This window comes from Candoia aspera, chromosome 10 (assembly GCF_035149785.1).
Source record: "Candoia aspera isolate rCanAsp1 chromosome 10, rCanAsp1.hap2, whole genome shotgun sequence".
In the NCBI taxonomy this organism is placed as follows: domain Eukaryota; kingdom Metazoa; phylum Chordata; class Lepidosauria; order Squamata; family Boidae; genus Candoia; species Candoia aspera.
In genome coordinates, this window is record NC_086162.1 from 18,088,151 (window position 1) to 18,207,130 (window position 118,980).

General features: G+C 43.9%; 7 protein-coding genes across 13 annotated transcripts; 4 read left to right on the top strand and 3 right to left on the bottom strand.

Annotated features, from left to right (window-relative positions):
- Positions 1 to 8,019: 8,019 nt before the first annotated feature.
- PSMC4 (proteasome 26S subunit, ATPase 4) lies at positions 8,020 to 22,337 on the bottom strand. Its single transcript, XM_063312184.1, has 11 exons — positions 22,199 to 22,337; positions 19,882 to 19,980; positions 18,682 to 18,868; positions 18,163 to 18,309; positions 16,470 to 16,579; positions 15,580 to 15,673; positions 14,929 to 15,096; positions 13,642 to 13,718; positions 12,514 to 12,682; positions 10,240 to 10,295; positions 8,020 to 8,879 (listed from the first exon to the last, which is right to left on the bottom strand). Exons 1-11 carry the CDS (start codon positions 22,232 to 22,234, stop codon positions 8,766 to 8,768), a joined length of 1,257 nt encoding a protein of 418 aa, XP_063168254.1. The 5' UTR covers positions 22,235 to 22,337; the 3' UTR covers positions 8,020 to 8,765.
- A 173-nt stretch (positions 22,338 to 22,510) lies between these two features.
- LOC134503390 (uncharacterized) lies at positions 22,511 to 35,409 on the top strand. 2 transcript variants are annotated; one of them, XM_063312183.1, is made up of 7 exons: positions 22,511 to 22,598; positions 26,110 to 27,008; positions 27,566 to 28,671; positions 29,246 to 29,363; positions 30,725 to 31,351; positions 33,720 to 33,891; positions 35,043 to 35,409. In XM_063312183.1, exons 2-7 carry the CDS (start codon positions 26,405 to 26,407, stop codon positions 35,098 to 35,100), a joined length of 2,685 nt encoding a protein of 894 aa, XP_063168253.1. In that variant the 5' UTR covers positions 22,511 to 22,598; positions 26,110 to 26,404; the 3' UTR covers positions 35,101 to 35,409. The 2 variants fall into 2 exon arrangements, with proteins under 2 accessions (XP_063168253.1, XP_063168252.1); XM_063312182.1 differs by lacking the exon at positions 22,511 to 22,598 and having other exon boundaries at positions 24,989 to 27,008.
- A 2,031-nt stretch (positions 35,410 to 37,440) lies between these two features.
- On the top strand, positions 37,441 to 43,096 carry LOC134503100 (uncharacterized). The gene is made up of 3 exons (XM_063311742.1): positions 37,441 to 37,507; positions 38,901 to 39,832; positions 41,234 to 43,096. Exon 2 carries the CDS (start codon positions 38,950 to 38,952, stop codon positions 39,796 to 39,798), a length of 849 nt encoding a protein of 282 aa, XP_063167812.1. The 5' UTR covers positions 37,441 to 37,507; positions 38,901 to 38,949; the 3' UTR covers positions 39,799 to 39,832; positions 41,234 to 43,096.
- Positions 43,097 to 44,295: 1,199 nt separating this feature from the next.
- Positions 44,296 to 52,405, bottom strand: LOC134503189 (snake venom serine protease-like). The gene is made up of 5 exons (XM_063311861.1): positions 52,182 to 52,405; positions 50,072 to 50,222; positions 45,892 to 46,151; positions 44,919 to 45,058; positions 44,296 to 44,568 (listed from the first exon to the last, which is right to left on the bottom strand). The coding sequence occupies exons 1-5, from the start codon at positions 52,231 to 52,233 to the stop codon at positions 44,389 to 44,391; spliced, it is 783 nt and encodes a 260-aa protein (XP_063167931.1). The 5' UTR covers positions 52,234 to 52,405; the 3' UTR covers positions 44,296 to 44,388.
- Positions 52,406 to 55,194: 2,789 nt separating this feature from the next.
- Positions 55,195 to 63,358, top strand: LOC134503322 (cytochrome c oxidase subunit 6B1). Of its 2 annotated transcripts, none has more exons than XM_063312093.1 (4): positions 55,195 to 55,325; positions 59,358 to 59,474; positions 60,313 to 60,413; positions 63,132 to 63,358. In XM_063312093.1, the coding sequence occupies exons 2-4, from the start codon at positions 59,369 to 59,371 to the stop codon at positions 63,183 to 63,185; spliced, it is 261 nt and encodes an 86-aa protein (XP_063168163.1). In that variant the 5' UTR covers positions 55,195 to 55,325; positions 59,358 to 59,368; the 3' UTR covers positions 63,186 to 63,358. The 2 variants fall into 2 exon arrangements, with proteins under 2 accessions (XP_063168163.1, XP_063168164.1); XM_063312094.1 differs by having other exon boundaries at positions 55,257 to 55,279.
- Positions 63,359 to 64,999: 1,641 nt separating this feature from the next.
- Positions 65,000 to 75,555, top strand: RBM42 (RNA binding motif protein 42). The gene is made up of 10 exons (XM_063311994.1): positions 65,000 to 65,206; positions 66,947 to 67,100; positions 68,205 to 68,292; positions 69,989 to 70,054; positions 70,156 to 70,316; positions 71,955 to 72,095; positions 72,298 to 72,504; positions 73,318 to 73,438; positions 74,056 to 74,250; positions 75,139 to 75,555. Exons 1-10 carry the CDS (start codon positions 65,043 to 65,045, stop codon positions 75,249 to 75,251), a joined length of 1,410 nt encoding a protein of 469 aa, XP_063168064.1. The 5' UTR covers positions 65,000 to 65,042; the 3' UTR covers positions 75,252 to 75,555.
- Positions 75,556 to 79,156: 3,601 nt separating this feature from the next.
- LOC134503543 (retroviral integration site protein Fli-1 homolog) lies at positions 79,157 to 112,617 on the bottom strand. Of its 5 annotated transcripts, none has more exons than XM_063312350.1 (9): positions 112,481 to 112,617; positions 88,992 to 89,197; positions 86,471 to 86,619; positions 86,104 to 86,307; positions 85,462 to 85,545; positions 84,656 to 84,721; positions 83,167 to 83,226; positions 81,886 to 81,936; positions 79,157 to 80,869 (listed from the first exon to the last, which is right to left on the bottom strand). In XM_063312350.1, exons 1-9 carry the CDS (start codon positions 112,496 to 112,498, stop codon positions 80,355 to 80,357), a joined length of 1,353 nt encoding a protein of 450 aa, XP_063168420.1. In that variant the 5' UTR covers positions 112,499 to 112,617; the 3' UTR covers positions 79,157 to 80,354. The 5 variants fall into 5 exon arrangements, with proteins under 5 accessions (XP_063168420.1, XP_063168419.1, XP_063168417.1 ...); XM_063312349.1 differs by having other exon boundaries at positions 81,886 to 81,933; positions 86,471 to 86,622; XM_063312347.1 differs by having other exon boundaries at positions 86,471 to 86,622.
- Between the last annotated feature and the right edge of the window lie 6,363 nt (positions 112,618 to 118,980).

Here is a 118,980-nt window from a genome sequence, read left to right on the forward strand (position 1 = left end):
GCGATGCCCAGGCAGGCTCGGCTTCGCCCGGTTCTTGTCCGGAGCGGGAGCAGAAACTCTTCAGGAACAGGCGATCCCTGGTTTAAACGGGGGACCGGCCTTGTCGCGGGCTGCGGCTGAGCCACCGAGCCGCCCGGGGCTCAGGCGGTTGTTGGCCTTGGCGGATCAGGAGGACGCCATCCGGAGAACCACCTGTCTGGGCACGCACCCCACTCAGCACAAGGCGCTTCTCCTATTTCTTACCGCCACCCACGGGCGCACGTGTTTCGTCAAGGGATTGTAAAGAGGTTCTCCCAATTCCACTTGGCTGCCCCCACATATGATTGGTGTTGTAAGTGGGCGCGTCTGTCGTCCGAGTAGGAACAGCGCTCTTCAGCTGGGAGGGGGACCCGGTGCGATCCGGAATTGGGGAGAGAAAGACCATTTGTTTGTGGGTGTAAATACACTGGACTGGATTCCAGACCTGAATTTTACATACGTTTTAACTTGGTGAGCCATGGATTAAGTCTGACTCACTCAACCTTTGAATTTCAGTGGCTCAGTTCCAAATGATACCCTGGATCCAACCCACTGCTGCGACTTGGAAGATGTACAAGCTGGGTTTAGAAAAGGCAGAGGAACTAGAGACCAAATTGCCAATGTCCGCTGGATAATGGAAAAAGCCAGGGAGTTTCAGAAAAACATCTATTTCTGTTTTATTGACTATTCTAAAGCCTTTGACTGTGTGGACCATAACAAATTGTGGCAAGTTCTTAGCGGTATGGGGATACCAAGTCATCTTGTCTGCCTCCTGAAGAATCTGTATAACGACCAAGTAGCAACAGTAAGAACAGACCACGGAACAACGGACTGGTTTAAGATTGGGAAAGGAGTACGGCAGGGCTGTATACTCTCACCCTACCTATTCAACTTGTATGCAGAACACATCATGCGACAAGCTGGGCTTGAGGAATCCAAGGCTGGAGTTAAAATCTCTGGAAGAAACATTAACAATCTCAGATATGCAGATGATACCACTTTGATGGCTGAAAGCGAAGAGGAACTGAAGAGCCTTATGATGAAGGTGAAAGAAGAAAGTGCAAAAGCTGGCTTGCAGCTAAACCTCAAAAAAACCAAGATTATGGCAACCAGCTTGATTGATAACTGGCAAATAGAGGGAGAAAACATAGAAGCAGTGAAAGACTTTGTATTCCTAGGTGCAAAGATTACTGCAGATGCTGATTGCAGTCAGGAAATCAGAAGACGCTTAATCCTTGGGAGAAGAGCAATGACAAATCTCGATAAAATAGTTAAGAGCAGAGACATCACACTGACAACAAAGGCCCGCATAGTTAAAGCAATGGTGTTCCCTGTAGTAACATATGGCTGTGAGAGCTGGACCATAAGGAAGGCTGAGCGAAGGAAGATCGATGCTTTTGAACTGTGGTGTTGGAGGAAAATTCTGAGAGTGCCCTGGACTGCAAGAAGATCCAACCAGTCCATCCTCCAGGAAATAAAGCCAGACTGCTCACTTGAGGGAATGATATTAAAGGCAAAACTGAAATACTTTGGCCACATAATGAGAAGACAGGACACCCTGGAGAAGATGCTGATGCTAGGGAGAGTGGAGGGCAAAAGGAAGAGGGGCCGTCCAAGGGCAAGACGGATGGATGATATTCTAGAGGTGACGGACTCGTCCCTGGGGGAGCTGGGGGTGTTGACGACCGACAGGAAGCTCTGGCGTGGGCTGGTCCATGAAGTCACGAAGAGTCGGAAGCGACTAAACGAATAAACAACAAAGCAGCCCCTTTTCAGAAGCAAAATCTGCTCTGGATGCTTTGGAGACTCATGTTTCCAAAAAAGGTGACTGAAATCCCATCTGACAACGGGACCTCCATTGCTAGAGGATGGTGGTGGGGAAATTACTTCCTTTTGAACTCCTTGTGCTGTGGTTATCAATATACTGATCATGTCAGTAAATCAGATAATTCAGTGATGCTTGCTCTAGGGCAACTTTAAGATGAGTGGACCTCAACTCCCAGAATTCCCCAGGCAGCCCCACACATCTTAAGTTGCCAAGGTTGCAAAACACTGCTCTAAGAAAACAGTTTTAGGATTTCAGCTATGGGAAGAATATCCTGTGAAGTCAAGTCTTTTGCCTGAGAAGGCAAGTATAGAATTAACACTGAAAGTATTCATAATCCATTATAATGAATCCTATCCATTTATCTCTCTCCATTTGTCTTGTTCCTCCATCGTCTTTCCCTTAACTTGGAGACAGCAATCCGACATTTTATTCTTTGTAAAATCTATGCCAATTCAAAGCACTTTATAATAAATATATCAGGATAACTTTAGGCATTTGGTCAGCCATTCTGCACCAAACTTTTGAATCGGCTTCTCTGTTTTTCTGTCTGTAGAAATTAAAATGAAACTCATCACTCTGCACTAAATGCGATTCTTCCTTTAAAATATTGTTCTTAATGATTGGCTCTGCTTGTGTTCACATCTTATTCAGAACTGCAATTGATTGTGTGTCATCAAGGCAGTGTCGACTCTTAGCACCCACACACAGATTTTCTCTGTGACAATCTGATTTATGACAATTCAGAACTGCATTCCTAATCCTAAAATGATTGCACTGGGCAAATTCAATTCATATTTTGTGTTGTATATTGCCAGGCATTGCTTCTTGAATGCAACAAGCAGCAACACCTGGTTTATTAGGAGTATTTTTCCCCAACATGCAGACCCTCACACAAACATTTGGGATCACTTCCACGATGGAGGTTACTACGGTGGCTTTCCCAAATGATGGCAATGATTATATGCAGGAAATGCCATATTGTCATGCCTGTACGCAGACTCATTCAGAACAGCTCTGCCTTCAAGACCTTTGTAGAACTGTACTTTTTCTTGGTGCTTAGTAAAATTTCAGATCAGAAAAATACAGCATACTTAAGAAAAGCACAAGAGGCTGGATCAGGCCAAGAACCACCTCCTGGGGCATCCTGGGTAACACAATAACCAACCAGATGCATCCTGGAACCTCATAAGAAGAGAAGGCTATCACCGATCCTTGTTTCCCAACAGCTGCAATCCAAGGAATGGTGCAGAAGTTTGAAGACGACAGACTACCTGCTATTTATAGTTTAATCTTCCATGAATTTGTCCATCCTAGCAACGGGAAGTGGTGTTAAGGAAGTTGCCATGTGAATACTGGTGCCTATAACCTCATTATGTATTATTTATTTTTGTATGAATTCAGATTTCTAATTCATAAAGCATTCCAGATGCCTAATGGAACTTTTTTTTTTTCAAAAACAAAACTTGGCTTCCGGGCTATTTCTAGGTGTCTTTGAAGAGCTAATATTTTACCGATTGTGTCTTCAGTGGTTGGAATTGAATGTAATTTCTGATCCTGGGGGCCTTGCGTCCTTCTGTGTGTTCTTCCTTACAAGGCCTAGCTCTCCACCTTCCAGAGGTGATTCGTGATAGGGAATCCATCTGGTTCTTCTAACCTTTAGGATCTAATCAAGTGGTTTGGGGTTGTGCATCTTGAAGGTTATGAATTTCCAATTCCTCAATGACTGGAATAATTGTTAGTAACAGCATGTACCTTGAGTCCATCCAAATCAGTAAATATCCCCTTGATAATGCAATGAGCTTTAAGATATGTCATGCAGCCCAGTTGAGGAAGCTAACAAACCATGTTCATGCCACTGAGGAGTGACAAGTTTTTATTGGGGTTAAGAGGCTCTTTTAGATGGGAAACCCAAACTGAACAAGGAACATTGATATACATTAGTGATGCTTCCGTTGAACTGTTGTAATGGATTTTTTATTTTCAAAAAAACAATTTTTCTTAGCATTTGTCCTGCATAGTTTCAGGGCCTGTTTGTTTTTGCACATCGCTCACCTAGTTCTTACAGCATTATCAATGCATGATGTGACAAGGAGTTTTGTTTGCCAACCAGCTTGTCACAGAGTCTGATGCTGATTTGGGCTGAGTGGGAGTGACTGGCCCAAGGTCCCCCAGCATGCCTAAGGGAGGTCTAGAACCTGGGTCTCCTGCTTCTAATCCAGCATCTGAATCACTACACCATGCTGGCTGTCACTCAAAAAATACAAAGTTGATCTCTCTTTTCTAGAAGTACCGTGTATTTTTTCACAACATGCTGCGTCAGAAGACAATGGACTATCAACTGCTATTTTAACACAAGAGACCATATGGAGATGTATTATAAAATTAAGTGGGATTACAGCCTAACAACTTGGGACGTGGTGGCACTGCGGGTTAAACCGCTGAGCTGCTGAGCTTGCCGATCGGAAAGTCGGCGGTTCAAATCCGCGTGACAGGGTGAGCTCCCGTTGCTAGTCCCAGCTCCTGCCAACCTAGCAGTTTGAAAACATGCCAATGTGAGTAGATTAATAGGTACCGCTTCGGCAGGCAGGTAACGGCGTTCCGTGTAGTCATGCCGGCCACATGACCAAGGAAGTGTCTACGGACAGACACCGGCTTTTCGGCTTTGAAACGGAGATGAGCACCGCCCCCTAGAGTCAGACACGACTGGACTTAATGTCAAGGGAAACCTTCACCTTTACCTTACAGCCTAACAAAGGACAGTTGCTCCAGATGCTTCGGGTACCAAAGATACAGCTAAACGTTTATCCATGAGAGCAGGAACTGGAGCAGTGACCAAGTCTCATGAGACTTAAGGAGATGAAGGTGTTTAGATAGAGGAGATGATTGGTATGAGCGACATCAAAAATTTACAGAGCTATTACCCTAAGAATGGAGCAAATTGGTTGTTCCTTGCTCCAAAAGAAGATAACTGTTAAACATTGGCTGTCATCACATAAAATGGTAATTAAACAGGTTATTGAACTAACCCATTTTGGAGGTTTGCACAACGAATAGAACCATAAACAAACCTATGGGCAGAGCTCAAGTAACACATTAAATTACCCAAAACAGAACAGCATCTTTACTGTGGTCTATGACCAGTCCATAAAAGTTATACAAACAAACAAAAGCTTTCCTGATTCAGTGAGCTGTGTGAACTCAGCCCTTAAGAACTTCTTAATGCTACACAGGTTTCAAAAAGGGAACCAATCATCTTGGAAAGGGTCACATTCGAGAATTTTAAGCAGTAGCTGGTTCAGAATCAGAGATGCAAAACCAGCATACTTCCAGGATTGGCGGAAATCAAGCTTGGAGGAATTCCAATCCTATTATTCTGTGAACTAAGATGGATGCGCTGCACTGCGTCATTGAACTGCCAAAAGATGAGCATGGGGACCTGAAATGTTAGGGTGGGATTTTCAGTCTTCTGAAGGGGGGTGTTGATTTTTAGTAAGACGTTACCAAAATCAGCAAATTTCTATCTCAATGTTAGAAAAATAATTCTAAGGTATTTTACTTATTATTCCAATTTCTATCACCGCCCACCTCCCCCTAAAAAGAAACAGTCATTCATCCAGGCAAATGTAGCTTGTAAAAATCTGGATATGAATCTTGATAGGACCATTTTTGTGGTATTGAATTAAGACCACGGTTTTGTTTTGCTTTGTTTTTGACAGGTTCATCTGTTTTAAAGAGTTAATGGCAGGCAGGTACAAAAACTTGTTCCCGACCACATCAAGAATAGTGGTTCCTCTTGAATCTCCACAATGCAAATACAATTTTGGCACTTGTATTTTGACAAGAATTTAGCAAAACCTTCTGGATTTACAAATTGGGTGGAACAGAGGTTTTTTTTAAATGAGAAAGCAAAATTGGCAGTTTCATCTATCCCTAGTTGAGATCAACAACAGACTCAAGACATTCCAATCTGCTTTCAGAGAAGAACAGTTGACCCAATTAAGACTCCACCCAGAAAGTATCCTTTCTCCAATACTTTTAATTACTGTTCACAATCATTAACTGTCACATGTAAGGTGTGCTATGTAGGCAGCTCTGTATTAATGAAGATCATGGTAACTGTATTACTGAAGACAATGTTCCATTATTTTTCTGTGCAAAGATTAAAAAAAAACCATGGTGCATATCCATGCATACAAAAAGAAAAGGTATGGAATAGGAAACGAAATAAGGATTGTATCTTTAAATTATGTGGGTTTTTTTTTTTAAAAAAGCAGTGGAGGCTGTTGATGAAGGGGGGAGGAATAAGGGAGAATGATAACCGCTAACCCCCAGGCTTTAAATGCAGCCATTATTTTATGCCAACAGAAGCTACCCACTGAGGTTAACATTCTGATTCTTATGTTCCCCAAATGTTAACCTCAGTGAGTAGCTTCCTTTGGCATAAAATAATGGCTGCATTTAAAGCCTGGGGATTAGTGGTTATCATTCTCCCTTATTCCGCCCCCCTCCCTCAACAGCCCCCATTGTTTTAATGGCAGCTGCCTGTTCCAAAGCTACATTGCCAACTGACAAAGCCAGAACAGGTGGAAGAGAACTGCCAATTAAAACAGAGCAGCTACTTTTGACCTAGTGACACTTCCTGCCCACGTGCTATGAACATCTTTAACTGCAGCCAAATCACTCAAACGTGGGGTGGGCGGGGGAGAGTTGAACCAGTAAAGCAAGAGGTACCACGCACTGCTCCCATTTGGCATGTGCTTCTGCCAGTCCCGTAAGAATGTGATGTATGAGTCCTGTTTGCTTTGCAGTACAATAAACTGAAAACAAACAGGGGTTGAGATTTATCTGACAGTTGTATTGTACAGCCATGTCAGTCTGGCATCCCACCAGTAAGAGCCAACACATGATGTGTATGACTAAACCACTGTCAATTGCTAAGGGAGAAATATGCTTGTTACCCTCCCCCTGCTACTACTGTTATTAAAATTATACCTTGCAGAAAGAAGAAAATTTATAGGCACCTGCATAGCTTCTCCTACAATGCAAAGTAGCTAAGAGAATTAGAAAAATATAGCACAGTCCCAATAGAAATCAGCTCTCTGGCACCCAGTAATTTTTAAATGTACGCACACACACAGACTGGGTCACACATTTCAGTAAGTCGCACAGTCCTAAATCCTGGTTTGCTGAATAGATCACAGTGGGCAAAGCATCTACATCAAAAGCAAACAAACCACATTATAACTTAGCATGTAGCATGAACAAAGGCAGAGAAACCTTTGCTAAAGCCACAGTGGAGTTAACAGCTTGTGGTTTGCATGTGCAAACTCATCCACTGTCATAGCATGTTGGGTGAATCTATCACATTAAAATAAGGTCAGTCTCAGCACAGCTCATTTTGGGAATAAAATGGCCTGTGCTTAGTGTGTTCTACACACCAACCTTTGTGCAAGATGATCCCTTGGAAAGATGAGGATACTTCTACAGGTGAATTCCCCTGCTTCTCATAAAGGATCTCGTTGCTTTCAAGGCTTAATTAAAACAATAAGAAACAACAAATGTTCTTTAATGGGCTAGACACTGTTGCAAAGAACATGAACAAACTCCAATACAGGTAGTCCTCGCTTAACAACTGGGACCGGAATTTTGGTTGCTAAGCAATGCGGTCATTAAGCGAATCCAACCGAATTTTATGACTTTTTGCAGCAGTCATCAAGCAAATCATATGGTTAAGCGAATCATGTGGTTCCCCGGTGACTTTGCTTGCCAGATGCTGGCTGGGAAGGCTGAAATTGGTGATCCCGTGACCATGGGAGGACGCTACAGTAGTTGTAAATGCGAATCAGTTGCCAAGCACCCAATTGCAATCGCGTGACTGTGGGGGACGCTGTGATGATTGTAAGTGCAAGGACCGGTTGTACGTCGGTTTTTTTCAGTGCTGTCATACATCCAAACTGTCGCTAAATGAATGGTTATTAAGCAGGACTGCCTGTACAGCCATTCTCAAAATCCCTCATTAGCTTGGAGCAGTGTTTCTCAACATGGTTGGCTGGGGAATTCTGGGAGCTGAAGTCCACACATCTTAAAGTTGGCAAGGTTGAGAAACACTGGCTTAGAGGTCAGCTTTCCAAGAAACCTGGTCCTTCCACAGCAGCACCAAACACTTGCGAGAATGTATTGCAAAAGTCTTTTATTTCCTGGACCTTGAGAATAAACCTCATTTAGTGCATTTGCTAAGAAGTCATCAGTGCTCGGATAAACAGGGACAGGGATCGTACAATGCAGCTAAGTCATAATGACGCTCGGTGGGACGCATGGGTCTAAACTGAGACTTCTTAGCTCAATGCAGTATAATTAGCTTAGTATAAAGCAGAAACCCAACTTATGAACGCTGCGAGACCTTCAGGTGGATCACACATTACACGATGCTAGAAAATGACCTGACTGGTTTTGGTTTAACGTTAACATGTGAACCAAGCACGCAGTATGGACCCACCCTCTCTGCAGGCCAACCATCGATTTCAACTGCCGACCGCAAGCCCCAACTACAAGACAAAATGTCAGCTAGGATGGAGCTGTAGCGTCACAATAGTCGACAGATCTGCCCCGCCCACCCCCCGCCTGTCCCCCAAGGGAGCGAATGTCAACCCACTTCAAATCTTACTCCCTGTCGGGTCTGAAAATAAAAGCAATATAGGGAGATCAGGAACATATGGGAATGGAGGCGGGGGAGAATAAAGGAAAGCTCACCTCCCACTTCCACCAATGAAGGGAACAGTGGCATTCCTGCGTAGCTTTTTTTTGGTTTAATTCACAGGGAAAACGTCACCCATCAAGAAACACACAAAAGACACGGCCGCCCTTTCCCCGCCAAGGACCGAGACGGCCAAACCAAGCCTTGGTCCTGCTGCTCCCATCTTTATTTGTAGAACTCATGCTCTTGCTCATCTTTCTTGATGACCGTCTTGTAGGCCTTCTCAAAGTCCTTGGCAAGCACAATGTAGCGGTTCTCCCGAACTGCCAGCATCCCAGCCTAAAAGGAGGAACGAGAAGACGAGGAGGCCAGGAAGAAGGTAAAATGTTTCAAACACCAACTTCGGAGGGAAGGGAGCGCTTGCCACAAAAGCAGAGATGGAAAGGCACCCTGTGGCATGTTAACCTCAAAGGCAGGTTCTCGCTCTGAGTTATAATTCCCATCAGGTGGGCAAGAGGTGCTGGGAACCGCGGCCCAACGTATTGCCCAAGGAGGTGGCGGCCTCCCCTTCAGTGGATGTCAACAGGCTGTTGGGTATGTTAGAATTTGATTTTCTGCACTGAAAACTATGCTTGTTTGAAAACTAAAGTACAGGTAGTCCTCGCTTAACAACCATTCATTTAGTGACGGTTCAGACTTACGACAGTGCTGAAAAAACCAACTTGCAACTGGTTCTCACACTTACGACCATCACAGCATCCCCATGGTCACGTGATCACGATTTGGGCGCTTGGTGACTGGTTTGCATTTATGACCGTTGCAGTGTCACGCGAGTGCCATTTTCGACCCTCCCAGCCAGCTTCTGGCAAGCAAAATCAATGGGGAACTGCGTGATTCACTTAATGGCCATGTGGTTCGGTTAACCACCACTGCAAAAAGGTCGTAAAATTGGGTTGGATTTGCCTAATGTCCACTTCACTTAGCAACCAAAATTCCGGTCCCAATTGTGGTCATTAAGCAAGGACTACCTGTATGTTTGCACTCCCCAGCCCACCACAGCCACTGCAAATACACACACACACACACACACACACACACACACACAGATACATATAAATCTATTGGGATAGCTATTCAGATGGTCCCTACTTTAATCCCCAGATTCCAAATTATTAGGAACCAAAGCTAATATTGGTCTTTGCTGGATCTCAGTCAGCAACCTTTCCATTCACCTCCATGTATAATGATTTGTTTCTCCTTCTCTTTCATCCCAAGTAAGTAGAAATGCCACGAGTGGGAGGATGCTGCTAAAATCTACCACCAGGGGAAATAAAACCCACTGAGGTGGATAAGGTATCAGGTATGATGCTGGCAGAGAATCTTAGTCCTCCTACAGAGTTTACAGCAGAGGCAAGATTCAAACCCGTGACTCCCAGCTCATAGCTTAAGCTCCCGGCTACCAGCCCACACAAGTTCTCTCACAGAAGTTGATCCAACAGGGGCATGGTTCACAGACTAACACCTCATGCTGTTTTTTTCCCCTTTGAAGATTTATCTCGTTTCCCCAATTGTTAATATTGCTGGACAATGAGGAGGAGGAAGCAGTTTGCTAAGCGGGATTGCAAACTGATGGCCATCGACTTCCGAATAACTAGGTTCTGTGGAGCACAACCTAACAGCTAGGACACATCATACTAACCTCCTGGCAAATGGAATTGATGTCAGCCCCCGAGATCTTATCAGGTCGTGCCACATCTGGAAGGAGTAAAGGAAAGAGACAGAGAGAAAAGGCCCAACCTGATCATCCCACAGCTATAGTCAGTTGACTTCTACAATCAGGATATTCTCTTCTAAGTGGCCACCTTTCCATTTGGCCCAGTGAAACATTACAGGAAAACCAACAGACAGGAACCAGTCACTGAAACAAAGCAAGCAATCACTTCCTTGGGAAGGGTACAGATTCTCCCAACCAAGTTTCACAAGGATTGGAGTCTCCTTTCCTTCTGAAGAATTAGTTCCTGTTGGGCCAGATGAATCAGGAAGGATCCAGCAATAGCACAAAATGGAACCGGTGGATATCCCATTTCATCAAGAAGAGCACTGGCAGATTAGGCAAGAATACAACAAATGTCCCACCCACCTGCTTTATGTGTATAAAGGCTAAATAGGAAATGGCTCTAACCAGTCAGGGACAATTATTATAGCATGAATTCTCTCACAGTAGGTGCCTCTAATTGGTTCCTGGGGGAGGGATCTGCTGGATGAGAAGCAGCTCCTGAACAGCACAATGGCTGATATGGGCTGGAAGAATGGCCCAAGGAAAGCAGGTGAAATTTACACATCTGAGAGCAGTGACTGAAGGGTTGGAGTATTTATTTACTAAAGGTTTACCTGCCTTTTATTCAGAAGCTCAAGGTAGTGTACACAGCACCGCCTCCTCTGATTTTTCTCCCAATAACCACCCACGGAGATACATTGGGCCAGTGTTTCTCAACCTTGGTAACTTTAAGATGTGTGGACTTCAACTCCCAGAATGCCAGTGCTGGCTGGGGAATTCTGGGAATTGAAGTCCGCACATTAAGATAGTTACCAAGGTTGAGAAACGCTGCACTGGGCTAAGAAACAATGACTGACTCAAGTTACCCTGCTGAGGTTACACTGCCCCTCCATGGCTAAGGGGAGGCTAGAATTTGGGCCTCCTTAACCATACCACCACGCTGGATTAGGGACATTCAGGTCCAAGTTCTTACTTGAACTTGTAGCTCACTGTGCAACTCTGAATCAGAGACCCTCTCTCAGCAAAACCTACTTCATAAAGCTGGTCTTGTGAAGGAAAAACTAGGAGAGGCGTCTAGACGTAAAACACCTTAAATTAACAGAGAAAAAGCAGGATATAATGAAATCATAGAATGCCAAACAATGGGATGCTTGAACACCCTTCCCAAAAAGATGTGCTGGACACAAAACCTTTGTCTCCAACCTGCTGCCTGAAATGGGAGCTGCAGTCTAACATATGTGGGCAGCCCAGTGGCTTCTCTGTGTCTTCACACACCCAGCTGCTTCCTTTCACAGCAACCACCAACAGTGTGGAGGAGCAGCAACGAGGAAGGTCTCTCTCTCCAGTGTTATCAGAAGTACAGCAACAAATGAAGACGATGACACCACCACCACCACCACCACCATCACCACCACCACCACCACCTAAATTTATATGCTGCCCTACTCCTAGCAGCTCTGCACTTCTGGAATACACACAAAGAACTTGACCAGCTGTGGCCATAGAAAGTATCTGTATTTTCTTTTGGGCAACAAAGTAATGTACAGGGTCTCCATGTGTCTTTCTGCACACTCTCCTCAGGGGTTAATCAGTGTCTGTGTGTGTGTGTGTGTGGGGTCTAATCAGAGTGGGTGCTCGGGTGCTATTTGCGTGTGCCTATCCTCTTGTTTATGGGATTTCGTGTGTGCAGGGTGGGAAGAACAGGGCAGGCTGCATCCTGTGTCATGTGATCAGGATGGCAGGGAGGCTTAGAATGGAGGCATCAACAGCACTGCAATCCATTGCTCAATGACCTCAATTATCTCCTGTAAATGTACATTTGGGGATTTCTGGATGGACTCCTTTCCTCAACACAATCTTCTTTTCTTGCTACTCCAGACCTGGTCCATTCTGTTCTATTTCTGCAAGTTATCCTGCTGACATACAGGCAGAGTCCTGAGCAACTTTACATAATTTCTTTCCAACATTCTGGGAAATCCTTTCCAACAACACTGGGTTGGAAAGAATTAAAACCACCAAACCAACAAATCCCAAACATCCTGCCCTATAGCTGAACGTATCAATGCCCCTCCAATAAGGGGGGGGGGGGAAAGAAGCTACTTTTCACCAAGTTGCTTTCCTTTATGACATCCCACCTCAGCTGCACGCGTGCCACTTTTTAACCTCAGCCCTCCTGCAATGAACTGTCAAAGATACAATCTTCCAGATCCACCTCCTCAGAGAGATTCATCTTGCTAGTGATGGTCGAGAAGATTAACCGTTTTTGGCGTCTATCAGGCAGAGGAAACTCGATTTTACGATCTAGGCGGCCCGGTCGGAGCAAAGCAGGGTCAAGGGTGTCTGCTCGGTTTGTAGCCATTATCACCTGTGGCCAAAAGGGCAGGAAAAGAAGAAGCCGTATCAATCCTGAATTTTAAAGCACCAACTCGGTCCAAAGCTACACAGGCTTTGCACAATCTTAAGCCCTCCAATTAGACAGCTGACTAAGGCAAACAGTGAACTGAAGTTTAATAAGTACAAGAAGAAAATCCTCCCCCGGTCTGCTAAAGCTCCTGCACTTTAGCAACTCCAAAAAGCTTGGGATTGTTATGTTTGGTACCCTGACTGATAAGGACTCAGAAAACCATCACGCAAACAACCACCTGGAAGCTTCTTGCCTCTTTCCTGGATCATAGGAATGCTACTAGAAAGAAAAAAAAATCCATCTACAAGGCAATCAATTGATTCTAAATGGGAAATAGTTCAGTTGCTGGAATTCTTGTAACCCCAGCCCAGACTTTTCAATGAACCAAGTTAGGAAAGAATTGCATTTTTAAAAAAATCTGTTCAATCGCATCTGATTCTCAAAGACTGCCTGGACAAGTCCCTGCAGTTTTCTTGACAAGATTTTAGAAGTGGTTTGCCATTGACTCCTTCCCAGGGCTGAGCAACAGGGACTGGCCCAAGGTCACCCAGCTGGCTTTGTACCTAAACTGGGACTAGAACTCACTGTCTCCCGCTTTCTAGCCTGATCCCTTAACCACTACATCAAACTGGCTCTCTCTTTATTTTAGGCACCTGCCAAAGAACTGACATGGGTGGGCAACAGGAAATTGCCTAACTTTTTTTTGACATGGCAAATGCCTCAGTAGATGAAGCCATTAAGAACAGCGGGGCTAGAATTTTCAGTATTTTCCTGGGATTTGAGATGAGCTTTCTCCTTCTCTCTTTCATACATACACACCCCATGTTAAGCACTGCATTTTTGTAGTGCAAAACGTAGAAAAGTGGAAGGAGGTAATTGCCTCTCTAGGTCACTCAAGCCATCTCGAAGCCCCAACACACCTTGACATTAACGTTCTGGTCAAAGCCATCCATCTGATTGAGAAGCTCCAAGAGGATCCGCTGAACCTCCCTGTCCGCTGTGGAGAGATCGACAAAACTATATAAGCTTCTTCCATAGTTCCAAGTCTTACAGATTCATTCCACAGGTCTGCAAGAGTATCACACCAGCCTGGTGTTTCTCAACCGTGGCAACTTTAAGATATGTGAACTTCATCTCCCAGTATTCCCCAGCCAGCATGGGGAATGGCCTTGCAGGTATTGCTTAAATGTAAAACTCATCTCTCTCATAATTAGCCATACTGGCTGTGGCTGTTAGAAGCTGCAGTTCAGCCACATCTGAAAGGCCACAGCAGAAACACAAACTCACCCAGAGAGAGTTTCTGGCTTTCATGGGCCAACCCAACACCAAAGCCACTGTGGTCAACAGACAAAGAACTCTGCAAGCCCAGAGTTCCAGCACACTGTGACAAGGCAGAGAGAGAGCAACGTCTACAGATCGAGACCAAGACCGCGCAATCCTCAGCAGCCAAGAACCGGGCAGGTACTAGAGATTTATGCCGCTAAAGAAATAAGGTCAACCTATTTTGGGCCTAATGCAAATCAGGAAGAGAGGAAAAAGAATGCTGTACAACGGAAGTGCCCAGCATGGATGACAAGGACAGGAAACTGTAGAGTTTGCTCAGATTTTTGTTACCAAATAACTCAATCTCAGGGTTCAACACAGCAAATCATTAGTTCATCAAAAAAAGCTTAAGTTTTCACTATGCACCTAACAACAAAAGTAACGTGAAACAGGACAATTTTGTAGCACAAAAAAGAGCATGAGGGCTGATCAAACTTAGCCAGTTGTACAAATTCAGCCATACAGTCTTTAACTAACATAAGTACACTGCGTAAACACAGCAATGTTTTCACTTCCTTTATTTTGGCTTAACTTCAGTATTGCTTTTTAAGATAAAAGCCTTTGCAGAGTGGCTTACGTAAGAATACAAAGATAGATAAAATAATCACAAGTTCTAGTTAATAACAGTAGCAGCGTAATTCAGCAGAAAGGTCAGTGGGGAGACTGCTAGGGCCCGGCAAGAAAAAATGGTAAGTTACTTTCCAGTGCACACCATTTTCCTCCCCCAAATCCCTCCCACATGGACATCTCTGTGCCTGCCTGAAAATATCCAGGCAGCATGGCCAGATGGGCATTCCCTTTCTTCAAACGTCCTCCAGCTTCTACCCAAATAATTGGGGCTACCCCCCAAAAAATCAGCTCCCCGTTTCTGCTTGCCAACTCACCCCCAGTCTGGGCATCAAAACGCTTGGTGGCAATGGCATCAATCTCATCGATGAAGATGATGGCTGGTGCATTCTCTTTGGCCAGTCGGAAAACATCCCGGACCATGCGTGGCCCCTCACCCAGGTACTTCTGCACAAACTCGGATCCCACCACCCGAATGAAGGCAGCTGGGCAGAAAGACACCATGAGACCACCCTCAGTTATTGTAACAGCAGGATAAATTATGTATATGTCTGTGCAGGAACTTGTGTTCATTTATGAAGCAATACGCATTTAAGGTCAAGCTTGTAGGTGGTTTCCAGAGTAACCAAATGTTAATTTCCATCAACCGATCTGTGTTCTACTACAAAGAGATTAAAAACGGTTCAGAAAGAGAGGTGGCCTATCCTTCTCTGCAGCAGAGGAACATGACCATGCACATACTAGGACAACCCCAACCCCAAGTTCCAGTTGCCCATGTTGGTTAGCAACAATTTTCCCCATCCTTGTTGGCTTCTTAAATGACAACACTTAGACCTCGCTCGTTCTCAGCTTCAGGCATCTAACAAGTACAAAAAAAAAGTTGGTAATAAAACAGCATTGGGGGGGGGAATCTAACAAGAGAGCACTCTATAGATGACACACAATAATAGAGAAAAAGGCATACTTACCTGTGGTGTGATGGGCCACAGCTTTGGCCAACATAGTCTTTCCACAGCCAGGGGGACCATACATTAACACGCCCCGAGGAGGATCAATGCCAATCTAAAAGAGCCACACAAGGAAGCAACAAGCAACGAAAGAGTTAATTTGTAAGGCCATCACATTTTACTTTCATTCCCAGATTTAAGGAAGATGCCCTCTAATGGCTGAAGTATGCAAATCAATACTTCAGTTCTATCTATCTATCTATCTATCTATCTATCTATCTATCTCATTCTAAGATCAAAACTCTGAACCCAGTCAGTTACTAATCTTATCGTACTCTTTTGCCTGGCAACACATATCCAAAACTACAATGGTATTTATACATTAAGCAAACCATAACTTGGCATTACATGTCTCAAGGGTTTAAGCTTTATTTTCATTTCTGGTGCATCCAGGGAGCTGTCTGGCTTTATTTCATCTAGCTCTAATTGATGGCTGTATTCATTTATCATACTATGCCATTAACTCACAATGACTGGGTTCACACATTGCACAAAGCCGAGAGAGCTTCTTGACTAGGACAATGGAAAACCTGGCTACTGGTAGCTACTTATCATGCAGCACTGAATGCTTCTTTTGACATATATTTCTTCCTGTCACAAAACTGCCAGTACCTCAGCTTAAGGAAGCACGTAACGCTTGAAAATCCTATGAGAGATAGGCATGCTGAACACACTCTCTTCATAACTTGAGCAAACCAGTTTAGGAGAAATTACTATTCTTGAGCTGAGTGGGAGGGGGGCAAATGCCTTATATGACTTTTGAAGAAGTTTTGAAAAAACAAATGAGACAGAATTATAATAAAAGTACTATTCATGTCCACTTCCACTTTCAGCCCAGAAATTTAGAATACCTGTTTGTAGAGCTCAAAGTGAGTGAGGGGAAGCTCCACAGCCTCTCGGACTTCCTGCTTCTGAATATCCATCCCGCCAATGTCAGCGTACATCACATCTGGTTTCTGATCTATTTGGAGGAAACAGGCATTGAAAAGCTTTCACCCCAACAACTACCCACCCTCGTAAGCAAGCCCTGATTCCATGCTTTTCTTTGCTCTCAATTCAAGGAATGACATGCGTACTACAAATTCATTGTCCTGGCATAAACGGTAAGGAATGCCAACTCTTCAGCCATTTGTTCCTCTCCATGTATAACGAAATACAGGAACAGAATGTGGACTTTTGTTTTGTTTTTCTCCTCAAAAACAAGACAAAATTTCTAGCCCTCATGATGATGGGGGCATTTTAAAATATCAGCACTAGTTATTCCCTTTCTGCAATTATTCAGTTGCCCTCTGGAGTATGGTTACTTTATCTAGGCAGTAAAAATCTACTTGATTAGTAGATGCAGCAAAGAGTTTATTAGTACATTCATCTTATATTTATCTGGAAGTTTTGAATACAGATATGGTAGCCTTACATTACAATCCATACTGCACATTCACAACTGCAGCATGACATACAGAACATAGTATATGCTCCCTCTGGACCCGGTAGCTTAGGGAAAGTCACCTGAAAGGATCTCAGGGCTGGGTTTTTTCAGCCACTGCCCCACTTTTCTGGAATAATATTCCTTCTAATATCAGATTGCCCTTGATTCTGTTAACTCTTTGCAAAGCCATGAGGATGTGGCTATTTCAGCAGGTTGCTGGGTGGTGGGGAAATGGTGTTAGTCTCTCCTGATGTGGATGTATTGCGGTTGTTCCTTGCATATGGGATGTTGTGCATTATATTGTTATTTTATTATGTCCTTTGTTTATTTATTAAATTTATATACCACCAATCACTCTGCTTATGCTAATATTTATACGGTTTTGTTCTAATTTTAATCTTATTACTGTTTTGGGAAGTCTGTAAAGTCAGAGACAGGCATGATTGCAGCAGCATATAAGCCTAGTAAAGTAAATAATTGAATGTGGTACATAATCCAGCATTCCAGAAGTATTATTTTCAAAATTTCCTCCTCCCAATTCACACATTTTTTTAAAGTAACAGCCTAACATTTGGGATTGTACAGCCAAGCAAAGAAACAAACAAACAAACAAAATGCAGACATGACTGGTAAAATCTCAACTGTGCAAGTAGTTAGGATTCCACTTGTTAGAGAACACTGTTTTAGACCAGCAGAATAAATTGAAAATCAAACATGCACCAGTGTATTATTGTATTGTAGCTTGAGGTTTTAGCAACCTGGAGGGGATGGGACAATAGAGTAAACGTATTCCTATTAACAGAAAGTGAATCCATATTACAGGGAAAAAAAACCCTGAAATATCATACCTAAGTAGCAAGGAATTGAGTAACATTTGCAGAGATTGCTGGTTGGAAAAACCAAGGATGGATTCAAGGCCCCAAGTCACACAAAGCCATAAGGACAGGCTGCCACATCCCACTAGCTTCAAAACCACTGAACAACCTAAAGTTATCCTCACCATAAGCAAGCAATTATTCCTTCCTAATTGATGACAATCTGGCAGGCAAGCACACACACTCCACGCAGCCACAGAGCAGAGTCTGCATCTCTGTTTAATAAAGGTAGACACACGTCACCTGAAGTAAGCATCATAATGCTGCTATCAGCCTCAGGAGGCAACACATCCACCAAGGCATTGCTGTGTTTGTGTAGGGCCACAGAAGCATTGGGCTTCAGCAGTTCACGGTCAATGGTGCTCAAGATTCGGACGTAGTAGTTGGAGCCTGGATTGGAGACATTCACAAGATTAGACTGGTTCCTAAGTCTATTCCCAAGGGGTGGGTGGTGTGGAAGGTCATCACTTAGTTAGGCCTATCACTGATACAGGGCCTGCATCCCTCCCTCCTCTGTGAGCAGCAGGGGACATGCAAGACTAGCTGTAACTTCACTTTCCTAGAATGCCCATGAAAGAATGCTGCTTTGAGGCATTGTGGGGTATTGAAATGGCAGCCCTTAACCATCTAACAGAGCTCAAAATAGTACTGTGAGCTGCCAGGGAGGCAATTCAAGACTTATCAAAAGAGAAGGTCTACCAGAATGTTCCTTCCCTCAACCTTCCACAAACTAAGAGAAAGCCAAAAGGATGAGCACTCCACCTGTGGTAGAACCAACAATGGCTGTGTTCTGATCCACTGCCTCCAGGAACTGGCCAATGACCAGTGGGATGCTCTGGATACGTTTCACCTCCTCTTGAGCATGCAGGAACTCTTTCTTTAGATTTTTCTGCTCATCCTTGATGTATTCTTCCTGGACCTCTAGGAACTCCAGCTCTTGCTGGAGTTTCTACAAAAAGACAAAGAAAAGGGCTGATTTTGTTGCACCTGTGAAGTTCCCACTTATAAAATGAAGCAAGGACAAGAGATAAGCATCATGATTCCCTCCTGAATATGAGTAGTACACTGAGTAGCGTGGGAATCTTTAATATCGGATAAGTATGGGAATTGCACACTCTGAAATAACCTGATCGTATTTATTGTTCTTGAAATACTGGTTACATTTATTTTTACAATCCAGGGCAACTCATAACTAAGAATAGAGCTTTATGTTTGCAGTCTAAAAAACACAGCATGACATAAAACAAAAAGGGTTGGGAGGGGAGGAACAGGAAAATCAAACAGAAGCACTAGTTAAAAGTGTACTTTTTGACATAGAGAAGGGGAAAACCAACTCTGCAGTTATTTTCCCTGGTTTTCCCCTTGCCATGATGCTCTTCTTGGCAGGGACCAAGAACAACATCTTAGTTGTCCAGTACAGCTAATAGCAGCAGCTAGGGCACACCACCCACAGAAAAGATATATGGCATGAAAAAAGAACTGAAGTGAGACACTGGAATAAAATTCTGCAGAAATCTGAAAACCTGCCTCTATTCTTTTATTTACTTAAGAAGCCACTTGGATTTTATATTTATTTATTTTTATTATGTCAGTTGTTTGCCTTGTAATTTACATGTTGATGGTTTTAAATGGTTAATTTTATTGTAAACCGCCCAGAGTCCCCCTGTTATGGGGGAGGTAGGAGGTGGTAGAAATTTGAATAATAAATAAATTAATTAATTATGTACGCTGCCTTGAGTTGTGCAAAATAAATGCAGGATATAAAGCTCATACATACATACATACATACATACACACATAAATTACTCTCTTCAACACCTTCTGTTCTATTTTCCAATGCCTTTTGAACATTTTATTTAAATGACACAGTTGCAGAATGACAAATACAAAATACATATTAGAAACAATAACTCCTTTCAGCACTGTTAAGCCACAGCACTATGTGACTGAAAACCAACTCACCTTGTATCGGCTGTATAAATCCTCCACATCCTCAGCTTCAGGAACTAGGAAGGAGAGGCCAGTCTGAGGTCTGGAAATAGAGAGAGCAGGAAGCTCATCCTAGAAATTAAAACACAGAAGATTAGATATAAATAACCTGGATACATAATATCCCCATTTTCTAGGTTCACACAGTATGATGAATCATAAACTAACCAAAGACCTGGCTTTGCACATCATGCTAAGGCCAAAAAATTCTCAAACAAGAAAACAAAGTTAAAGCCAAACAAGTTTAATGTGTACAAATTAATATATTTGGTCTTTACCCGATTCACTGAAGTGTGTTGCAGCAAACAGACAGAATGTGTAGCTCTCCACCACCTCATTTAAATTGCTACGGCTGTTCTGTTAACCATGTCAGAATCAACATATAGCACAAAAACCGCTGAGCTGTCGATCGGAAGGTCGGCGGTTCAAAACCGCGCGGCGGGGTGAGCTCCCGTTGCTCGTCCCAGCTTCTGCACACCAAGCAGTTCGAAAACATGCAAATGTGAGTAGATTAATTGGTACCGCTTCGGCGGGAAGGTAACGGCGTTCCGTGAGTCATACTGGCCACATGACCCGGAAGTGTCCTATGGACAACGCCGGCTCCAAGGCTTTGAAACGGAGATGAGCACCGCCCCCTAGAGTCGGACACGACTGGACTTTACGTCAAGGGAAACCTTTACCTTTACCTTAGCTTGCTAAACATGTGCAACTTTTTATTTAGGATAGGAATAGAAGAAAGGAAAATATTAAAGGTTCAACCCAATTTTGAGCAACACCTTAATATGTGATGTCAGCATCTATTAAACCACAGGGAGTTGTGGCCCTGTTACTTATCAGGTTTGAGGAAAACAGTAACTACATTTTTTGCAAAAAAAGCAAAAAGACAATCATTTCCACTATAGTGAATTACTGTTTATCTTGAAGGACAGCATGCTATGTTATAAATACATGACATGCTTTATTTCTCTCCTTAATTTAGGCCACAAACTACACAAACCTTAGACCTATATTCATTTTACTGATTAAGCCTTCTTTCAAAATTTTGCACAAATAAGAACATGTAACCAGTTTCAGCCTTGTGAAATGTTTGTCAAATGAGACATGCCAGGAGAATTGAGTAGGACATTGGCAACACAGACAGACTAGATCTACCTGAAGCAACTTCCTTGGAATTCAATGGGTCTTTAAACCCTGAAGCCTAATTGGACAAAAGCTCCAACAGATAAAGTATTTGGCATTTTTATTAAGCATGCACTTATCCCTAAGTGTAGTGCAACCCTTATTTATCACTAAATAGGTAGGATTCAGACTTCAGAAAGCCAATAGGCATGAGCTTCAGTGATAAAGAGAAAGGCTGCCCAGGAGAAGATGCTGAAAAATTAAATATGATGGTTAGTACTGGCCTAGAAATCAGTACACTGTAAGTTCTAGGCCTTCCTTAGGCATGAAAGCTGGCTGGGGGACTTTGGGCCAGTCCCCCTCTCTCAATCCAGCCCACTTCAGTGTTGTTGTGGGGAAAATAGGAGACAGGAGTATCAGGTACGTTCACCACCTTCAGTTATATATATAAAAAGGCGGAATGGTGATGATGATAATACAGGTAGTCCTCGCTTAACAACCATCCGTTCAGTAACTTACAACGGTGCTGGAAAAATCAATTTACGACTGGTCCTCACACTTTCGACCGTCGCAGCATGCCCCCTTGTCACGTGATCACAATTTGGGCGTTTGGCAACCAGTTCGCATTGATGACCATCGCAGCATCACATGGTCACCATTTTTTAACTTTCCCAGCTGGCTTCTGGTAAGCAAAATGAACCGGGGACCCTGTGATTTGCTTAGTGGCCACCACAAAAAAGGTCATAACATCAGTTTGGATTCACTTAATGTCCGCTTTGCTGAGCAGCTAAAATTCTGGTCCCAACTGTGGTCGTTAAGTGAGGACTACGTGTAATAACAACATCTATATTTATAGGAACACCCCTCAAATTGTACAAGAGAATTAAATACAATCAGCCCGCAGCTCCATAAATCAGAACACGCTTTATAGGGCTGAAGGAGAAAATCTGCTGGGAGTCAAGACCTGCTCTCACACCCACTCCCAGGCCTACCAACAAGCGGTGACTCGGCATCTCCACCTCCCTCGCCTTCGCCCTCCAGGCTCCTAGTGCTCCACAGCTTCCTTCCCAAGCCCTAGAGGGGGGAGGAAGAGACCAAGCGACCGGCCACGCCGCCGCTCTCCGCGCGCCTCAGCCTCTCCTCCCCGCAGCTCGCTGCCCCCTTCCCGTACCTGCGTTTTCTCCACCAAGATGCCGATCTCCTCCATTTTTACCGCCCGACCGGAAGCCAGGCTCGACTATGCCGCTTCCGGCCACGCGCCCCGGCAGGGACAGAGAGGCTCACGGGAGTTGTAGTTCTTTGGGGGGAAGGCCGGCCCTTCCCTACGCCTCTTTGATTGACAAATGTGCTTCACCTCTCCCGTCGTAGCTCCCGCCCGATCAGAATAGATAGCCCGGAGGGGAGAACGCCACCGTCAGAGCCCTTCCTCTTCTTCTTCCTCCAGTGTGATTGACAGGTGGAAAAAGCAATGACTTTCTCCCAGTCGAGATCTCCCGGCTTTCCTATTGGTTCCCGCGGGCGGGTCCTGGGCCGAAGCACCTCCTTCCCTTCTCTTGGTTCTTTAACAGCAGGTAGGCGGTTTGGGGTGCCCCGAGGCAGGTGCGGAGGCCCCCCCCGATGAGAGGCTGCAGGAGGCCGTTCCCACCTCAGAGAAGAGCGGGGCGGGGGCTGCGGCGGGCCTTCGGGCTGCGGGTCGGAAGGGGATGGAGGGACGGGGGGCCCGCTTGGCCTTACCCGGGCCGGTGTGGCTCTGCACTTTCTTCGGGAGCCTCTCGGCTGCCTTGCCGGCGGGCCGTGCATGACGCCCGGGGCTCTGTAAGCAGGGAGGGAGGGCGGGTGGGGGAGCGAAGGAAAAGAAGGGGCGCGGGGGGGGCAGCGATGGAAACCGACCCGGCCTCCTCCGGGGGTTTGGTCCGCAGGAGCCAGAGCGCTTCCCCCGGCGGGACCTGAACCGGGAGCGCCTCCCTCGCGCCTGCAGCTCAGCCCGAAGCCGGCTCTTGCTTTATAGCATTGATTTATAGTATATATGCTGCAGTATATATATACTATAGTATATAGGGTGCGTGATGTATGTATATGTGTGTGTGTGTACACACACACACACAATCGCTGCAGGCTAAACGTAAAAATAACTAAGCCAAATGTTGGCTATGCATGTATATTATATATGCATATATATATACCCAGACAACACGCAAAATAGCGGCAGGCTAAATTTTCGAAATGATCACTAATTAAAAGTTAGCTCTTTGTGTGTGTGTGTGTGTGCATGCGTGTGCATAGACAGACACACACACACTGTACCCACAGTCATGGCAGGTTAAACTGCTGAAATAATAACTAAGTCAAACCCTGGCTACACATTTATATGCATGTATATATGTGTGTCTGGTTACACAAATACATATATTGTATATGCATGTATATATGCATGTCTGCGTGTACGCAAGTCATACAAAACCACAGCAGACTGAATTGTTGAAACAGCCAATAGAAAGTTGACTCTTTATGTATGTCTGTGTCTATGTATACACATAGTGCCCACAGTCTGTTAAAATAATACCTAAGTCAAAAATTGCTATACATATATGTTACCTGTTTGAGTGTGTGTGTGTGTATGTGTACATAGACACACCCACACAAAATCACTGCAGGCTAAATTCTTGAAAGGATAACCAAGTCAAAAGTTGTCTTCTTTCTCTAATGCAAACATGCACATAATCATTGCAAGTTTAAACTGTTAAAACGGTAACTATGTCGAAAGTTGGCTGGATATACACTACACATATATATAAACAGTCACTGTGGCTCAGATTGTAAAAGCGATATCTATGAAGCAAATGTTGGTTATATGTACATATATCTGTGCGTGCAAGTAGAGAATAGACACCATCTGCTGGAGATACTTAATTTGAATTCTTGCTCTGTGGCCTAAAAGGTTCCTTCCATGTTTCTGTATGTATATGTGAATTTTAAAGTATTTATATGTGACTTTTTTCCTGAAAGTTTATTTTATTTATTACATGTTAATATTATTCCAGGGAGAAACCATGTATAAGGTTCATCCATACATATATAGATATGCCTTTATGCATATACAATATGCTTAACCTGATTAGTTATAAACTTGGTGGTTTGTTTGCATGACATGTAAAGCTTGGATAGTTTTAATCTTCATTTTTTGCATGTGTGTGGCTTAGCATGTTGAGTGAACCTTGGTTAGGTCAGTTTATGGTTTAATATACAGGTAGTCCTCTTTTAGCGACCACAGTTGGGACCAGCAATTTGGTTATTAAGTGAAGCGGTTGCTAAGTGAAACCATGGCTGTGCTTATCTTACTGCAGCTTTCCTTTGCTTCACAGACCTGAGGTCAGAAATGCGAGGATTGGTCATAAAGTTACTTTTCCATCACTGTGGAAAGTCACTAAATGAGGCAGTCACTAAATGAGGACCACCTGTATTGTGCAAATCATCTAGCCCACCTTGTAAACAATGACCTCAAGGCCAGTTGGACGTCCAGTGGATCATGTGAATATATCTGTACAATTTTCTTTGCAGCTGAAGTGGTTTGCATGTCCTTCTTTGGTCTAGTTGAGACTATATTCCTAGAAATCATTTAGTTTCTGATCCCAGACAACGTCATCCCGGTGCTGCCACCTGGTGATGTTGAAAATGCTGAGTAGGATTTGCAGGCTGAAAAGAAAAAAAAAAGACAGATCACTTCTGCATTGCTGCAAACAAACAATATAATCAGCAAGAGTTGTGTATCAGGGAGCCTTTGCCTTTAGCGCTTTATGAATCAACACAAGAGTCGTTTCAGTAATTAGCTTTAAGTGTGCTGTATACACAAGCCAGTGTTCACTTCACAGTTAGGTTGTTTAGGACATAGCAACTGGCCCATGCAGTGAACTGTCTGTTTCACTTCCTTTTCCTGATTGTGCTGCTAGGTATCGGAGCATAGACATGGTGGAACACATTTGGGTTTGCTTTCATGAAAATATGCAAGCGGACTGGAATGCACAGCTTAAATCCTGTGAATGTTTACTTGACCCTACCCCCACTACACACTGTAGCGCTTGCTTCTAAGGAATTGCCTAAGATTAGAACTGGGCTGTTAAAATACACATAATCCTCAAAATAAATCCTGTGTCACTGCTGAGATTGCCTGCTAAGCAAGCATGCAGTAGGGCCAGGCTGCCGTTCTGTGCAGATGTACATGGAGATAAAGCTGACTGAAAGCAAGATCTGTTTATACGACTGGGCTATGAGACATATTTTGGAATAGAAGATAAGATTACTCATTCTTAAATGTAATAAATGGTCTAGCACCTATCAACCTTTATTACTCACAACACTGATACCCTGGATTGTGCAAGTGTCTTCTAATCTTGTTCAGCTGAGCTGTGCTGTTACCATGATGTTCTAGAATGTGGGGCAATGAAGGAGAACAAGTAATCTGATGTGGAAGCAGCTTTAGTTCTGTTGTGTTGAGGGGCTTGTATACAAAGGATTACTTTTTTCTTAACCAAATGCAAACCTTAGTGTATCGCACAACATAAAAGTCTGAGCTGAAAATGGAAGTAGGTATGGCTGGGAAAAACATAAGTTAGTCTTGGAATAGTCATCTCAGATTCCTGCAAGAAATAGAAATTGATTATTATATGTTATCAATTAATTATGCAGTGATTTCATTTTGAATGGCCACTGGGGTTAGTGTTCAAATACTGCAGTACTGTGTGACCTACTGGGACAGAGGACTCGGGGGTTCTTCTCTGTTAAGCTTGCTTGTACCTTGAGCCAATCACTTTCTTTCAGCTGGCCCTGCTTCACAGAACTGATGGGAGGTAAAATGGAGGAATCATTAAACCTACCTTGGGATACTTGGGAGAAGAGTGTGATATAAATATTTAGCCATTTTTTGGCCCTTGAACTTCCAGGATTTTCCAGCTTTGATCAAACTACCTCCTTCAATAAACAGAGGAGACAACTGTAAGTTAGTTAAGAAGGGAGCGGGTTTATATAGCAGATCAAAGGTTTTCTGGTCTAAACACTGGCTTTTGAAACCTGACCTTTCTTCCACAGGAGACGCAGTATTCTGCCTTTTCTCGTGAGCTGTGACTTGCCCCGTCTTAATATCTCTGCGCCTGATACAAGTGGGAAAATGTAGCTATTGTGGCTGTTCAGAGTTTAGATTCCTAGGTTTGGAGGTTTCAAAATCTACACTCCCTGCATAAATGACATATGGAGGAGAATCGAGGGTCATCTCCAAGGCGTTTCGTTCCCCACATCTGAATTGCTTGCGTTTGGACTTCTGCAGGCCTGACCTCTGCTGCATAAACTTCTGCCAACTAGACATTTTGGTTTTCCCTTGATAGCAATGAGGCGTGATAGACCACAAGAACGGGCAGCTAGCTGGCCAGCAGAGCATATCAAGGTGCTCCTTGCCCTCTGGACTGAGGCAGCGGTCACTCATGATCTTAGCTCCCACGGCAGGAACCGTGCAGTCTATGATGGCATTTCTCAGCGCCTGGCAGAAATGGGCATTTACCGAACCGGAGACCAATGCCGTGAAAAAATGAAAGGCCTGAAAGTGGCTTACCGCAAGGCTAAGGAAAATAACTCTGTGGGGCGGCCGCCTATCAAATGTCCATTCTATGATGAAATTGACCAGATAATGACACAGTATATAAACTGCAGGCCAGGTTTTCCCTCCGAGGCCAGCGAAGGGTCCAGTGTCACTGCAGACAGACAGGAAGGGCTCTCCATCTCTGAGCCCTGGGGGACCCAATCCAGCATCTCTGAGCGTTGGGGGTCCCAGGCCTCTGGGCACTGGCTGTCACAAACCACGGCCTCTGAAAGCCAAGGGACCGATGAATTCGGCTATGCCCAGGCGGAGTCTCATGATGCTTTTGGTGAGATCCAAGTCATCCCAGTTCAGGTGAAGGAAGAGGAATCGGAAGATGAAATCTCACCTGAGCTGGGTAACCACTTGTTCATTTTTCCTGGGGTATGTGGCAGTACAACTCCTGTTGAAGGATATCTAAGGGTGCGGGGTAGGGGGTCTGACATCCTTGATAGAAAATAAATATTCTGTTAATTATCGTCTGAAACATTTGGGCCTTAGCTTCAGAATTTTACCAAACTTTTGGCTTAAGTATTTTACCTCAACTCTACTCTCTGTTCCTGGCCATGGATGTGATTCTCTATAGCAGGCCGACTCTGTCCATCTCAGGTTGCTTTTGTTTATTTAGATACGTAGAAGAACAACCTCACAGTGTGGCCCTCAGACTTCTTTAGCGTGCAGTCAGGGGTGTTGTGGGCTTCAGTGCTCTCTGACATCCAAAAGCCGGTAGCGCTCTTCCTGAAATGTTAATTTTCCATATGGATATCATTTTATTATTTTCTTGATCTTTGAATTGGCCGTCAGACCTTACTGAATCATTCTGGCCCTATTGATGAAGTTGCACCAATTTGAAAATAGGTTGGATGTATACAGTCTAATTAATTTTTCTGGCTGCTCACTGTCCCTTCCTTATAGATGTGGCCTCTCCTATACTAATGGAGATCCAACCTCCACCCAGACAGCTCATCTCCATGCTTGACCAACGTCCCCATCTTCGAACTCGAAAACAAAAGGCGCAGGGGGATGGGCAGTCGAGGGGCACTGGCCAGAAATGCGGTCGTTCCCATCAACCGGAGTTGCAAAGAATGCAGAAACAGGTTGCCATCCAAGCTGAGGAAAAACAGAGTTTAGCAGAGTTCATCCAGCATGACAAGGAGATGCGGCGTGAGGATAGGGAGTTCCAGGCCCAGCTCTTTGAGAAACTTTTTCAGAAGCAAACTGAGCTTGTCCAGGTGCTGACTCAACAATCTCCTGCCAGTCCTAGTTCTGCCTGTCCTAATCCCATGCAGACCTTGCAGATGTCCACAAAGAATGGAGCAGGAACAGCTGCAGGGCCTAGTTCACCTCTGCAGGCTTTGCTAGAACAGATAATGCAGTCTGACCTTTCAGGGAAGAGTCTAAGTAGACTTGCAGTGAAGGAAGCACTCGGAGCAAGAGTTAAGGTGCCCCCTGATGTGCAGTATTGGACTGCTGAAGAGATACTGAGGTGGCTGTTGTCTCAGCAGCCCCCTGCAGACCACTGTCAGGAGATGCTGTCGGGCCCAAGGCTCCCTTATGTTGCGGGGCACTTGGGAGCAACAGGGAAAGGTGATAATTCAGAGGCACATCTCTCAGTTTTGAATCCATTGTGTGATTCATACCAGAGCTCTCAACAGCAAGGTAAAGACCAGCTCCATAACAAGGCCCAACATCTGTGTGCCAGCAGTTGTGCTAAAGCACTGGAGACAGACATAGACTTAGAGACACACCGACAGTCTTTCAGGCAGTTCCATTATCAGGAAGCCCAGGGACCCCAAGAAGCATACAGGTGTCTGTGGCGGCTTTCCCATCAGTGGCTAAGGCCAGAGGTCCGTAGCAAGGAGCAAATTATGGAGCTGCTGGTGGTCGAGCAGTTCCTGAACATACTCCCTGAGGAGATCCAGACCTTGGTACGTGAATGTCAGCCAGAAAATAGCAAGGAAGCTGTAGCCCTGGCAGAGAGATTCCAGCTTCATTTTGAATCCAAGAGGCAACGGGACCAAGTAAGATCATGTTGAGAATTATTTCTACTTTGTGGGTTTTGGCTAGCATTTGCGAGGAGGGAGGGAAGGAAAAAGGAATTTTTTCACACACCTTTCTCCTTGACCGAGGGACTCTACATGGAATCTTAGAGTTACCATTTGTTATTAGCAAAGGTTTGTAGTTCTTCAGTTAGAGGTGGGCTCCAGAGACAAGAGGGCAACATGTTGCAGGGCATAGGAAGATGCAGACTGTTTCCTGAAAGCCACACTTCCAACTTGCTTGAGTCTTTCTGCTTTGGTAGAAGCTGAATGGCTACTCAGACTTTTCTAGAGAGTAGGAATACCTGAATTTGCTTTTTTTTAAAAAAAAAGTAGAATTCTTACGAGCATAAATTGCCAGATTCTGAGCAATATTTTCGTGTGACTGTACAGCAGGATTCAGTTTTGAAAGATATTTAGGATGAGGCAACAAGCAGCGAGTTCAGAATGGTGGTACCCATCCTCAGCTTACAGATGATGGGGGAACACTTCTTTACATCTTTGGTGTGGAATTGAAGAAGTGATAAACGTTAGAGTGGCATTCTTGTTTTTCCAGGTACGGGTTACCTCCGATAACATGGTTGTAGATTCTCCCCAAGAAGACGTGAACGAGGATCAGAGACAACCCTGCATAAAAGACAGTCGAGAAAATACTAGGAAGGTTGGCTTACTAGGTAAGAATTTGCTTGTTAGGTTGCATTGAAGCTGTGATGTGACAGATTGGTTCCTTTATCTTTCTAGGGCCACTTGCTATTGTCTCCATTTGTTTTAGTAAATCTTCCCTTAGGGTTCTTTTTTCCCCTTTCCATTTATACTTGCGTAACATCAAGCAGCCGTACCCACTCTAGCTCCCTGTATCCTCCCTGGACAATTACTGTCATTCCTTGGTCAATACAGCCAAACCAAAAAATAACTTTTTAGCAATATGCTTCCTAGCATGGAGACCAGCAAATTAACGAAATCTGTTGGAAGGAAAAACTGGCCAAGAAGGCGGCTGGGATCATCAGGTGGCCAGGAAGTGAAGTGTTTGCTGAGTGGGGATGGGACCTGAGAAGAGAATAGAATTGCTTTTTTCTTCACAATGGAAGGTAAAGGACAGGTTATAGAGATACCTAGGACAGCAGCTTTTTCAGGGAAAGCATCTAAAGAACAGAGTCAAATAGGTGTGACAAGTTATAGGGCAGCCTTTTCCAGCCTTTGCTCTCCAGAGTGGTTGGCACATGTTGAAGAAGATGCCACTGTACTATACAACCTTCTCCTCTGCTTGCTGCAAGAGATTATCCCCTACAGCATTTGCCTTCTCAGGAGCAAGCAATGTAGCAAACACCGAACTTAGATGTAGAGGGATGGAGTAGACAATTTTAATTTAGGACAATAGCAATGGTTTTATGGGGAATCCCCAACTCCTACCATTGCCATTTTCACTTACTCTTAACTTAGCACCATACTTGACACTTTGAATGGTAATTCTCAGATAAGTGGCAAGGTTGGGTGGAATCAAAAAGGCATTTAGCTGAATTCTCAACTGCTAAGGAAGATACCTTTAAAATCTAAGCTGTTACTGGAGGGTTAGGTATACCACAGAGAGAAGACAACAAACAGAAGAACTCTAGATGATTTCAAATTAATTCAGATTACTTTAGCAGTGTGTGCATAAGCTCTATTAAGGAATTCCATGTTGGGTGAACCTTCAGCAAGTCAATTTATCTTGATTTCTTAAAGATTTCTTCAATTTATCTGTGAAATAGAAATAATTACAATCCCTCTCAAAGCTTTTATGAAAGGAAAACTATCAAGCATGTTTCACATTCTAAGGGCTGTATTCATACCTCCAGCTAAAACAAAGATTTGTATGCTCCAAAAGCTTGTTAAGTAAGGAAGCATTTACTCTCTAAGAAGTGAGTGGAGTCCCACTATATATATGGGCCTGGAACCCAAGTCTGATGATTCCCAGCCTAGGGCCTTAACCACGAGCCCATCTGTTATTTTTGTATCTTGGCAGGTCTCTCAAGATAAACTTATTCTCCATCTTCAGGTACGGAAACACATCTCCAGCTGAGGAAGAGACCCAGGTCAGATCCGAGGGAGCAGATTGTGCCCAAGCAGGATGGAGAACACGGTGTGGCAGCAGCCAAGCAGATGAAGCTGGGTACTAGCAGAGAGGAGCAAGAAATGGCTGAAGCTGGAGAGAAAGCAAAAGAAATGCCAACCTCCCTGCCAGGAAAGCAAGCTGGCAAGGCCAAAGGGCGGGGAAGATCTGTCCCAGGTTATAATGTGGCCGGGGAGAGCCAGGCTGAGGGGGAAGCTAAGATGAAAGGCAGTGGCCGCGTTTCAGAAGCCGTGAATGGGGTACTCTCTTCCAGCGTGCTGCGTGAGCAGAAAGCATCGGCTGGTCTTGGGCCATCTCAGTTGGCTTTTGACAAGGATGCAACTGTGTCCAGCCCCCAACCTGGGCATGATGGTCATGGGTCTCCTGATATAGACAGACCTTCACTTAGTGACAGCATTGACATTTTACTGGATTCTCCCTGGAGTGGAAATGGCAGTGGTGACACAGCCCATGATGGGCCCCCTGGTTCCAGGATGCTACCCCCCTGTGTGGGCTGTACCATGTTGAAGGCTGAGTTGGATACAGTACGTGAGGAGCTCCGATTAACCCAAGGTAACTCTGGAGGCATATTTATAAAAATAATAAAGGCAGGATAAAAATTAAATAAATAAATAAGCAAGGAGGGCTTCTTCACCAAGGCAACATAAATTTCCTTTCTGTCCCTCATGAGTTACTTGCGAGAATTTGTATCATGCCTGTGTACTTGTATGATTGCCTTGCTATTGGTCCTGTTCAGTATTTCTTTATTGGACATAGTGCTGAGTGCAATACAGAACATAAATCACATAGTTCCTGCCCAGAATAATTGCTTGGCTGTTAATTAGGTCTATTTATCCTTGAAAACTCTTGCGAGATGATGCTGTCAAGGTAATGCATGCTATATGCCAGCAAATTTGGAAAACACAAGAATGACCATCAGATTGGAAAAAATCAATTTATATCCCCATACCAAAAAAGGGAAACACTAAAGAATGTTCAAACTATCGAACAGTGGTACTCATTTCACATGCCAGTAAGGTAATGCTCAAGATCCTGCAAGGTAGACTTCAGCAGTTCATGGAGCGGGAATTGCCAGATGTACAGGCTGGGTTTAGAAAATGCAGAGGAACTAGGGACCAAATTGCCAATATCCGCTGGATAATGGAAAAAGCCAGGGAGTTTCAGAAAAACATCTATTTCTGTTTTATTGACTATTCTAAAGCCTTTGACTGTGTGGACCATAACAAATTGTGGCAAGTCCTTAGTGGTATGGTGATACCAAGTCATCTTGTCTGCCTCCTGAGGAATCTGTATAACAACCAAGTAGCAACGGTAAGAACAGACCACGGAACAACGGACTGGTTTAAGATTGGGAAAGGAGTACGGCAGGGCTGTATCCTCTCACCCTACCTATTCAACTTGTAGCAGAACACATCATGCAATGTGCTTGGCTTGAGGAATCCAAGGCTGGAGTTAAAATCGCTGGAAGAAACATTAACAATCTCAGATATGCAGATGATACCACTTTGATGGCTGAAAGCGAAGAGGAACTGAGGAGCCTTATGATGAAGGTGAAAGAAGAAAGTGCAAAAGCTGGCTTGCAGCTAAACCTCAAAAAAGCCAAGATTATGGCAACCAGCTTGATTGATAACTGGCAAATAGAGGGAGAAAACATAGAAGCAGTGAAAGACTTTCTAGGTGCGAAGATTACTGCAGATGCTGACTGCAGTCAGGAAATCAGAAGATGTTTAATCCTTGGGAGAAGAGCAATGACAAATCTCAATAAAATAGTTAAGAGCAGAGATATCACACTGACAACAAAGGTCCGCATAGTTAAAGCAATGGTATTCCCAGTAGTAACACATGGCTGCGAGAGCTGGACCATAAGGAAGGCTGAGAGAAGGAAGATAGATGCTTTTGAGCTGTGTGGTTGGAGGAAAATCCTGAGAGTGCCTTGGACTGCAAGAAGATCAAACCAGTCCATCCTCCCGGAAATAAAGCCAGACTGCTCACTTGAGGGAATGATATTAAAGGCAAAACTGAAATACTTTGGCCACATAATGAGAAGACAGGACACCCTGGAGAAGATGCTGATGCTAGGGAGAGTGGAAGGCAAAAGGAAGAGGGGCCGACCAAGGGCAAGATGGATGGATGATATTCTAGGGGTGACGGACTCGTCCCTGGGGGAGCTGGGAGTGTTGACGACAGACAGGAAGCTCTGGCGTGGGCTGGTCCATGAAGTCACGAAGAGTCGGAAGCGACTGAACGAATAACAACATCCTTGAAAACAGCATCCCCCAACCCCCCCGGAAATCCCACTTTTCACTTTGTCATAATATAAGAGCAGGTAGGGAATTCCTTACTGGCATCCTAGCTAAGCAGCCTTGAATAAGCATTTCATTTAGAAAGGAAGGATATAAGTGAATAAACAAAAAATTAATATGAATACAGTCTGTAATCTTAATCTAAAATAAGGTAAGCACCAACAAAGAGCTTGATGAAGGGACGAAGGATGGAATTAGGATTGGCAGGAAATACAGATGAGGATATGTTGTGATGGGCTAGAAAAGACACTTTCTAAGCAGAGACAGGAGGAGGAAAAACAGATAAAAGGAGCAAGGGATAATTCCAAGTGCAGGAAATGGCAGGAAAAGAGATTCCATGGGAAACAGCAGATAACAGCAATCCAAAATGAGATAGAATGTAATTGGCGATAAAGAGCTATGAACTTGAAGATACTGAGATTTGAAAAATTTATTGACAGTACCAGGGCTGTTTTATAAAGTGAACTGGGGTGGGAAGGAGCATGTCATAAGGTATTTATCAAGGAAAGATGGCAAGAAGGAAGGTCCCACCAGGTCTGCTAAGAGGTTGGGGGTTTTTTTTGCAGCGTTTTGTGGTAATTCATTTATTTTCTTTTTTGTTGTTCATTTATATGCAGCTTCCACACTGTATGGGTTGAGTGGTACCTCTTTGCAAGACTTATCAGAGGCTCTTGGCACTGTTGTACGTGTCCTGAACAACACAAAATCTTTGTCAAGAACAAACACATCCCAGAACATTGCTGAAATCCCTGGTAGGCCAGTATGGCGAGAAAGAAATGTAAGTCTCCCCTTTTGCTATTCTTTTGTGTGCAAGACACATTTTATTTCATATTGTCTAGCTTTTATTTTCCTTTCTTTGAAAACAGGGATACTGCCATGAGTCTCTTACTGAGTACAGTTAAAAAGAGAGAGCACAGTAGCAAGGATTTAGAAATGGCAAACTGCCACCCTTAAATATTTGGCTTTGCATTCGGACTATATGGTCGAATTTACAGTTTTTTCCTTAATCCAAAGCAGCGGCCTGTTTTCCAAAGGAATAGCGTGTAAAGTTCTGCCCTTGGTTTAGGGAAGGTCTGCAGTGCAGTGTCATCACAAATTTGGATTAGATCATTTCAGTGGTGGATGATAGAGAAGACGGTCTTGGGAATGTATGAGAGCTAAAGTTCCATTCTCAACAAAATTCTCTAGATTGCACCAAAAAAAAAAAAAGCTACATTGGGGCATTTTTAAAAAAAAAACATAATTTAATATAACGTAAATTAGTGGACCAAGTTAGAGCACTTTTTCCCTATTCCTTCAGAATGACTACAAAATGAAACTTGAAAGTTTTATTGGCTTTTCTTCATCAGTAATTTTCATCTAAATACACAAATTATGGATTAACCATGGTTTCTTTGGAATAAACCATTCTGAAACCATCCATTCAAAACATCTTAAATGGTATAATGGTTACATTCAGCCAGTAGGTGAGACTCTGAAATCTTAAGCAGACTGAAGATACTTTGACGATCACACAGTGTATGGAGAGGGAAGTGCTTTTAAATGATTTCTGCAAGTGTGGGAAGACTTCCCATAGGAAATTTTTTTAAAATTAAACATTTGATGTGTAGTTATTGTACCTTCCATGAACTAATGTAATCTATCTAGATATGTGGTTTTTTGCTTTTTGAAACACACTTGTTTCCCATTATAGGTAAATAGCAATGGGCAACATCTGCTTATCTGGCATTTTCTTCCAATCTATAATTATAACTCATGGAACTTCTATGAATGTGCTATCTCTTTTCTTAATGAAGTATCTGGGGTTGGTTGGACATCTTTAGCCACTTTTATGTTAAATTGTTTGCCAAGTTTTCATTCTCTGAATAGAATATAAAATACTTAAAATGTTTTTTATTGGTGCTAATTGTATTTTATCTTTCCTGTAGCATCTCTGAAACACTGCATGGGCCGAATGTACCCCCGAATCAAGAAATTCAGCAGCAATATAAATATTAGAAGGACCTGATTTAAAATGAGAGTGAAAAGCACCCTTTGCTCTGGAATGCCTGAGACTTATAACTACCCCTGCCCTTGATCCCTTATGCCTTTCCCATCCTGTTGAGTTGCTTAGACTACAGCAGGCTCTGAAGCAGATGCTCTTTGCCTGCTATGGTGCAAGTGTCATTCCTTTCTCTTTTTACTGTTACCCTTGTTTTTTTTATACAGTAGTAATCTCTTTCTTCCCTTTCCTGCTTAAGTTTAAATAAAGCAACTGGGAATGATTTACTGTACCATTTGTGGGCAATAAATAGCATGTGCATTGAACCAATTAGCATAGAAGTCTGCAGAGATGAAGCATCCTTTGAATCCCCAAGAAATCAAGGGTCCTGTATGGAAGGCAAATAATGGTTTTGAAAGGAATTGTTAGCCTTGATACGGCCCTTGAAGTATCCTAGATCCAGACTGCTTTTATGCTGAACATTATATTCCCTCTAATATATTCACAGGAACAATAATTAGAGTTCTTGACTGATTCCCCAACACCAACTGTGAATGCTTTACTTTGTAAGATAAATGGATACAGTGTTGATCGGCATAAGCAAAATACTTATCACTGTATGCAAAACAGAAACTTCATTTAGTTAATGCTAGTAAGAAATCTAAGCTTCTATTCTAAGGTACTTTGAATACTTGATACTAGAGAGGACGGAAAAGATAAAATAAGGGGAAATTAATAGTGTGAGACATATATATAAATAGGTAAAATATATTGAGCACTATGAAGATTTCATTGTGATTGAAGAAAGGCTGTGGTTCATACTTGGGAAAACACGTGGCAAGCTGCTTATAGTTATAGGAAGCATAGTATATGTTTTTCTGTATTCAGAGGATGTATCAGTATGCTCAGCCAAATTAGATCATTGGTCTTTGGCCCCAAAAATCTCCCTCATGTGCAGCTATTGGAAGCATCAAATATGGGTTTTTCCCTAAGTTGAGGCGGGGTGGGGGGGCACGTAGGAAGAGAAGAAGCCTGTAATTGGAATCAGTTAAACAGTGTCCCCTCATTCAAAACTGTCCAAAGGAGTTGGGGATAAATGAATGAAAATGTATTGATCAGACTAGCTCTGAAGAGGCTTACAGCAATTAAAGCAACATACTTAAATCACAATTCACACAGCTCCAGAGATCCACTTGACGCATAAGCACCATGCTTAATGCCAAGAGTCTTCTGTTCACATAAAAAAGACTTGCTCTCTTAAATACTCCTATTGCAGCCCAAGATCTGTGGAGTATATTACCAAGAAACTAGTTTTGTGAAATGTTTCCGCAAGTGGCCTTTGGGCAAAACTAATCCTCCCCCTTTTAAGTTTGACAACCAACTAATCGACCCGCCAAAGTCTCCTGGAAAGCAGTATCTTAAACTAAGGGAAAAGATTATGATAAGAGGAATGTCTATTACTTCTGGAGACAGCGCAGAAGGCAAAAAGAGGCCATTCCGTCTTTATAGAGCTTTGTCCTGCTTGTGCACCACGTATGGCGTTATTCATGACACTTCAAGTGCTTGCCCCTTCCAAGTGCCAACAGGCAGTGCAATATAGCCTGGGAAGTTTCCCTATGGTCAGCTTGACCACAATTTATTCAATTCACCTAATTTACTGAGTTCGCCTGGCACAGACCGTGAAGGAAACCTCGAGATTAATTGGCTGGTTTGAGGCTGTGTGCAGCACTCCACTTTTGTTTCAGAATGACCACGACCATAGAGACAGACCCAGCTCGTTCTTGGCGCCCAGGCGCTCATTTGAGTCCTTTGTCTACCTGTGTGCATTCATTACCGTCCTAATGGGTGCTTCAAAGCTAAAACAAAACGGGTTTTGCCAGGGCCCAAGAAACAAGGCTACACACCATGCCTATGATATACACGAGGGTTTCTCAGCCAGGGCTCTGTGGCACCCGCAGGTTCCGCCAGGGGTCCCTAGGGGTTCCCTGGGAGATCACGATTTATTTAAAAAATTATTTCAAATGCTGGCCACTTCACATTAAAGAGGTTTCATTCTTCGTTTTCAGTTTAAGAACACTGTTCGTGCATATACATCCAGGCCCACCCATGAAACGAATATAATACTTTTGTGACTTCTGGCCCATATTTGAGCCTGAACGTGCAGGGTTCCCCAAGGCCTGGAAAACATTTCAAGGCTTCCTCCAGGGTCAAAAGGTGGAGCAAGGCATCACTTTGCGTACGGATCGATAAGCGCCGGAGGCGGCTTCCCAACGCCGCGCCAATGGGGCTCTTCTACACTCGTAGCTCTATCCTCTCCTGGCCAAAGCCCTCAACGTCCCTCGCGACTGGGCCTCTCCCCGGAAACAGTCGGGGGACTTCCGGAGGCGGGTCCAGCGGCTGGAAGCGGGCCTGGCCTGGGCGTAGGTAGGTGGTGTCGCCGGCGCGGGACCGCTTTTTCCCCTCGCCTGGCGGGGCCCCTGCGGTCGGCTGGGTGCCGCCAGGAGGAGGCGGCGGTGAATCCGATAGGAAGGCGGCGCTCCCGGAGAGACGCCCTTGGGTCGCCTCAGGCTGCGAGGGGCGACGAAGAGGCCGGCCGGCCAGCCGCTCCGATCGGGGGTCAGGCTGCGGGCCGAGGCGCTTGCTTGCTCTTGCAGGCTTCGCCGGCCTCTTCTGTCCCCGCGCGGCCCATCCCCCGATCTGCGGGACGGCGGCTCCCGCGATGGGCAAGCGGGTGCGCGCCCCATCCTGTGGCGGAAAGCAGAGGTGGGATGGCGCCCTTCCTGCTTCTGCAACGCGCGGGAGAGCTCGGCGTTAGCGTAAGGGGGTGGAGGGGGTAGAAGTCCCTTTGGATCTCGGCTGCGAAGTGTTTCTCAGGAAAGCGCCGGGGGCTGGGGCGTAATGGTTTGCTCCAAGCACGGGTCGACCGTGTTTTTGCACCGTCTCTCTCCCTCCATCCTTTCTCAAGCTTTCCTTTTAAGCTATTCATTGTATTTTGGGTACCTTGGAATCTGTAAGGATGACGCTTTGAGGAGTTCAGAATTCTTGGAGAAATACAACCCAATAGTGTTGGGTTGTTGTTTTTTAATGTACGGAACAAAAAGGCAGCCATTCTGGAGTTAAGCATGTACCCCTATCTGATGAAAGCAATAGGCCTGTTAACACAATATTATGCAGTTTCGTTTATGTATAACCTGTCTATAAGGTCCCCCCTTCGGTGCCTAATTGGCCCCCGGAGACTCAGTTGTTGGATCTGTACATGGGGAGGCTGTCTCCTTTTGTGAAGTTAGGTGGAAAGAAGCCACATTGGGTGCAATGGCATTTATTCCCAAGTCTGTGCCTATATGTTGGTTTGCCTTTTTAAACATGGATTAAAGGGAGGTGGATTTAGAGAAACAGCAGTGAGTCCACAGCAGTGAAAATGTAACTAGCTGCAAAGACAGACTAGCCTGATCAAGTCTGCACACAACTCTAGTGTCCAGACTATAACTGCATGCCTAACATGCCTACTTTATACAGTATTCTTTAGCAGCAGTTATTCAGAGGTCTCTCCATTATTTTCTCTCTTCTCTCCCCATTATTTCCTCTCCTCCTCTGCCTTATTAACATTTTTATTGTTATTTTAACTAGAAGGGCTAGGATTTGCCTTGGGGTCCTCCTCCACTTCTTTCCTTGGGTACCTCATCTGCCACAGGCCACACTTCTGGGCCTGACTCTGCTCATTTTTTTATGAATGACCACATGGACCTCTTCAGAGTTAATCTTGGCTTTTTACCACAAATACTTTTCTTCTCTCTTTTTTTGACACCCCTTGCTGTAGAACTTTCCCAGGAAAAAAAGGTGCAACACCTGAGGACAGCCACAGAAGAATGGCCAGTGAGGCTCAAGAGCCACTCCTGGATAGCTCCTGTTCTGTCCCTGCAGAAGATAGCGATTCAGATAATGGCACTGTGAGTAAACATCGGGACTCTGATAGAGATCAGTGTGAGCCTAAGACGGTTGCCAAAGGTTTGGGTGCAGACACCGAATGTTTGGAAATGCCACCGCAGCCTGCTGATTCGTGCCAGGCCACAGAAATGACAGTGAAACTTGAAGAGGAGCCAAAGACTGAGGCAACCTTGGTGCCTCCTCCTGTGGAGGGAGCTGTCCCTGTTCCAGTGCCACCCTTGAGCGAAGGGAAAGGATCAAAACGGATGATGGAGGATGATGCTGACACTTTTAAAGAAATGCCTGATGTCTGCCAGGAAGCTAGAGAGCCAGGAAGGGCTATGCTGCTGCCCGACCTCTTTGGGGAAGCTCAGGAAGCACATAGCAGTTCGGACGTCAGCCGGGCAGGAGGCTGCACAAAGGTGGAACAGGCTATCCCATGCCTGTCCAACATGGTCTCAGAAAACCAGCGCAAACGCTTTCGGGGCTTTGCATACAAAGAGACAGAAGGTCCCCAAGTGGCTTATGAGCGGCTCCAGGATTTGTTGTTTCAGTGGTTGAAGCCGGAGGCCCGCAGCAAAGAGGAAATTGTTGAGCAGCTAGTCCTTGAGCAGTTCCTGAATCTCCTCCCTGAGGACGTCCAGAAATGGGTCCGGGAGCGTCACCCAGAAAATGGGGATGAGGCTGTCGCCCTGGCAGAAGACTACCAATTTTTGCATCCTGAGCCTGGACGGCAGCCCTATCCAGAGAGGGCGAGGCAGCGGGCTTCAGCAAGGAGTTGGCTCCGCTGAAGTCTCAGGAACAGACAGGCAGGAAGGGCTGCTTGTAAGTAACAGGGAAGGGACTCTTAGGGATGTAAAAGTGTTTTTCTGGTTGCTTGATGGCTACTCTGCTCAGAGGTTTGCTACTGCTTGGAGCTAAAGAGAAGTGATGGTTTTGGGCAGCTACTCTGCTCCTTGTATGCCAAGTTCTATGTGATGCTTTGCATGACAATAAAAGGCTGATCTATTCCAAAACATATTTCCTCATGTTCAGCTGTTGCTCATAGGTTGCCTCTTTCCACTGTTTATCATTGGACCTTAAAGATCACCAATAATGTCACAAATCTCTGCTAACTAAGATTTTCAAGGTCTGAGAGTCACAGAAGCACGGATAGACTTTTGTGACAGGAGCTATGGTTTTAAACCATCCTTTATTTATTTGCTTGCTTGCTTGCTTACAATCCCACCTTTATTATTTTTTATAAATAACTCAAGGCAGCAAACATACCTAATACTCCTTCCTCCTCCTATTTTCCCTACAACAACAACCCTGTGAGGTGAGGTGGGCTGAGAGAGCGCAACTGGCCCAAGATCACCTAGCCAGCTTCCATGCCTAAGGCAGGACTAGAACTCTCAATCTCCTCGGGGAACCCCTGCACACTCAGGCTCAAATATAGACCAGAAGTTACAAAATTAATATATTTGTTTCATGTGTAGATCTGTAGATATGCACGAACAGTGTTCTTACACTAAAAATAAAGAATGGAACTTCCTTCTTTAATGTGAAGTCCAAATTTCAAATAATTTTTAAAATAAATTGTGATCTCCCCAGGAAGTCCTAGTGACCTCTCACGGAACTCTAGGGTTCCCCGAAACCCTGTTTGAGAAACCCTGCTTTAGCCTGTATTGTGAAAGCAATGTGGAAAAATGTAGAAGAACCAGACATTGGTTAGAAGGTTGCCTTACCATCATATGGGCAGGGGTTTCCTCTTAAACTAGTGGGTAGGGCTGTTTCAGTGGGAGATTTGGTGGAGGGGGGATCCATGAAAGCTGACGTGCACAACTTCTTTGAAATCAAGGGGAGCACTTGAGTGCTGGGTACCACTTTTCAAAAAAGGGACCAGGACTAAAAGTTGTTCTAAATTAGATGTCATTAAAATTAAATTAGTGAGTTAATACTGTTCTTCCCCATGTCACCAAATAAATAAATGGCAACCTGGAAGGGTTAGGGGGTCACATCCAGCCCTGAGATCTCAGGTGGTGCACTACTGCATTAAAGGATGGCACATGGTCAAATATTCTGTTATTTCCCTTGGGCTTACCACTCACGTTTTTTTTCCTCCCTCCAGCATCCAGTACCCTAGTGGGACATTTTCTAAAATTCCACATGAAACCAAAAATGAAAACTTTGCAGGGGGGTTCAGATTTTTTTTTCCCCTGATGAGCCTTTGATTTTTCCTTGCAGCTGAGGAGACTCAAGGACCTAGTAATCTACCAAGCTGAAGAATTTTGGAGTCACAAGCCACACCTCATCTTTACTGAGTACGCAAATGTCTTTAAACCTTTCCCTACTGGGGAACCCCTCTCCCAGGGAAAGCCTATGCCTTGTCTGAGTGTATCAGGGTACATCTGAGTGTCTGTAGGAGGAGAAAGACCGGTAAAACCATGTTTGGTCCTTACTCCGCCCCAGGGCATGCCTCTGTGCACTTTGCAGCACAGGGATCAGTTGGGATGAAGACAAAAAGACATGTGGAAGGGGAAAGGCTGGAATGGATGTACTTGTGAGCCCTCTGAAGCAGTTCAGAAGAGAGGCAATAAGAGAAAAACAACAACACACCACCTGACTCAGGTTGACCTGATGTATCTGAGCCAGCTTCGGCATCGCCTCTACTGTGGATTACATTTCTCTCCTCCAACTCTCCAAAAGTTGCTTGGGTAAATCCACTTTGTCCTACCCATCTGCTAGCCGGCAATACAGTAGTAGAGAATAACATCAATGTTTTGCTTTTCCATCCTTTCCTTCAAAGCACCGTCTTGCGTGTTGAAGAGGTTGATCTCCTCTGCGTGCCTTTTCCGGGAGACTCGATGCAGGCCACAGCTGAAACCTCCAGAGCATCGATTGAATGCTGCTCCAGAACATTTCAGGTGGAGAAGCATCTCAGTGCAGAGGTGGTTCGGTAACGCTAGGCTCCTGCCTCATGCTTACCGCTTCCCCTTGTCAGTTTGTCTGCTGTGGGCATGTCATTGCTAGCGAGAGCTTCCACATCTTTGCAAGCCCCACATGGCTGTGCGTCTTCTGATGGGCTGTTACAGGCATGCATTGGTTAGATCTTACGGAAGTTCCCCAAGGAGATTTGCCAGGAGACTGGGCAGACCCATCCAGAAAACCAGCACAAACGTTTTTTAGCAGCAGCCGCACCATGAAAAAATCAATCTAGCAATCTCCTCTTAGAGATTCCAAAGGGGCTGATTATTTGCTAGAAAGACACTTAATGTTCTGATTGGCAGACCGACCTCCCCCTTGTGAGGTTTGTGTAACATTGCCAATGGCTTGGACAGGATTTAAAGCCTGCCATTCTGCTGTGCAAGTCAAATTAATCACACACCCCCGTGGACCAGCTGTGGATTGCACGTCATACACATTGAACACATCAGTCCATCTTCTCTTTAGCAGCAAATTGGAGGAAATTAGTTAGGAAAGAAAGAGTCATAGCTGCCTTTTCTCTTTTCTCCAGATCACATATTAATATTACTGCACCAGAATTCCTGTTTGTAGAAGAACTAAGTTTCTGAGTCTCTTTGCAGTCCCTAACACAATGTAGCTTACATTCTTGCCTTGTAAAAGATGGCCAGATTTTTAGCTGTGCTTTTATTTGCATAAACCAATTGGGGTGAGGGTGTATTTCTGGATCAGTGCATGGAAGAAAGAGTCCTTCCCACACATTGACTGAAGATACAGTACCATCTATTCATATTCTTCAAAGCTACCTTTCTGGACTTTTTGTATCAGTCTTGCTAAATTCAGAGAAATTTGGTCGCTTCTCTCAAGGCCCTTATAATCCAGCGGTTGCTAGATCCACTCACGTTTGATTTCCTTTAACCGTTCCTCAGAATACAACCTGTGCTTGAAGTCTTGGGCCATAAGCGTCAGTGGCTGGGTTTGCACAACATACAAATCAAGGGACGTGACTTTTTCTCTGACCCAGCGGACTTGCTTGGTCTATGAATGGCATACCGGGATGCTGCTCTCCTGGAGCCGGGACAGAAACTCAGTTTGACTTAAATTTCATTTATGTGAAACTTTAATAAAAGCTAAATATAAATACAATTATTTTCTGGTCATGTATTTAATGGCTCCCCACCTCTGCTTTAGATAAGAATGTACAAATAGCTCTGCTAGATTGACCGAAGCCTATCTTGATCCAAGATTTTCCTTCTCACAGTGGCCCACTAGATACCTCTGGGGTACTCACAAGCAAGAAATGAAGACATCCCCTCTCTCCCTGTGATTCCCCTGCACCTGTAGTTGGACATACAGTATGCTGTCCCCAGCTTGGAAGTCTTCAGGGTTAATAGCCCTTGCTACACCTACCCTCCATGGATTTATCCATTATGACTATCACCATGTCTTCTGTTGAATTCAACAGGTTAATGAACAATGTATTTTCTTTAGTTTATAGATGAAAGGAAAGGCAGAGTTAGACTTAACCAAGAATGAGTCCTGTTAAACGTGGAGGACTGCCTAAGATGGCAGTCCAGTTCTCAATAATACAAAATCAAACCTAGCTGAGTTGAGGTTATGTAATGATCTGAACTCCCAAAGAACCTGCTATTGCATCCATAAATGGTAGGCGTAAGCCTCAATTAGCTTTACTCATTATATTATGCCATTAGGTTGGTTTGGTGATGGCTTCCTGAGCTATATGAACCCAAGCAATTGTGAATTTCATTGCTACCTTCCAGAATTTTTCTTTTCAATTTTCCAGTCTGGTAGTGTCCTATCCCAATACTGCCCAGGTCAAACCCTTTTCAGCCAGAAAAGGTGGGTAGATGCTGCCATTTGCTGAGCCATTCCTTCACTAAAATTGTCAAAACCAAGGGATCAGTAAACAAGTGAGAGAGGATTTATAAGATTTTATTACTGTTTGTATCTGTTTCTTTCCACTTCATTTTAAGCTGGGAACTCGCATGAAAACATTCTCAAAAGATCTGGGATCCTTTTTAGACAACAGTAGGACTCGGGTATGTGGATATGTTCACAGGGTGACTCCATGACTCCATATGGGATGTTGTAAGTTGTAAATGTTCCAGAATTGGACAAACATTGAATGATCAGAGGTTAAAATGTTTGGAACAGTCCATTTTGGAGTCAGAAGATTTTGCACCTTGCCTTAAAACAGGCCTCCGTTTTACTGAAATTTACTTTTATATGCTGAGTTATACTGGCATGATCCTTGCAGGATTATTTTGGGTGTGTCTTACTCCAAAGGAAGTCCCATTGGATCTAAAAAAGGCTTACTGCATGGAAATATGTTCCAATGTATTCAGATATGGCTGGGGACAGAGGAGAGAGATTTACTCATTCATTACGTTTTTTTCCTAACTTTTTTCAAAGGATTTTCACTTGAGGGGGGGACAAATTACATTTGTATTTCCTGCAATAATGCCCTGGATCCAATCAATATAATTGAAGACCTTGGTGTAGACGCCAGGCTCAAGAGGTTGGGCACAAGGGAAGCCCCCCAAAGATACAATGCCCTGGAATTCTCCATTACAGAGGAGGGGTCCCCCGGAGTCACCCTGTGGAGAAAATAAAACATTATAAAGCAGCATGTTACTATCTGAATAGGAAGTGGAGCAAACAGTTCCCTTTTTGTTCCACCTTCCATTCCTGTACAGTTCCAGATGTTTCACTTCAGTGTTCCCCAACACTGGTTCCTTGTAGAAGTGGGGATTTAACCCAGAATTCCCCCACCAGCATCACCACTATTGGGAACTCTGGTAGTTGAAACCCAGACACCTAGAAGGCACACAAGTTAGAAAAAACTCGGTATGTTTCTACCAAGATGCCTTCAAGGCTAGATCCCTACCATAACACTGAAAACTGGCATAATTCGCTTAGGAATCTTACTCAGAGGGGATCATCTTACCCGACATGAATCTTTGCCTCCTTCCAGCTCTCCTGCACACAACTTGTTGTTGTTCACTACCAACCATGGGTAAGCTGCTTGACACACCTGATTATGGACTATTTGAATGTCAACACAATAAGGGACTTTGGGATAAGTCTCTGAAAAGATTAAAAATAGACAAAGTTACACAGTTTCGCCTTTCCCAATTGGCCACCCAGACACACAGAACTACAGTATCTTTGTCTCCAATTACCAGAGCTGGTCGCACTGTCTGGGAGTGGGAGGTATTGTCTCCCAAAGCTGTTGAAAGGCACTAATTTGGGAAAAATAGGTCTAGTTAAATGCTTGCAAAGGATGGTTTTTGTCAAGTTATTGACAGATTTTAAACCTGTTAATGGGAATTAGAGGGTTCTCAAATTCCTCCAACGGAGTGCAAAGATTGCCCTGTTGGAAAAGTGGGGCTTTTGCCAATTCCAGTGTGGCAGAACTGATCTTGCGTCCCCTGGAGGTGGCATGGGTGATCTAGAAGACAGCGAGTCTCCTTCCTCCTCATCCAGGGGTAGGCAATCTTTTTGAGCTAAGAGCACATTTGGTATTTTGAGAGCAGGTGGTAGATGGACTCCGAAAATATCTTATGGGAGACTTGTCAGTTTACAAAATGGGCATGGCCAGTCACAAAACACCTCCCTTATTAAAGGTAATCAAGCCATGCAAGACTGCCATGCCAGTGGGACCTTTTTGGTTCCCAATGGCATTGCTATAAACAAACATGCTAGAAACTGGTGTTTTGCTATGCAGCATGCCAGTTTTGTATTTCTTTTATTCTAAGAACCTTGTGGGGCATGGAACTGATGAGGAAATGGAATCGAGGCAACCCATTGCCTACTCATGTTCCAACCTCTTCAAATTACATCAGACATAGTGGGACTCTAAGCCTGGTTGATGTTCCATCAAAAGCCGGATCTGAGACAGTGTAGACAGAGACACCTACCCTCGGGAGATGTGATTGTGCCCCAGCCCATAACACGGCAACTTGAGCCCACAGTGGAAGATTTGGAGGGCAGGCTGAGAGGTGCGATGTGTGTGTTGTACTCAATGGAGCTGTTCAGTCTGATCAACATGATGTCATGGTCGAATATGGTACAGTTGCTACTGTTGGGACAACACCATTTCTCCATCGGGACTCTTATCTGCTCATCCCCATTTGGCATATCTGTGTTATGCACACCAAGCTTTAACCAGAGTTTCTCACTGCAAGAAAAACAACAAAAAGTTAAACTTCTGGTGGGGCAATGGTGGACTGAGCTGGTTTTTTCCACTGTCTGTGGACTGACCTGTCAGAATGGCTTTTTTTCTTGGGCTAGGCAGGCTTCCTTAGAGCCCAAAAGCATTCTCCAGATTAAGGAAAACCCCAGGAATCACCCCATGTGTTCTCCAGACAGTTGGTCACAGCCAGAAGACTGCAAAATGGCATTTCAGGATTGACTGGTAAGCAATCAGCTGGGAGGCAGGGCCATCATCTTCTTCCCAAGTTGCTCTGAAGCCATAACGGACCTTAAAGCTGCCCACCTCATTTCTATAGCACTAAGGTTTTTTTTGTTTGAATTTTACCAAAGAGAGGCTTTCTACAACAAGAAATGCGGAATCTCTTGGTGACTCTCATTATTTTTGAAAATTATTAATTTGGTAATTTGGCTTTTTATATATAATTGGTTAAATTGAGATTTAAAGAATTTTGGGTTTTTTAATTGCTTTTATTAAAGTGATTTTTGAGGAATATAAAACTTTCTCTTCTTTATTGAATCTGCAGATTGGAGTTCTGATCTATTTGCTTTCACTTTCCCATAATGCAGTTTGTTATTACTTTTTATTTTCCTGATTGGTCACACGGGAGATAAAAAGGCTGGAGAGAGTGTTCAGTTACAGCATTAATGACTTTACCTTCCTGAGGCACTAGAGGGTGCCATAATCTATCTTACTGTTAAGAAATATGGAGGAAATTAATTTGATATTTAAAGGTCTCTACAATGCTGTTATTCAAGTCTTGGAGCATTTCTCAGAATTTGTCACAAGAATTGAGAGAAACTGATAAGGCTGAAAACTACCTTAAGAGTAAAGTGGTTTTTCCAAAGAAAAAGATGAGAATTGGTGACTTAGGTTTAAATATTCAAAGGAAAATTGAGTTGTCAAAAGTTGAAGATAAGAAGACAGTGTTGCCACCACACCATGCTCAAGAAAGAGAATTAAACTCTAGAGGCTGGAAGATTTTGGACAAATATTTGGGCTTTTTAAAGCAGGTTGTAGCAAGAAGAAAGCTCTGTAGCTAATACTGAGAAATGTAAATGCCTTGGTTTACTTTGAAGTGGGATGACTGTCTCAGTGTGTTTATCAGAATGGTTTCTTAAAAGTTTGGATAAATGGCTATGCTGTTTTGAAAATTCTTACATTTTTGGTAAATGCCTAGGTTATTGTTTAAACATGGTTATCAGGATGGCTTTTTATGGGTTTAGATAAATGTTTATGCTGTTTGGATAATTTTTTTATATTTTTGGCTAATGTTAGTTTAGTTGGCAGATAGGAGCAACTTATAGTGAAGAAGGGTAGTGTTTGTTACCATATTAGGTTCCAAAATATGCTTGAAGGGTTTTATGTGTTTTTCTTTAATTGGGAAGGTAATTTTGTTTTAGAAGGGAATGTAATAATGGGAATTTAAATGCTTTATAGAAATAAAGTTTACTATAATATGAATTGGAGTAAGAGATTGATATTGACTTTTGTATATCTTTGTCATAGAAAGTCAGAAGTCAATTTGTAGTACTTTGTTTTGTGTTTTTTCACACCTTTTTAGTTCTGTTTCTTTTTCTCTGTAGGCTTCTTTGTTCCAATCTTATTAGTTTTTATGTACATTTTGAAAATGCTTTAATAAAGTTTTCTAAAAAGAAAAAGAAAAGAAAGACAACAAAAAGTTGAGGGGTCACTTAAAGTCTAGATTACTCGGGATGGTTACTTGACCTCATCTTCGGCCTTCAGGTGTGAGGCCAAGCTGAAGCTGCCATAACTAAAGATGAAGCAGGCAGGTAAGTTTGTTGTTTATTCGTTCAGTCGCTTCTGACTCTTCATGACTTCATGGACCAGCCCATGCCAGAGCTTCCTGTCAGTTGTCGCCACCCCCAGCTCCCCCAAGGTTGAGTCCATCACCTCTAGAATATCATCTATCCACCTTGCCCTTGGTCGGCCCCTCTTCCTTTTGCCTTCCACTCTCCCTAGCATCAGCATCTTCTCCAGGGTGTCCTGTCTTCTCATTCTATGGCCAAAGTACTTCAGTTTTGCCTTTAATATCATTCCCTCAAGTGAGCAGTCTGGCTTTATTTCCTGGAGTATGGACTAAGAAAGAGGGATGGAAGCTGCCAAGTCTGGACCCAAAGATGACTCAAGGAGTGGGCGGCCTTCAGAATCCCTTTTTATCCCCAAAAGTTCTTGCTTTGTTGATTAGCTGGGACCATGTGCTCAGGCCCAACGTCCTTTGTTCAGGTGACATTTTTTGACTTTGTTTCCTTAATAGCTTGTTTCCTTCTTATCTACCTCTCTGAAGGGATCTTTTAGACAAGATTCTTAGCTTTCTGTCCTCTCTACTTACCTGCCGGCTTCATCTTTAGTTATGGCAGCTTCAGCCTAGTCTCACTCTGCTAGGATCATTAGTGCCAAATAAGAAAGGGCCATAACTCAGTTTAATACCCAGCATCTCCAGTTGGGTTTGGGGGGAAAAAAATGCCTGAAACCTGGTAAAGCTGCAGTCAATCCATGCTGATAAGACTGGTTGAGATGTCCCAAAGGTCTGGGTTCACTCAAGAACTTTACTTGGGTGATTGTATTAAGCTATTTTTATAATCGATGCAAAATCTTGAAGCCTAAACAAACCTATGCACTGGGTTTGTACAACAAGCTAAATCGCATAATGTGGGGAGGGTGGAGAAGCAAGTTTAGCACTAAGCAAGCTCAGTATATAGTATCAATAAATCTCTTTTCCTGACTTGGATGTGCATTGTGTGAATGTGGCCCTTATAAACCATAGATGACTGTGTTAAAGGGTTGAGATAGGACCCGTGTAATGAAGCTATTAATGTTATGATTTTATGCTAAAAAAATCCTCTCTCAACCCAACCTATCCCGAAAGACGGTGGGATAAATAAATAAGAACACAAGATCTGGATGGCGCCCACTTGCCGTTGTTTAGTAGAGCTGAGAAGATCTGGCTCTTCACCTAGGCCTTTGGTGAGGGAGAGAGACCACTCACTTCATCATGCTTGCCATCTTTTATCTTTCTCTTCTATGCTTTGTTGATTTTTATTGTAATTTCTTTGGTTATTGCAACCCGCCCAAAGTCATTAAGAGTCAGGCAGCATATGGTTAAATTATTATTATTATTTCCCAGAAAAAAGGAAAGATATACTATAAACACTATGGTGAAGGAGAAGGAGATTCCACCATAGATAGAAACACTGTTGCTCAAGATATGATTATGAGGAGGACCAGCAGCAGAACAGAGGTACCCTTTCAACATGCACAGAGAGACCACTACAAACTAGCAGAAGCATTATAAAAAAATCTTGAAATCTAAACAAACTCTCTCTCAACCCTTCCTGGGCCCCTTCTTGGCAGCCCACCACCACTGGAGGCACCCTAATCCAGCAATTCCTTTTGGCCTTCCGGATCCAAACGTTTGGACCTTGGTGTTTCCGGTTCTTTTCTTGTTTCTGCCTGGCATGTATTCTTTTCATGTTGCCAGCTTCCTTATCTGTAGCTTTTATGTTGAAATTGTAGCATGTAAAGGTTGGAGGAACCCAGAAGATCATCTAGTCAACTCTGCCCGAGGTAAGAATCTGCCTCTCTAGCATCCCTGACAGATGGCTCTCCAGCCTAGGAGAGTCCACACACCCCCGGTCCGACCGGTCCGTTGTGGAAGACGTCTTCCTGATGACGAACTGCAATCTACCTCCTTATCAATTAAACCCAGTTTCCTCTCCTGTCTGGACCAACTTGGAACAATTCTGCCCCCTCTTCTGTGCAACAGCTACACTACAAACACTACAGACTAACAGAAGCATTATAAAAAAAACTTTAAATCTGAACAAGACCTCCCTCGACCCATCCTTATTCTGTAATGCCCTCACCTGTAGCAGTGCGCAGCACTGAGCACCCAGTCATGGTTGAGCAAGATTCCAGAGCAGAAAGGGCCTATGGAGTCATAGAAGAGTGCAAGGAAAGGATGTTCATTTTCTTTACATTCAACACCTCCAATGATCCGTTCGTGAGATCCTGACGCTGCAAAGAAACCAAGGAAGTTCACTGTTTGGCTGTGGAATGGAACAGACTCGCTTGTATTGGTATACTGTGTCTACCAACACACTAATTTTGGAGGTGCAAAGCAGACTGCGGGGCCCACACCACTTCAACAACGTGGAATACTTGCAAATCACATACATGCACATGCCCATGTATGTGAGCTTCCTGTGAATCTTTAAGATAAGAACAGTTTGAGATCTTATCTTCCTGTTGAAGAACACAAGAAAATTCAATTTCTTCTGCTTTCCGACATGGTTTCAGGAAAGCGGATCTCTTTTCATTAAATGTTAAACAGAGATGCTAGCTCACCAGGGTCTGAAATAACATACGCCCAGGCCCTTAACATTGAAATACCTTACCGAAGCAGGCTCTGCTTTGCCTTGCCACTTAGTTAGTAGTGCTAAGATTTGTGGGTAGAAAGGTTTCCAAGACAGGAGGGCTGACCTACTCAATGTGGAAGTGTAGACTTTTATCCCCAGAATTCCCATCCCATGTTGTTTAAAACCATTTCTTGCTGCTCGAACTATAGAAGCTCCTTGGAGCACCTTACAAACAGTATCAATGAGCTTATCGTACTTTCAGCCAGTTAAACCAAGACAAAGGCCATGATCAGCAAGCTTGTACAAGCAGAACTGGAGGCCGATGTTTAGCCCTTTTAACTCACTTTCCCTTTGCCTGCACAATGGGGAACTAGTTGTTAACAGATGGCTAAATCTGACTCCCCCTTTGCAGGTCTGTACAGCTCTACTTTCCCAAGACTGTTTTTGCACACCAGTTAGGATGCCTGGACCCAAAAACTGGGACCATTGAGGTCAAACCAGGACATATGGTAAACTTAAACAGTGAGACCATCCCAGCTTTCAGGTTTACCATCTGTGAGAAATTACCTACAAACAAAAAGGGATATTTGACTTTCAAGCCACAGTTCTTAAAATTACTGTCCTTAACATCTCCAGCAATGCTGGAAAGTGGTCAGATAGCATGATGAAATGGCTTCTGCCTTTCTGATGGCTGAGGTGTAAGAGGCAGCTGGTCTTAGCAGAAGCTATGGTATCATTTTGCTTTGTATCTTCTCTGCTGCTCAGGAACTTGGTGGTATCACTGTCAATCAGATTACACTAATCAGTTGAAGTAAGGAAAATAGATCAGATTAGCTTCTAAAAAGGAGGGACATTTACCAGCTTTTGGTTCAGAGTTTTAACTTATTGTACTGCGCCACCAAGCAAAATACTCTTTTCAGATGGCCCCATGGAATGGCAGAATAGGGGGCAGAAGGAGAGAAAGTGGGGAAGAGATTGATGAGAATGGGATTAAATCTATGAAGATGGAAGTACTTCACTAAAACAAAATGGTTTGAGCCAACACTGATGGCAATAAAATCCCTACATGCAAGTTTTGATATTTGTTTCAGAAGCAATGACCCAGATGTTGTATGCTGTGTAATGCAGCCAATCTGTGTTCTAAGAGAATGGGAGTTACATTAAATCCAACAGATTTATACCTGTTTGGACAAAAATGTATGGCTATTTCATGCACCATTTTTTAAAGACCATCCTAAGATTCATTCCTCCCCAACCCTTTTCTCAGTGCATCTAATATTAATATATGATCTTCTCTATTGAAGTCAGTTGCCAAATAAATGGAAACATGAAAGGAAGCTGGAAATTCTTGGGATTATATATATATTTTAACTGATTCGTTTTGCTGACATGAATGAAATGTATCAATTCACATCACTGTTGTCAATACTCTGATATTCTTTGATTGGAACTTCTCCATTTGTGTGGTCTGGGTCTTCCTCCCCTACTCTTTGCCCTTGCCCTGGTTGTACATCTAGAATTAATAATTACATGCAAGTTCACTCATGTAACTGGAGGTTTAAACAAAAAAGGTGCCTAGAGTTTCAACCACCCTTTGCTCCATTGCCCTGGTTCTTACCGTAAGAAAGCTGCAGTATCAGAAGGCTGGCTAGCAATCTGGTCACTGCCATAGCATCAATTCTTCGTGGCAAACAGTCCACCCGGTTTTAGAAGTAGGAAACAAGTCCAGCAAGAAGAAAGCAGAGTTTGAAATATTTGGCTGAGTACTTTGTTCCTTTCAACTCAAGGCTGAGGCACAGGTGTCAAAAACATGCCAGCTTCTCACCCTTGTTTACTTGGCTCAATCATGCAGCCCGAGAGAGAAAATGATGCTGATAACCAGGCTGATATGTATCTCGATAAAAACAGCCTGCTGGAAAGCAAAAACTCAAGATGTGGTTACTGCTTCCTACATGAGACGTTGGTACAGAATTCAAGAGAGCCATTTCAGCTGGAAGGAAAACAGATTTTAAAAAAATCATTCTAACTAGAAATATTCTCAAGCCTCAAAAAGCCAAATCAGGGCCAGGGCAGTTACAGCATGGTTAGACCATAGAAAGTCAGCCTGCACTCAATTGATCAATTTGCCTGTGCGGTGGGGAAAAATGGCTGCTCCTGTATTGTTAATAGCGGGGGCAACAGATACAAACTTAGTCCAAAATGTTTTCAGTGTTGTGGGACCAGTTTGAAAGCACTCCACATTTTCCATTCTAGGATCCAGTTTTGAAAGCATGGAAATCCTGACTGCTCTCCACAGCTGTAATTTGTCTGAATTTGACTTAGCAGAGCCTTCTTTAAACTGGACGCCCTCCAGATGTATGGACGTCAACTCCTAGAATTCCCCAGCCAGGATGGTCATTGTGGAGAATTATGGGAGTTGAAGTCTGTACAACTGGAGAGTACTATGGTTGGGTACCATTCATGGTATGGGGCTGGGTTATTTGAGGGACTGCCTCTTCCTAATAATGTCTACCTGTCTTGTCAGGAGAGGCATGCTATTAGGCAGTGCCATCTGTCAGGCCTAGCCCAAGAATGACATGGAAGCAATCCAGCCAAATTTCAATTCTTCATTTGCTTATACCATATAGACAGAAACTTGCCAGACTAAACTTGTACCACTCTAACCTAAAGGATATAACCTGGGAGATTCTAGGCCTGGGCATGGCTATTCTGAATCTCTTAATCTAATCTATATATATATTATAGTAATTATTTTTTTTGTGAGCCAATTGCAACGAAATTTCATTTTAATGTGCACCTTGGTGTATAGTGGAATGGCAGGAAATCAGAAGACGTTTAATCCTTGGGAGAAGAGCAATGACAAATCTCGATAAAATAGTTAAGAGCAGAGACATCACACTGACAACAAAGGTTCGCATAGTTAAAGCAATGGTATTCCCCATAGTAACATATGGCTGCGAGAGCTGGACCATAAGGAAGGCTAAGAGAAGGAAGATCGATGCTTTTGAACTGTGGTGTTGGAGGAAAATTCTGAGAGTGCCTTGGACTGCAAGAAGATCCAACCAGTCCATCCTCCAGGAAATCAAGCCAGACTGCTCACTTGAGGGAATGATATTAAAGGCAAAACTGAAATACTTTGGCCACATAATGAGAAGACAGGACACCCTGGAGAAGATGCTGATGCTGGGGAAAGTGGAAGGCAAAAGGAAGAGGGGCTGACCAAGGGCAAGATGGATGGATGATATTCTAGAGGTGACGGACTCATCCTTGGAGGAGCTGGGGGTGTTGACGACTGACAGGAAGCTCTGGCGTGGGCTGGTCCATGAAGTCATGAAGAGTAGGAAGCGACTGAACGAATAAACAACAAAAGTTCTATTCTATTCTATTCTGTTCTGTTCTGTTCTAGTTCTATTCTATTCTCTTCCCACAGTCTGGGCTGTGCTGTTTCTTGTCCTGCCCCTCTCCTTGGAATGTGCTCCCTCCTTCCTGAGAACCAGCTGCATTACTGTAGTCTGTCACATCACCTCCTATTTTGTAGACACGTTCCATCACACCATCTGGCAGGGCCCAGGAAGAGAGCCTTTTATTGTCATGGCACCCACTGCTTGGAACACCATCCGCTCGGACGTTAGATTGGCCCTAACCCTACTGGCTTTTCATAAGGTCTTAAAAAGACCTGGGTTTGTCACCAGGTTTGAGGATCCAGATGCGTGGTACAGCCTGTACAGTGGCAGTGTTAATTGCTATTGTTTTTGTATCTCAGCTGCTGACTGTATTTGTACAGGTATTGTTTTTGCATTGTTTCTTTTTAAATATAGTTTTGAATTGTTGTTAGCCACCCAAAGTCATGAACTTGAAATGGGTGGCCATGTACATTGAAATAAACATGGTTACACAGACCATGGTTTAAGTAAACATGGTTTATTCATAAATGTAAATAAACATGATTTAAATAAATATGGTTTAATAATAAACAAACATGGTTAAACAGACCATTAAGCACAGAGATACGAAACATTTTTCCCCCTTTCTTTTTCGGAGCTTCAGACTTTGAAAAAAAGGGTTATTGTAGGTTACTGTAGTGAACTTCAATTAAAATGAATAATCTTTCTTAGCGGTAGGAAGCTTTTTTAAATAGAAATGCAGAGTCTCTCGATGAATGGCAGAAAAAAATCCGCGTGCTAGAAGCTAGAGCAGCGGTGAGCTCCTTCTCACTGCACGTCTGCACGTGTCCGACTCTAGGGGGTGGTGCTCATCTCCGTTTCAATGCCGAAGAGCTGGCGTTTGTCCAAACACACTTCCGTGGTCATGTGGCCAGCATGACTACACGGAACGTCGTTACCTGCCCGCCGAAGCGGTACCTATTAATCTACTCACATTTGCATGTTTTCGAACTGCTAGGTGAGCAGGAGATGGGACTAGCAACGGGAGCCCAGAAAATGGGGCAGCTCAATAACTAGGTTAAGCGTACAGCCCGAAAGCAGCCTTTGTGCTCCGGCGCCGGGCAGATCCAGAAAGGCACCCCGCTGCCTCAGCAGCCCACCTCGCCACTAGGGAGAGCTCGCTATTGCGCAAGACCCGCCCGGAGAAACCTCGTACCGCACTCCCTGACAGGAAAACGAGGGGCCGGGCTAGCGCGTCCTCGCGCTCGTTCTTCCGCCGCTGCTCTAGCTCCCCCCATCTCTGGTTCCGGTGTCCCGGTGGCCTGTTCTGCAGGTGAAAGTCACTTTGAGGAAGTCGCTGCTTCATCGGCCTCGTTGCGGTGAGAAGCCGGGAGCTCGCTCCCAGCCGGGCGGGGAAGAGAAGCCCGGCTGCCCCGGGCCTTGCTCCGCCCTCGGGGCGGCCTGGGCTCCGCCGCGGCCCCGACCCTCCGTGGAGACGGCGGGAAGGCCCGGCGCTGATCTCGCCTCCGCCCCGAAGGGGAGCCGCGCCCGTCCGGGGAGGGCGACACCCTCGGGGCGTGCTTGGGCCGCAGGCTCCGTCCGCCTCGGCCGTTGGCGTGCCGGCTGGGGATGATGGGGTTTGGAGTCCGGTGCATTCGGAGGGCGGCGGCGGCGGCAGCACAAGGATTCGGGGTCCTTCGGGAGCTTTGGACCCCAACCAGCGACAGTTCTGGGTCTGGCCCGGCTGGTGGGGAAGTGAAGTCCTCAGCTGCCGCAGGACCCCGCCTTGCCATTCCCCGGGCATCAGTTAAGGAAGGCGCCTCTGCGGATCGCGGCCCTTCCCCTGACTTTTCACGCGCACGCACAGTCATATTTTCTTTGGTTGCCTCCCCTTTTGTTCTTAGCACCCCCCACCCCTCAAAAAGTAAGGGTGCTCAGGGAGGGAGGGGGAGGAGGAGGCCGGTTTTGGTGAAATCTGCCCTCCCGATTTGTCCTGGGCAGAAATACTTTCCATTCAGACCAAGCCTTTGCGGGACCACCCAGGGACCTTCTCTTTAAAAACAGAACAAAGCTGTTTAATAAGAAACTGCACCCAAGCAATCTTAACGCTGAAGTTAACCTTCCAGCCGAATGGTACTTTCTGCCAGCTATTCCACAAGTTTAATAAACCATCATCATTAGTTGGAGGATTGCGTGCTGGTGTTTCCATTTGGCCTGTCTAGCCTGGGTTGTTTTCATCATAGATTGGCACTTATATGAAGATTAGAAATATCAACAAGAAAGTTAAGGTACATCAGATTTGGGCATCAAAGGGCCCTTTCCCCCCTTGCTTTTGCCTTGATTTAACTAAAAAAAAACACCTTGAATTTCTAATAGCTAAATTTACACAGAAGCCGGGGTAGCCTAAAATTAAATGGGGCAGTGTCTGTGGTTCAGTGAATGGTGGGAACCCAGCCACTGTTTTATCATGTTATGTCAACCACAGGTGAAGCCCTCACACAGTTTTATTTGGGTATCAGGTATTATGTGAACACAGCAACTGTTTAGTAGTCTGAGTGTAGGGAGTTGTTGAACCCAGCTAATGTGTATTAATTAATTTGATTACAGTAATGGGCACACTACCTCATGTGTGGCATATAATTTTTGTTATTGTTTTCCTGTCTACAGGCAAGATACCGTGTACCTTTCACCCCCACCCCATATGTAATCATTTTAGTAAAGAGCTCTTTCCTTCTTTTATATATACAAATGTCATAAAGTCTGAGTTAAAGGGACCCAAGTAGCAACTTGGTGAAAACTTAAGATTCTTTTCTTCTTCCCATTGTTCAAGTGAGATATTTTAGGAGCTGCTTAGAAAGAATCGCTTTGGTAGAGGCGGCTTTCTTTCAAACTGCATCTAGACTGAACTAATAAATAAGCAAGACATTTCTCTTATTTAGTCATCTATTCAAGGTTCAGAAGCTTAATTGTGTATGGATCTGATTATCCTACCGTTGAACAACCACATCCGTTCCCCGAATTTGATTCTTTATTATTTTGGGCAACTCTGTCACATGAAACCAGCAAGCAGAGCTGCAGAATAAAGTATCTGCTTCCGATTTCTTGACATTTGAGTGTTCTGAAGCCTTATTTATGGCGGGAATATTACTATTTCTGCTCAGCAGGCTAGAATATATATCTTGATCTGATTTGCTAAAAACCTCTTAGCTTGTCTGCTGCAAAGCTCAAGGGTGAAACCGTATCACTCCAGCCTGTTACCAGACAGGGGCATATTAATGTATTAAATAAAAATATCTGTTGGTCCCTGATAAGGGTACCAAGGCTTCCTCCTATTTAGCAGGAAGGAGTTCCAGACATATTTCTATGAGTATATAGGATCTGATTCCACTTTTAAGGTAGCCAATGTGAGCAGAAGATTTAATTTTTGCTTCACAGATTGCGAATAGGAGAACTGGACTCTACAGGTAGTCCTTGTTTAGTGACTGCAATTGGGATAGGCAACTCACTTGTTAAGTGAAGCAGTCGCTAAGTGAAAATCACATGACCACAATGGTGCTTAAAATTTTGCTTCAGCTTTCCTTTGCTTTACAGCGTCAAAAGAATACGATCCCAAACAGCTGGGTGAACCCAAACAGTGGGGAAGGTTTCAAGAACTCGACCCACAAGGAAGCCAGGTAAAAGGGCAAATATTATAGCTCTTTTTCCCCACTCTTCTGCCCTTTGGAATGTTCACCCAGCACTTGGATAATTAGCAAGAAGAGAATTGATGTTTGTATTTACATTCATTGGAGAGGAAGGGATTACAAGGCACTAAGCAGGCACACAATGGGGAATACACATTGAAAGGAAGGTGCTGGTGCTGGCTGTGTGAGTAGGGTGCACAAGCTACTTGGGCAAAGAAAAACCTTCAGTGTGAAACTGATTAAGGTCTTGTCAGTGTCAGGCAGCAGGGGTGGGAGAGTTCTAATCAACGAATTGAAAGTCACAGAGCTGAGCTTAACTTACAGATTGCACCTTTTGAGGAAGCCCTGTGCTGCAGAAAAGCATCTCAGAAAGAGATAGCTCGTTTAAGCAATCTCTCTGCTCTGTGAGTGGTGGGGGAGAAAAAATGGGTCAGGCAGAGACAATGAGATACCATACAGATTGACCGTAATGGCGAACACACGACAGAGAAGCTGCAGTGGTTGTAAATGCGGGCGTTGGTTGCAAAGTTACTTTGTCATCACTGTCCTAACTGCGAATAGTCGCTGTCTGAGGCAGCCGCTAAATGAGGATGACCTGTACTGTAATAGGAGCTGGTGATAATATTCCTGTGGCAAGGCAACTGTGATTAGAAGCTGGGAGGCAAGAACTTACATACAGGGGAAGTGGCTTGCACTGTTTAAAAAGAAATTTAAATATTTGAGCACTACTTACCGTGAGAGAACACAGGCTGTGCAGAATTGCCAGTGTCTTTGTTGTTGGACTAGGACCAATGAGAACAATTCCTGCTCAGAATTGCACTTGTTTTGTAAAACCGCCCCATCAAAGATAATGTAAATGCTGCCTTTATTCTTGGTCAGTGGTGTGGAAAGATTTATCGGCATCTCTTACTGCCCTGGGTAGACCCTGTGAAATATTGATTGATTATGTGCCATCAGTGAATGTTGACTCTTAGGGACTACATGGATAGATCTTTTCAAGACGGTCTGTCCTCAGCCCGGCCCTTCATGTCTTCCAGTGGTGCTCCCTTTGCTGTTTTAATTGAGTCCATCCACCTTGCTGCTAGTTGTTCTCTTCTTCTCTTTCCTTCCACCTTTCCCAACAGATAGACTTCTCAAGAGAGCTAGGTCTTCGTATAACACATCCAAAAAATTTGAACCTGGTCATTCGTGCCTTGAGCAAGAACTCTAGTTGGATTTGTTTGATGAACCATTTGTTTGTTTCTTGGCTGTCCATGGTATTCTCAGGAAACCTCTCCAACACCACAGTTCAAAAGCATCAATACTCTTTCTATCCCACTTCCTCGGAGTTCCAGTTTTCACTTCCACAGATTGTCACAGGGGAAAAAAAAAACATTGCCTGCATGATTTTGATCTTTGTATGTACAAACACATCACCGCATCTGAATATTTTTTCCAAGTCCTTCATTGCTACCCTACCAAATACTAGTCTGAAAATGTTGCTTTGATATTTTGCTTTGCTATCTGGATTAACAGGGTGGATGTCAGCTAATGATTTATAAGCATTTATAACTTTCTACTTAGAATAAGATGGCTGCTGCAATCCAGTCATGAATTCTTTTGGGGATAAACTTGCCATAGGGGAACATGAACCTTGGGGAATGTCTTCTAATAGTCTTCGTATAATGTCTTCTAATAGTTAATACTTTGGAGCATCTGGGAATATCCTGATTTCATATCCATTTTTAGAAAAAAGGAGTATGACTGAAGTCGTCAAACGCAAGATAGAGAACTACAAAACAGCTCCATTTGACAGTAGGTTCCCGAACCAAAACCAAACACGGGGCTGCTGGCAGAACTATCTTGGTTAGTATAATTGATGCATGTGAATGTTTGTGTCTCTGCAGTATGGATAAGAAAAAAGACTTGTTTTTATCCTGGAATCTTAGTTTGTGAAAAGTCATAAATATTTTTCTCTACTGAAGTGAAAATAAAATATTATTTAGAGACAAGCTTAAGCATCAAGATGGTACTGCTCCCCCTTGTTCCTATACTAAAAACACTAGTTAGGTGATGAACAATAATTTCTTTGGCTTCAACTATTTTTTTTCCAGGTTTAACGCGTTAAATATATATTTTTTTTCTCTCAATTTTTCTTTTGAACTTTTCTGACAGCCTGGGTAAAACAAAGTTTAACTGTTTGTTTGTTCGTTCAATTGATCGTATTTTTATTGCCGCCCATCTCCTCTGGGAAAACAGTATAAAATTCAATAAAATCAGAATAATATCAATAAATATAAATATAAAATATAATAATTATAACTATACCAGGGAGGCAGTCCTGTTGCTTTAAAAACTCCTCAGTCCTCCGAAGAGCACTCGGTTTATCTTGCATATGCAAGCAAAAATACTGAGTTGTGGGGATTTGATAACATCTATCCTCTGGTTAGGCTGATGTGTAACACAATATTCAATCCTCATTGACTTTTTCCATAGCTACTGATTAGAGACTGAAAAAAAGCTGGGTTTGCTGATGCAGAGCGTGGATACAGAGAGGTTCTGTTTAATTTTGCAGACCCAAGTGTTGGATGATGTAAATTCTTCAAGCATATACACAATTCCTTTTAGGGACTGTTCTATTCTGTGTTCTAAAACAGATGCATTCTGCTCCATCATTGGCTTGAAACTTTTTTTTTCCTGGCAGATTTCCATCGCTGTGAGAAAGCTATGAATGCCAAAGGCAGTGATCCCTATGTCTGCCAGTGGTACAAAAAAGTATACACATCCCTGTGCCCTTCTTCATGGGTAAGTAAATGACATAAGCCTGGCTATAGCATTTTTGTACGAGAAACCAGTTTGGGGCAAAGGAAGACACTCGGTGACAGATTTTTCTCTCTTCAGTGGTACAGCCATGAGGGGTTAGGCAATCTGCTGAACAAAATACTTTGGACTACAACACCATAATCCCTGGCCATTGATCATGGGAGTTGTAGTTCTAGCACATCTGGGAGACACTTGGCTGCCTACCCTATGGTTATGCATGCCCACCAAAAACTCCATTCAGAACTGTATTCAAAATATTTTTTTATCTCTCTTTTTCAGGACATTTGCCTTGTTCAGAGTGGCTTAAAGCAACTAAAATGTAATAATCCTGTAATAAATATTTGTAAAAGTAGGGTTTTGAAGTAAGTCTGCTTAGTCTGAAGAATCATAGTGGCAGTGATGGAGACATTTTAACTTTAGCATTATAAATTAAGATGTACAAAATGTTTCACAATGTGAATGTTCAGAGTCTACTGAGAATATTCTCCAACCTCAGGATGGAGATCAAAATGGCTTGTTTTGAAGTGAGACTGTTTCCATTATGCTCAACCCATTCTGTTCAAGTCTGGAACATTCTGAATTCAAGATAGCTTCCATGCCTCCAATTATAGAGGACAGAAGACAGGGTTGCTCCATCTTGAACAATATTGAACAATAAGCCAGTTTGGTCTAGTGGTGAAGGCAACAGGCTAGAAACCAGGAGACGGTGAGTTCTAGTCCCGCCTTAGGCATGAAAGCCAGCTGGGTGACCTTCGGCCAGTCACTCTCTCTTAGCCCAACCCACCTCACAGGGTTGTTGTTGTGGGAAAAATAGGAGGAGGAAGGAATACTAGGGATGTTTACCGCCTTGAGTTATTTATAAAAAAAATAAAGGGATAGAAAATAAAATGAATAAATATTGGAAATGCAAAACAGTGTATGCAGGATCCATTCTCACAAGGTCAGAAATGATAACCAAAAAACAGACTAATCTGTTACTGAAAGAAGGGATAGGTAGAACCCATCCCTCTTGCCCAAATAAGAATGGCTTTAAACCTGTTAATGCTTTTTTTTTCTTCGTGTCAGAAGCACCTACCAAGGCATTTCTGTATTGAAAGGATTTGCCGGTGACATCACCATTGCCCGGGGGATGCCTGAGGGGGCTCCTTTCATGTCCCTGTTATTTTCCCACCAAAGTGGTACCTATGTATCTACTTGCATTTGCATGCTTTCAAACTGCTAAGTTAGCAGGAGCTGGGACAAGTTGACAGGAGCTCACTCTGTCACGCAGCTCGCGCTCTCGGGTTTCGAACTGCTGAGCTGCCAACCTTAACGGTCCTCTGACTCAGCGTCTTAACCACTGAGCCATCGCGGCCCCTACCTGTTATGCTGATGGACAAGAAAAAAAGATGCAAGATTGTAAACCTTGATTACACTATAAATAGGGCTTGCATTTCATACATAGCAATCACTGGCATTTGTAAATATGCTTTTCTATAATACATGTTCGTTTCAGAAGCTTGGTGTTCTTGTAAGCCTGCTTGTGTCAGTTTCTAGTCTCAGATCTTTGGGAGAAACCTGACAGTATGTCCCATAATTGCAGTTCCTTTAAACATTTGCAAAACAGTGCTTGAATGTTCCACGTTAAGGACTCTCTGTGGAAGTCTAGAACATTCTCAAGGGCTTGGCATCTGGGAGGCCACCAGAATGAAGAAGACAGTTCAGGGTTATTGATGAGTTGGTGTTTCCTTTCTTTCTTTCTTGATTGATTGATTTATATAGCTGCCCATCTCAAGTACATGACTCTGGGTGGCTCACAACATGAAAAACAAATAAAATATATACAAATATTAAAATAAAACAAGAAATAAAACACACAGCAGCCAGAGACTTGTAAAAAGCCCTCAACCTAGCCAACATACAAGGATGAAGGAGAAGTAGTGATGCCACTTTTTAAATGGTGAACATGTCTAGAACAATGACAGAGAAATCTCACCATTTACTGTGGCTTGAATGAGATTCTGAATAAACACACGTCATGCACATGGACAATGAAATACAGGTAGTCCTTGCTTAACAACCATTCATTTCGTGACGGTTCGGACTTACAGTACAACAGTGCTGGAAAAAACCGACTTACAGCTGGTCCTCACACTTAACGACCATCACAGGGCCCCGTGGTCATGTGATCACTATTTTTGACCTTCCTGGCCATCTTCTGGCACGCAAAATCAACAGGGAACTGCATGATTTGCTTAATGACCACGTGGTTCGCTTAACACCCCAGTGATTCGCTTATTGACCGCCGCAAAAAAAAGTCATAAAATCAGATCTAATTCTCTGAATGACCACTTTGTTTAGCAACTGAAATTCTGGTCCCAACTGTTGTTAAGTGAGGACTACCTGTAACATGCTAATATCTTTCTATAGCTTAATGTAGAGACCTCTGTGAGACTCCTTTTGCCCTAACAAAATACAGGATACTAAGACTACTGTAGGAAGTTGAGGCATCATCTCACAAGCAGTAGAATCTCCTGCCAGGTACTCTCTTAAATAAAGGATGAGGCAATCAAAGCAGAACTACTCCATTATCACGAGGAGTAAAAACCTGATCTCTTTTTTTAGAAATGGAGAAGCATAATTGTGCCAAAGAGTTACAGTTCTAACCGCATAACTCTTATCAGGAAACAGTGATCAAAGAAATGTGTTGGTCTTTTGCAGGTTGACAACTGGGATGAACTTCGAGAAAACGGCGCTTTTCCAGGCAAAATCTGATGGTCTTCTGTCTGCCAGTGGCTCCCTTTCTCAGGATGTTGCGCTGCTGAGTCCTTTCCACGTGGTACCTCTGAAGGATCGTCTGAAATGGTCCTTGTCTGTTTGACCAACTGAATCACTTAATAGTACAGAATCTTGGATATTACCCATTCTAATAAAATGCATAATACCCATGGCTGTGTTTATCCTGCTGACTCCACTAATGACTTAAGAATATGCTCTACTGCATGTAACATTCTCAAAGGATGGGACAGATGTCATTACTGTGGTATGTCATACTTTATCATTGGACCCCTTTTGACATGATATAGGCTTTCATTGGGTTAAACAGCTTATATTTAAATGGGAAACTTTATGGCTGCTTGTATGGTTGATAACAGAAATTACATCAGGGTCAGCCGTCTCACACCTGCTCATTTCCCAGTTGCTTATCTCATGTTCTGGGGTAAGCAGAGGCGACATAAGAGGTCCACTTGGGTAGGTTGCCTTGGTTTCAGCATATTTGAATTGCCCTCTTAACGTCATCTTTGCTTATCATAGGCAGCCATGAACAGGCAAAGATCTGATCTTGAAAAGGGCATCAGATATCAGATGGGATCACACATTGTGCTAGGTCCTTATGTATTTCTTTGCAGGCTAATGTGTTCTGCAGGCTTAGCTAACGGCTTAGTCTCTGTTTTATGGAGGGGAGAGTCTGCAGGGTTTAAACCCAGCTGAGTGAGAATACTCTCACACCTGTATATCTTCCTAGGGGAAGTGATATTTGGGTGCTGTGTCCTGCATTGTGGGTTTATTTTCTGCATATTCTTAAAGAAGGCATCTACAGGGGAATCAGTGGCATGTGTATTGTGATGTCACTATGCAAATGATATCATTGACATATTTGCATCAGATGTCATGATGTCACTGATGCATATTATACAGTCACATAACTTATGCAATGAAGCCATGATCCATATGTAATCAGTTTGACATCAGATGCCTATGGAAGAAAATGCTTTTGAATCAAGTCAGATTTTTGAATAAGTATACTTAGGATTATTTTTTAAGAAATATTTTTACTTAATATTCTTAACATACACAGTTAACAAAATCTTCAAACTTAAAAAAAATCCCAAACTACAAATAAAAACTAAGAAAGAAATCTACCTTACATTTTATACTTATCAATGGTCATTTGTTTACTAATAAATACTAGAATATAATCAGAACAAAACATTGTAAAATACCACAAAATCTCCATAGTAACATATTGCAGTATCCTTTGATTAGTAGAAAATGCTGCCTTTTCCAAAAGGATAAATCGCACATTTCTGACATTAGGATTATGCTATAATACTACAAAAGTTACAGTCGCCGACTAGTGATAATACATCAGTTTTGTTCCTAGTATAAAACCGAATTTGGCTTGCAATTATTCGCTGGCTCCGGCAGGATCACCCCTTTCCGTTGAAGGCAATCTTGTCGGATCGGTTTTGTAGGCAAAGGAGTCTTTTAAAGTATGCCAACAAAAAGGAAAGGAAGCAAGTGCTTATATTAGGCGATCCAAGACAGTTAAATTAACAGCTTTTGTGCGCGTTGACCCAGAACACGGAACCGGGAAGTAACGACACTCAGATTCATTCACGCCAAGTCTGGAGCCTTTCAGGTGCTGACAGACCATCCAGATCATAGAGTCTTGAAGAGGCTTTCTTTCTGTACCGGAAATACCCTCTCGGAAAGGCTTGGTTGGTCTACCCCTAGAAAACGGAAGAAGCTCCGGAAGTTGCAGTGACCTCTTAGGTGTGCGCCGGAAAGAAGGGGAAGTCGCAGTTTGTGGCTGTCCGAGTAACCGGGACGGACTGAAGAACTTGAGCCATGGCGGCTGCTGTGATTCCGCCGCCGCCGCCGCCGCCGCCGCCGCCGCCAGGAGGTCCTCCCGGGGTGCCGGGAGGGGCTTCTGGGCAAGGAGCAGTGGTGGCGGCGGGAGGCGCGAAAAGCGGGGAGGAGAGACTGAAGGAAATGGAAGCCGAGATGGCCCTGTGAGTAGAGGAGAGCGGGCTTAAGTGGGGCTCCGGAGAAGCCCCCCCTGGTGTATTCCGGGGGCTTGGGCAAAGCCTCCTTTAAATTGAACTCGACCCTCCGGGTGACTTCGTGTACGTGCACTCCCATAATCCCCAACTCTCCGCTGCACTGCCCGGGCTTATAGGATCTATAGCCCCACCAATAACCCCCCTCCCCCCGTGGAGGACAAGTGAAGAGTAAAACACATTTCCCGAATGGATCGTCCCCGGATATGTCGGAACGACAATTTCCAGCCTGGTGGGAATTTTGGGAACTGTAGTCTCAATACCTTTTGGTTTGATTGATTATGTGCCATCAGGCCGTTTTCAACTAGCGGCCACTTAGATAGATTTTTCTCCGTGATGATCTATCCCTAACCTGGTCTTTCAGGTCTTCCAACAATGCTCTGCCATCCCCGCTGTAGCTGAGTCCATCCACGTGGCTGGTGATCATCCTCTTCTCTTTCCTTCCACCTTTCCCATTATTAGAGCCTTTTCCAGAGAGCTGGCTCTTTGCATAATATGTCCGAAGTTGGATAATTTGGGCCTGGGTTAATTTGTTGAATGATCCATTGGTTTGCTTTCTTTGCTGTCCATGGTCAAGAATCTTCCTCTCCTGCTTCCATAGAGTGTCACAGGGAATACCATGGCTTGCATGATTCTGATCTTTGAAAGTATAAACACATGACAACATCTGAATATCTTTTTCAAGATCTTCATGGCTGCTCCACCAAGTGCTGGTCTGCAGCGTATTTCTTGACTGCATGTTCTTTTAATATTGATGGTTGATCCTAAAAGGCAGAAGCTCTCCACCACTTCAATATCTTCATTGCCAATTCTAAGGCTGGTTATTCTACCTGTTGTCATTACAGGTAGTCCTCACTTAACAACCATTCATTTAGTGAAAGCTTGGACTTAGGGCGGTGCTGGAAAACCCAACTTGCGACCGATCCTTGCACTTAACAACTGTCGCAGTGTCCCCTGCAGTCACATGACCACAGTTTGGCACTTGGCAACCAGTTCGCATTTATAACCATTGCAGTGTCCCTTGGTCACATGATTGCCATTTTTGACCTTCCTGGTTGGCTTCTGGCAAGCAAAATCAATGGGGACTGCATGCTTTGCTTAACAACCATGTGGTTTACGTAATGCCCATGGTGATTCACTTAACAGCCACTGCAAAAAAGGTCGTAAAATTGGGTCGGATTCACTTAATGACTGCTTCACTTAGCAACTGAAATTCTGGTCCCAATTGTGGTTGTTAACTGAGGACTACCTGTAGTTTGGTCTTCTTTATATTTGATTTTAGTCCCATTTTTTCACTGTGCTCTTTGACTTAGGGGAAAAGTGAAAAATTGAGGATATATTTTTTGTCTGTAGGAATGTTTTGGAGCTTGGAGAAAAGACAGTTGAGCACCCTAGGAAACTGAGCTGGGAATCTACAACAGCTTGGATAAGCTGTTTGAGTAGTTATCCCAACTTTTCCCTGTTTAGATAAAGGCTCAAAATGTCGGTAGTGTAGGTGAATAGTACTCTGCACTCTTGTTCTCCACATTCCATTCCTGGCATGAAGCAATATATATAGCCTTCAGGAAAGGAATTTAAATCTAATCAGAAAATAGAGCCAAGCAACTGATACTAATTGCTGTTGGGATGGAAGTGAAGCGTTGGAGCGTTCAAAAGTGTAATAATATAACGTAAACTGATGGTTACTTCCAGGTTTGAGCAGGAAGTGCTTGGAGCGCCTGTCTCTCTGCCTCCTGTTGCCCCAGTGGTGGAAGCTGTCCCAGTTGCCCTAGCGGTCCCAGCAGTGTCCGCAGTGCCCCCTGTTCCTGTCATCCGACCCATTATTGCTACCAACACTTATCAGCAGGTGAGCCATACGCTTAATCATATTCTTTGTAATCCAGGATGCTTGAATGTTTTCAGCGGAATACTTAAAATCGGTGGTAGATTGGCTTTGTCATTGGAAGGACAAGCTGTATAGGTCTGGGTTCCAGACCTCATTTTTCAAGCAGGCTTTTTGTTGTACATCACCAGATAATTTTTGTTTGTTTGCTAGAAATATGGGCAGTAGAGCGTCAGCTGATGCTAAGAGATTCCTTGGTTTTCGCTCACCCTGGGTCTTGCTCGTAGGCTGCTGGAAAAGAGATCACTTTTCCTGTTCTGCCCAACACGGTGTTAGATGCAAGGCGGATGTGTGATGTAGTGCGGAACAAGCAGAAAGTCTGTATTAACTATTTGTTTCCCTCATCTTTGTGTGCTTTGGTCACAACTGTCTAAATGTACCCAATCTAGTGCTGTTTGTGTACTGACTGGGAATTCTGCATGAGTCTGGAGAGATAATTTAATCAGTTCCGATTCTTAAGTCAATAGGAAATTGGTATAATATTTATAAAGAACTAATAGATGCCCCTGTCCTCTGCAATTTCCTCTTTAGGGAAATCCATCAACTGACTTTCAGGAACATTGCTTAAAACTACCTATTTTTCAGCAATGCTTTTTGGAATGCTTTTTTTCTTTTTGATTCTGTGAGTGGCGATTAAACCCCTTTAGCGTGCGTGCGTGTGTGTGTGCGTTTTATAGGAACAAATGCCATTGCTGCCAATGTGCTGACATCCGTCCAGCTTTTTGCAGCTGGATAAATTGTAAGGGTCCATTGAAAGGCGTTTAGATTTGTTTCTGGAGAACAAGCTTAACAATGACTAAGCATCATGGTGACCGTAAGCTCCTTTCGGAGTCAGTGGCAGGACTCATGAAACACTGTGAAATACTAATTGTTGACAAACAAAAGTAGAAAAGTCCTTCTGCCTTATTTGATTCTCAGAGGTATTTGAAGAGTACCCAGGATTTTGGACTAGATGCAAGAATGGGGATGATAAACATAAAAAGGATAAAAATGCAACTTCTGTACACGACTACTCATCTTCCGTTGCTACCATCAGCCCTTTCACTTTGTTATCTTCATGCCCTCCAGGTCCAGCAGAGTTTGGAAGCCCGAGCAGCAGCAGCTGCCACGGTGGTTGCACCTATTGTGGCTCCTCCAGTGCCGTTTGTGGGCCCAGGTAGGGCTGGTTCCAGAGCATTTGGCTGAGCAATCATCTTCCTGTCCCCACACTGACTTCACCAGTGCCTTTGAAATTTTATTATCCATTTATTCTCCCTGAAAGAAGAGAACCACCCTAGGGATGATAGAAGTGAAGCAGGTGCTGTCGCAGAAGACGACCTGTTTATGGAAGGTGTCGTTCTCTGGGTGTTGGACAGGATCCTTATCATCCTTGACCATTGGCCAAGCCATCAGGGGCTGAACGGAAGACAGATTCCACAAAGGCACAGGTTCCTCACTCCAGTTTAAGCAATCTTGTTCATTACGTTTGAGAAACCCTGATTTTAGTTCTTGGAATATTTTTTTTATTTTTTTTTTATTTTTTTTTTTATTTTATTATTCAAATTTAATTACCGCCCATCTCCCCCAAAAGAGGGACTCTAGCAATAGATTTAAGGAAGCCCAAAAAGGAAAAAGAAGAATCAGGCTGGATAAGTCAAACTAAGAGCTGGGAACAGTAATGTTCAGGAATACCCTGTGCTGTGTAGCTGCTGAAACAAATAGATTTCATCTGGTTTAATAATGTGGGTCAGGATAAAGGCAGGGTTCTACAGTTCTACAGTATTTGGAATGAAGCAGAGATGCTTCTGTTCTCAACAGTTGCAACTGAGGTGGAACATGTCTCATGGGCCTCTTCAGCTGATCCAGCTGTTGGAAGGATGAACCTCTTTTAAGCCTCCTGGTCCCAAGTCATTTCTGACAGTTTTCCTTGACTAGGTACGAGTCTGTTGGACTACAGTTTCCATAATCTCAGCCATTTTGGTTTTGTGAGCTGGGAATCTGAATATTGCACTCCAGCATATTGGTAGAAACTTGGGTTGGGGAAGATCAGTGTTGGGGTTTAAAGGTAATAAGCAGCATTACGAATTGAGCCTGGGAGCAGACTTGAGTGGATGCAAAAGTGTGTCTCTTTAGTGCCAAAATAGTGTCTCTGTGAGGTAAACTTTGTAGCACAAGTTCGCCATTTTCTACTCCAGGAATTTAGCTTTTCTTCTAACCTGCCCGACAGCTTCCTTGTACATACATTCTACAGCAACTTTTGATTTGTGGTAATGTGGTAGCAAAAAGAAAGAAGTAAATGGCTGCAAGGAAATGATCAGGCTGGTGGAGGAGGGACAGGCCCCACTACTTCTCCTCTGCACCTCCTTTAAGAACCAAGCAGGTATGAGAGCTGGGCAACCCTGTTCTTGTTCCCAATACAGGATCGCAGTTGTCTGCAGGAAGACTTGAGTCTTCCAGTCCTCCAGCAGGCTAAGAAAATTGCTTCTAGGCTAAAAACCATTCGCCACTCGGGACAGGATATTCCAAGAGCTTTTAAAGCAGCCTTTCTCAACCTTCTGACCCTGGAGGAACCCTTCAAATATTTTTTGGGCCTCGGGGAACCCCTGCACGTTCAGGCTCATATTTGAGACCAGAAGTTACAAAATTATTATATTCGTTTCATGGGTAGGCCTGGATATCTGTATTAACAGTGTTCTTAAACTGAAAATAAGGAATGAAGCTTATCTCTTTAATGTGAAGTGGCCCAAATTTGAAATAGTTTTTTAAATAAATTGTGATCTCTCAGGGAACCCCTCAGGACCTCTGGCGGAACCCGAGGGTGCCGCGGAACCCTGGTTGAGAAACCCTGGTTTAAAGCATCTCTTTTCTTCCAGCTGTTCCCCCACAGCGTCCTCCAATTCTCCGGCCGACCTTTGTGCCTCACGTCCTGCAGCGGGCAGGTGAGCTTTCCTGTTACTTTTTGAGCCCAGTGGATGGAGAGAGCCTGGTGCAGGGGCTCTAATTTGACACCTGGTTATTGCTGTCTTTTTTTTTTTTTTAGGTGGTCCCCGGCCCATGGCAATGCGCCCGCCGCATCACCAGCCCATGGTAGGGCCCCCAATGCCAGGCCCTCAAGGGCCCCCGATACTTATGGGCCCACCAATGCAGAGAGCACCTGGCCCGCCCCTTGGGGGCATAGGGCCAATGCGACCTGGTCCCCCTGTAAGTGCCTTTCTCTTTCAGAGCAGGGAAGGGTAGCACAAGCTATGCGGTGTTTTGAGAGCAGCTATGAGTAGGCTTAAAATTACATGAAGGGGGTGAGTTTCAGTTTGCTGGTATAAACCAAAAAAGCAATAGATGTACCGGTGCAGGTCAGTCCTTTTTTCAAACTCTCTGTGGATGGTCACAGACTGACACAGCAGTTTTGCAACGGAGCTGCAGATGTGTTCACTGGTGTAGTTGACTGGAGGGGGCTGAGTTCTGGAGCTCCCGAGGCTGGACTCCACCACAGGAGAGTCTCCTCCTATAGTATTCGTTGGCATGGGTGCTGCTACTCAGTGGTACTTTTTGTAATTTTCACAGTCTACAGCGGTGTTTCTCAACCGGGGCAACTTTAAGCCGTGTGGACTTCAACTCCCAGAATTCCCTAGCCAGCCATGCTGGCTGGGGAATTCTGGGAGTTGAAGTCCACACGGCTTAAAGTTGCCCCGGTTGAGAAACCCTGGCCTATGGCCTTAGGCACAACAATTAAATGAATTAAGTGAAATAAAGAGTTGCTTAACTCCTCATGCTCTTAGGCCTAGCTGGGTCTTTAAAAACCAAACGAAAGAATGACAGGCTGTAGCACTTCAGCACGTTCGTCCTGAAAGCACTCGGCTCCAGTTGTGTCTGGTTTCCCTCTGGCATTGCTGGCAGCTTCCCAGCTCTTGGCAGAACATAGTTTTTCTGTTTTCCAGTAGTGTAGCCAGATTAATTCAAAGGAATTATATGAATGTCCGGGGAATATATATTGCAGTTTGTTCCACGCCATACTCCTTGTAAAGAAACTTGTTTTCCCGTTGAACTGCCAGAAGTCTTTCCAGGGAGAAATCTTTGTGGAGCATGTCCGGCTTTGATTTGATTCTGAGTTCACACTTCGCGCCAAACTAGAATGTTAGGGAAGCTTAGCATGTTGTAGGGAACCAGCCATGGTAGTTTATAAACCATGGTTAATGGCTTAGTGTTTCTTTAGCAAACTGTGATTAAGCAAGGCGGGGTTTAGTGTGGTGTATGAACCTATCTAGGGCTCAAGAGATGGATGGAGATACGGCATGTTACAGAGTGAGGAAACAGCACTGAGTTTTCAAAACATGGTGCTTGGAAAAACAGTAAGGATAGAAATGTGACATTGAATTATGTTCCAAATTGGATACTGTTGGAACGCAAAGAACTGACTTACTGTGTGTTTATAGCAGCTAAGAAGACTGTTTTACTCTGTTGGATAGATTCTGTTGTACCTCACTGAACATTCTTGATGTGAGGCACTTTTATACTATCTACATACGAATTGGTTTTTTTGTACTGATGCTGTAGGAAATTTCATCAGTATAATTCCATGTGGTCAAGGAACTGTTTAAGACTTGAATACAACTGCATTTTTAACGGTTTAACTCCTTAAATGTACTAATTTTGTTCTTTTTTAACTGAAAAAAAATTTCCCTCTGCAATTTAATTATCTTCCTGTTTTTGTTCTTTGCCCTGTGTATTATTATACCCAGTTATTGTTTTTCTTTTCTGTTACGTTTCAAAAAGCAGCGAACCGTTTTTAAAACGGGAGTTCGTGAAGTGTGTCGCGACCGTGTTCTGTTCCTTCCCGACCAGGTGGGGCCCGGGATCCCTGTCGGCCCTTTGGCTCCACTGGTGCCTGTTCCCCGGCCGGTGGTGACCCCCCCAAAAGTCAACCCCACCGTCATCCAGGCGGCTCCTACAGTATATTCTTCCCCACCAGTGAAAAAACAAGAGGTTAGTGAGTGTGGCGAAGACCATCTGGTAGGATTTGCACTCGTGCCCCTTAACCCTTTCCCACCTCTTCTTCGCCCCCAGGGAGGGAAATGGCTTTGAACCGCTCCACTGAGCTTCCTTGGAGGATCAAGTCAAAAGCTCGTCCCCAGTAAGTACTGATCGGCTGCCGAGCCTCACTGGCACCTTCACTCTGCTCCTGCAGGAGGAACATCGAGAGCCTCTGCTGCCCGTGGTGGAGGAAAAAGAGCCGGTAGGGATCGAGGAGCCAGTAATAGGCCCCAGCATGCCAGAAGCAGACCTGCTCCCGGTCGTGGACCCCCGGGGGCTGCCGTCACTGCGTGGGCATGACCTGGCCCCTGTGCGAGGGAAGCGCCCCCGGGGGGCTGATGCTGGATTTGTTCCTGTGGAGGTAATAATCAGTGGTCATTTCTTTGCAGAGGCAGCGAGTGGTTTCCTCATGGAAGTAGTTGTCTCATTTGTATGCTTTTCTTCAGAGTTGCTGAGAGCTAAGTATGACTGGGATGGGGGCAGCGGGGAGGGATAAAAGATACGGACCAGCTTCACACATCGTTTAGAGCAGCGTTTCTCAACCTCAGCCACTTTAAGATGTGTAGACTTCAACTCCCAGAATTCCCCAGTCATTATATTTCTTAACTTTAGTTCTTTAGTTCTTTTTTCTTCTTCTCCCTCCCTCCCCTTTTTTGAATTTTTGTAAATAAATAGAAATAAATAAAAATAGGAGTGAACCTCACTGGTATCAAAAGCCAAGGGCCAGTTGAAGCCCTAGTGGTTAAACTGAATGGCTCCCAGCACATACGCTTATCAGTAGGCTGCAGGAACAGGTGATCTATGAGGACGTAAGGACCTTGCTGGCCATGAGAAGCCTCCTCCTGGTCTGGCACCCTGTGCCTTAGACTGGCTAGAGAGATACCAGCGAACAGGGTGTGAAGGTCACATGTTTTTTCCCCAGATGCCATTGACACACGCTACATTCCATCAGTTGTCACTGTATCGTGTGAACGAGCCTGGGCCTAGGAATTGTAGTGAATGGCCTGAGATAGATAGGGGCTTTGTGAGAAAAGAAGTGGTGGGAAAGGTGTGGCTTTTTTTTCCTCCCATGTGATGATCATTCTCCAGCCTGCTGGGCCAAGGACAGTCTTCAGTTTCAGATGCATTCTTCAGTGTGAGTTAACTTATTGACCTGTTCCTCTCTGCCCCCTAGCCGGTCATGGAGAGCACTCCTGAGGACAAGAAGAAGACAAAGCAGGAGAAGTTGAAGCGTTGCATTCGTACCGCTGCTGGGACCTGCTGGGAGGACCCCAGCCTTCTTGAATGGGACCCTGGTGAGCATCTAACTAGAGTGGGCCACTGGGTAGACAGTGGAAGATGCCGGTGGGTGTGGAGGCCATGGTTTTTCCTCAAGTCCAGCATTGGCATCAACATCCCTTCCCTAAACTGGTGCTTTTCAAATGTATTGATTTGTAAACATCTTCAATCCCGCCCAGCATGACCTAGCCTATGCATAAAACCAAATCAGAATTTTTGAGTCTTGAATAAATCATGCTCTTTGAGGTTTTTTCTTTTTCTTTTGGTGCCTCCAAGTCAGTGTTGACAAGTCCCTGCAGTTTTCTTGGCACGGTTTTTCGGAAGTGGTTTGCCATTGCCTCCTTCCTAGGGCTGAAAGAGAGTGACTGGCCCAAAGTCACCCAATTGGCTTTGTGCCTCAGGCGGGACTAGAACTCATGGCCTCCCAGTTTCTAGCCTGATGCCTTAACCACTACCCCAAACTTTCAGGAAAAGAAATATAATAATTTCTTTGTTGGAGAAGCAAGAGCCATGAAAAGCTGTAAAAAGGAGTTTCTTGAAATTCCGATTCATCTCACCTTTTCTGTATGCTTATTGAAGGTTCTCTGTTGTCTGGAGGACTAGGCAAGGATCCTTAGTTATCCTTCCTTCCTAGATGATTTCCGGATTTTCTGTGGGGACTTGGGCAATGAGGTGAACGATGACATCCTGGCCCGTGCCTTCAGCCGCTATCCATCTTTCCTGAAGGCCAAAGTCATCCGGGACAAGCGCACTGGCAAAACCAAAGGCTATGGCTTTGTCAGCTTCAAGGACCCAAATGATTATGTCCGCGCCATGCGAGAGATGAATGGTGAGTGTGAGGTCTCCGTTTGTTGGTGGCAGTGATGGAGTTGCCCATCTCATCCAAAGACAATATTCTTCTCAAGTCCCATTGAGGTGGGGAAGCAGATTCAACCTCCAGCTAAAAATGAAGTAACCAGTGATGGAAGAGTCCTGTCTTGACACAGAGACGTTCCCTTTTCTTTCATGGAAGGGCAAGAAACCCAAAACATCAACTGGCTACTAAGTCCAACCAAGATTTAGGAACTCCTGATCTGGGGTATAGCTCAATACAAAGTCTGCTTAAAAAAAAACATGCTGAGTTGCACATGTTCCATTTAGGGAATTACACTCGGTTCCCACATTACAATTGTCCTTTAATGCTGTGGTCTCTACATAAGAGTAAGCTAAGCTTGTTTAACTCTGATTGATGGAATGCACCAACTATAGCCCAAGTGGTCACTAAGCCATTAATTATAGTTTCCAACCTCAGTAGCTAGGAGAATGTTTCTCAACCTTGGCAACTTTAAGCCGTGTGGACTTCAACTCCCAGAATTCTGGGAGTTGAAGTCCACACGGCTTAAAGTTGCCAAGGTTGAGAAACCCTGAGTTGGATAATGTGACAGGTGCCCCCAAATAAAATAAGTCACATGATTGCTTGGGTATAATATGTGAACTCAGCTAATCTAAGGGGGCTCTGTTTATGCAGACAAACTTCGTTTGCCTGCTCCACTCTGATGTCCTCCAGGTGGTTGTGGACTTCAGTTTCCCTCCTCCCCAGCTGTCCTTAGATATTAGCGGTACTTCCATCACAGGATGGCAGAGCACTCAGGCGGTTGGCTTAGTGACCTGGCCTCAGCAAGCCAGAGTTTTATTCAGCTTCCCCGCTCTCTCACCGTTTCATGTTTCTCTGCGGCAGGAAAGTACGTGGGCAGCCGGCCCATTAAACTGCGCAAGAGCATGTGGAAGGACCGCAACATTGACATTGTGCGCAAGAAACAGAAAGAGAAGAAAAAGCTGGGCCTCAGGTAACGGGAGGAAGGTCACCGCAGCTGTGTTTCAACCACCAGCCTAAGCCAAGGATCCAAGCTCTGGGCCTGCCGGGGAAGATGCAGACTGAGAACTCGGGCAGCGGGAGAGGTGCTTTGGAATGGCAACAGCCACCCAGCCTGAGGCTCATGTGCATGGAGGTGTTGCTTGCTTGCACCCATTCCCCAGACTAACTCTGGCTTTCCAGGTTTGATAGTAAGGAACCACAACTTGTAGTTTTCTGGGTGTATTTTGGAGGGAAATACAGGCAGAAGTGTGCTGAGTCAATACATTTATGCTTTTGTTTTTTCAAACTCTGTCTCCTCTCCTCATTTTTCTGATGGTCATCTTCCCTCTACCTAAAGCATCTTGTCTTCTTGTAGCTATTTTGCTTTTTGGAGGGATGGGGTGGTAAAAATCTGCGTATAAATTTTGTAAATCCAGAGACAGTCAGTTGCTGGAGAAGACAAGGGAAAGAGTTTGGTGGTCTTTGCAGTCCTGCTTGTAGGCTGACCAGAGCAATCTGGTCATCCACTGTAGGACAAAGGGTGCTGGACCAAAGAGGACCCAGCACGGCTTTCCTATTTGATTCTAGACGTTCGCAAAACGTTATTTTCTGGAATGTCCCAAAGCTCTGTTTGGAATTGGGTTGACTTCAACATAGGCCTATTCCAAGTATTGTTGAAGTTGCCTCCCTTCCAGGACATTTAGCGTGGCTTCTTCTGGAATAGTCAGACCCTATCCTGTGATGGAATCTTTTCCATACCCTTACTTGTTATGTGTTAGTATATTGGTTATCTGCCATGCTGAATTGTTTCATAAAGACCCTTGGAATATTCAACTTGGTCAGATTGTACAAAGGCCATTCTTCCTGATAAGTTCATCCTGGGACCTATTTCACACCTCGCATTAAAGCACAATTACTGGTTTCACAGAACACGCTAATGCAGAATCGGACAAACTGTCTGGTGGCTCAGTGAATTGTATGAAAGTGGCAGGGATGTGGTGTGCTTGTAGCTTTGACCAGTGTGCATTCTACTCCTATTAGTTAGGGAATGTTGAAAAATTCCATAGGTTCTGTAGCCCCTAGTTTTCCAGCTGTCAGATGTTAACTGTGTTGTTGACTCTTTGCACTTCCTTTGCTTGGCATCTCCAGTTAAAAGAATTGAGGGCTGGGCAAAGGTTTGGCTGAAACGGGTGCCAAAATGACTGCGGTCCTTCTCCACCTCCCTAGAGACACGTTGAGCTTGGGGACAGGAAGCATTAATTAGCATTCAGTTGAATACAGACTTGTCCATTTGGTCTGCACCTCTCAGTGAAATGGAACACCATTGAAAATATTTGTGGCTTTCAGTGGGAAGGGGTACTTTTTAAGAGGGTGGGGATCAGAAGGGAAGTAGCCTCCCCCCGCTGTGTCTGCTACATTGTTCTTTCTCTCTCTGCTCTGCATGTCTTAGAGGAGGTGTTTGTATTATCCTGGGGCTGAGCAAACAGGAAAAACAGCCAAAGAGCAGGAAGCAGATGGGAGAAGCTTGGAAAGGCAGGAGCTTTGACCCTAGCTGGGGAGGAGATGTATGGGGGCAGGCAGCAGCTGTTCAGGCAGATGAACCTCCATTGACCAAAACAAAGAAGTGAGCAGGAGTCGGAAGGGGCTGAAAGATTACAGAAGGCTCAGAAGTTTTCTTTGGGCTTAGCTAACCCTTAAAGAAATTATTGTGAAACCGTTTCAGGAGATACTCTGATCCAGCGAGACAGGCGGTAGCCTAGCCTAGCCTAGATCACATACTTTTTAATAAACAAAACCAGAATACAGTTCTTTATTTTTGCAAGTCCCCAACTAAGGTGGTTTTTCCCATACCTCAGCAGCCAGAAGTGGTGTCTCTCTCCTTTTAGCAAGCAGTCTGTAGACAGACTTGGAGATTCCTCAGTGTGAAAATTTGGGTCAGGTCAGCTTTCTTGAATGCAAATTGCCCACAATACTTTCATATCTGTACAATGTAAACACAGACTGAGATGTTGCCTAACCAGGTCATGGAAGGCTTCCCAAGATGCCTGGCTAGTGGCTTGTATGACCACTGGGGCCTTCCTATCCACTTCTACAATGTGAAGGAGTTTTAGGGAAATCGTCTCTAGGTTAAATCTGAAAGTCTCAGGAATGGATTGGATGCCTTTTTTTTTCCCTTATTGACCAGTGCTGCCTTATCTTTGGCCAGCAAAGCCGCCTCTGTGGTCAACCATACAAGCAAGGTGAAAGGGTCACTGAGAAGAGGAACGAAAGCACTTGGAAAATTGTTGGGGTTTGGGAGTTCTCCAAGTTTGACGTTTTCTTTACAGACATTTCATTACCTTTCTCAGTAACCTCAGTGGATTAACAGCAGCATATGCAAGAAAAATGCCAAGCTCACTAAGAGTACTAGGAACCCAGTCAGCCAACCCTGAGCTATGTCTCTTTTCCATCATTGCACCACTTGGAGGAGTACAGTGTCCGTCCTAAGGCTCCCCACCAGCAGCGTCTGCAGCACACCTTGATGATGCCAAAAGCGTGTGGCAATCACAAAAGTCCACTGTTACCTACTTGTATCCTAACATCCGGCACAAGTCCGTCAGTTGCGGCATTTGTGTGACGATGTCGTACGTGTTGGTCCTTGCACTCCTACAGATGCCCGTGTTCCCAGCATTCCTTCAAGGGTGGGTTTTTTCCCCCCCCCCCATGTGTTCCTGTGACTTGCCCATCAAATCCACAGAGCTTCATCAGTTAAACCACAGCACAACTATTTAATACACAGAAGACAAGTACAAAACGATTGAGTCCTACAACAGAAGTGAGTCGGGTGGTGGCTTTGGAAACCTATTCACAAGAATAAGCGGTATAAAATCTCTGTGCTGGGGAAGGTAGTTCAACTGCTGCAGACGTTTTGTGGGCTACAGGCACCATCCAGCCAGCACAGGGGGCTCCCCGTACTTCAGATGTTGAAAATGATTGGCTACTGTGTTCATTTCTGATACTGAAAATGGATTGACAGGAGTTGTATAAAGGAAGTAAGTATTTGGCTGCTGAACTACCGGCTCTCTCCCCTGTCCTCCCTCCTGGACTGGTGTCAATATGTCTTTGGAGTGATATAAATACTAGTTCGTTTAAATCCTGATTCATGCACATAGAAGAATGTGTATCCATGTTGCAAAATGGAAGCTATTCCTTTCACCAAAAGGCAAAACAGTCCTACATCTCAACAGGTGAGTTTTCAGTATTAAAAGCTGGAAACGGTTCTTTGAAAACTGGAAAAAGGGAAGTTGGGTTTTTAAGAGAAACATCATGGTAAGACCTATTTAGTAGTGGAGCAATCCGTTTTGGGCAGTGGTGAGCTCTCACTAGAGGTTCTCGAGGGACAGTGTCTGGTTTGAGAGCTGCAGGCGCAAGATTCCTACACTGCATGGGGTTGTCTAGATGGCTTCTAAGGTCCCTTTCGGTTCCACCGTTTAATGATTGTAGAGACACTTTTAAGTGAAGTGGGGCACACCAGGACAGTCTGGCCTGTGTGAGGTGATCTTCCCCTTCTGCTCTACAGCAGCGTTTCTCAACCTCGGCAACTTTAAGATGCGTGGACTTCAACTCCAGTAGAATTGTTCTGCTGCTCTACTGAATGAGATCCTTTAGTCTATATACACCCAACAGCTTGTTATACCATCACTTCCTGACTATCTGAATTGATACCCATAGGATCACAGAAAGAGTGCCATGCTACTGCAGACTGGAGGTGGCAGATTATAATAAGGATGAGGTGTCCCTGCAAGTAGAAAGCTAGTACAGTAATAGTACTGTTAGCTTTGGAGTTGCAGGTAGCTCTTTCCAGGGAGAAGCATCTAAAACAATGCTTGTTCTTGCTGCTTCCAATGTTCAGTCCACTCTACCTCTTTAGTACTTTATCACCTTACGGTGCTTCCACTGAGCCATCTTTGTTACAAGCGAAAAGAGTTCAGAGACAGTTCACCCCCATTGCCATCCCATGAAAAGTTATAAAAGCAAACTGATGTACGGTTACTTTTTCCCTCTTTCTTTCCCCAAAAACTTTGATCTTCACCAATCTGGGCTAATTGAGATGTGTTGAACCGCAGTTCCCATAATTCCAAGAGAATAAACCTTTTAACTAGCTAGCTGGGGATTATAGGCCCCTTAGGGCAACACCTCTGGAAGGCCCTAGGTTTGGGAAAGCTGGTCTGTTGTATTTGGTCCTCATCTGAAAAAGAATTTGTAAGAGTTGGTCTCCAGGCTGAAAAGGATTCAGAAGACCATCATGCAAACAACGGCAAGTTGCCCCATTATCCCTGAAAGACCCACCATCTCCCCAGAGCACCGGTGCTTAGAGGAAGACAAAACCCCAGAAGATCTTCCTAACATACATAGGGATATACTAGTTTTAAACTGAGAACAGTTCCTGGAATCCTTGCTACCTCCTGTCCATTTCAATAAATCTGGCTAAAGAAAACTTCAAACTGTACTCAGAAAAGACTCATTTTTCAGGTTTCGGCAGCTGTCCAAGAGCCTGCCAGTGCTGCACCTTAAGTGTCTAAATGGCTCACAGCAGCAGCACGAACGAAGATCGGCGTTTGGGCTGGCCGGCACTCCCGCTTCTGAAAAGACTCAAAATGACCGTAATGCCATGGCTGCAGTGAGGCCCACATCCTTGCCGCTACTTCATATACCAAGAAACATACCCCTCCCGCTTCCGCTATGTACAGTACATGATGTAATACTAGATGTGGGGGGAAATTAAAGAGTCCAAGCAAGCTGAGGCAACACATCTGTGTCCCCTATAATTCTGAGACCCGGTCTATCCCTGCAAAACGCAGGCAGGGATAGCACAGCATCGGGCTGGTAAAGTCTTCCAGCTAAGTCCAGGGGTGGATTAGAAGATCAGACAGAAGCGCAGCAGAAGGGTGCCCGCTGGTGGTGGGGAGTGGTGCTGCTCCCCCCTGCCCTCTTTATTCATGATGGCCACGAATACATTCACGATGGTGCTCCCTGTATCCCAGGTTCTGGGTGTGGTGGATGTTTGTGTAATGAGACCTCCTGGTAGAAGTTCAGGTAGCTCCAGGACCTTCTGGAGATTAGAAGAAAGAGCCCAAGTGGTTGCTGGCCTGCCTGGACACTGTGGGATTCTGATAGAGGTTCCCCCCAGTGGAATTCCAGTAAGGGGCAGGTGGCCCAAAGAAACCCGAGGATGAGGCGGGCATTGGAGTGCCATGGCCCAGGCCGAAGCCCACCTTCTGCTGGTGGTAGGGGGGCAGATAAGGCAGTTCCGTGTGGTGGTACTTGTAAAGGGCTGGCTCACCCGGCTGCCCCTGCTGGGCCTGGTTGATGCCCTGGAAGTCGAACTTGTAGGCGTAGCGCTTGCCATGCACTTTGGTCATGATGCTCTTGTCATAGTAGTAGCGCAGTGCCCGGCTCAGCTTGTCGTAGTTCATGTTGGGCTTACTCTTGCGCTCGCCCCATCGCCGCGCCACCTCGTCGGGATCCGTCATCTTGAACTCGCCGTTGGTCCCCTCCCAGGTGATACAGCTGGCGTTGTTGCTGTCCGAGAGCAGCTCCAGGAGAAATTGCCACAGCTGGATCTGACCACTACCTGCCGAGGAGGAAACGGCTCCTTTAGCATCAGCCCCACCTTGTTCCCGGGAGGACCGAGGACCTCACGTTCACTCCAACCCACCACCTGCTGGGCCAGAGAGATCTCAGGGTGCTTGTTGGCAACTCAGTTGGCCGAGATGGATGGAAAATTCCAGCATGAGTGTTGAAGTCCAGGGACAGGCAACTTGTCGTGCTCTGTGCTCTAGACTCCAAATCTCATCAACGCAGTGGATGGTGCTAATGGAAATCCAAAGGGCACCATGATTTGGTGGTGGGGGTGAGCAGGGGAAGACTTTCAGTCCATCTTAACTCCTGGCGCCTACATGGACAAGTTCACGCAGTTTTCAGAAGTGGTTTGCCATCTCCTTCTTCCTAGGGCTGGCAGGAAATTACTGGTTCGGTCATTCTAAGGCAGAACTGGAACTCAAAACTCTCTGCTTCTAGTCTTGTGCTTTAGCTACTAGACTGGTGTTTCTCAACCATGGCAACTTTAAGATGTGTGGACTTCAACTCCCAGAATTCCCCAGCCACAATCTTACAGTTGCCAACGTTGAGAAACACTGTCCTAGACCTGACTCTCACCGTGTTGTTTAACCTTTGTGTAATGCACATGGTGCATCCCCCCCTGCCCCAAATCTTCCCGCATTTGAGCTTCCCAATAGAAAAGGCCAGATTTACAAAATCAGACGGAGTTATTGGCTCTGGAGGCACCCATTTGCTATCTTCTCTTCCCCCACCCAGTCTTAAACAGCAGGATGGTAGGCAGACATTCAATGGGTGAAGTCTCCTATTCTTTTGACTGATTTTCCATGCTGAGAAAAGGCATCTCTCTAATCCAGTGTTTCTCAACCTTGGCAAGTTTAAGATGGGTGGATTTCAACTCCCAGAATTCCCCAGCCAGCATGGGAGTTGAAGTCCACCCATCTTAAACTTGCCAAGGCTGAGAAACCTTGCTCTAGTCCTGTAGATTTGCACTAGCTGCTCCACCCCAAGATAAAAGATGGATGGACTCACCTGGGTTTGCCAAGCGGCTGCTAGTGGGCCCAAGGACTTGATAGGGATCTACTGAGAAATAGAAGGAAATCAGAGGGACTAGAATTGGATGCATTGGAAGGATACCCTCCCCATCTTTTCCCCCCTACAGGGAAGAGCTCACAGTTTCTTCTCTCTCCTAGCCCTAGTTGCTATGGTATCCCTCTGATTTGGGCTATAACCCTGCAGACAAGTTTCAACTCACGTGACTAAAGTCTTCCTTATGTGGCTCTATACATTGAAGGGTGGAAAGCTAGGCTGCAGCCATGTCATGCTAGCTTTCTATGTGCAGGGAGGAGAGGTTATTAGCTATGCAAACCTTCCCCCTCCCAGCTGCAGAGTGAATGGTGCAGCCCAAACACCTTCCCCTCCCCACATGAAATGGTACAGCCCAAACACCTGATTAGCGCAAGGAGCTGGTGCATTTCCCCCATCCCTGGTAGCTGGTAGCTAATTTCAAAGCAACTAATTTGCTCCTCTGGCCAGCTTCCCAATTTTTCCCCTTGCAAGATGCCTGTGCATTGAATAACGACCAGGAAGACAGGAGTCTGCAGTTGGGAAAAGCACAGAGCCCTCCCTTTAAGGCTGAAGCTCTATAGATTGGCTGTGGCTTCTCTTTGCAGCCACAGACCTCTCTGTCCTTCAGACTCGAGTTTCTCAGCTGCAGAAATGAAAACTGAGCCAAAAAGAGTAAGGATTCCGGTGCCTTGCTGCACAAGGCTTTTGGAAATGAATCACAGGGGGGAAAAACAGATTTTCTGAGATTTTTAATTTTCTTAGCTGAGGTTAGCTGCTGAGGATGACCAGTTCCAGCGAGATTTTAGGAGGAGCGCTGTTTCAGTCTACAGCAGCGTTTCTCAACCTTAGCAACTTGAAGATGTGTGGACCTCAACTCCCGGAATTGAACATGCTGGCTGGGGAATTCTGGGAGTTGAAGTCCACACATTTTAAAGTTCCCAAGGTTGAGAAATACTGCTATACAGGAACAAATAATTACAACCACCACCACTTTGTAATTGCCATTCGGTTTTAAACCTACCATATCCTTCAGAAGCAAAAAGGAGAAAGCTCTTTTTGGTTAGATAACAAGAGATTGAAAAAGCACAAAGCGAAGATTGTTCACTGTGCGGCAAGACACACGATTACTTGCTGAGCATTATGAATCACGTGGCTGTTAAAGGTGGAGGAATGCGGGCTGATTTGAAAAGCAAAAGGAAAGCATGAGATGGTGGAGGAAATGGCTCCAGAGGTCAGCAGGCCTACCAGGTGCAATGCGTGTTGAATCCGGGATGCGGCTCACCGTTTGGATCTGTGGTGGGGAACCTTCAAGGTGGAAGATGAAAACAAGCAGAGCTAAGTTGTGGCTAAGATGTCATTTCTTTAGTCAGGGATGTCACTGTATCCAGTGCTTGTAAAAATCAGACCAAGGATCCCTCCAGTCTACCCACCTGCAGCTTACAGATGAGCCAGAGAAATCCATGTGCAGGACATGAATGCATTAAGACTTTTGCATTCATGTTCCTCATTAACTGGGTGTTGAGTGGCAAATTGCAAAGCAAATTCCAGTTCTGGAATGAATATAGAACCCCCATGGTATAGTAGCATTTATTCTACATGCTTCTTCACAGTTTACTGCAGCCTTTCTCAAGCCTTTCTCCTGAAGGAACCCTTGAAATATTTTCCAGGCCTCAGGGAACCCCTGCATGTTCAGGCTCAAATATGGGCCAGAAGTTCCAAAATTATTGTATTTGTTTCATGTGTGGGCCTGTATATATGCATGAACAGTGTTCTTAAAAGAAAGAATGAAACTTACCTTTTTAATGTGAAGTTGCCCAAATTGGAAATAATTTTTTAAATAAATCATGATCTCCTAGGGAACCCCTAGTGACTTCTCATGGAACCCTAGGGCTCCACAGAACCCTGGTTGAGAAACCCTGGTTTACTGTATTCACTCCAATTTTGGAGGTGGGGTGGTTGTACAACCTACCTATAAACTAATCACATGACACACATACAGCGATTAGACTTTCTGGTTGTGTTCACACAGTACCTTTAATCAGGTCAGTTAAAGACAAATGCACACTAATTTTGATTAATGTTAATCTTAACTAGCTTGTTTTGTATCTTAATATGCTACACAAACCCAGGCTGTTTAATTAGATTATGGGTCATGACAACTACGCAAATCAAGGATGTGGGTTAATTCAGTAATCAGTCGAGTGTGTTGTATGAACACAATCTGTGTCATAGAAACGCAGCCTGTAACTAACAGCCACCTTGGTGATTCTCTTTGAAAAACCATCTAAATTCTATTTCTTGACTATGTGCTATGTGGGAAAAGTACTTTATTTCTCTTCTGAAGAGCACCAATTATACTTCTTTAGGCAACTCCAGAATTTAGTATGATTTGTGGCACCTTCCCCTTCCCCAGTACCCAGACTTATACAATGATTAGGTTCACACAAGCTACCTAACCCCATTGTACCCCAGTCTACCAACTGGTGTGAACCCAGACACAGACTTAGCTCACACAACATGCTAAGCCCTGATCTTGTTCATTGGAATGATAATTGCCTGGGTTTGTATAACCAAGTCCTGGGATGTGGCTTGCAAACCATGTGGCTTGCAACAATACACTAAACCAAGCCTAAACAAACCACAGGATAATTTAACTCAAGGTGTACGAGTGAAATTCCTGCATTTGAAATCTGCATGGGCATGCTCAGTGTCTCTTCTAGGAAAAGGGTTATACCTTTGGGAGTGGTGTTTACCGCACCGCTGCCCCAGCTGCTTCGCCGGATTTCATCATACGCAGACTCTGCATCAAATGAAGAGCAAAGATGACACATCAGGTAGAAGAACCATTTAGATCAGTGTTTCTCACACTTGGCAACTTTAAGATGGGTGGGCTTCAACTCCCAGAATCCCCCAGCCAGCCATGCTGGCTGGGGGATTCTGGGAGTTGAAGCCCACCCATCTTAAAGTTGCCAAGTGTGAGAAACACTGATTTAGATGGAGAAGAGGGATACAACAGATTCAAAGGCCTGATTGAGGAAAACAGTGAGGCATCATGGCTTTTTTTAATAAGCATTGACTATGGTTAGCTTTGTTATGTTGTATCATAAATAAGGAAATCCAGTACTACTAGAAATTGACAAAATAAAAGGAAATGGAATAAGAATGTTGCTGGGGGCTCAAAGGAAGCATCGGTTGGTTGGTTGGTTCAACATATGTTCAGTTAGAGACAGAATCTGCAAGAAAAAGCTTCTACTTAAAGGTGTAGTAGCTCTGAAGAGCCTCAACATGATGCTCCAATTCAATTTTAAGGTGTTATAAAAATTGCCTCAAATCTGGAAAAAAAAAAGATGGCATTCAGCCCAATTAAGTCACGGGTTGGCTATAATATTCTGCATTCACTGCTGACAAAATGAGTGAAAAATTCCAGGGTCAATTGTTACTAAGAAAGCAACCAATTGTTGCTAACCCAGCCCCACTTCCTCTTCTGTCCTCAGTGTTCTGCCTTTGAAATGGGTCTATAGGTTTCTGTTACAAACTCACCGGATTTGACTTGGGCCCGTGGTGGAGGCGGTGGGGCCTGCTGGGTAATAACTGGTGCAGATGGATAAGTAAAAGTGGGACTGCCTGGCAGGGGAGGGAAGGAAAACAAGAAGGAATGAATGAGGAGAAAGGAAAAAGATGCTGGTTGGCTCTCTGGAAATTCAAGTTCCATTTTGTTTGAATGTCCCCCCCTTTAAAAAGAAATTACAAAACCCACTTGCAGAAAGTTACAGCAGCCAGTACAGTAAATGACTGAACCTGAGATGCTGGCATCCTGCATGCAAAGAATTATTTAAAAAATAATGATAACCCAGGATTAAGGAGGGCTAATGGTGTTTTGCTTGCAGAGGTAAACAGTTCTGTGATGGAATTCTCCAAACCGGTGTTTCTCAACTTTGGCAACCTTAAGATGTCTGGACTTCAACTCCCATAGTTCCCTAGCCAGCCATGCTCGCTAGGGAATTCTGGGAGTTGAAGTCCACACATTTTAAAGTCGCCGAGGTTGAGAAACACTGCTCCAAACCATGGGATTCAGACTCTCACCGCTCAGCAGAGGCAGCTTCCCTTTTAAAGAGACTCAGCACCCCATCCCCCGTCCCCAAGAACTGAGTTTTCCCAACCCAAGCTTGTCCGTGGCCTTACTCTGGCGCAGGTAGGTGAGGTGAGACAGCAAGATTTCAGTGTTGTAGGGCGAAGTGAGGCGTAAGAACCCTTCCTTCCCCAGCTTGCACAGCTCTTTCCCGTCTATGTTCTGGAAGAGGGTCGTTTCGATGTCGAGAAGGCCATATTCCTTCACCGCCCAGTCCAGCCACTGACGGACGTGGTCGTGGCTCCAAACGCTCGGGTCTGCGGGTGGGGAGGAAAGGCATGGGTAAGGAGCAGAGAGCTCCACGCCCCAGGGACCAAAAGCAAGTCTTTGTAGCTGCTACGTTGTGGTGCAACAGAGAAGCATCATATCTGGCGTAATGCGGGGCAACAATGAAGCGGGGGGAATCTGTCCTCTACCAACCTGCTGGAACAATGACCTTCTCCTCCCTGGACGAAGAAACGGGGGGACTGCGCTGGTTGGTGTATCCAGCTGGATAGGACACCTGGGATGTGTCGACCGCCACTTCCACCTTGCTCCTGCGGGTGGCACTGCAGTCCACCGGTGATTGTCTGCTGGGGGAGAGACAGTGGCCAATTGGAGAAGGGGCTAGCAGGTCCTCACTCAGGGCAGGCAACACGGACATCCATGGAGCATCCTCCAAAGCTCCATAGATGGCATGAATCCAAGGAGGGACTCCCTTGTAAAATTCCTGTTTTTATCCTGTAGGGCAGTGTTTTTCAACCTTGGCAACCTGAGGTTGAAGTTGAACTGGAAGTTGAAACCCACACATCTTAGAGTTCTCAAGGTTGAGAAACACTGCTGTAGTCACTCTCCACAGGCCCACCATCCCCAAAATATATTATGAGGGTCTGCACTCCAGACCAGTGTTTCTCAACCTAGGCAAGTTGAAGATGTGTGGACTTCAACTCCCAGAATTCCCCAGCCAGCAAGGGGAAGCCTGGCTAGGGAATTCTGGGAGTTGAAGTCCACACATCTTCAACTTGCCAAGGTTGAGAAACACTGCTCCAGACATTCCCTCCACTCCAACCCCACGGAAAGAGATGCTTTGCTTTGGGAGTCATCTGCAGGATGGCTGCATGCTAATAGTGCGCGTGACTTAAGGTGCAGACGGGGCTAAAGCCAAAAGTAGGCAGGGCGTTCTATCTCTGGCACTTTCTCCTTGTCTCCTCCATTCCTTTCTGTTCCCACTGGAACAGATTGCTCCAGTCAGAGATCTGTGTTTGTGGCTTGCAGAGGGATTCTGAAGTTAGCCTGAGGTTGCGCACTGCTGCTTTGAGGGCCAGCAAAGCTTGTTGCTGGAAGGATAAACCCTGATGATTGCTTTTCATTCTTCTTGGCTGCATTGTGAATTGATTTGTAAATACAGGCAGTCCTTGTTTAGCAACTGACTTGTTTAGTGACCATTCGCAGTTACAACAGTGATGGAAAAGTAACTTGGTGACCAGTCCTTGCATTTACAACCTTTGCAGGTCTGTAAAGCAAAGGAAAGCTGAAGTAAAATTGTAATCACAGTCGTGGTTTCACTTAGTGACTGCTTCGCTTAATGATCAAGTTGCTGGTCGTAATCGAGGTTGCTAAATGAGGACTACCTGTAATATTTTAGTTGCATTACCTGGAACAGCACATTTATGACGACGATATCTTTAACTGTCCTAGATCTTTGGGAAGGACCTGATAGTCAAAAGTACCAAATCCAATCAGAACTCTTTGGTAGACTGTGTGTAAATAGCAACAACAATAAATAGCTTATTACTTTGGCTTGAACAGCAGAATAGTATGTTCTATGAAATGTTCTAGAAATACAAATGCATCCATAAATACACTCTTTTCCCTAGCCCCAGTCTTGCATGCTGGAGACCTTGGTTCATGCGCTAGATGAACATGCACTTCGTGCACTTGTTCATGCACTAGATTTTAAGAATAAAATCAAAAACAAAATCGAGCACCAGCTTTCTTCCTCTTCCTCTTTCCTCTTCCTGTCTTTACCTTTGAGGAATCTTGACTTGCAAACATCTCGCTTTGGGTGCGAAAAGGGCAGCAAATTCAAATTAAAGCTAGGTGCTGAGTCGGGGTGCTGAACGCAAGCAGCACTCAGGATCTCAGCCCCAACCTTTAGCAGGAGATGAATTCTGGAACACAGTCTTCTAGACTGGCTGACGGTCCCAGTCTCCATCTGTTGCAGCTTCTTGCAAATTAAGGCTAACAAGCCCAATCAATTTGGGGCCTACTTCTCTGACTGGCCCCAAGCTTGTTCTTGTATCTTTAGCAGCAGTTTGTCCTGCAGTAAGCATCAGGCACACTTTTCATACCTCAGAAGTAAGATTTAGAGCTTCATTTGTTTTCCCTAAACCAGTTTCTCAACCGTGGCAATTTTAAGACGTGTGGACTTCAACTCCCAGAATTCCCCAGCCAACATGGCTGGCTGAGGAATTCTGGGAGTTGAAGTCCACACATCTTAAATTTGCCAAGGTTGAGAAACACTGCCCTAAACCATGGCTGCTATTAACAGCTGAGGGGCAAGACTAGGCAAAAAAGTTAAGCGTTGCAGATAAAAGAAGGTGGAAAATACATACACAGCCCGATCATGCCTGCCAACCGGTTTGCCCAGAAGGCGACACCAGCTTCTTTGGGGTAGCCCCTCTTGCTCAGCCCGAAAGCCACTGTGGTGTAGTGGGGAAGGTGCTGGACTAGACCCCGGGAGTCCGTGAGTTCGAGTCCTCTCTTAGGCATGGAAACTGGTTGGGCATGTCTTTGGGCCAATCACTCTCAGCCCAACCCACCTCACAGAGTAGTTGTCATGGGGAAAACAGGAGGTGGGAGCCACCTTGAGTTTTGCAAAATAAAGGCAGGATAGATGTCTAAACAAACAAACAAACAAACAAGTTCCACATCTGGACTGCTGTTCTCCAAGGCTGCTCACCTGCTAGAGCAATTGACTTGCTCGTTCTCCTGCTTCACCAGATGTCCTCGGCTGTTGACCTGGGATGGCCATGAGGGGTCCTCCAACCCCATGCCTTCCTTGTTCCCATAATCGTCCACGGAAGGCACCTCGGTCTTCAAGAGGTGTGAGGAGGCAAAGGCTGGGTCAAAGATGGACTGGTCCTCGCTTACAACTGACAGCGCCTCCTGCAGGAGAAGTGGGGGAATAATGGGAAAAGTCCAGAAGACATAATTAAGAAAATCAGAGGTGATCTGCTAAATTGGACTGAAGAATGATCAAGCCCAATGCCTGGTTGAAAGATCCTAAACTTAATAAAAATCCATTCTGGTAGTCACATTACATGCAACACCCAAATAAGCAATATTGTTGTTTACTGTGAGAACATCGCTCATTTGTCGCCCTTCCCACAACCTAGCAAGCCGCAAGCAACCCAACCCCATTTTAGCCTACTCTAACATACTGTGTGAACCCTGCAGGCCTTTGAATGAAGGCTCTGAATTCAGGATTTTGTTTTAAGTTCCCGGAGGCCTGAATGGAAATCACAATCTTTCCATGCAGGAAATCCACACCCAGTTATTCATTTCCGGCACTGTTCACATAATTGGGAATCAAGAATCAGAGTCAAGGGCATTTGTATTGCTTAGAAATCTACCGGCAGGTCCAGATTTACTTTCTACCGATCCCTAGATTTGGTACACCAAAAAAACCTCAGTTGGTACCAGCAAAGAACATCCTTGGCAGATGCCAGAGCTCGGTCTTCCCATCTCTGGGGCAGACAGCAGATCTTGGAGCTGCCTGCTGTCAATTTACATTCTCACGCTACTGGGGAACTCCAGATACAGCACTGTGGGAAGAGTAACATGATAGCTGAGAGTGACCTGTGGGTAGGGAAATAAGGCAATTTATTTAGGGGGTTGACCCATGGAGCCAGATCTGAATAATCACTTTCATTCTTAGGTGGGGTTGTGTGATGATATTTTATTTATGTATTTACATGTCTGTACCCCCATTTTCCAACACTGCTCTGGGAGTTTTCAGTATAAGAACAACAAAACCACACACAACAATTGATGAGACAGTTGAACAAATTAAATAAAGACTTGGTCCCAGGGGTGAAAGTTACAACTCAAAGGCTCCTTGGAACAACACTGTTTTACGGCCTTTGTAAACCCTACCAAACTGGGCACAAAGTATACCTCTCGGGGAAGCTGTCCCAAAGTAACCTTGTTCTAGCTAATTTAGCATGTGTGAACATAGCCAGCCATAAAACAGCTCACACTATTTTAGTCTGATGTACATTGCACAATCCTTCTGCAGCCTGGGGTGTGTGGTGTTCACAACTGGGAGATCTTGCTTCGGATCCCCACTCAGCCAACTGGGCCACACTGGATCCATCCAGATGTCTCAGCATACAGTATTCTAACTCACAGGGGTATCTGTAGGGTAAGGTCAAAAGAGTTAACAGGGTGGCCACGCTAGTGAGATCGAATCTCTGCTTGTTTTTTATGCAATGCACATAAAAAACAGGCAGAGCTTCAGTCGCACCATTGTGGCTACCAGCTTGGCCACCATCTTTGATTGAATCATCGTGGCTGCCATTTTGACTTTTCTAACCACACCCTGCGGAGAGTCCTGCTCACAGGGCTGGGATAAGGAAACGGAAGGAGCCTTTTACATCACCACCACCTCCTTGCAAGAAAACTGCATGTGTGTGTCTTGCTGGTGTCGTTGACTACAACTAGTTCAAAACATCTATTGTCATGCGCAGCTTTCAAATAGTGGGGAACAGAGAACAGGCAGGTGAGATGTGCATGAGAAAGATCAAACATCTTTGGCAGAAGGAAGGAGACCAGAGTCACCATAACATAAAGCAACTTTAAAAGAACATAACAAGAGACTCCAACCATGGGAGACCAACATTGCTTCTGCCAATTATTTACAGGTTTCCAAAGAATCTGAATATTCTCCCCTTTAGTGGCAGGATTCTGGTGCTAGAAGGGAGGGAATTTATGCGATGTCTCTAGTGCAGTGTTTCTCAGCCTTGCAAGGCTGGCTAGGGAATTCTGGGAGTTGAAGTCCACACATCTTAAAGTTGCCAAGGCTGAGAAGCACTGTTCTAGTGGAAGGCAGTGAATGGTAGACTAAGTCCATGGCTCTCTGATCTTGCAAAATCTGGAGCCTACTTTGCCCTCCCTGCCTCTAAACAGGCCCAACCTAAAAGGGAACACAAGCATGAATGTAGAAACCTGGGAAACGTGTGCCAGTGGCCAAGGAAATTGCATATGGAAAAGAAAATGATTGGAACAGCCCAAATATCCCACCAAGCCCCACTTTCTTTTCTATTTTTCTTTTCTTTTTTTCCCCTCCCTTGCATTTTTAGCTTCCTTTCCTTTCCTTTCCTTTCCTTTCCTTTCCTTTCCTTTCCTTTCCTTTCCTTTCCTTTCCTTTCCTTTCCTTTCCTTTCCTTTCCTTTCCTTTCCTTTCCAGCATGGCTGACGTTTCCCAGGGCTGCGCAATGTGATTTTTCATCTCTCTGCCTTGTCTGATGCTGGGATTCCTGGGCAGTGACACAACTCTGGCGCAGGAAATAACAGGGAGGTGGCAGTTACACAGCTCAGTCGTGAAAGAGAGAAAGAAAGAGAGAGAGAAAGAGAGAAAGAAAGAAAGAAAAAGAAAGGCAGGCAGACAAGAAAATTCTACTGGGCACAGACAATAAGACAGAATATATTCAATTGCTCAGATGGAGGACTTGCTCTGTGCTATCGGCAGATGTCTGCAAAGCAGGTGTGTTCGTAGGGGAGGGACAACCGAAGCAAAATATGATGGCCTCGTTGGGACAGTAGATATACAGCTGTCAAAGACACAGCCGCTGGTGGCCTGTCTGAAACGTGGCAAGGTTCTCCCTGCCACTCCTTGAAATGAAACAGGCAATAGCAGGAGAAGCCCTTCAAATGACAGAAACTGAAACTCCGTCACCCATGCAGGAGCTCCATTCATTTCTGCATCCAGTCTCCTGGCCTGCAAGGTCTGCAATGAAATTACGACATAATAATCCCCTAGAACAGTGTTTCTCAACCGTGGCACCTTTAAGTTGTGCAGACTTCAACTCCCAGAATTCCCCAGCCAGCCATGGGGAATGCTGGCTGAGGAATTCTGGGAGTTGAAGTCCACACAACTTAAAGGTGCCACGGTTGAGAAACACTGCCCTAGAAGAAAAGAATGCTTAGCACTTGCTATTGAGCCCAATTCTTTCTCTGTTCAAGCTGCAAAACTGGGAGGTGGCCCTGCTGAAGGCGGTGGCTGCAATCACAGAACACGCTTAAGCTGGTTATTAAGTTAACTCACTTTCTGGGTGTGCACAAAACAGTTATTCCTAAACAAACCATGCAGGCTGGATTTGCACAGCACCTTAAGCTGCAAGCAAATGAACTGAAGGTAAGATCTAACCACGATTTGCATACGGTACATGTGGCATTGTGAGGTCTTTAGCTGATCTGGGTAAAGGTTTTGTGGCCAGATAGCCAGCAGCTCTGGCTTTCAGATTTTTACATAAAGGCTTCTTTTTATAGCACCTCAGCGTTGGGAGAGGTGCATCCTCTTATAGCAAGCAAATATTACCTTTTAAGACGATGCTTTATTTTGTTTTGATGGTTATAAAGCTCGCTGTTGCTAACATGAACTTTACCCAGCACTGGCTAGCAAAGGCCAGCTGCATCTGCTAGCTTGGGAAAAAGGAGAAACACTCTGCCTATGCTCCGAATTACCCTCGATCAGGACATCTTGGATTGATTCTCCAAGGCCGTGCTCTTGAGACTTGTGAAATGAATGTTTGTTCCAATTTGGTCTTTGTGGAGAATCTGAATCTGGCACCTCCCCAGTGCTGCATTGCAAGCTCTGTCAAGAACTGAAAGCAGAAGTTGGCAGGGTGCTTCAACAGACATTTCTGTAGGCAGCCTTGATAGGAGATGCTATCATCAGATGCAAAGGCTCACAGCAAGGGGAAGGGAACTGTGCTCGGCTTCTTCGGAGACCTTTTTGCACACAATAAGTCTCTGTTCTTCAGCTGGTTCTGTCCTTCAGAGCCTAGAACAATGTTTTTCAAAATTGGCAACTTTAAGATGAGTGGACTTCAACTCCCAGAATTCTCCAGCCAGCTATGCTGGCTAAGGAATTCTGGGAGTTGAAGTCCACACATCTTAAAGTTGCCAACTTTGAAAAACACTGGTCTAGAAGATTCAATTACTCATCTAGGAGATAAATCTGGATCTTCTGGTGATTTCTGGTTTATGACAGAGCAGAATGGGTGCTTAACAAGAGCAGTGATCAAATGAAGAATGTTTAGGGTAGCCTGCCTCAACATGGATGCCTTCCAGACTTCAACTTTCAGAATTCCCCAGCCAGCATGGTCATCGCTGAGAATTCTGGGAGTCACAGCCAAACATCTGGAAAGTGCCCATGTCGGGGAAGGCTGGCCTAGAAGGAAGAAGCACTGATATTTAGGGCTGGGAATATGGCACTGGCTGGGGAATTCTGGAAGTGGAAGTCCACACATCTTAAAGTTGCCAAGTTTGAAAAACACCAGCTTAGATTGTTGTATATGACCATAATTTCTTAGCCTGGCTAGTATGATGTGTGAACCTACACCTTGTGTATGTAGAATGGAGGTACAAGGTCTGGGTTTCAAAGGTCCAAGTGACCACTAGATGGCAGCAAAGGAGTTCCCTTCTCTCTTTGCTGCCACCTATTCCTCTTCTACATTATTGCAACCTAGATCTGGCAGTGTTAATTTGGAAAGAGGTAAATGCCATGCAGTTCTAGTATTCAGAACTCAAATCCTAGGCTCAGAACTTTTTAAATCCTAAAACTGGGTTGGTACCTCATGCTAAACCAGCATTTTTAGACTACAATACCCTGAACAAGCCCTGGTAGCCTGGTCCATGCATCCCACTATACCAAAAGTCAACATACTATGGCTGAGCATGATGAGTGAGTCAACCAAGCAGCAACTTAACCATGGTTCTATAGAAAACATAGGGGTCAGTTTGTAACTTTAGGGGAAATTTTAGAAATCAGAAATGATGAAAACAGCCCCCATCTGTTCCTGCTGTATCCCAAACATCAGATAAACAGAGATTTATTGAAACAATTTATATGGCTGGTCTTCTCACAGCAGTAACTCTAGGTGCTGAGATACACTGTCCTTGAATATGGAAGTTCCATTTCTCATCACCCCATCTGATGTCTGTTGGCCATGAGCAGCCTCAGACTCTCTTTATTGATTGAAAACCTTCCTTTTCAAGATCAGCCACCAGCCCTCACCAACTTGCAGGGACCAAGGCCTCCCTAATAACCCAAGTGCACAATCACGCAAGGACAGGATTGCCTCACTGTTGCACTGCATTGCACAAAAGGGTGGGTGTGGCCGAAGGGCTGCCAGTAATGCAGAGTGGTGGGCAACACCCAATTCAAAAGAAAACATGGGCATCTCGAGGGCTGGGGGAGGAGAGTGGGAGAGAACAATGGGTTGGATTCCAGCCAGGGGACTGTTCTGTCTAAACCAGCTGGCAGAAGCTCATCCAGTGAAAGCCAAAATAGAAGTCAGTTTCTTTTCCCTCTTCAATATTTCTTCCTGTGCAACTGACTTATGGCCCTCTTGATGTGTCTGAGGTGGGGAGGAGATGAGAGGCACTCGCCCTTGTCCTGGGCACAGTCTCTTTCCAAACTGGGGAGGGGGCTGGATCCTGCAGGGGCTGGGGGAGAGGGCTGGGTTCACACCAAGCCTTAAGACCAGCCTTTCTCAAATTTTTGGCCCTGGAGGAACCCTTGACATATTTTCCAGGCCTCAGGGAACCCCTGCACATTCAGGCTCAAATCTAGGCCTCAAGTTACAAAACTATCATATTCATTTCATGGGTAGGCCTGTAGATATGCATTAACAGTGCTCTTAAACTAAAAATAAAGAATGAAACTTAACTCTTTAATGTGAAGTACCCCGAATTTGAAATAATTTTAAAAATAAATTGTAAACTCCCAGGGAACCCCTAGTGAACTCTCGCAGAACCCTAGGGTGGCACAGAACCCAGGTTGAGAAAACCTGGTCTGGTTTGATTTGTGCTTAGCCCAGGGGTCCTCGTACTGTGAGTCAGTCTCCCCTATGGGTATGAGACAATTTGGGGGAGGGGGAAGAAGCTCACCATTATTTATGTATTAATTTATTTTATGGAATTTGCAGGTTGCTCCAGGCTGCCACAAGCCACAGCTTGATCAGCTTTGCAGGGGCAGAGTACAGCCCTATCCAGGGGTGGCTGCAGGGTGTGGTCAGTAATATTACGATGGCCACGTCAGGCCTTCACTCTTTGGACCACACCCCACGGACATCCCTGGCACCCTCAAACAATTGTGGTACTGCAAAATTTGAGAATCCCTGTAAGAAGTAAAACATGGACAGCTGTTTTTTTATGGATTTTCCAGTTTTGTTCGCCACCCAGAGTCCACTGGAGTTGGGCAGCTAATAAATGCAAATAAATAAAATAAATAATGGTCAAAACTAAGTGTCAAGTTTATTTCTTGCCCAACCTGAACCCCGATGAAAGAATTAGTTTTATTAATGAGGGGTCATAAAAATTCATTGATCTCTTTAGGGCAGTGTTTTTCAACCTGGGCAACTTTAAGATGTGTAGACTTCAACCCCCAGGATTCCCCAGTCAGCAGCATGCTGGCTGGGGAATTCTGGGACTTGAAGTCCACATATCTTAAACTTGCTGAGGTTGAGAACACTGCTTTAGGAAGTTATAGCCCTTCAAGTTTGAGAAGTCCTAGGTGTAGCGTATTGGGCAAAGCCAGTGTATTGTGGCTTATTTAATAAACCAAGGCTTAGCACAGTAGAGACAAGGGTTTGGTGCAAAGGAGGAACTTTTGAGAGCTTTATAGGCTTTGATGGAAAGCGAGTGGGGCAGCACCCCACACATGGTGAGGAAGGATTTTTTTCTGTATTTGGGGGGGGGTAGAGTGGGGGTTTCCTTTGTTTCTTTATGTTAAATGTTAGCTATGTTAAGATCTTCTACTGAGGCCGTCCTCCAGGCCTGCCCCACATCAGAGGAGGTGAGCGAGTCTCTACAAGGGAGAGAGCTTTTTCTCTGGGGGCCCCCCATGGATGGAATTCCCTCCCCTGAGAGGCCTGACTGGTGCTTTATTACCAGGTGCAATTCTATTTTCCAAGGCTTTTTTATTGGCTTTTCATTTCATTTTAATTTGTTTCATTTTAGATTTTTGAATGACCGCCTTGGTCCTGCCTAGTCTGTATGTGTTTCCCTTCTGCAGTTTATTAGATTTCATTGTACTGTATCTGTTTTGAGTCAAACTGGGTCTTTTAGTTTATTGTAAACTGCCCCGAGAGCTTTGGCTGTTGGGAGGTTTAAAAATTGCAATAGATAAAATAAAATCTATTTTAAAAATTCTAAAAAACAAATAAAAGCATCTACATTAGGTTTTGTTTTCCATGCTTATATGTTTAAAGGCCCAGCTGGGTAGCAGCAGCATTGGGTGGTCTCAAAATCAGTGAAAATGTTGGATCATGGAGATTTTATTTTATCTATTGCAATTTTTAAACCTCCCAACAGCCAAAGCTCTCGGGGCAGTTTACGATAAAAGAAACTAAAAGACACAGTTTGACTCAAAACAGATATGATGAAATCTAATAAACTGCAGAAGGGAAACACCATACAAACACTAGGTGGGAAGTTGAAAAAATAACACAGAAGAAGACAACGGCCAATCATTTCTGAATTGTAGCCAGGAAAATTGCTAGGACACTGCCATGAAGTTACCAGGAGCTGAATTCCACTTAAAGGGAACTCTCTTATTCATATATTTCCCATTTGAATGTGGTAGAAAATCAAAAACCAGCTTGGAGGAAGCCCTAAAGAGGATTTAGGGACCTTCTTCTCTCTTAGCACAAGGTGTGAAGCAGATGAATGAAGGACAGTCCTCTGAAAACTCTGTGCTCTTCCTGTTCAGTTCATAAACACAGGCAATTGCTATACCTACCAGCACTAGCCATGTTTTTTAAAAAATCACAGTGGTTTCCAGTTGTTCCTTACAAGCAGGCCTTTTTCAGAGAACAGTATGTGGTAACACATCCATTTGCCATAACATTATATAAACTACCATATTTGAACTGCAGACATCTGAGGAGCTCTTAGATGGAGAAAGAGTCTTCTGTGCTGCCATCTAGTGGTCCTTCAGATTTTTACAGCCAAGATATGGTGGCCATATATAAACAGGTTGCATTATTTAGTCTGGAATACAACGCTTCTACCAAAAACTTCTGTTTTGGTTTTGAGTTCTTACTTGCCATTTAAAATATCAATTCTTCCTTCAATTCACTGAGTAGGGTCCCATCTCAATATAGTTTCTGTAGGCAGTATTATCAGCCTAGTTAAGAATGGAGCTCCTTATGTTCAAAAGCAGCAATACCAAATGTTGAGATCTAAAACTGGATTTACTTTTTTTTTAGATTTTTTTATCCCACCTTTATTATTTTTATAAATAACTCAAGGTGGTGAACATACTTAATACTCCTTCCTCCTCCTCTTTTCCCCACAACAACCCTGTGAGTTGGGCTGGGCTGAGAGATAGGGACTGGCCCAAGGTCACCCAGCCAGCTTTCATGCCTAAGGCAGGACTGGAACTCTCCTACTATGCCTGATTGGCTCTTAGGCTGAGAGGGAGTGACTGGCCGAAGGGCACCCAGCCGGCTTTCATGCCCAAGGCGGGACTAGAACTCATGGTCTCCTGGTTTCTAACCTGGTGCCTTAAGCAAATTTTGGCTTTAGCAGAATAGTAGGTTTTCAACTTGGGTTCCATGATTTGTACACATTTGTAAAAGTCCCTGGAAATTAGACTTTCAAGGCAGTATATCACACTGGTCAAAAATCCATTGTTGCAGGTGCAACCATGCTTAGATAATTCTGCAAATGTGCTTTGTTTTTAAATAAAGGGGCTCACGTCCAAGAAATACATTATTGTAATTTCTTGGTAATGTTCTTGCTTTAACTTTAAGGTAACAGGATGAAGTATTAATCTGGATAGTTTGGGCTAAGGCCCAAGTTGCTAAATTCAATTGTTTTAAAGATTGGCCCAAGTCCTGTATGTAGGTGTTAGAGCCACTGAAAATCAATGATCTCAACTGGACTTAGAACCGATGTGGTATATAATGCTTTCTCACACCTAAGACCCTAAATTTTAAACAGCACCCATAATTAGCAATGCATGGGGGAAATTTAAGAGAACACCAGATAGGAAGACTGCTATGAAATTACAATCTAAAATGCCTATTTGGGATCCATGTCCTATTCCAGAAGGTACCATTCCATCCATTATGTCCACCATGTTACTGATTCCTAGCTAGATAGGGATTAGGAGGATTTCAGTTTACAACTAAGAGTCTTGTGGGCCCCTAAAAACTAACACATTTATTTGGGTATGAACTTTATTGACTCCTTCTATTTCATCAGAGATCTGTGATAGGAGAATATGTACATCTTTGCTTATGGATGATAGTTGAATGTACATAACAAGGGCTGATGGAAATTTAATACAGGAAATAACAGCTAATAACTCTATCCTTATTAACAGTGTCCATTCACAAAATATTTGTGGTTTTGACACAGAAAGTCTTGCATTCTGAACTGATTTAATGCAAAGGTGATAGAAATCCTCTGTTCCTATTGCAGCAAAAAGTTGATAACTTGTTCATAGAACTATAGAAGGTAAAGGTTGGAGTGAACTTTGAGATCATCTTGCACAATTCCCTTCCCAGAGCAAGAATCCGTTACTACAGCATCCCTGGCAAATGGCCATCTAGCCTGTGTGGAATGGCCTTCAGTGAAAGAGTATTTCCCACCTCCAGGGCAGTCTGCCCCATCGCTGAACCACACTTACTCTTGGGGAAGTTTTCTGATGTCCAACCAAAATCTATTCTTTCTAATATCAACCCATTATTTCTTGTCCTGTATCCTGGAACAACTTCAAACCATTCTGCTGTGTCTTCTACATGAGTGTTTCTCAACCTCAGCAACTTTAAGATGTGTGGACTTCAACTCCCAGAATTCCCAGCCAGCATCTTCATCTCTCTTATCTACATTTAATATTCTAAGGCACCTAAATATTAAGACAAATATCGTATTGAAATAACGTATTGCACCAAAACTGAGAAGATGCAACAATAGACAGTCTTTATGGCTAGAGTTAATAATAAGTTAAAGGACTGAGCTCTAGATTAACATTTTATGGATATAGTTTTAGTTTCTACAAATGTCACTCATTTATTCATTACTGTATATATTCTTTTCTGATTTTATTAGCATCGTGACATTTTTGGTTGTACTTTATCATATCCTCTGGTTGTTATACTTACCAATAAATAAATCTCCAGATTAAGTGTGTTGGGAGAGGCTAGCCACTGTCTCTCAGCCTAACCTACTTTACAAGACCGTTGCGTGGATACAAGAAGTGTGTGTAGGGGGTCTCAAGTGCATTACACTAAATTCTTCATCAGAAGGGCTAGATACAACCTTCCTAAATAATAAATAAAATCAGATTTCCAACTTAGTTTTTTTTTATAGAAAAACTAAAGAGTCGGTTAAGAACTGCTAAGTTATTTCTAGGTAAGTATTCCTCAAAAAGGAATGAAAGTTCTTCCACCCACAATTTTATAAAGTAAGCTTAATATCCCAGTGGAAATTTCCATTGAAAAGAATCTTTAGTATTCAAACAAAAGGACTCAGCTAGATATATAAAAATATTTTCTGCTGTTGTTTGCTTCAGATAAAACAGAGACATGGTCTTGTGCAAGACTGAGGAAGTACAAGCAACAGGAGCCTAACAGTTTACAGCTAAAAACATAAATTGAAAGGATTCCCTAAAACTATCAGACTGCTAATAAAGGAGGGCATTCTCTTTTAGGGTGTTTTAATTACCAAGGAAACCAAAAGCTGCTCTTGAATGACATAAAGAACAAAGCAGTGTAAAGGAATGCCAACCCCCCTCCCTTCACTTGTGGGGCTGATGAATCAAACTTGTAAAGCGGTAATTCAAATCTGGAACAAAAATAGAGAACATCCATCCTTCACTAGCTTTCCCAGAATATTGTCTATGCCTGAAAGTCTAATCACATAGAGCGCCCAAAGTTCCTTGGGAAAAGAATAGGCATGTCAGTAATGTACTAAATAGATGAAACCACTTTGAGACCAAAAGAAAACACTCAGTGAGAAGTCCTAATTTTAAGCACTTTTGCTTTTTTTCTCTGACAAGGCTAAGCCTTCTCAAGTTCTTAAATTATTGGTAAATTTAAGAGGGGCAGGAATTTGGAGGGGTTGCAATGGTACATTCACAAAATGGCTGCCACGGTGGGCATAGCCGGTCCTGAAATATCCATTTACAGGCAGATGAACTAACTAGCACCCCAGGATGACCTCTGTCACCCCAGGGGCGCCTTGTGGGGCTCAGAAGCATTTGCTCAAAGCAATATGATGCTGGAGGGTGGTACTGTTGGCTTTGCAATAGTAGAGCTTCCTATTTAGTGTTTTCTAATTAAAGGGATATTCTTTGAAGTGTATGGAGGGACAAGGAGACTGTGGAGCACCAAGAGAGATGTCTGCACATACATCAGCACCTGTGGACAATGTGGTGTAGTGGGTAAGGCAGTGTTTTTCAACCTCCACAACTTTATGGTGTCTGGACTTCAACTCCCAGAATTCCCCAGCTGGCATGCTGGCTGGGGAATTTTGGGAGTTGAAGTCCACTCATCTTAAACTTGTTGAGGTTGAGAAATACTGGGTTAAGATGTTCAAGAGAGTTCAAAGTTCTCCTCCACCCTTAGCCGTGGAAGCACGTTGGGTGACTTTGGGCCAATTTCTCTCTCTCAGCCGAACCCACCTTACAGACTTGATGTACAGAATAAAGTAGGAGGACAGAATTCTCTGTATGTTGCCTTGTCTCCTGTTGTGTTTCTAGTTGTGCTTTTTTATAAACTTTGCTTTTCCCCCCCAATGGAATATTAAGTGAGTTTTGAATGAATGTATACACTACGAAACTACTGTTAAAGGTGTAGCAGAGGACAATCGTTGCAGTGTTGGCCTTGTAAAATGGGATGGGAGTTGTAGTCCAACACACCAAGCAGTTGTCTATATGGGATGCAACTGCTGAAGCCTCCATGCATCTATTAATGTTTCAATTGCTTTGTGTTGTGGAGAAATTTGGGAACCATGCAGTTAAACTGAATTCACTTCTTCTGATAAGCCATAAGGTGGTTTGATTGGTTTTGGCTTCACATACTGTGGGAACCAGCCATTCCAATTTACAAATCATGCCTTACTGTTCAGTGTGCTGCATGAACTCAGTTCATTGTTGTCAACGCAACAAGACATGATTAAAGAAACCCTGGCTTAGAAATACGAACGAACACAGCCTTTGGCCCTATAGAACATTGACTAGAGGTATTTTGGACCTCCTTCCTCTACACTGAAATGCTAGGTTAGCACTGCTCTCCTGGAGATGTGCATTTCAAGACAACTCTGTTAAGCTCCATCCACTTGCAGTTTAAGAAGGTTTATCTGCTGGTGCTGGCCATCAACTTTGAAGAGCCCCTAACAAGCCCCTATTGGATTCAGCAGCCCCCCAGAAAAATCTGTGGAAATCTGAAGTCCTATGGACAGAAACAAGGAGCATCTGTTAAAGAGAGATGCTTTCAAAACAATGGTCCTAACAATCCATATTCCTCCTGCATTTTGCTGCTCCAAACTGCACCAATGTGCCACCTTCCAAGAATTACTGCTCTGAAAATCCATCCCCACTAGCTGGGTTAGTATGACTGATGGGAATTACAGTATAACATCCGGAAGGTTTCACATTGTCCAGCCCTTCTTGAAAGGTTCCCTTGGTCCATGCTTTAAACCATCATGTATGGTTTATGTCTTTGCCCCTTGCTGCTTTCAATATATTTGGGTTTTGCTCGTCCATGTTTCAGTTGTCCGCATGCATTGTTTGATTGGTTTTCTTGGTCTTGATGCAGTTGTCCACACAAATACCGCAAAGGGTCTAATGGGGAATGGGTTTCACTCACATGCAAATGCACAAATGTGTAGCAAAAAAGTGCTGCAGCACTGCACTTAAGTTATAGCAAGATTATTTTTTCTGTCTGTCCTTTCCCCATTCTTTAGAGTGCAGTGGGGGACATGTAGCCTGAACAAAATTAAAACACAGCACAAAAGGAATCCTGATGTAGTAATATACCATATCTATACACATATATTCATATCAAAACTACTCTCTCCCCACAGTGTTTTATCAATTCAAACATGGTAATATAGGAACTGAAAACAGACAAATTAACTAAAGGAACTGAGACTTGTGGCTGCACATTGTCCCACCTGGAATTATTTAAGAAACAGTCCTTCTTTAAACTGAAATGCAGAAGAAGAGAAAAACACCCAGAAAGAAGGAACAGGAGGAGGAAATTTGAACATTCCTCCCATAATATAAGCTAAAATTTCCCGGATTTAGAAGGGAGTGCTGCTACTTTTGTGGCCAGAATAGCACAGCACATTCTATAAACCATCATGTAATATATGCATGAGGTTTGAAAGTCTGCAGAGGTGCCAAAACAAAGCAAAGCAGCATGCAAACGCAAACACAGAACCAGACTTTTTTTTAGGAGCTAGGGAAAACTCTGAAACCTGACTGTTGAGGATTGATTATGTCTAATTGGCATGTAGGGGGACCATCAAGGTAGAAGGCTGGAAGGGAGTGGGATAGACTATTTTGAAAAGGAGTGTTTCAGTCTAACTACAGACTATGTGTGGGAAGGATTTTAGTCTATGATTCAGATCAAAAGTGGCATTCCCACAAATCCAAACAATATGACACATTTGTCTAACGCAGTGTTTCTCAATCTTGGCAGCTTGAAGATGTGTGGACTTGAAGTCCCAGAATTCCCCAGCCGGCTGGGGAATTCTGGGACTTGAAGTCCACACATCTTCAAGTTGCCAAGGTTGAGAAACACTGGTCTAAGGTGTTGAGTTGAAGCTCTGCAGCAATGACTCAAGGATCAAGTTGATTTTTGTTCTAATGGGCTTTCAGGGTGTGTTGGTAGACCTGGGTAGCATTTGTAATTTTTATTTTATTTGTTGATGCATTCAATTTCAATTTAGTCAATTTATTCTTATTCACCAAGCAATTGTGGGAGGCTTACAGAGGGGTGAAACAACAAATGACAAGCACTGTTTGCGTCGGGATGTTAATTTTTCCATTACTGTACATAAGCCACCTTGATTAGTGAGAAGTTGGGGGGGCATAAAAATGTGATAGGTAGGGGAGTAGATTTCCATGCAATGCAAAGCTTTGCCTGCTCATTCCTGCATATCAGATTTTTGTTAGAAGGCATGCATGGACAGACTGGAATTTGGCAACCAATTTGAAACTTGGTATGAATGGGAAAACAGACTAATCTGAAAGCAAAAGGGGTCTCTGGAATTACAGTCTCACAGAGACTCTTGGGCTTTGAAAAACAGACTGGAGGGTGAAGATTAAGCAGGTAAATCAAACAGAATAAGTTTATCTCCCAGTCAGCAGTTAACTCTTGCCACCACTCAGATAAGGAAATAGCTACAAAAACTTCCGTGTGGGTTATTGATAATTTTTTTTTAAAAAAAGCTTTTCACAGAGCTGACTTTCTAATCAGAGCAAACTTCAGGTTAAGACTATTAATTATTTGCTACTAGTCATGATGGGCATATATGGTAATAGAAAATATATTAAAAAGGTGGGATAAAAATATAATAATAATAATAATAATAATAATAATAATAATAATAATAATGATGATACCTCTGATATCAGATTCAGTTATTGGATTTATGTATCACATGGATGTCCAGGGATAGAAGGGAAGCAAGCGACATCCATGCATTATGACGTCATTCTGCAAATGATGCAGATTACATAATTTCCATCATTTTGCTGATGACATCATGATCCAAGTGACGGCACTGTACTGTCTTCCAGATTCCTAAATGCGTTTCATTAAGTTGTGGTTTATCTGGCAACCCACAATTGGCAGACTTGACATAATTCATTCAGCTATAAACGATGGAATGAAATGGCTGAATTTGCACAACATATTACATCAAAATGCACAAAGCACATTATGGCTTAGCATAGTGTCTTTGTGTCCCTTGCGGTAAATGCAAATTGGGCAGAGGGCTACCATGTTTGGTTGTGGGCTTTCCAGAGATACTGATGATCAGCTACATGAAAGCTGAACCAGACAAGGTAAGACTTTGGTGTAATCCCAGTGAATTGCTGTTTCTGATTTCTTTACAATGGTCGGGAGGGTTGTCCACAGCATGTGGTCAAAAACATCAAGATGGCAGCCACAACAGTGTGATCAACGGCCCACCTGTTTTCATTTGCAACACACATTAAAAACAGGCAGAGCTGTGAAAGCTGTAATTCCATTTCAGCGAGATATTTTTTTATTACACATCACCAAACCTTACCTTTTTTCAAAATACTGTGAACTGGCATTTTATATGATAACAGCTGCAAGGATTTTACACACTTTTTATTAGAAAAGATCTCTGATCCCCTCTATGGCAGAATGGTTAATTAAACAAGGAATATGTGTTGATGTCTAGAATAACTTCATATCTAAAATGTAAATCTGATGTACAATTCAGTCTTATGTGGAAACCATTTCTGGACTGCAATTCTATGCATGGTATTGTGCCACATCCCAGATTTGGCTTCTAGAGATCATATTTCAATTTGATGTATAGTCTACCGACATTAGTTGCAGTATTCTTTCAATGTATTGCTTATTATTTAAAGATTTTTTTCCTCTTATTGATTTCTATGGTGTTAATAGAGACATGTCTTTACTAGGAACTGGGTACAAAATGTCTTACAGTTCTCTAAATTGTTAATAGTGTATTAGAATATATTAGCCACGTGATATTTTATATCTGGTAGTTATTGGAGATGTGTTGGTTATCAACCAGTAATTTATTGCTTATTTTGTCTTCCTTGCTATGTTTTCTATATTCTTTTAAACGTGCGTTTGTATCTGTATTATTTCTTTTCCTTTTTTCTCGAAATTATAAAAATAAATAAATAAAACCAAACAGGCCACACCACTGTAGCTGCCATCTTGATCTTTTGACCATACGCTCTGGACCAGAGTCCACTTTTCTTTCTGCTTTCATCAGTTCTGCAGACTTATGGGGCAGGACAGGGTGATATAGCAGGAATGAAGATGCCCATTTCCAGTGTTTTACCATCAGGCACCTTTCTGGGTTCCCAGTCATTCCCCACTGGGCTGGCCATGCTGGTCAGGAGTTCTGGGAGTTGCAGTCCTGTTCCACCTAAAAGGTTAGTCCAAACCAGATGTGACGTTACATGGCTTAATCTTGTACAATTTAAAAAAGAAATAGGTTGGTGGGGAGGGGCAAATGGATTTTGGTGTAGTGGAAGAGGGTTTTTAACTGTATGCCTTGAGTTAAATCATTCTCCTCCTCTCTGCTCTTTAGGATAAAAAAGCTAATATTTGGGGTCTTTTATCTTTCTACTTCCTTTGTCAGTTTCTCTATTCAACACACTGCCCTGCCATTGATCAGACTATTCTTGTTTCTGAAAAGATACCAAGTGCAAGATAAAAAACTTAACAGTGAAAAGCTGATGATGGGTGATTAGACTAGTGTTTCTCAACCTCGGCACCTTTAAGATCTGTGGACTTCAACTCCCAGAATTCCCCAGCCATGCTCCCTCCCTTCTGGCTGAGGAATTCTGGGAGTTGAAGTCCACAGATCTTAAAGGTGCCAAGGTTGAGAAATACAGGATTAGACAGAGGAGCAAAGTAACCAGGATGAAAGGCAGGGAAGCAACTTACAATTTTTGCATGGCGTAAGACTTAGAGCTAAATATATGTGGGGTGGGGACAAATATTCCTATAATTTCTTTTGCGTGCATCTTAGAATCCTGAGTCACAGTGTGGGCATGGGGAGAAAATGAACCAAGGCGTATGCTAAAATACAATTGGTGGTCAAAAGTCATTTTAGACAGTGACTCTTCTCCCTTGGAAAAGTCAAGTGGATAGAGAAAACTCTGCTCATTTTTTTTCCCAGACTGATGTGCTCTGTATGTGTTGGACTACAATGCCCATTAAAAACAACCCTATAGGTGCACTCATTTTCCATAATCTTATGCTCTACAACTCCTATCAAATCACCAGAACAGCATCAGTGACAGGACAGCCGCCATATACTTAATCTAACCACCCATTTTTCTTTCAAGCTTGCTTCATAGCTGTGGTGGCCTCTACAGACCTTAAGAACCCAGGACATGGACTCCTTCATCCAGAAGGGAGGGAGATTAATTGGCTGGGTTCAACATGCTGCTAAACCAAAGCCAAAAAAATAAAAATAAATCTCATTATGACTTCGCATAATATGTGGCTGGCCTAATTTGCATAATATTCTAAGCCATAATACAATTTGGTTGGTTTGAACTTAGCACGTTGCATGGAGCCATCCACTGTGGCTTATCCACTAACCACAGTTAAACAAATGATGGTTTAGCACACCATGTCAACTAAAACACTGGGATGGTGGTACCAAAACCAGGTTATAACTATGAATTGGCCTCTTGCAGTGATCCCATTAGGGAGAATGTGAGATAGCTCCATAAGAGGTATCATGAATGCAGGTGAGGCACATATAAAAAAGAGGTGGAGCTTTGATTCTGCAGTTGCAGCCACCATCTTGATTTTTTTGACCCACCCTGGGGTAAGCCCTGCATGAACTGGTGGCAAATTGGATGTTATTGAATATATTATTGCTGCATTTTTACCAGCAAGAAAGGGGAAAGGAATGGACTAAATGTTTCAGTATCTGGTGCTAAAATAACTTGATTGGGCCTTGGGCTTCTGTAGAGGGAGAGGTTGGCATTTGCATTTCATAAGGGTGGCCTTGGGCAATTTGACCTGCTCCAAAAAGTGCATGTATGACATTTAACCTTCTCACAAAATGGAACTGGCCGATTTGTGCTGAAGGAGTTAAAAGGCAGGAGGATCTTGTTCCTGGATTCAGGGAGGGAGGAAACTGCTCTGAGGTTGCTTAGCAACCAGGATATGTTTACCTGCTCCCTTAGAATAAGCAATTTGATGTTATATTATTATTTTATTGTTGGTGTGGCGAAATTCCAGTCCTTTCCCAAGAAGCTGAGTCTTTGCAACCATTTCAAAATACAGAGCGTATGATTCTTAATTACCCACTTAAATCAGTTTTGCTGGCTTTCGCCCACCTTTTATAAACCCACATGTCTCAACCCCTTCTTCAGGTACATTGGCCAGAGCTACTACTATGGCAGAAGAAAGAAGCACCAGAAAAATTGTGGCAGACGTCAGGGGGTGAATGGACTGATTCCACGTCTGCTTCCCATTAGGTGTGTGAGCAGAATTACAGGGGGAGCCTGCAGGTCGAGTCTCACCACTCTTTGAATTTCCCATAATGCCCCAGAAGGATGCTACGTTGGGGGCACTGTGGGAAACTAGTAAAGCAGTCAGACCCAGCACTGCTGAAACAGATCATTTTTAATGCAAGTCCCAGAAAAGCCTTGCCAGAGGATGCCAGCCCTGGAGATTGGTGTCAGTGGACACATGGCGTCCAATCCCCCCCAGGGCCAGTTAGTCCCCTACTGCAACCTCCTGTTTAGCTCTCCTCTCCAAACAAGCATAAGTCCAGACTTCCATGGGGCTTTTCCTCCCATCTGGGAGACAGAGAAGTTTGGACTCAGGAAAGGCAGCAAGAGGCTTATAAGTACGGTGACCATATTCTCCTGGAAAAAATAAAGCACCAACCTGAAAAACGGGCAAATCTGGCAGAGGTTCATGAGGATGAAAAAATGTAATTGTTTATGTTTACAACTTTGCTTTACAAAGGAGACTTCAAGAGCCAAACCGAGAAAAACTTTACAAAAAAGACAATCCGATTTCCATGTTGTCCACACGAATGTGAAAGTCGCTGCCTTAAATGCCACCGTTGATATGGCAAAAGTTAAACAACTCAAAGAGAGAGAACAAAAGCGAGTTTCTGAAAATAAATCTGAAGGACAGCTTTCTGAAATAAAGGATGGGTGGTCACTGTAAGGCATGGATATTGACGTAGGAGCGCATGGAAAGCTGCAAACCGCACTCCCACGGGTTCAGCTAACACGCTTTGGACCTGAACATTGCCCAGACTGAGGAAAAGGCCACGCGTGTTGTTCAAATGTAAGGCAGGCAGGCTGACACGGCAGCGATGGAGGACAGCAGGATGGGAGGGGGCAATGGTTGCAGCTCGGAGATGCTGGTGGGACAACTAGCACAGGAAGCTGAGGCAGGAAGTCTGAGGCCGCAATGGCGGAAGCCTCTGTTGCTGCTGATAAGGGCTGCTGGAGAAGCTCGGAGCTGCCCTTTTAGCTTGTGGGGGGGGGTGTCTTTAAATAGCTCTCCCATCTTCTGTAATAAAGGACCCAGAGGAGGAGGTGATGGGAGAGATGTGGACACAGCTTCCTGTTTGGCTATTGAAATCCTAAGTCTGTGGGGGAGGCGTTTTGCTGGTGCTGAGTCTCCTGTGCTTCAGCAGTTCTTTGGCGCTGATCCGGCAAAGGGTCGGCAGAGGCCGAACCCACAGAAACAGGACAGGCTGGGAGATGGGATCGTTCGAAACTGGAGGGAATGGGCTGGCTTGTAAGCGAGCAAGGATGAAATGGTACATATTGCAGGAAAGCCCTCCTAAGTTCATTCAAAGATCCTGTCAGTTTGCGTGTTGCAGCTCCCGGACGAAGTGGGCTAACCTGGAAAAACTAATCAAGTGGGATGGGAGACCACCACAAAATCTCAGGGATGTAGCTGAGACTGAGCGGATGAAAAAGCATCCCGGGAGCCATGTCTGAGTTGTCACCAAGAGAACTAGATGGATGTGCTCACAAAGTCACAAGAGAAGACTTGGGTTCTTTGTTAGATTTGTATCCCACCTATTCTGGGGGAGCTCAAGGCCGCTTTGACAGGCCTTGTCATTCATTTTATCCCCATAACAACAACCCTGTGAAGTTGGTTGGGCTAAGAGAGAATGACTGGCCCAAAATCACCCAGTGTATTTCTATGGCTGGGGTTGGAATTGGACATCGGCCTTCCGGCATAATTCAATCCCCTAACCCAGTGTTTCTCAACCCTGGGGAGTTTAAGAGCTGGCTGGGGAATTCAGGGAGTTGAAGTCCACCCATCTTAAACTCCCCAAGGTTGAGAAACATTGCCCTAACCACTGGATCACACCAGATTGGGAGAATTTGTTCAGGAAAGAGAATGTGGGACCTTGTTAAGTAGCTCATTGAAAATCATGTCCCTGTCTGCAGTTGATACAGAAATGGCAAAGTGAATGTGGGGATGATGGCAAGGTGGGAACTGGGGAGGTGGGGGACAGGCAGATTCTGTTTTGGAAAAGGGCTGGCATGATCTGAAAGTCACTCTGCAAATTGGTGGGGCGTTCCTGTTTGGAATATGGCAAATACATTTGAGGTGGCACCACTCAGAGGACTGGAAAACCTAATGAAGCAAAGTGGTTAAGGGGCAAAGTAATTCTGTAGGAGGACAATATGAATATAGTGTGTGTGGCGGGGGGAGGTTTATTGGTGGGACACAGATCGGGAAGGCCATGCTAAAGATGGATATATGTGGCCTAGCAAGAAAGGTATGGATCTCAAATTTTGGAATCATTCCTAATATCAGAACATGAGCGCTGCAGAAGAATGGGAGATTGTGAAGAGATGCAAGGAAGGATTTGTTTGCACAATGTTTTTGTTATAATACAGAATTTGCCATTACACGCCCCCAATTTGGAAAACTTTCCAAGAAGGTGCTGCAAAGCCATGGAGAAAGTTACCACGAGGATATCAGAGGTAGTTTGCCACTGAAACCTGTTGTTAGGGGACACAAAGATCATTTGATTTTAATTCGGCTCATGTTGTGCATGTGAGTCTCCCAGAAACTTTCCTTAATTGATGGAGGACCAGAAAGACTTTTGATGAGATCCAGCCCAACTCTTTTTTGCATCCTTGCAATTATTATAGGAGGATCCTAGCATGACAAAAGAGGGTTATTTTAACAATGCCTCTCCTTCACAGTACACAGCCAAGGCTTGGCTAGTGACAGAATAAACCAATCAGCTTGATCCTGAAGAATCAACATTGCACAGCTCTGAAGTCAAATGTTCTCTCACCTGCTAACCTCAACAATTGCACAGAGGACGAAGGACCAATAAAAGTATTTTAAAAGTTAGTAACCTCTGCTTCTGCTTTCTTAGATGAATGTTTCTGTGCTGACCCAGTGGTAGAGCTGCCCCAGAAAGTGCTTTGAAACAGCAGAACAAGCATTTTCTCTCCTTGTTCATTTTTAACGCAATACTTCACCAAATATACATTAGCTGTGCATGATCCATTAACAGCCCCTCAATCTGCAGATGTGAGCAGGTGACCAGGCTGATTTCCCTGCAGTGCTAGATCTTCATCTGATGGCTTTGCAGATCAAATTTATTATTTTGAAACCATAACAGCAGAGCATCTGATGGGTTTTTTTTCCTGATTAACTGGACTGCAATTTTTTAAAAATAATTTTTAAATTGCTTTTTAATTAACTGAAACGTGCAATGCTCTTTTTTTTTTTGAAACAGTCATTATTTTTGTGTCCGATGGAAAGCACATTGCTAAGGCAACTTTATCTATCCCTGCCAAAAAATTACCAGGGAAAGAAAAACAAGCATGCAAATCTTGCCTTTCACATGCCAAGCATTCCAGAAAACCCTGAAGCCAATGCCAAACCCAGGATCATTCTCAAGATTTGGGGGAACCCTCAAGCAAGAGAGGACATCAATGGTGTCTTTAACCTGGAAGTGGTGGAGCTGTCTTCACCAGCTAATCCGGAAGGTCACAGGGAAGGAAGATGGATGGTGATGCTGGGCCAGGTCCTTTGCTAATCTCGAGTCTAAGCAAGCAGGTATCTGTGCCTCCCCTTGAAGCCAATTACTTCCAAGAACAGCTCAGACAACAAAGACTTTGTTTGCTGGTTTTGCTGTGACAGCTTCTTCTTTGCAAATGATTAAGCAAGGCTCCATTTCCCTCATCTTTAACAATCTGAACAGGTCAGCACTAAACTACACCCAAAATGCAAGCACAGATTCTCTCCCTGCCAATAATAATGTAAAAACCTAAGTTAATCGCATATCCTTAGAGAAGAGTTAACTATATATTGTCAAACTTCGACTGGGGAGGAGAGATGTGAGCTAGAAATGTTCCTCGCAATCAATCCTGAAAATCCTACTGTACATAAACAGGGAGCGAACCCCTCACTCACTAGCACTGATGATGTTACCTTCTCAGGTAATGAAATGTCTGCAAGCAAACAGCCAAGCTCAGAGAGCACCAAGGACAATCCGCCCCTAGTCAAAGTTGATCAGTTTTTTTTTTTTTTCAAGAGCACAGCCTGATTAAAAGGAGGCATGCCCTTGAGCTGATAAATTTTTGAATGTTTGTATAAGTCAGCATCTGTTTGGACAACCTGATCCGAAATGTATAATGACCAGGGAGACACATTTTTTTTTTAGAAAAAGGATAAATCAAAAGCTGAAGCTGGAAATAAGTAGCTCTTCAGCTGTTAAATTTCTGAAGCCTCAAACACTTGTATGGGTCAGCATCTGCATGGCTAGCCTGATCAGAAATGTGCGATGCACAGGAATTTTTTTTTTAAAAGGAATGAATAAATCAAAAGCTAAAGTTGGAAATAATGAATGAATAAAAAACACTACGGTTGAAAAGGATAAAAGTTTTGTAAAAACTGAAAAGGGATAATAACATCAGGAATGCAAAAAAGAAAATGAACTGACCTCTTACAATGGGGGAGTATTTCCAGTCTGGGGGTGACATGTCCCCCAATACTTTGCATCCATCCCTGGAATTCTGTGTTTTGGCATGGAGATGCCATTTTCATCTCTTCCCTGGCATCTTGATGGTTTGGGGAAAGATATGCCTCCAAGTCCACTTGTGACAAAGTATTGGGATCCCCCAAAACTCCCTCATCTGCATTCCCTTGGTTGGCCAGACTTAGCGGTGGAAGGGGCTCTCTGCTTCAGAGCTGAAAGCGTCTGGTGGTGGTTTGGTTTGGGTTTTTTAAACTCAGAGACATCAACCGCCACGAAAGGGAAGGAAGAGGAAATTTTTTTGTACCAGAAGGAAAGAGCGGAGGGGGGCCCTGTTTCTGGAGCTGGGTGTGTATGAGACAGAGAGGAACTGAACCAGAGACCAGCTCAGTGCAAACTGGAGGACAGAGACAAAGCAAGGGGATCAGCTGCTAACAAAGATGGAGGAACATCTCCAGAACTTACCTTGATGGTGCAATCCATGGCACGCCTCTACCTGCTGCTTTCCGCCTAGATCTCCATGGGCATTCAGATGAGTTGCATTGGCAGGGCTGATCTTGCGCAGGGGGCCGGATGAACAAGGCTTGGTGTGTGTGTGTGTGTGTATGTGTGTGTCTAATTTTGGGAAGTGAAGTCACACAAACCGCCGGGGCTGGTTTCCTATTGGTGTGACCAAGCTTACAGGCTCTGAAAGTTTTTTTTAAAATAGCATTGTTGGTTTATATGCATTTTTTTTCTCTTCTTGTTCAAATTACAAATGGGTAAGTCAAGAGATTTTGAGACAGAAATGGAAGTACAAGAGAGACTGCTGGTGGAAAACAGAGAGGGCTGAGGGCAAAAGAAGACTTTATTGTTCTTGAAGGGTCATTTGATTTATTTTTACAAGAAGCAGGATCAAGAGTGGTGCTCCCAGTGCTTGATCTTTAAAGCAAGCGTTCTTTATGGATTGAAAATTAGCTTCTTGGATTGGAAAAGCACTGTACATATTCAGAGGTAACTTCCTTCTTAGCTCCCTTGTTTGCGCCACATTACCCTCCCCAGCGAAAGCGCAGTGCTCACAGTAGGGCCTCCTAGATGGAGGACAGGCAAGCCTAATGATTATTTACTAACTCTAGAACTCAGGGAGACATGAATTGCAAACTACTAGCCTGCCTTACAGGTTTCTGCTCAGTGAATTCAGCGGTAGTCCTAGATTCTGCTATATTACTGAATCATGCTGCTCCGTTATGCAAAGTTGGTAGTGAGGCTATTCTGTGTCCCTGGCCCACTTGGGAGACTAACCGGTTGGGTCAGCAAACACCCTTGGAATGTTGAGAACCTGCTGTGGGCACTCCACATTGGACCTCGCCAATCACCGCATGCTCACTGATTGGGAGACAATAGGACGAGGTTGCCTTTTGACTTATAGCCAACTTTCTCCCTACCATTGCCACCCATCTTGTCTTTGTTTTTTTATTTTATTTTATTTTATTTTATTTTATTTTATTTTATTTTATTTTATTTTATTTTATTTTATTTTATTTTATTTTTTATTCATTCTTTCATTCATTCCTGTACAGTTGGTCTCACTTCTCAACAAAGAAATAGGATATCAGGGGGTGGTCCTTTGCTTGGCAGTAGGGTACCACCCTATTTATTTTACCTGTGCATTCCTTTTAATTAAAGGGATTTTAAAAAATAATAATAATTTCCAGTGGTGCAGGGAAATTGGGAGACGCAGTGGATCAGTGGGCAGATGAGGGCCCACCTAATCCATTCATAAAATAGTTGCTGTTGTGATGAAGGATAGAGTGTTCCATGATTTCAGCTACTGTATGCCATGTCAGCCAGATTCCAATAGATTTTGCCCAGGTTAGAAAAAGGTGAGAAAAGAGTTTATTTAAAAACAAAACAGGAAAAGAAATGAAGTCTGTTTCTAGAAGAGTTGGTTTCAGACACAGAGGTTTAAACTGCTCCTGAAAAACTGAAACAAAACCATCTTGCCAGGAAGCTTCTGTATCCCTAAGATGCAGATCCTTTACTCAAGGATGTGTATTACGAATAGAAGCCACACAAGTGACAATGGTTGTGTGAAGTTGGCGTTCAGGGAACAACTCTTGATGCAGGCTCTTGTCCGATGTGAAATGGACAAGCATACATTCATATGCACTCTGTGTCTTTGTTAATTGATATTAATTGATATTTAATCATCAAATTGCTGGACATCGTTGATGTGAATTTAGGGCTGGCGTCATTCTAATCAGAACGATTTGATCTGATCCTCCATGGGGTAGGTGAGGTACTATAAGCTGGCTATATTTACACATAGCACATTTAATCTGATTACTTAATTAATCCATAGTCTGGCTTTGCACAATATGTTAAATGATAAACTAACCATCTGGATTAAATTTGGACAGCACAAGGGGAGTAAAAAGTGAGCCAAGATTAATATTATTTAAGTTTAGTATGTAGGGCAAATGCAACCACTTGGTCTTTAGCTGACCCAGTTAAGCATGTTGTAAAGACATCAATCATGGTTTAACAAACCACCATGGCCTTGTCTGCAGATCAAACCAATCCGAACCGCAGCAAACTATGTTATAGCTTATTGTGATGTGTGAAACTGGTTGCCGAAATGCAAACCCGTTCCAAGAATAATACTGAAGCAGAACTCAAACAATAATTAAATTAACCATTTCATTTAAGATTACCAGTTGTACTTCACCTGCCCCATGACCAGTTTCTGTATACGAAGATATGTACATCATATCCATCATGCTATTCCTTATAAACAATATTATGCAAACCATAGAAAAAGAATAAGAAATAGCAAGTCAGAGAAATTATAGGCATGAAACAGGAAAAAGAAAAGGAAATAGAGCTACATCTAGTTTAAATAGGGGCATCCTCAGAGGGAGGATCAAAGAAGTCAAGATAGCGGGTGCAACTGTGTGAGTGAATCCCTGCCCTCTTGCAGACGCCTCTGGGTTTAAGCCAACACCCTTCACTCTACCTCCACTTTCATATCTTTCTGCCTTCCTTCCTTCCTTCCATCCTTCCTTCCATCCATCCATCATATCCATATACAGCTTCATACTCATTGCTTTTTGTTCATCAGCCTCTCCTCAGCTCCATCCAACCTTGACTTCTTGGGCCTTTCTCTTCCTCTCAACTCACCCACTCTTCCTTCATTTGTTTTCCAGCTCAATCCTCATTCATTCTCTCTATATGACCAAACCACCTCAACATACTTGTTTTGGACCAGTCATTCTCTTTTGTACTTAAGCCACATGCATTCAGCACCCGTTCATTCTTGACGTTATCCCTTCTTGTTCTTCCACACACTCTTCTTAAATAAATACCCCATTCCCGCCGCATTTACCCTAATTTTGTTTCTCTTGACATACCCCAACTTCTACTTCCATATAACAAAGCGGGCTGAAGCACACTTGCACACAGCTATTTTCACTTCTTCCAACTAACATTCCTCACAACAGACCGCATGCTACCCCTCACTTTTCTACTGGCATTTGTATGTCCTAAAATTTCCCAATCCATTTCTCCATCTTTAGTTAATAGGCTATCAAGGTACTAGAATGCTAATGTTTGTCTCTCCCTATAATGGTTTGATAAAGGGGAACGTACCACATATGTTGCTAATTGTTTCCTGGCCTCAGTGCAAGAGCCTGGTTCTAACTTTTGCAACTGAGAACGTTGTAGATGGTGGCCATCCCAGGATACAACTCTGTTTTTATGCGCCTGTCTGATCTTTCATGCCTGCAGGAAGAATCTTTTGCAGATACCATCAATTAACAGAGCCCTGTTTGCTGGGCTCCACTGAAATCATACCCACTCTGCTACCCCCTGCTGTAGAATACACTCACTTGGCTGTGTCTGCACGACACAATTAACTGGGTCTGTAACAAACCTACTGGTTGCATTCCCACAGTATGTTAAGCTTGGCTAATTTTCACCTGGATTATTAGATAGGTTTTTTTTTTCTGGCTTAGCATGCAGGACGCATCCTGGCCATCAAGTTAGTTACATGTATTTTATTTATTTGTCAACTCGTTAACAAATGAGTTAATCGCTATTAGGTTAAGCACTGTAGAAACAGACTCACTTTAGAGCTCCCTTTTAGTTGTTTGCAAGTGTGCTTTTAGAACTTTGTTTTAATGGTTTTAATATTAAATATGTTTGCCGCCTTCAGTTATTCATAAAAAATAATAAAGGCGGGATAGAAAATATAAATAAATAAATAAACAGACAGACAAATAAATATTTTTTAAGATAACATTTTATGATACGTAGTACAGGTTTTAATGCTTTGTGATGGAGCAGTGGCATTACTGGTTGTGTTCACAGTCATCTCAATGGACAAATCTAGGGGTTCTATCCACACAGAACATGGGAAGCTCAGAGTTCATCTTGGTTAGGTTCTTCTGCCTGTGGCTTAGAATGTTGTGTGAATTCAACCTGTTTTGTTAGTTTGTGGCTCAGTGTATTTCACAAACCCAGAAAATGGGGTAAGTCAATAGTGCTGCTGAATGCAATGCTCTATTTATTTCTAAGTCTAGTAAACCTTTAAGGCCGTCTCACGCACAGTATTGGGTAGGGTTCTGGATGCCTGCCCTAGATGGTGCATCCAGGGAAGGTAATGCGAATCATATTTTCTGACTGCAAGGTTTGTTCCTAACGAACAGCAACAGGCATCCTAGGTGAACCATGCCAGCGATGTCCTGCCCTCAACCCCAAGGGCAGGTCCACTGGATGGTTTGGTAGCTGGGAGACTTTTTGCCCCATTTCCTATTTAATGCTCTTTAACCACGTTTTTGGAAATAGAGATATTGGTTTCTCTGCCTGCCCAGCCAGTGTTTCAGAGATCAGATAAAAGAGATACTGCTTATAACATTGTCTTTATTTTTTAAAATTTAATTTGCTTTTAATTTGTTTCTTTTTTCCCTAAAAAATGGTGCCTGACTTAACCTGGTGCCCTGGGCAACTGCCTCTTTCACCTTGATGGACAGGCCACACCTGCTTGTCCTTAGACACTTGCTCTGAGCAGAAGGAAGTCCAGCTTTCCAATCAGGCAGAGCAAAGGAACAGTTTTTTGCATTCTGGGTCCTCCTCCTCCTCCTCTTCTCAGAGCTTCATTGCACCTGGTTTGAGCTTTGTGGTAAGGCGTGGGGGCCCTGTGGTTTCCGGTTGCTGTTGTGCACTCCTTGTCTCAACGCTGGGGCTGTTGCACAATCTCATATCGCACTTTCGGAGGCTGATGTACACACCCACCTCTCTCCTGAGATTCCTTGGAAGGGGCAGAAAATGGAGCTCCCTCAAACCGAATAGGAGCCGTGAGCCCTAACGTAAGAGTTGGTATCCGAGAGATGGGGGCGGGCAGGTGGGAAGCCGGAAGAGGGGCCTGTCCCTGTTGCAGTCATGGAGAGTGGCTAGTGCTTTGGGGGTTAGGAGCCGGGGCTTCAGGTTTCACATAGGACAGGGGTGCACAACTTGAAGCCCCAGAGCTATTGGTGGCCCCCAACCCCTCCAAACATTGCCACCGAATTGCAGATTTCAACTGGACAGCTGCTGTTTTTCAATACTTGGGTTGAAGCTGCAGTGAAACCAAAGCAGAGGTACTTTGAGCCTGATTCCATCCACAACTTCATCCTACCTACTTGGGGGATCTTGGCTCCAGGACATCATGCCAAGGCCAAAGTTGTGCACCCTTGATTATGAATAAACCTTGCCCAGATGCCTTGGACTACAGCTTCTATCATTCTCACCCATCCTGGCTCAGGCTGGCAGGGGGTGATGTGGGAATTGTGGTCCAGCTGATTTAGAGGGGACCAGATTGGGAAAGGTGAATTGAGACTCAGATGTGGGGCTGGTTTCTGGCTCAGTTAGGGGTAACAACAAGCTTGTTGGGTGGGGAGTTCTCTTGTTGTTCCTTGCCCATTCTCAAGCCATTACCCAATCTGTGGGTTTGTGGTTTAGGGCTGTTTAAGTACAAGGGGGCTGGTTTCTCTATGGGTTGGGAAACTGCCATTCTTACTCTTTGCTTGCCATAGAGAAAAGTGCACTGGATGGACTATGTGTGGTCAACATGGCCAAAATCAAGCTATCCAGTTTTAATTACACAGCACAACCCCACAATGCAACTAGACTCTGTTTTGTTTTTTAAATGCTTGTCCTACTCCCCACCCCACTCCTGTTTCTCCATACAGGTCACCCTCATATTAGGAATGTGGCTTGTTTCCAGTCTAAGGGGAGTGAAGATATCTTGCTTTCTTGTGGGTAGATATCTGGAGATCATCCTTAGGTGGCAGCTTAATTTCTCCTATCAGAAGCACCACAGTTCAGTTGGGTCTAGGATAGGGACCACTGGCTCATCTTCCCTCCCATGCCATGATTCTGATCCAACCCCATTCTTTTTGCTGACCTTTGTTAAGCTCATGTATCCTCTCTTACCATGGATCAGTGTGTTGGTACAACTGTAGCCTTGGCCAGCTTAGCACCTTGCAGGGCTGTGTTGAACTGTAACTCTCACCCGCTTTAACCTGCATGACTGTGTTGAGACCGTGTGGTCCAACAGCTTAGGGAAGGCTTCATGTGCGTGTAACTCTTTGGATGTCCTTCTTTCAGCATCCTGGATAAACAGTCTTGGCTCTCAGGAATAATAAACCTAGGTTAGAAGGCATTTGACTCAGTGAGAAAATTGGGCTCTTCTGGCATGCTCTGCATAGGGCAGGCCTTGGAGGAAGTCACGGTGTCTCGTTTTAAGATTTATTAGGGTTAGGAGGAATAGCTTGCTTAGAAGATTTTGTGAACTGTGCTGTGTTCCTGAGAGATAAACACACCAGCCTTGCTTCCTCTCACGACCTTCCCTCTGTCTCTGAAATTTGGCCACCTGGCCGCCCCTCTGGGATTGCAGTCGTGATATACACACTCTCTCCCTCTCCCTGTCTCTGCCTCTCTCACACACA

Bases quoted from the DNA above. Each gene is read 5' to 3' on its own strand.
- PSMC4 (XM_063312184.1), bottom strand. From the start codon at position 22,234: ATGGAGGAGATCGGCATCTTGGTGGAGAAAACGCAG. The intron at 16,580-18,162 runs GTGACGTGTGTC...TCCTCCAAATAG, and splicing joins CATTATGATGCTTACTTCAG to ATCAGAAACCAGATGTGATG. The intron at 13,719-14,928 runs GTGAGTTGGCAA...ATCTCTCCACAG, and splicing joins TTTTGATGCCCAGACTGGGG to CGGACAGGGAGGTTCAGCGG.
- LOC134503390 (XM_063312183.1), top strand. From the start codon at position 26,405: ATGAGGCGTGATAGACCACAAGAACGGGCAGCTAGCTGGCCAGCAGAG. The intron at 28,672-29,245 runs GTAAGATCATGT...TTGTTTTTCCAG, and splicing joins CCAAGAGGCAACGGGACCAA to GTACGGGTTACCTCCGATAA. The intron at 33,892-35,042 runs CTTTTGCTATTC...CATCTCTGAAAC, and splicing joins GAAAGAAATGTAAGTCTCCC to ACTGCATGGGCCGAATGTAC.
- LOC134503100 (XM_063311742.1), top strand. From the start codon at position 38,950: ATGGCCAGTGAGGCTCAAGAGCCACTCCTGGATAGCTCCTGTTCTGTC.
- LOC134503189 (XM_063311861.1), bottom strand. From the start codon at position 52,233: ATGGCAGTGACCAGATTGCTAGCCAGCCTTCTGATACTGCAGCTTTCT. The intron at 50,223-52,181 runs GTAAGAACCAGG...GTTTCTTTGCAG, and splicing joins GATACTGCAGCTTTCTTACG to CGTCAGGATCTCACGAACGG. The intron at 45,059-45,891 runs GTAGGTGTCTCT...TAATCTTTTCAG, and splicing joins CACAATCACATCTCCCGAGG to AGACTTATCCCAAAGTCCCT.
- LOC134503322 (XM_063312093.1), top strand. From the start codon at position 59,369: ATGACTGAAGTCGTCAAACGCAAGATAGAGAACTACAAAACAGCTCCA. The intron at 59,475-60,312 runs GTTAGTATAATT...TTTTCCTGGCAG, and splicing joins CTGCTGGCAGAACTATCTTG to ATTTCCATCGCTGTGAGAAA. The intron at 60,414-63,131 runs GTAAGTAAATGA...GGTCTTTTGCAG, and splicing joins CCCTGTGCCCTTCTTCATGG to GTTGACAACTGGGATGAACT.
- RBM42 (XM_063311994.1), top strand. From the start codon at position 65,043: ATGGCGGCTGCTGTGATTCCGCCGCCGCCGCCGCCGCCGCCGCCGCCG. The intron at 72,096-72,297 runs GTTAGTGAGTGT...CTGCTCCTGCAG, and splicing joins CACCAGTGAAAAAACAAGAG to GAGGAACATCGAGAGCCTCT. The intron at 73,439-74,055 runs GTGAGCATCTAA...CTTCCTTCCTAG, and splicing joins CCTTCTTGAATGGGACCCTG to ATGATTTCCGGATTTTCTGT.
- LOC134503543 (XM_063312347.1), bottom strand. The intron at 86,308-86,470 runs GTTGGTAGAGGA...CCCCACCCGCAG, and splicing joins GAAGGTCATTGTTCCAGCAG to ACCCGAGCGTTTGGAGCCAC. The intron at 85,546-86,103 runs GTAAGGCCACGG...CTCCCCTGCCAG, and splicing joins CCTCACCTACCTGCGCCAGA to GCAGTCCCACTTTTACTTAT.